The sequence below is a fragment of the Equus caballus genome, chromosome 11 (assembly GCF_041296265.1).
Source record: "Equus caballus isolate H_3958 breed thoroughbred chromosome 11, TB-T2T, whole genome shotgun sequence".
NCBI classification, from domain to species: domain Eukaryota; kingdom Metazoa; phylum Chordata; class Mammalia; order Perissodactyla; family Equidae; genus Equus; species Equus caballus.
Window position 1 is genome coordinate 48746981 of NC_091694.1, and position 142290 is coordinate 48889270.

Here is a 142290-nt window from a genome sequence, read left to right on the forward strand (position 1 = left end):
GGCCAATTAGAAAAGGTCTCCTCCCACTGGGATGGAAGGCTAGGCTGGGAGCATATCTGGTACTCTCCAGCCGTGTACACTGTGGCATTGGCCCGGACTTGCTGCTTAAAAAAGCTTCAAAGGATGCAGCTGCTGCGTTTCATTTCCCTATCATTCTGCCTCCTGAACACACCAGCCCCCTCAGAGGATGCACAGAACTCCAGTCCTGATGAGTCTTAATAAAACGTGCTACAGGAAGTCAGCATCCTGTCGAGTCAGACCTGCCTGCTTCCTTCTGTTAAAATAACTATTTTTTTTAAAGCTAATTCTTGGAAAAATATAGGGGCTGGTTGATGAGTCAGTGTTGTGAGCCAACTGATCCACACCTTTAGTCCATATTCCAGAACACGCCGGCCTCCACCTGTACCCCTGGAGCCTCTCCCGTGCACTTACTGCCTTCCTTCTCCATCCGTGCTTGGTAAGGTAGGAGTTGAACCAATCAGCAAACATTTATGAAGCTCTTACCATGGTCCAGGTCTAATGTGGGACGTGAATAATCTACTGATGGATAAGATGCATTCTTAGCCTGCAAGGGCCTGGTGGGGAAGGTAGGTGAACCAGATGCCGGCCGAGTGTGATGTGTGCTCTAATTGGAGGATGCACAGAGGGTATGGGAGCCCTGGAGATGAGGACCCTACATCCATCAAATAGGATCCAGGAGGATTTCACTGAAAAAGGCAGCATTTGAACTGAGTCTTGAAGGATGCATACCAGCTTTCCAGAGGGGGGACATGGGGGAGAAGATCCAGGCAGAAGAGGAGCATCATCTGAGGCAGAGGCGCAAAGGATCCTGGTGCATTGGGAAACTTCAAGGAGGCCCACGGAGCAGGGACAGAGAAACCTCCTTGCCTGCAGTCTGCCCAGGAAGCCTGCTCTCTCTTTGGAGCGGCCAGCCTGACAAGACACTGGAACCAACTGGGAGGGCTAGGCGGAGTTCACAGGCTGCTGACGGACAGCATCATTGTCACTCCACCAACACCCTCAGCACCACCACCATCATCACCGCCTCATCATGACCACTCTAGGATCAGTCATTTTCTCCCTTTTTCTACATTTCTGCCAAGGCCCTTAAAAAGGAAAACAGGAACTTCAGCCCTGCTGGAAGTGTGGGAGTGTGGTTCTGCCCTTGCTCCACCCACGGGAAAAGAAGCGTCTTGTCTGGCTGTGAGGTCAGGTCAAAGCTCGTTCTCTCTAGACCACGCTCTCTTCCTTGACTGGCCTGCCCAAGGCTGCAGGTTGGTTTCCTCCTCTCCTCTAAGTGATAAGCCCCCCTGGAAAGCCATGGGTGGGTCCATTTAATTTGGGTAGAAAGCCTCGTTTTGTTCACAAATTTTATTCTCTAACCAAGTCTCACCAGTCAAAAGAAATGATGTTTTGTGACCTGCCTGTTTCCTGTATATGTTTCTCAATGGCTCCAGGACCTAGAAGAGTACACCTGTTATTTGTTGTCATACTGTTACTGCAAATCCTGAGGAGCCTACAACCCTCGCCTTTATTGCTCCTTGTCTGGAGTCCTGGCTGGGCTCACTCACTTGTCTGGCAGCTGGCGGGGCTGCTGGCCCATCTAGAATGGCCTTGGTGGGGGCAACTAGGGCCACCTGGCTCTCCTGCATGGAGATCTTATCCTCTGTAGGCAAGCCCAGGCGTGTCCTCACGGTCATGGCAGAGGAGCGAGAGAGACAGCAGCCACATGCAGGGTCTGCAGGGACCTGGGTTTGGAACAGGCACATCATTGGCACTGCATTCTATTGAACACAGCAAGTCACAAGGCCTCTCCCGATTCAGTGGGGCAAATAGACTCAGCCTCTCTATGGAGAGGACCTGCACAGAGCGTGGCTATGGGAGGCGTAAGAAACTGGGAGAATGGGCACGATTGTTAGCACTTTTACCACCATCATGAACTCCGGCATCATTGTCATCATCACCGCTACCCCCTCCTCCATCTCAGACCCTCTGTCCGTGTGGTGTTCATCTCACACGGTGCCTAGCTCTTCCATGGATGTGAGCAGATCTCACCAACTCTACACCCAGAATCCAATGGCAGAAAGGAATCGTTTCCTTGAGAGAGGATGGAAAGATCTCACTTTCATTTTCTCCATGAGGGCACTGGAATCTGGAGAGGTCAGCTCACCTGACGAAGGTCGCACAGCTGGGCCGTAGGGAGGATCATTGCCTCTCCTCCTCACTGTCGGGTGACAGGTGTGTGCCTCTACCAGCATCAGCAAAATGTCTAGTTTCTCTTTGGCTTTCTCCCCATCCACAGACCCAACGGCTTCGCAACACAGAGTCTCTTCCAGTTTCTGGGCTGCTCAGCTCCCTTGATCCGAGCCCTCCTGCCTCGCCCCTAAAGCTTAATTAAAATGAAGATGAAGTGCTCTCTGTGACGGGTCATGCACCGTGGCAGTCACCATGCCAAGGACCCCGGCAGGGCCTCTCATGTTGAGAATTCTTCTCCAGCTCCTGCTCAGGCAGCCGCTTCCTCTGGGAGCCTCATTATAATTCCTTTGGTAATTAAAACAACAGATGTTATAATTAAAAGGCTCCTCATTAAATCACAAATAACTGAAGCTTGAGGTGGGTCCTCACTGAAAGCAGCATCGGTCACCTTTGGAGGGAATAAAAAGCCTGTGAAAGGGGAGGCCTTGGCCCAGCTCGGAGCCGCAAAGGGCTGCCAGGTCAGGGGTGTTGGTGAGGTGCTGACAGACTCATTGGGAAAGCCCCCCCCAAAAGGAACATGTGATGGAGCGGTCCCCGAGGGGCTGGGGTGGAGGAGACAATCCAGCGGGAAGAGCCCAGGGGTGCCTTGTCTTGCTCATTCTTTTCTACTCAGGGACCAGGTCCACAGGGAGCTCCCAGGACAACTGAGTCACTGAGAACTTGGAAGGTGGGAAAGTGGCTGACAAGGGCTCAGGACACTTGGTTCTCGTCCTGGCGGACCACTCGCCCCCTCACTGTCCCTAAGCAAGCTCTGTGCCTGAGCCACCAGACGCTGGTCCTGGGAGATGGGCGGTGTGACGCCTACCCTGAGCTGCTGGGGCCTGAGGTGTTTGTAAATCCTCTAGCTCCATGTCTGAGACGGAAGCACCTGGGGGTGTGATGTGTTTCAGCAACCGCATGGGCTGCTGCGATGTGCTTCTGGAAGGTCCCGGGTGCTTCCGGAAGGTCCCTCACCCGGGAGCTGCCGAGCGTGGCAGTGGCTGATGGCTGATGACAGCGGTAGGGGCTGGCTAGGGAGGATTTCTCAGGGAGTGTGTGTGTGTGTGTGTGTGTTGGTTCCAGCCGCAGCTGGATCAATCCCCCACAAAGGGGCAGGGCGCTGTCTCCAGCCACGTCCCCCGCCCCCCACGCTGGCCAGGCCGCTGAGCTGGAGGGAGCTCTGAACAGCTCAGGGCAGTGATCACGTGTTTGTGGACAGCCTGACCCCGGCCTGTGCGGGTGGAGGAGAGGGCCAGGCTCTGCCGGGTTGGCCATATCCCCCTCCTGTCTCCAGCCGTCGTCCTCGGGCGGCTCTCCTCTCGCTCAGCCTGTCTCCTTGACTGTAAATTGAAGGCAATGAGGTCCCTGCACAAGCTGCCGTGAGCATTAAATGATAAAGTAGTGAAAGCAAATGTTCCTGCAATGCCTACTCCATGCCAGGAACTTTCTAGAAGTCCACCTATGTCCATTCATTTAATCCTCACAATGGCCCTTGGGAGGCTGAGTGGCAGAGTGAGTCCATCCACTGGTAGGACCCTGGGGTTGGAGCAGGGCTGGGATTTGTTCAGGTCAGTGGGGGTGGCACCACGGAGGGCCATGTGGGAGGCTGCAGGAGTGCCTCTGGGTGGCACAGTGGACAGCGCTGACCCCAGCATCCCAGGCACTGCCCAGCACCATCTGGAGCCTTCTTCAGACTCTCTGAGGCCCACCTCAGGGCACGTGCAGGTGCAGAGGGAGCCAATGCTCCTCCTGCAGGTGGCCTGAGCCAGGTCAGGTGTCCATCCCACTAGCTCAGAGCGGCACCAGGTCAGGTGGGGGTGGGGGGCTGGAAGGAAACCAAGGCCACAACCTCAAACCTCAGAGCCGGATCAGGAGAGAAGAAGAATACATCAGAGCTGTGTCAGCCTGCTTCCTCCGGTTACGACCCTAGCCGCGCACACACTGTGCCAAGCAAACAGAAAGGACTCAATAAATGCTGAATGGATGGATGGATGGATGGATGGATGGACAGAGCAATAGGTGGACCCAATAGCTACCATTTACTGAGTAACTACTATACGCTGGATATTATATACTTCTCCTATCTTTTCTGACTGCGGCCTCACCTTTATTATTTCCATTTTACGGACAGAGCAGTGCAGTTCAGTGACTTTCCTGGGTGCACGCTCCTAGAGAGTGGCAGCATCTCCAAAATCGTGTCCTTCCCACTGCACCATGCATCTCTTGCAGGAACGGAGTGAAGGTCAGTCACCAGCCCTGTTGAGATGAATGCCGTCTGCCCTATTGCTCCCACGGTGCAGCCAACGGGCATCCGTACACTGTCCAGGCCAGGCCCTGTTCTGAGAGCCGGGACACAGACATGCCCATGACCGTGCTCTGTGCTCTGTGGTCATGAGACACTGACCACACAGTGGGGGGTTCTGGGCTTTGGGGGTGTCCAGGGGCCAGGGAAGCCAAAAGAGGAACAGACTCATTCCACCGGCACGTGCTCGAGATGTGTATTTGAACTGGGTTTTGAAGGCAGCGTAAGAGCCGGGCAGGTAAAGGAAAGAAGGGGAGTCACGCCAGGTGGAGGCAACAGCATTTTCAAGGAGCCACGAAGAAAACTTCAAGTGTAGGCTGCTTGCTGGCGGCAGCGATGCGGCGGGCAGGGACCAGAGGTGAGGCTGGAAGGGGAGGCTGCGACCAGGTGATGAAGGGCTTTGACGTCAGGCCTGGAAGCCAGGGGCCATCGGAGGTCAGAGCTGGGTGGGCTGTGCTCAGAGGTGCAGCAGGAAGGCTCCATCAGCTCTCGGGGATCGGGGCGACCCAAGGCCGGGAGACCCGATGCGTGCACCTGTGTGACTCCAGTTATTCTTACGAACCAGAGAATTACAGCAGATTGGGATGAAGTTACCCTTGGAGACCATCTCCAACTCCCCGGTTGCATAGATGATCAACCTGAGGCCCAGAGAGGGGTAGTAACTGGCTCAAGGCCACACAGCAAGTTGATAGCTGACCAGGACTTGAAGTAGCAGCTCAGGAAGGGATGGGCATTCTCTCCCTTTGCTCCTTGTGACTCCTGGGTGGTGAGCAGTGAGCAAGTCAGGGCCTCATGAATTGTGGAACCCCGCACATCCAGGAGCTTTGCGTAAAATGATGCTCGTAATAACTTTTCCCCCTCGAGGACAATGAAGTACAAAAGGAGGGGGTGAGCGTTTGACGAGGGCTCTGATTAAAGCCACATACAGACGTTTTCAACAATAAAGGCTGCTGGCGCCACTGAGGAAAGAGTGACACCAAAGGCGACAGCTCCAGGCAGGCTGGGAGGCGAGGGGGTCCCAGGCGACTGACGGGGAGGAAACCCATGGCGGCAGGTCTCCTGTCCCTTCTGAAGGAGACATTCTGCCCGTCACACTCAGGCTGCCCCCGACCCCCGTGCCTATACCCCACGCTCCGCTTGTCAGGGGCCCCCTGGCTTGCTGCATCCTAGACAGAGTGATTGTATGGCATAGCTTGTGAGCAAAGAATTTCTTTGCTGTGTAAACTTGTAAAAAAAAGTAACTCGTTCAATTACCTTGCAGTGATGTGTCTGATTCTTTTTATAGACTGACATTGTGCCATTTGAAAATAAGTAAGCTAAGTAATTTAAACTTATATAAATCTAGAACTTTATTAAAAGATTTACAGTCTGAGCTCCAAACACCCTCCCTAAAACCTTGCTCCAGTCCTGCTTCCTAAAAGGCCTGGCCCATGTATCACCTCCTCTGGGAAGCCTTCTTAGATTGCACCAGTCTACATTGCTGGCCCCAGACCAAGCCTTAGCAGCCTCTCCAGGCTCTTTGAAAGGACAGATCTTCAGTCCCTTCCTCAGCTGGCTATGTCCCCTGGACAGACCCCTGCCTACCACCCCTCAGAGATCAGAGCTGAGAGACAGACACTGTCCCACAGCCCGGATGCCCATAGGCTCAGATTTTCCCTGGAGACACAGCTTGGGACATGGGGAAGGTGAGGCTCTGGTGTGTGCACAGTCTCTCCCCACGCTCGCCCCGCTGCTCACGCCTACCTTTTACGGTTTGTGAGGCATCACTGCACGTCTTGTACTCCAGGTAGAGTGAGCGTTCCAGGAGGAGAGGCCCCGTGGTGGCTCCCCCCTCCTCCTGCTGCTTCTTCCTCTTCGGCACGGCCACACACAGGGTGCTCAGAGCAAGGTTTCTGGGCCCTCTCTTTCACGGGCCTCAGTTTCCCCATCTGTCAAATAAAGGATTGGTCCACATAAACTTCAAGTCTGCCCAAAGAGTCAATGGATAAGAGATTTGTCCCCAGACTGATCTAGGGGTGACATCTGCCAGATGGGGTCCAATACAGATTATGCGTAGAGAGCCTTGTGTCTCTTGAGTGCTAGCCAGGTAGGGCCTTTACAGGGTCCTGGCCCATCCTGCCTGCCAGGCCGTCTGTGGAGTACAGGCCAGTGGAAACAGCACTGAGCCTGGGGCCCCAGGAACCACTGCATGTGGGCCCAGACCCGGCACTGATGAGCTACTGAGCCTGGCACAAGTCAGTTTCCCTTTCTGGGTCTCAGCTTCTTTACCTGCAAGGTGGAAATCACGCCTTCCAGGCTATTGTGAGCACAGAATACATAGGCAAATGGTTTTTGCTTTGTCTTGTATTGTTACCATTAGTATTCTACTTATACAAATACTATATGAATATGTTGTTATCATAAACATTCAAGCAACGACATGAAAATGCAAGCAGAGCTTGACCACCTCCCCCCGCTTCAGACCCAGAGTCCCCACGAAGTAACTGCTATCGTAATCTAATGTCTGTGTCTTTTTATATGCATGCACTTACATGCACATATGTAGGCACCTATAGAAACAAAGAGTGTTATTTTGCCCTGTTTTTGTAACATGGTGAAATCATGCCAGCTGGGTCCTCTGCTCGGGGTCTCACAGGCTACAATCAGTGTCCCCCAGGCTGTGCTCCCAGCTGGAAGCTTAACCGGGGAAGAATCTGAGCTCCTCCCAGCTCTCGGTCAGGGTGTTGGCAGACTGCGTTCTCCTGCAACTCCAGTTTCTTAATGCCTATGTGCTGGAGACCACCCTCGGGGCTAGAGGCCATGCTCGCTTGCCTGCCACGTGGTCCTCTCCCTTTCCCAGGTTAACGACAGGGTAGTTTGTTTCTCCAACGCCAGCAAGAGAATCTCTCTCCAGTCTGCTGAGACAGAGTCTCATGTGACACGGTGTGATCCAAGGACTGACGTCCCATCGCCTTTGCCATATTCTGTTGGTGAGAAGTGAGTCACGGGTCCCACCCACACTCAAGGGGATTATACACTGGGGTCCCCTTAGGGTGTGTCTTCCGTAGGGTGGCAACATTCCTATTCCCAACCCTGGTGTTGGCCCCGAGTCGTGCACCTGACCCGAATCTTTGTAAACCATCTCTTTATTAAGCATCCCCAGTCTGAATATGGCAACTGTTCTCGTGCCTGAACCATCACGGAGCCCAGCAGCCAGGGCATAATTTTGTGAACTATATACATGAAGGGTAAAACTCAAGGGGAGCACGGTGGCAAAGGGAACAAAGGGGGGTATGTGAATTCTTTCCAAACCCAACGAGTGTGCACGTGGCAGAAAGCCCACCTTCGCTATGTAACAGGGGATCAACGCCCATGGCTCTCTCCTCCCCTGCACTGCTCCATCCCCTTCCCCCCCCACCCCCCAAGAGAAGTGGCTTAACTGATCAGCGACCTGGGAGGAGGACCTGGGCCTACCTGACTTGACTGAGTTCCCACCCCCCCACCCCCCCGCCCCCGCCCGCCCGCTGCCCCACTTCCCTTGGAGCCCTGCCCGTCTGCAGAGAGTGTGTGCACTCAGCTGCTGCTGTATGCTCCCAGTTTTCATAGGAAGGCCCCACGAAAGGAGCCTGGTGTTGTCCAGCCCTAGGTGTGACTGTTCAAATTCTGGGGTTCAGGATAGGGAAGCCCACGACTTAGCACATGCAAGCCACACCCTCCAGTCCAGCTGGTAAACAGCATTGCAGCTGACTCCATATGTCCCCAGTGGTTCATCATACACCAAGAATGATCAGAGAAATTCAAATTAAGTAAGAGTTGCCATTTTTCCAGCCTAAATGGCAAAAATGGGAAAGTGAACATATTCAGCGCTGGCATGTTTCAGTGAGACGGCATCTCCTGTGTGGTTGGTAGGGGTAGAAAGTGGCACAAACATTTTGGAGTACGATTCAGACATAAGAATCAGAGGCCTTAAAATGTTCATAATCAGTAATTTTACTTTAGGATTTGGATAAGAAAGCAATCTGAGATCCAAACCAAGGCTTATGCACAAGGATTAATTCCACCGTGATAAACAAGAACAAATCTTGAGGACAAGACTCTGAATGCTCATCAACAGGAAAAGAGTAAAGTCGGCTGGGGTACAGCCAGCCCGTGAAATATCACGTGGCCATGAAATGGTATTTTCAACGAGCCTTTCACAACGGCAGGAAACGACGGTGATGAGATGTGAGGTGAGAACAGCAGAGAGAAAAGACTCGAGCCTGTAACGCCAACTAGGAAACCGTGCAGGAGGAAAGAGTGGGTTGACTGTGTGATGGTTACGAGCCTTCTTTATTTTTTTCTGTGTCTTCCATGCCTCCTACTGTAAACATGCGTAACCTGCCCACCCACCCCCACAGTCACACGAGAAGAGAGAGACCACGTCCCACCTTCTCCCTGGGGATCTGTAGTGGAACCAACGGGTCTGTGATTTCCAGAGCACAGCGTGAGTGGTGAGATGTTTCTGCAGGAGTGTCCTTCCTTGGGTTTTCAAAACAGGATGCTGACGCCCTGATGGTCCTCACGATTGCGTGGAAGGCGGCAGGCTGGCTGAGGAAACACTTTCCTGAATGTTCCTTCCCTGACCTCCCTTCCTGCAGCTTCTTCCAAGAACTCCCGCTAAGTTTTTTGAAGCAATGTTGCACAAACCTCGTACTCCTGACTGCTGTGATCCCAGCAGGAGCTCACGCCCGCACGGACATTGGAGTGTACACACAGGACCGGGAACGCACACACGGGACTCTGCGTGTGTCCTGTAGGAACATGCAAGGGGGTATAGCCGCCCTGCCTGTTGGTCTGGCAGTGGGCCCTTGTCACTAAGGAAATAACCCTGACATTTTTGCTGTAGAAGAATGACAGGAAGGTGCCTCAGAAGAAGGAAAGACGGGGCCATTCGGACCAGCACCATCTTGGTGGGCAGAAACCGTGAGACCGAGGCCCACAGAGGCGCTGGGTGGGGCGGTCAGAGAGAGGGACAGTCCTAACCCTGGTCCTGTTGCCTGTGCGTTCCAGCCCCTGGGTCCTTTCCTGGTGGCTGCGGGGGGCTGGGCACTGGGCCCAGGAGGTCTGGAAGGCTCCATGGAAGGAGGGTGCTGGGGCGGGGCCACAGCGGGCTGTCCCGCGCTGTGAGCTTGCTGTGGCGCATCCCGCAGATGAGAAGGAGCACGTCTCCTCCCACGGGAGATGGTGACTTCCGCTTCCCACGTAGCCCTAAAGTGTCAGAGCGGACTCCTGTGGTCAGGGAGGTCAGGCAGTCGGCCAGAGACTAGACAGGATCCTGACTCATAGCCGCTGGGTAAACAGAAACGAGAGCCTGGGGGGAGGGGTGCGGACCCCCAGCTGCCCCAGCAGTGGGAGGGGGCGTGCCAAGACACCATGGAATCCCGACACATTTCACGTGTCCGAGCTGTGAACTGTGCTGTGTGTTGGGAGCTCGGGCCAGGGCTGAGATCGGCATTAGCTGCTGGCCAGGCCAGGCCAGGCCTGCATCCGTGGAGGGGGTGGTGGCTTAATCTGAGGCCATGGCCATCTTGTAGTCAGTGGCCAGTGTCTAGCTTACCGCGGGCATCAGTGCTCACTGAGTGGCCAGGTTGGGGGCAGCACCCCTCCCTCACTCTAGCAGAATCAATGGCTCAGGAGGGGAGGCTCGGGTATGAGCTGCTGGACGCCAGCCTGCCCCGTATCACCTCTGCACACGGGTCTAAGGAAAAGAACCATTCTGAGGGGAGGACTCAGAACCAAACCTCCATGGTCCAGTGCCCTGGCCTCCTCCTCGCCTCATCTCCGGTGCAGCCCACCTTGGGTCTGCCTTGTCTCCTGACACACAGCTTGTGAGCCTGAGCGGCTGTCTCTTGGTGGAGTCCAGTGAGGAAAGTGTCTGGCTGCCGCCCTGGAGCAGCTCACAGTCCGGTTGGGACAATCGTGACCTGTGGGAACAGGCTGTGGCCCTGGTTTGGAGCCCCCTGTGCCCCGAGGAGAGGCAGCTCCAGGAGGCTGGGGCAGCCAGGGAGACTTCCTGGAGGAGGGGTCGTGTGCACCGGCTGGTGAGAGTGTGGCAAGCAGTGAGGCCGGAACACAATCCTGTCAAGAGACACATAAAAATCTGGCAAAACTACCCAGAGCCTTTTCTGGTTGTTACTTTACTTCAGACACAATATTTTGATAGTTTCCACACGAGATGAATCAGAAACATATGCATTAATTTCTCCTTAAAAATATACACTTGTTGTACTTGGCAAAACGCAGCCTGGGATTTGATGAATGGAAAACAAGTGAAGAATTGTATGGCATCCAACCCTGGGAGGGCTCAGAGGCTGGAGCATCTTGCGGCCTGTACCTGGAAGCTGCTTCCCCAACTCGCATGTGGCAGGGCCAGAGATGGTGCCACCTGCCCCAGCTGCTCTGCTGGGGACATCCTCGTGCCCAAAAGCTCGAGTCCAAAGTCAGGTCAGACGACAACGTGTTCCTTCCACAGAGAAGCTGACACAAGCTGGCTCCATCCTGGCTAAGGAGCTGATTTCTTGGAAAAGTCAGTGCAACTCTGCTCCTCTGAATTCGTTACTGTTTATCCTAGTCAAATCTCCCTCGTTCCTCTCAAATAGTCCTCGTGTCCCACATTGAGAAGGGCCACCTACACTTATTGACCTCCATACGTGGACAGGTTTGTCATGATCAAGGTTTGATTTTTCTTAACCGCAGACCCAAGAGGAATCCAAAATCCTCTTTCATAATTAGAGCATCGCCTGCCTTACTTTGGGATGAAAATGGTCATGACTCCGGGCATGTGCTCAGCGGAGTGGTTCTTCAGAACACAAGTGCCATTCAAGTCTGTTTATAAAGTAGATCTGGGGGGGTGGGGTGGGGGTATCCCACTGAATTAGTTGCCTACTGTGGTGCAACAAATTTCCCCAAAGTTAATGGTCTAAAATGACAATAAATATTTACGACCTGTCACGATTTCTACAGGTCAGGGTTTGGGAGCAGGTTGGCTGGGCAGTGCTGGCTCAGGGTCTCGTCATCTGAAGGCTCAACTAGAGCTGGGGTCCTCTTTCCAAGGCAAGTCACTCACACAGCTGGCAGGGTGGTGCTGGCTGTTGGTAAGAGTCTTCCATTGCTCTCCACGTGGGTCTCACCACACGGCTGCTTGAGTGTCCTCACAACGTGGCGGCCAGCTTCCTCCAGAAAGAGCGATTGAAAACAGGAAGGTGGAAGTAATATCTTTTATGACCTAGGCTTAGAAGTCGCACACCGTTATTTCTGCGTGTTCTATTGGTTATGCAGGCCACTCCTGATACAACATACAAGCTCACATATACACATAAATACATAGAGACATACACACATACATACATAAGAGCATGAAACCAGGCTGCACGGATCCTTGGAAGCCATCTTGGAGGGTAGAGTTTCCGTTTCCAAGGTAACCCACACCCACTCAGCTGGGTGTCCCATGGAGGGAGTAGATTACCCAGAAGTCCTCTTTGATCCCTGTCCCAGACACCAGCAGAGGCTTCTTTGCACATGGCGTGTTCCACTGGGATTGGTCTCCCACCCTGGGACCAACCCGTGATTCATAACATGTCATGTTGCAATCATTAGTCTGAGCCTTAGCCACCATGGGAATGCCTGAACACCTGATGTCAGATGTTAACGATGCTTGAGTACCGAGGAGAGGAGAGGCAGAGAAGGGCAATGAGCTAATAGGGGCAGGAGTGATGGATCAGGAGTCAGGAGACCTGAGTACTCCATCAGTAAACTGGTGGACACTGACATGGGTCAGAGAGGGCGGGACGCTCTCAGTTAACAGCAGCCCAGAGGGGTGGTTAAGCAGATGGTTCTGGTGTCAGATAGCTGGTCACCTCCTCACCGGCTGCCTCAACATCTCTGGGCTCTGTTTCCCCATCTACAGAGGTTGTGGGAGATAAGCGTCCATAAAGCACCTACTCCAGCGCCTGGCGCAGGGCCAGTGGTGGGCACGTGCTGGCTGCTGTTATCGGAGTGTTGTCACGACCACGCTCACCCATCACCCTGCCCTCCTCTGGGTCAGACCTTGTGCCTGTACATTTCAGAGATTATCTTGCACCCCTCAGGGTCTGATTTCCATTCCTGCCATCATCGCCCACGGCCGCGCCACGGCTGACAGCCACAGCCACAGGACGTGATCCGATTTACATCTTTTGGAGTGTGGGCGTAGCTGCAAGTGTGTTGGAAGATTTGGTGAGAGGTGGGAAGGATGCAGTGCTGTCTGGTGGCCTCTATTGTCTCCGTGAATTAGAAAGCAAGGTCATCAACAGAGAGAGAAGGCTGTCATCTGGACCTGGCCATGTGTCCTGGGCCAAGATCAGGGGCAGAGGGCGTCCCTCTGTCTGGGGTGTTCTTTCTGTAAGGGGAAGGCTCAGGCCGACAGCTTCACAGAGACCACGTTGCAAAAGTCCTCCAGGGCATCCGCCTTTTGTAATGGGCCTGCAAAGTGCTTAGGAAGGGCCTGGTGCAGAGCAAGTGCTGTCTGCGGATTAGCCGTGGTGGTTGTTGCTATTCCTCTTGCTCCTCCTGCTCCTCTGGGCCTCCTTAGCCGCGAGAGGGGCAAGCTGCAGGCAGGCAGTGCCCAGCAGTCTGGAGCAACAGCAGTGGGGCCGTGCTGGGGAGTTACTGAGCACGCTTCTGCTTAGAAGCCCTGGTCAAGTCCCGCCCTCCTGCAGACAGTGCTGGGAGGGTCTAGAAGCCGTCCATACAGGTGGAGGTTCATGGTTGGGGAAACCGAGACCCAATGAGAGGAAGGACTTATCCCACAAGCCACACAGAGCCTGGCAGGACTGGGACTAGAACCTGGGGCTCCTGACTGCCCTGATCTGGGCTCTTTCTACCATTCTGCTTTGCCTTTTCTGCTGTGTGTACATCCGGGTTGTCTTTGCAGAGCTTCCCTGACATTTAGCTTCTCCTTTGATTGACATCTTAGCTGTGGGCATTTCATCCTGGGCCATAGCAGCCTCTGTAGAAGTTTAGGTCATTCATTCCTTCCACGGATACGAGCACAATCTAAGAGCTGGGCTCTGCGCTAAGGGTGGGGTGTTCCAAAATGAAGGAGGCGCAGCCAGCCCCCACCTGAGAGGGGTACATGGGGCAGATGTGCAAAAGGTTAACCAACAGGTAAATACCCAGAAATGAGGGCAGCAACAGAAGCATGTATGGGGTGTGGTAGGAGCGCAGGGTGGGGGCAGGCACGTTGTCTAGACAGGGTCGGGAAGGCTCGCCCAAGAGGCGACACCGGAGTCTTCAAAGAGGAGTAGACCAGCCTCGTTAGATCTGTGGCCTGGCCTTGAACAAATTACCTAAGTCCACAGTGCCTCAGTTTCCCTGTCTGTAAAGCAGAGAGTAACAACAGCCTCATCCTCACAGTGCTATCACAAGGATTAAAAAACACTATGAAAGACACAGCATGGGGCTGGCACATAGCAGACTCAACAAATTATGATAATGATATTGCTGCTATTACCACGGAGGCCTTAAATGCCGACTACTATAAGGTCATTTCATAGGCCAAGGGAGCCATTGGAAGTGCTGGGGCAAGGAGTGGTAGCAAGCATATTTGAAGTGGGAGGGAGCCAGGTGATCCCGAAGGACAAAGCCAGCACCAATGGAGGCAGAATCTATCTCAGGAGGAGCCGACTCATAATCATAGCTGGCCAGAGAGAAGACAGAGTCTCTCGCAGTGTAGTGAGCTCCTGGTCACTGAAGGTGTGCAAGTAGATGATGAGCAGTCACGTGGTAGAGACGTTGAATGTGAGTGTGTGAATGTGTGTGTGGTGGGGGCGGGCAGTTTTCCTCCCTGAATCAGGGATCTGTGGGCCCCTCCATCCCTGGGAGTCTATTCTATTTCTAAGCCCCTGGCACTGGGCACCAAACAGCCAGGTTAAGCCAGGCTTCTGACTTTATCACAGCCTCACACAATAGTGGGGCTCCTGCTGGCTCCCAGGGGGTGGGTGTTGGAGGGGAGCTGGGCTGAAAACCTTCCCCGGGGAAGCCACAGCCCCAGCTGAGCAAAGGGCAGGCATTAATTAAAGCGCGCCTGAGCTGTCAGTTGTGGTACCTGCACCAGGGCTTAGAACTGCTTAATCAGAGGGTTTGTTCCACTATTTTGCCTTGAGAAGGCACTATTGATCGGGAATCCCTGGCCTGGAACTAATTGAATATTCACCCCCAAATTGCAGCCGCTGATTACTTATAAGGCCACGTCTTTCATTGTTACCGGGGAAATTGCAGCCAGGGCTGGGGTACCACGTAAGAGAGAGAGAGGCGGCAGGAGGGAGGGGAGAGAGGAGCGGGACATGGAAAGAGAGGAAGAAAAAGAGAAGGAGAAGGGGACAGGAGCCAGGGAAAGGAATGGAGGCTTTTTCGTTGCCTGAGAAATCAGATGTGACAAGCCAGCCAACACTTTCATCTCGAAACAACTTCTTATCCCTGGGAGGGGACCTTCCCGTCCAAGTCACCAGGACGCGCTGGCAGGATGGCAGTTGGAATGAAAGCAGCTTTCAGTATTGTGATCTTGGGAATAAACTCATATGAATTCATTCCTCTCCACACATCTGCCTCCCCACTGCAGACGGGAGGTGCTATTACAAAGCGCTCTTGGTGCTGTTTGGGGAGTCCCGCGGCCACCGAGGAGGGAGTGGGAGCCAGCGATGTCTGCTGGGGCTGAGATGCGAGGAGAGGGGGCTGGGGGTCTCAGGGCTCTGCTGTTCTCAGCCATAGGCAGGACCCTGAGGGTCTGGGAGGGCAGCGTCCTCCTCTGTCCCCTGTGCATCTTTCTGACTGCAAGCCGATGGCTTGCTCACCTGCACGCCTCCAACACAGACGAAGCTGGGCACAGACTGCCCATGCACGCCTGTCTTCGGTACCTACGCCCTGATGCCAGGGCTCATGGCTGAGGCGGGGGAAGATGGGGGGCGGGGAGAGAGAATTAGGAAAGTGATGGCTAACACATGAGCCAGTGGTACACGTGCTGCAGAAGAACCGTGCCAAGCGCTCCGAGGTGGGAGCCAAAGCTCCACCCCACTAGAGCATGGGCTTCAAGGACCAGTGTGAGGTCAGCTGGCAGGGAAGGGTGGAGAAGACATTGCGAGAAAAAGGGGTAAAGTCAAGGGCACAAGAAAGAGTGTGGTGTGTTCTGGAGACACCAAGGATCTCGCTGGAGTGCAGGTGGATGTGGCCAGGCATGAGGCTGGGGGCTGGACCACAACGAGCCTCAAAGTTTAGACTTTGCCCTGAACACTGTGGAGGTGTCCCCAGAGGGATGGCAGCAGCAGGTGATGGGGCAGAGAGCTGGTATAAGCAGAGCATGGATTTGGAGGGTGGGGAGGCGGGTGGAAAGTAACTCCAGCCAGGAAGACCACAGAGAAGGCTGTTCCGACAACCCAGGGGTGAGCCTCTGAGGATCTGAACCAGGGAAGTGAGCTGGGGAGGGAGAAGAGGGTGCTGGTGGGGGAATGAGTGACTGACCTGCTGGGAGATAAGAGGGAGGGAGAAGCCCAGGGTGGTGTTTCCGACTTGGGCGACCGAGCGGATGGTGGTGCCCTGAGATGGGGAACGCAGCCTCACAAGCAAGTTTGGGGAGGAAACGGCATATTCATTCTCGGCTGTGCTGAGTCCAAGGTCCTGGGAGGTGCCCAGGGCAGCTGGATTCCGGGCATCAGTGCTCAGGGGACAGGCACAGGTGCGCGGGTCCTTGAGATAGATGGAGTGGTCGAGGCCACGTGAGAAGAAGGCATTTGCTGGGCCAGGGGAGTGCAGAGGGTGGGAAGCGGGCAGAAGACCTACCTGGAAGGGATGGGAACTTAGGGCAAAGAAAACCCCTCCGCTGTCAGAAACCGCCATCGAAGTCTAGGAGTCAGCACCATAAAAGGCAACCCAGTATTTTAACAAACTCTTGGTTCTACAGACAGAACAGGAGGGGGCCGCCTGAGTTTTAATAGTAATTTATCTCAATGTAGGCTTTTAAACCTCAATTTATCATTGTCACTGACAACACGGATTAATCTGCTGCCCAGCGTCTTTGTCGCGGCTGCGAATCCCAGAAGGATAAAAGGGAACTGATAAACATAAAGAACTGAATTTCAATTAATGCAAGCCCGTGCTAATTTTCCGACACACAACCCAGAAACATTCTCATTCATTACAATTTTGTCGTTGCCCGTTCTCGAGGGGAAACACGCCCTCTGATTTATTTATTTTTTCTGGCGTCGAATTCATCACAGAGGACATCGTGGAAGGCAGGGAGCCAGCGGCACCCCTCTCCCCTCCCCCAGCAGCCCATGTTTTGCTGAGGAATGGAGTGCCATTCTAGAATTTGCTGGAAGTTTCTCGAGTGCTTTCAACAGTTCTTCAGCAGCTTGGCGTTTGGGTCCTCTAAGTTTCCCTGTGGAGAGGGAGCTGGGGAACTGGAAATGGAGGCAGATTCTGTAATTAAAACTGACTGCATGTCTGCCTATCCTGCAGGCCTGTTTCCTGACTCCTTGGGGTGGGGGACCTCATTAGAGGGGGGCAGTGTAATGGCTTCTTTTGGAGGGGGGACCTGATCCCCAGAAGCTGTACTTCTGACGAGGGAGACGAACTTCACCCCGATGTATGGGAAGAGGACGATGCACTGAAGGGGGAGGAAAGCTTTCTCGCCGCCCCTCCCCAGCACCTGCCACGGGCTGCTCCCCATGGGCAGACAGCCCTACACTTACCCACCCCTGGGCCTTTGCAGTGGCAGTTCTGCTGGCTGGGGTGCCCTCTCCCCACCAGCCTGTCAGATGCTTCTTCATTCGCCAAGACCTGGCCCAGCTCCTTTTCTGAGATGCTGTCTCTCATCTGTGTCCCCAGAGCCAGCTTTTTGTTTCCACCTCAGTCCACGGGGTGCCAATTCCCTGAGGGCAGAAACGAGCTAGTCCTACCCAAAGGTGCCCGGCTGAGGGGCCAGAGGGAGCAGTCAGCAGGCGCCCGCCCTACTCAACAGGCGGAGCTGTGTGTGTGCCTGAGGAAGGGAGAAGAAATGCCGTTTTCTTTGCCCTAAAGCTCCTTAGCACATATCGTCCACAAGAGGCTGTGTTTGCCCAGACAGGCAGCTTTTTCTAATCCGTCCCTCATTCCAGCGGACAAAGGCGCCCTGCACCTGCCTACCCTTCGCTGCCTCAGCTGAGAACGCTTCCTCACCACGCCCCTGGGTGTGTCCAGGTGCACCGCGACCTCCGAGCGCAGAGCCTCCCTCCCCAGCCCAGATGCAGACACTTCCGCAGGCTCATTCAAATTCCCTGTCCTGTCCGGGTCTCCAGCTGTGTGTGACTGGCAGGAGCAAAGCCTGTTTAAATTGCTTGGCTCAAACATAGGGGAGACTTCGAAAGCTAACCCTACGTGGTCCCCAATTTGGCCCCCCTCCCCGTGTATGAGGAGCCCCCTCCTTAGTCCATCACGGTTTGGGGTCCAGCTCCAGCCCAGACATTGGAACGCCCCCACCTGTGAATCATAGCTTGTGTCTACGTCTGTTCTGTCTTCCTCAGAGGTGCCCCCTCTGCCAGGAGACCGATGCTTGCTGTCTTCCACTGGGGTTATGGGCCCCTCTGAAGAGGAGCAGTCTCCGGCATTTTCTTCCCAGAGAGTTAAAGAGGCTGTGTTCTGTGCCCGGGTCTTAATTTATGAAGGTGACCGAGTGATGACGCAGAGAGGGCAATGCCATGGAAAGGAAAGTTCAGTGTTACTCACAGACCCCTAGAGATGAGAGGCAGGCACGCTGTGTGGGAGGAACGCTAGGTTTTGGTTGGGAGGCAGAAGCAGGAGTGAGGGAAAGCCTAGGCCAGAGCCTCTGCTGGGGTGTCCGCGAGAAAGGCAGGGCAGAGCAGACTACTTTGAAGAACGCTGGCGGTCAGTGGGCCCTAGGATGGTATCTCATTGCCTGGGATGATTTAGGGCAGGGGAGATACTGGCTTCAGGTGTGAGTTAAATAAGGGGGTGGTTGCGGGGTATAGATGCTGCTTGGCTGGTTTGTGTATGAGACCTGTGCTCCCAGCCGATCTCTTTGCGATCCCTAAGAACCAGCTAGCCTGAGAGGCCGTCTCTTCCTGGGCCTGTAAAGCCTGCAAATACCAGAGCCTCAAGAATACGGGAAGTAAGAAAATATAGTTAATACGACTGGCCCTGCGATGCATAGATGCCGAATAGACCAATACAAGAATCCAGGACAGCACCATTAGAACACGCTGTTGTTGTCTACGGCTGTGCCACAGGCCACCCCAAAACTTAGTGGCTTAGAACAGCAACCATGTTATCCTCAATTTGGGCAAAGTTGAGGGGGACAGCTTATTTCCTTGTGCTCCACCTGGCATTTTCTGGGCTTGACTCAACTGGATCAACTCAACTTCAGGATCCAAGGTGGCTGCCCGGTCAGTCTGAGCCTCGGCCTGGGTGGCAGGCACTGCTGGGCCGGCTGTGCCCTTCTGCAGGGGATCTCCGCAGCTGGCCAGCCGGACTCCTTGCTGCGGTGGTCCAGGGCCCCACGAGGGCAAAGGAGGAAGCTTCCAGGTCTGAAGGGCTCGGCCTGGAACTGGCACAGGGTCACACGTACTGCTTGGGCCAAAGCGAGTCACAAGGTCAGCCCAAGGAGAAAAGGCTCTGCCCAGACAGGAGGAGTGCCACGTGCAGGCTGGCACAGAGGAACGGGTGGCCATCTTTGCAAAGAACGCAACAGAACGATGATGGTGGGCACAGTGGGGGCAGGGGTACCAGAGCAGAAATAGCTCCTGTCTTAATATGTAGGAGTCAGGTCCCGAGGACCAAGGACTCCAAACTAGGAGATAGTTTCCCTATTTCCAGCCCCCTGGGGAGCAGCGTGATGTGCCAGCAGGGAAAACGCAGGCTTCAGAGACACATGGCCCCAGGTTCCAATCCTTCTCTGCCTCTGGCTGAGTAACGTTGGGGCAGAGCCCTCCAGGGATGTCTCAGTATGCTTAGAAGAAACCCCAAAGCCACAGAGTCTTCCAGGGCCTGATGATCTGGGTGCACTTGCCTTCCCCAAGAGCCCCCCGGCTCGGCCCTCTGGCCCTGGGGTAAAACGCTGCCCCCCGCTCCACGCCCCACAGGAGGCACACCTGGAGGCACGTGTTGCCTTGTCTTCACTGCTCTTGTTACCACCTGAACTTGTCACTCATCGTGGTCTCCGCCAGAGTGAGTGGGACACATGGCTGTCTACTCCAGCACTCAGTCCTTCCAGAGTGCCCGGCACACAGTAGGTGTTCAGCAGATGTTTGAGGAATGGGCTCCTGCGATTAGGGAGACCAGCAAGTCCAAATCTGCACGCTGGACCCCGGAGAGCTGACGGCACAGAGGAAGTCCGAAAGGCGGTCTGTGGGGGAGTTCTCTCTCACTCGCTCGCTCGCTGGCGGAGGCCAGTCTGGCTGCTCTGTTCAGGCCCTCACTGGGTTGGCTGAGGCCCACCCACACCAGGGAGGCCGATCTGCTTGACTCAGGCCCACCAGCTTAAATGTTCGTCTCATCCAAAAACTCCCTCGTGGAAACACCCAGAATCGTGTTTGACCGACTATCTCGGCACCCCCTGGCTGACGCACAAATTACCCATCACAGTACGCATGTGTTGAATGAATAAAAAGATGTATTTGAACCTGTAAAATGGGGCTCACAGTGCCCACATCTCAAGATTCTTTGGAGGAATAAATGAGATGCTGGGTGGGAAGGCAGCCAGCACAGCCCCTGTCCCCCAGTGGGCCCTCGGCAGATGACACTCACACTCCATCACGGGCCCCCTCAGAGAACAAAGCTCTGAGGACCCCCGTCTTGGTGTCTGGGCCTCAGCTGAGTGTGTCTCTGCTGCTGTGAACACCTGCCGCTGCTCAAGCCGTGCCACCCCCAGCGATGACATGCCACAGGAGCTGCCTCTGTTTGCCGAAAACATTTCAGGGTGTCCCGGCAACACGCCGCGCTGGAGGAACACGCTGTCTGCGTCTGAAGCCAAGCGTGAGCCGGGTTCTGAACGCATCCTCACACAGAGCGGGTGCAGTCATTAGGATAATTATTAGGGGGTTAATGAAGCTGGGAACAGCGCGTCAAGTGCACATTTAAACAGAACCTTTTCTTAAAAGTGGGTGGAGGAGTTTGCCGGCTCCGCTTTCTCCTTTATTTAGAATTGGAATCTCAGGATTGGAACTCAATATGTGGGAAAAAGCCCTTTCTACCTGCCCCCAACCCACACCAACTCTTGGTCTCCAGATGGCATCTCCACACTGGGGTGGACCCAGAGGGCTCCGAGAGTGTCTCACCATCCCTCTCTGGTCGGCGACCAAGGCTGCTAATTCCACCTCCTCAGTGTTCCCTGACTTGATCCCCCACTCCCCACCTCCCTGCCACCGTGCTCCCCTCCGTCGTCTCCGAACTGGTCCCCAGCCTGCCTCTTCTGGTCGCCTTTTCTTAGGCTGAGTTCTCCAGGAACAGTCCTGAGACTGAGATTCCTCAGAAAGAGCTGTACTTAGGAAGTGTTCCTAGAAAAAAACAGTGGAATGGAGAAGTCAGACGGAGAAGGACGGGACAGGAAGGGAAGAAGGGCAAGTCCTGCAGAGGGTGACTGGCTCCGGCCAGCAGCAGACGAGGTCAGGCGAGGGAGCTGGGGTCTTTATATGCCCCAGTCAAAGGTTAGGCCATGGTTCCCAAACCACGTGCCGAGGCACCCAGGGTGCCATGTGATACTTTAATTTTTGAGGACAACCCAGCTTCAGCTGTCTGACACCACGCTCGAGACAGTTCACACTTTTGACATTAGATGATGTCACATCTTTGTGAAACAGAAAGTTAGGTGGCAGCCGTGGTGTAAAGCAAGTACTGTATGAAAATCTTGGAAAAGGAAATGAGGGTGGTGTTGTCCAATCTGATTTTACGAATTGAAAGGTACACGTGTCTCATTAATGAGAAATTGTGGTTATTGATGCATGAAACGAGAATATTATTTTTTCTTTTAATCTGTGTACATTATAGCTTTAAACAGCTACTGAGCTGTTAGGATGTAAATACTCATTGTTTATATCTCACTTCTTAATAAATGGAACTGTTAGGCACTTCTTGTGGCCTCGGAGTGAGTGCTGTGAATAAATTCCTGAGATGCTAAGGGCTCCACAAACTATGAAAGTTCTGGAACTTCTGGGTTAAGGGCTGCCACTGGGAGGATGTACGTTTCCAGGCCCTTCTGGCTCTCTGTGCCATGGGCAAAGGGCCTGGAGCAGCCCGAGGGCAGCCCTCCAGCAAAAGAACAGGTCTGGGCTGCCAGGATGAAGGCGCTCCAGGAGTCAGTGTGTGCAAACGTTAGAAAAGGAATCTGAGTGGGTAAGGGCGGACATAGGTGTTGGCCACAGCAGTGCTTCTCAAACTGTCACGTGCACGAGACTCACCTAGGGATCTTGTTGAATGCAGATTCTGGGTCAGTGGTTCTGGGTGGGCCTGAGACTCTGCATTTTTAACCTGCTCCCAGCTGAGGCCGGTTTGTGGCTCCCACTTGGAGCAGCAAGAGCCACACTGTTCCTTTCTGCCACCACTTGCTATACCCTCCATGCCCACACATCCACTGGTGTCCCTCACGGACCCTCCACCCGACCTGAGACTGATGTGGGTTCTCGGGGAGCCCCAGGGCTGGACGGCTCCGAGCCCCGTTCAGACCATGCATTCCAGCCTCTGCCCTGCCTCCAGCCTGGGGGACAGTGAGGGATGGCAAGGCCCCTCCCCAGAGTCATCGCTCCCCCCAGTTGCCCTGCATTCTCCTAGAACTGCAGACTTGGGGCCCTGGACATTGAGTGACAGGGACAGACAAAGTTGGAGAGGGACAAAAAGGCCGATGGCGCTCACTCTCGCACACAGTCAAACGTGGAGTCTGGAATGCCGCCGCCAGTGCGCTGGCCTCCCGGGACCTGGAAACTTGAGTCCTGGGAGGGCTCTCAGACAAACGGAGCAGCCCACCCATCACTCTTTTTACAGATAGGGACTCTGAGGCCCCGAGACGAGCAAGTCAGCACGGGGGCTGAGACTGGGACCCAGGACATCAGACACCACACCCAGGACACTGGCTATTCCCTATCTTACCTTAGGGTATCTTGAGCTCTAGATGTCAGAAGCAAACTACCCCACCTTTTAGTAGTGTGTCCCCCACTAATGTTCCAGAGGTTGAGGGTACACTGCATGTAATATTGTGAGTACACTGCCCCCAAATATAGAAGGTGCGCTGTCCCAGACGTTGGGACACGCTCGTACCCATAAGCTGGGGCGAGGGAACAGTGCCAGCGCCCCTGGTGGGCAGGGAGAAGGTGCTGATGCTGCATTGGGCCCTGGCGAAGGGGACTGGTCCCACTCCCTGGCGCCCCGCCCAGTCAAGTCCCAGGTCCACAGCTCTCTCCCCCCAGGGCAACCGATGGCACAGCCCTCTTTCCTCCTGGGGCGGGGGCTGCCAACTCGTTCAGGCTCCTCCATCCACACCACCAGCATCCGCGGGCCTCGAGCTCAGGCTGTACACACGCAGAGCGGGCAGAGGATGGGAAGTGGGGTGACTGTGGTTTTGGTATCAGAAGGATCTGGGTTTGATCCTGGCTTTGCTTCTCAACTAGCTATGATTATAGATTTTATTATCGTCCCCATTTCTTTACTCCCGCTTCTAAAACTACGCATCTGTGCCCTTTGCAATGAGGCCCTGCAACAGCTCCCAGCAGAAGAGGTGAAATCGATTTCCCTCTCCCGTTGACGTGGGGCTTGGCCATAAGGCTTCCTTTTGCTAACAGGCTGTTGTGTATCTGCATGTCTTGGCTTGCAATCTTGTGCTTCTACCATCTGCCAGGAGGGGCATGTGTTCTGGGTAACTATTGGTCCCAGGAGAACGAGGAGACTTCTGAAACAGACCAACCTGCACCCTGGAGCCAAGCCCAGCAGAGCCACGGCTGTCAGGGAGAAGTGAATGCCTCTTGTCACCCACTGAGTTTGTGGATCATTTGTTACGTAGCCTTCTTGCCACAAGAGCTGATGAATGCACGATGGGACCATAGTTACCTATGCTGATCTCTGGGCGATGCAGTTTTGTCATCCATGAAAAATGGGTGATAACACCTAGCAACCCCAGTGTGATGGTTTAATGGGCTGACATGAGTAAAACACATGGCATGGGGCCTGCTCCATAGAAGGATCTCGATAAACGGTGGTTTTAAAAAGAGGGAAGGCTCATTCTGTAAGAGCTAGACTCGACAAAGTGTATTTGTGCCCACTGCTGACAGCTCGGGCCAGGCATCACGGGGATGGATTTAAAATCCTGTTCCTGTTACGTGATTGACATTAGCCTCAGACAGGTCTCTGGGCAGAAACCCTGGCCAGGTGGGGGCTGGGATGGAGGGGGGTCTGGAACGCCCTCTCCTGATCTCAAACCGCGCACCTCATAATCGAGCCCACGTCCTCCCTTCTAGACCACGGGTTGACTTTCTCTTTTATGAGTTTCTCGGCAACAAAAACAACCGTCACAATCTCCTGTCACTTCAACAAGGAGCAGTGGTGACATTTCACGGTAATAGGACACTGGTGACAGCAGCAGGGCCGCCGCATCCATCAAGGGTGCCATACTGGAGACTCAGGGGGCTCTCCCGACCTCCCAGGCGACCCCTCCTTTCCTGCGGGAGTGGCCTCCAGAGCCGCACGCCTTCTCCAGGGGTCCGGGCTCTGCTCTGGAGGTGCCACATGGTGTGAGCACTGCTCCTGGTCAGTCCAGGTGTTCCACCAGTGGCTCAGGTCAAGAGTTTCTGCAGACACGGGGGGTGCTCTCACAAGAACCCCTGGCCCCACTGGCCCACAGGAGCCCTGGCTGTGGTTGTTCTCCGAGGCTCGTGAGTAGAGAGGGTGGGAAGTCGGTTTCCATTCTCTCCTGGACTCTTGGCAGGTCTGGGGTTGGCTGCCTGCCAGCCTCGGTGATGCCACAGCCTGGGATGGGTAGCAGGGCGCTGAGATGAGTCAGATCATAGCTCAGGAGTGAGGTCTGGGTACCTGCTGGCTGATGTCCAGGGCTTTCAGGGGGTGGGGTGCTAGGTGAATGTGCAAATGGCCTGGGGGGGGCAGTGGTGAGCACTTGAATAAGGCCGTCTGCATCACAGAGGACATTGTTTTCCCCTAAATGAAAATTGCTTCTCCTACTCCCTGCTCAGACTATGAAGCTAATGTGGGCCCATTTTAGGAAATTAAAACAGCACAAAAATATATAAAGAAGAAACTGCAAAAAAAGTTACCTAAAATATCATTACCCAGAAATGACCACTGTTAACATTTTGCTGAATATGATTCCAGGTTGATCCGTCTTTATGCACGCATGAGTGTGTGTGTGTGTGTGTGCGCAACACACTGCTATCCACAACCCCAACTGCTTTCTAAGGATAGCGGGTTTGCTTTGGTGAAAGGCCTGTTGGGAGCTGACCCTCAGCATCTCGAGGGGTTTGGATAAGCGCCAGAGGGGCCTGGATCCGGATTTGGGGGTTGGTGCAGCAAAGGACTGAATTGCTCTGCTTCATAAAGTGAGAAGAACTTGGAGCTCCCAGGGCCAATCAAAAGCCAGAGAGAGCAATAGAGCCGAAAATAGAAAGACAAATAAAGGCGCAGAGCGCAGCCCAGCAGGGGGCTGGAGCCCTAGCATGGAGCAGCCACGGCACTTTTGAAAAGCAGGGACACCTAATAACTGAACTGCAGTGGTTTGCTTTGTTGCTTTGAAAAGCCTTCCACCGGCTTCCACAGGCCTTATCTACACACATTCACCCCACACACAGTTCTAGCATGAGCGTGCTGTGGGAGACGCTAGGAGAGGGCTGCAACCATATCTGAGTTGTTATGGTGTGGAACCAAAATGGGGACATGGGACACTAAGGCGGTCCCAACCTGGAGCTAGCTCAGCAGAAGGATGAGGGTAGGAGTGGGGCAAGGAGGTGACGGAGAGTCCAGATGTGACCACGTGAACAAAAGTCCTTGGGAGTTCACAGAGATATCGGGAGCAGAGTTTCCCCAATTTGTGGATGGGGTTCAAGCCAACCTTCCCTAGGTGTGAACCGTAGGCTGGCCCTGGACATCTGGGATAGATATTTATGTTTATGGGGTTTATTTAAACTGGATTTTTTTGCACTTACTGTTTTACACCTTTTTCACTCAGTCCCATGTCTCATGCATCATGGCTTGTCAATAAGTATATATCCAACGCACTCTTCTTAATGTCCAGATGGCAAACTATTGGAGAGGAACTAGCCATGTATGTAGCCACTCTCTGTTGATAGGCATTTAGGTGATTTCCAATAATCCTGTGAAAACATGCCTCTATTTACAACTTTACTCATCTGTTGAGGTGTCAAAAAAAATTGTCTCGGGTTAGAATACCAAAGAACAAAAATCACACTGTTGGTTTTTTTCTATTCTGCTGAGAATCAGTTGTTTGAAGGCAATACCAGCATGCCCAGATGATGTCTGTGGGTTGCAGATGGAGGCGGTGATTTTGGTGAAATTGACCTGATTCATTAGGGTGTCAGAGACGCGCAGATCCACTCCTTCTCCTGACTTTGAAATTGAAACAGGGCCTATTTGGGTCTTTAGCACATGCTCACTTCACAGCCCTCTCCTGTGACCGCCGCTGGCAAGAGGGCAAAGTCGACAATGGAAATGGATTTTGGGTCCCTGAGAAAATTACCAAGTCAAGCAGGAGGATGCCACTGGTCCACTGTCGATCGCGGGGACTATCAGAGCCGGAAGCTTCCTTTGAGATTATTTGGTCCAGCATCTCCATTTTACAAATGGGAAAACTGACGCCCATGATCACACAATTTGCAAGAAAATAGTAGAAGCTAAAGTTATTCTTAGTGTTTTATATCTATTTTTAAATCTAAAATGTAATAAAAACCTTTTCTATTGGGCATCTTTCTATTCCCATTTTTCAGTTGAAAACAGAGGGAGAAGGAGAGAGGGGACTTGAACCCTGGCCGTCTGGAGAGAGTCCGCGTCAGGAAATCCCTGTAGGGTCGCTGTCCCCTGTAACTGAGCAGGGAGGGCAGCCAGGCCCTCTGACTCAAGGTCTCTGCTTTGTCCTGTCATTGGGCGGCTGTGGGGCAGAGCTGCCGACGTGTGGAGGGGCCCGCGGGCACACGCCTCTCTGTCCAAGCGTCTGTCTGTCACCGCGAAGAGCCTGGGGGGATGTTCTAGGTGGACGGCACAAATGAATAATTCAATAAAAGTGAATAATTTCCATGGCAACCTTGCCAGCACCAGCACGTGACCCGCTCCACTGCCTCCAAGGGCCGGGTTCACCCGAATAAAGAGGCGCATTTGTCAGACTACACAGAGCCAAGTGGGATAACGTTTTCTTTCAGGGGAGCTGAAGTGAAACTAGGTCTGTGGTTGGCAGCAGGGCCAGGCTCGTAGGGGCCTTGTTCAAACACAGGTCGGCGGGTCGGGGTCTGCGGAAGGCCCAGCGTGCCTGCAGGGCTGGGAAGAGGACTGCGCTTTCTGGCAGGGGAGGAGTGTGAGGACCAGTTCCCAAGACCTCTGAATCTGGGACAAGGAAAATGCAAGACTTACATTCCTCCACAATTTACAAAGGACGCTCAGCCCCTAGGTTACAGAGCCCTCACAGTGTCCCTTCGTGGTGAGAAGAGGAAACCGAGGCCCAGAAAATTGCCCCCAAAAGTCCGCACCTGCTTCCTGGCTCCCCACCTCTCAGCCAGACCTGTGTCTCTTTGGATGCTCAGGCCCTGAGCAAAGAAGGAGGCGAAGGGCGGTCACCCGGGGCCCTTTGAGAACCATCAGGGCAGTGGGGTCCCGGTTTGCCTCGGGTTTCACGGCGAACAGAGCTGGGTGAGGGCCTGGTTCTACCAGCCCAGCGGCTCCAGGGCTGTTGCCGGCCCACAGGAGACAACGCAAATCCGAAACAAAAGCAGAGCAACGCCCTTTCTTCAAGTTAAAAAATAATGGGGGCTGGGGTCAACAATTTAAGAGCTAACAGCACCACTTTGTGTGGCGGGGAAATGGGGGCTGGGATGCTTCCTGTCCGGTTGTAGCAGATGACCGACCATGACAACTCTGCTAGGGGCCCCAACGTGTAGGGAGGGGCCGGGGGAAGCGGGGGCAGTGAGGGCAGGGGAAGGGGCGGTTCGGGGGTTTAACTGGTAGCATCCTGCTTAAATTCTCACCTACCGCGCTCTCTTAGCTCAGGCCTATTTTCAATCTGAGGACGGAGCACGTGCACCTGTAGGGGACACCTCGTTTGCATCACTTCCAGACCCTCTGGGCCTTACCTGCGTATCCCTATTCCAGCCTCCCTCTGCTGGGCAGCTCCACACAGTCTCTGGGCAGCTTGGTGCTGTGCTACTCAACAGGGGCCTCACCTGAGTCCACACCCACAAGTCTTTTCTCCTTCTCCGCGGGGGGAGCCTCAGAAAGCACTTGGGCACAATCCAGAAGTGAGGGAGTACGCCCGCCTCATGGGGTGAACCTCTGACCAACAGCAGGCGGGAGCTGTGGGATGTCCTTCTTCCTTTCTCAGGGCCCCTCGCCTCCCGGGGGGGTCCTGGAACACACCCCAGGCAGCTTCTCAGTGGCCCCACTGAATCAAGCGGCCAGTCTCCTGCAAGGGAGGCCAAGCAGACACTGCATCCTTGTCTCGGCTCTCCCTCCTTCTCCTCCTCCCTCCTGTGGGGGGCTAAAGAACGGCCCCAAAGATACCCAGGTCCTGGTACCGGAACCCGTGAGTGTTTCCTTATGGTAAACGGGGTTTTGCAGACGTGACTGTGTTAAAGATCTTGGGATGGATTATTGTCTGTTTAACTCTTCTGGATTATCCGGGTGGGCCCTAAATGCAGTCACAAATGTCCCTATATGAGGGAGGCCGAGGGACATTTGATTATAGAGGAAGGCAACAAGGAATGAGCAAGATGCTATGACATTGACTTTGAAGATGGAAGAAGGGGCCACAAGCCAAGAAATACAAGGAATGCAGCTCTAGAAGCTGGAAAGTCCCGGAAATGGATTCTCCCAGAGCCTCTGAGGGTGTAGCTCCCTTGTGCAGTGCACAACCTGAACAGCCATACAGGTATCCTTGATGAGCTGATTGACCTTGGGCAAATTATTTTACCTCTCGAAGCCTCTATCTCTTCTGTAAAATGGGAAGCATCAGAGCATTTCACTCAGAGTGTTATCCTGAGGATTTCATAAGATGACTCACGTGGGCTCTAAAATAAATAGCCAATAAATGATAACGGTGTCATCACTGCTGTTACTCTGATTTTCATAAAGGTGGTACAGGCACCTTCACGGAACCCTGCCTTTGGTCACTACTGCCCAGTTACTTAGCTTTTCGGCGAGATGTACCTCTGTATCTGAAGCTGCTGGTTGGAACTTATAGGCCTAAGGCTTCTTTCCCCTTCTAAGATGAAACTCATCACCACGTATAAGCACCGAGTGTTTACTGCCTCTTTCAACAGACAAGAGAAGAGAGCCTCAGCCGGGGCAGGTGACTTGCCCGAGGTCACACAGTTGGCAAGTGACATAATCACATTGGAACTCAGACCTCCTGACTCCGAGGCCTGAGCCCTTCCCTCTGCACCGCCTGGCAGCTGAGGGGTGCAGGCAGAAGAGGAGGGGAGCGCAGCGGAAAGCTCCTGGGGGCTGCCCCCAGGGAAGGGCTCCACTTCAGCCCTTTGGCCGGCAGCCACGAGAGAAGAAAATGAAGTGACAGTCTGCGAGTGCGGTCTCTCTTTTTCCAATTCAGCTCCGTCTGCCAACAGCAAACACATCTCAGACCGTGGGCGGACTGATGCCTTCGCGAACCTTTGTCGCGTCAGCGTAAATCTCTCGCCATCTCCTCCGACCGCCCCTCGGAGACAGCCCCTTAAATCACGTCACAGGCCGCTCCCACCCTCATCCCGGGCACGTAGCTATTATCTGATGGTGGCCTTCAAACAGGCTCCAATTTGATTTGGGGCCTTTGTGGCCACTGAGAAGAAAGGCTTTCCTCTCGTCCCCCTTTGTGGGTCAGCTGGCCAGACCGGGATCATCATAATAGTGACAATAGTCATAACCGATGCTGACTGAATGCTGACTGCGCCCGGCACTCTGCCAGCTCCTTACATCTAATATTTCACTTAATGCCCGTCCCGGCTGCCCGAGGCGGATGTCAGTTATTCCCATTTTACAGGTACAGAAATGGAGGCTCAGAAAAGTTCAGGGACGGAGCCCGGGCTCGGCTGCAGGGTCTCCAACCCAAATATCCATCTGCTGAATGGGCTACCTCCCTTCCCCAGGACTGGGGTCTCCCGGCCCTTTGCGAAAGGTCGTCAGCCTGACGGCTCCACAGCTGCAGACCTGAAGACCAGACCGCGCGGCAGGCCCGGCTGCAGGCAGGGTGCTCGGCTCTAAAGGCCTGGCAGCCGTTCTCATGGGGCGGGGAGTCGGGGGTGGTTGTGTCTCCTAAATTTGGCCAGCGGGAGGCGGTTTTGTTTTCCGTGACTTGCAGCAGGGTTAGTGCTCCTGGAACCTACGGCTGGGTCTGCTGTGGGTGGAAGCCAGGGGCGCTGCTCGGATCCTACAGCAAACAGGACAGCCCTCACCCAAGAATCACCGCTCTGAGGATTTTCCATGGGTCTGCTCACCCTCTCCTTTAACTCCAAACAGCTCTGAGAGGAAAGGACTGTTTTTAGCATCCCCCTTTACAGACAAAGAAACTGAGGCGTGAGAGGTTAAGTAATTTGCCCCACATCACACAGCCTATGAGTTGCAGAGCTGGGAATAGAACCGGGCAGCCTGGCTCCCAGCCCCCGAGCTCTCAGCTACCTCCCCACCTGCCTCCGGAGCTGCAGAGCCAGGCTGTGGGGTCCCCGGACTACGCTCAAGCCCGGGCTCTGACACCCACTTATCCGTAGGACTTTGACAAGTGGCTCTGAGACTCAGTTTCCTTGGCTGTTCACCAGGGATCCTGTGTCGTCTCCTAGGGCTGTCATACAAATTATCTCAGATGTGACTTAACGACAGAAATGTCTCCTCTCATGGTTCTGGAGCCAGAAGTCCAACGTCAAGGTGCCGGCAGGGCCGTGGTGTCGCTGAAGGATCTTGGGGAGGGTCTGTCCTGTTTCTTCCAGCTTCTGGTGACTCTAGGGCATTCCTTGCCTGTGTTTGCATCGATCCATCCTCTGCCTCCGTCTTCCATGGACTTCTCCTCTAAGTGACTGTGTCATCTTTTCTGTCTCTTATAAGGACACTTGCCATTGGGTTTAGGGATAATCCAAGATGACCTCATGTTGAGATCCTTAATTTAATTATATCTGCCAAGACCCCTTTTTTTCTAAATAAAGTCACATTCACAGGTTTTAGGGGTTAAGATGTGGACATATCTTTTGGGGGGCTACCATTCAACCCACTATAGGTACTACCCTGCATCGTGGAATGGGATTACAAGTGTGAGAGCACCAGTAAATCTTACATGACTCTAGGAGGCAGAGGACTTAGCACGTGGCCAGGACCCGGTAACGACCTGTGGAAGGAACTGCACAGATGGTGTGGCTACACCCCGTCCTGGTGGAGGACAGCATTCCTCCTGGGTTGATTCTGTGCTTTGGGTCCTGAGTGTTTCATTCTGTCTGGTCCCTTGCTTCGAGCTGAGGGTCTGAGGCTAGAAGGTGGTGTGCTTTCTCCATCTCTGCCTCTTCCCTTCTGTCGCCTCCTATCTGCCCTGGCCCAGTACCCCGCTGGCCCTGTGAGTGATTCCAGGACCCCGAAGTAGGCACACAGGTTTCTCCGAGCCCGCAGTCACCCCACCTGCATTTGGGGAGGTAGGTCTGCAGACCTGCCTTTCAATACCGTCCTTGAGAGGGGCAGTCATTGCAGCTGTGTGCCCAGCAGTCCAGTCCTCCACGCTTCTGGGCACGTGGGTGGGGGCATTGCACTTCCTAGCTCCCTTTGGTTGTGTGCAGCTGTGTGACTAGCTAAGAGCAATGAGTTCGAACGGACATAACGTGTTTCAGTTTGGGGCTGGAGCTTTTTGATGCTGGCGTATGAACCTCAAGAAGTGTCTTTCGTACACGCGATACTCCAGAAAGTGGCTGGCCCATCAGCTTACACCTTCGGGGAGGAAGGTGTGACACAAGATGGCTAGATGAGCCTCGACGGGCGGGAGGCAGGAGTGGGATATACACCCGGGTGGTCCTAAGCCATTGAGATTCCCAGGTTATTTGTAGCCGCAGCATGACCTAGCCTCCTCAGATCGACACTCAAGGGAGAGAAGTGCGAGCTGAAGGTGCCCAGGAGTCGGTGCAGGGGAAACGCTGACCACATCGGGGACTCTGAACGAGACGTGATTCTCAGAGAATCCACTGCGTTCTGCTCTCCTCTGGGCCCTCAGTGGCGTGTGACTGGTTCACCGCCCGTGGACCCAATGGACGCCTCTCCTCTGGGTCAGGGTGATCCCAGGGGACCTCAGGGAGGGAGTGATGCAAAACTTGCACCAAGAATCGATTCCAAGCCCGAGGTGTGGTACACTCTATTTTGACTGTTCAGGTTTCAAAAATAACCTCTCCAAACGCAACGTGATATCCTGGATTCGATTGTGGAACAGAGAAAGGACGTCAGTGCAGACCTGGAGAGATCCAAAGAGAAGTCTCAAAGACAAGTCTGCAGCTTAGTTTTGTTCCATCGTTGTGTCTCGGTTTTGATAAATGTACCCGGATCAAATAAGGTGCTGTTAGCATCAGGGAAGCTGAGGGGGAGCAGAACTTTCTGCACGGTCTTTGCAACTCTTCTGTAAATCTAAAATGATCTCCAGATAAAAAGTCTGGAAAATAATCTCTCACTGCTTAATTGGTATAGAGATTCTTTTGGGATGATGAAAATGTTTTAGAAGTACACAGAGGGGTTGGTTGTACAACACCACGAAATGTACTAAATGCCAGGGAATTGCACTCTTTAAAATGGTTAATTTTATGGTATGTGAATTTTACCTCAATTAAAAAGAAATAAATCATAGGGAGAAAAACAATACCAGAGGAGTAATTAGTGCCACGGGTGATGGGGTCTGCCTGAGCCTCAGACTTGAGGACAGCTCCAGACTCCCCTCTTTCTCATCACTCACTTTGCTCTGTTCTCCCAAGTACCGCCTGCTCCCCGTCCTCCACATCCATTCCTAACCCACAGCCCAGAAGTCTTCCCAAAGCACCTCTTCCTGGCTCCTCTACCTGCCCAGGCAGTCCTACTTACATGTCTATTGGTTCCGCTCACAGAGCAAGAAAAATAGTAGCAGTGATAATAATGACTCCACTCACCATGCACCAGTCATGGAGCCGACCTCTTTAAACGCATCAGTTGACCTTCTTGAATAACCTGTACGTTAAATACTATCATTATCTCTATTTCATAGCTGTAGAAACAGAGAGTTGGAAAGGTTAAGCTCCTTCAGGTCACTCAGATAAGTGGCAGAGCTGGGATTTGAGCCCGTGTCATCTCGCTCCAGGGCCTGTGGGTTAAATGCTGCAGAGAGAGTCCATAGAGACCATCCATGGGGATAAAATCCTCCTCCTAGAGTGACACAGCTAGGGCCAGTCGGTGATAGTTTCTCTTGTTCACTATTTCATTAACTCATCAACCATTTTGTGAATGCCTACTGTGTTCCAGGCACTGTGCTAGGCACTGAGCTTCCAGCATGCACATGACCTTGTCCCTGACCTTGTGGAGCTTATAGTCAAGTGGGGGAGACTGGTAATAAGTAAACACTGAGCATGTAACATAAGTCACATCGTGTGCAACAAAGGAAGAAATCTGGTGCCACAGGGGAGAATGGCTGAGGGGACCTGACTTAGATTGGGAGACCCCAGCAAAGAGGGCTTGTGGGATTTGGCCAGATGCACAGTGGGCAGTGGGGAGAGCATCTCAGGAGAGGGAGCAGCCTGAGAGAAGGGCTCTGAGACGGGCACGGATGTGGCTCTTCTGAGAACCCGGTGGAGTGGTGTGGCGTGGCTGGACCTGAAAATTCCAGGAAGAGAAAGTAAGATCGGGCTGAAGAGGCAAGCTGAGGCCAGGCCCTCAGAGCCTAGGAGGCTAAGTTGAGGCATTGGGATACTCTTTGACTGGAAGGTTCTGGCCTGAGATAGGATTTGGAAAAGTGAGACTGAGGGAACTTGGAAAATGCCCGAGGACCAGGGCACCTGAGATCATCTTCCGGGAAGGTGCCCGCTCCCCTGCACCAGCACCACGTGGAGAGGCTCAGGACGGGGCCCAGAGAGAGGCCCTACACAATAGGGGCCTCCGTGGAAATATAAGGGAGAGGAAATGAAGGATGGGGAAGCCGAGACATCTTCCTGGCATCTCCCCACTTTCTGGGACAAGTGGTATCATCAACATAAATAAGGCCCAGGAGGAGGAGCAGATTTTGGAGAAGAATGAGGTGACCTCAGTGTGGGACATCCAGACCCTGGGATACCAGTGACACCTGGTCTTGCAGGACACTGGGAAAGTAAGATTGGACTTAGAGAAAGAAGTCGAGGATGGCAAGAGAATGGAGAATTCAGCAGCTTAGAATGAGAGGCCATGGGAACAGAAGAAAGGGATAAGAGAGAATTTAGAGAAAGGAGGGAAAAGCTGTGAAATAGAAATTTGGGGAGGACCTAGGCTTAGGTGCATTGGGCAGAAAGAGGAGCTGGCAAAGGAAACAGGCATGCCATGAAGACAGCTAGGAAGAGAACCAGTCATTGGTGACCCAGAATCCAGAGGCGATGGAGGCAACGCATGCTCTCAGACATGGCTGAGACATGGGGGTGGATGAAGGTGGAGAAAAGGCAGTCAGACTTGCTCTTGGATATTGGAACACAACAGGGAGAAAGCAATTTCACAGCAGTGGTGGGAGTGGAACCAAGATTTCAAGGAGCAGCGGAGGAAATGGGGTGAGAAGAAGTGAGGCAGTGAGCATAGAGCACTGCTGGATGGGATGGCAGTTGGTTGAGAAAGGATCCCTCTGGGATGGAGGAAATCTGAGTCAGTCCACTGAGAGGAGGCAGCCAGGGGGAGGACTACAGTAGGGGTGAGAGTCGGGTGAGTATACATAAGGGGGGAAGATGGTGGAGCAGGCATGAGGGCAGGATATGTGAGTTGCCAAGTGAGGGGCCAGATACATTGTGGGTGTTGGGGGGATGTGTAATGAACTTCCATCAAAGGGTCAAGTGGGACATCTGCCAGAAACAGCGACATCACCAGGCTCTGGCTGGGAGCTGGGCATGTTATTGGGGGGGATGACAGCCTTGCTCCGTCAGCAGGTTGATAGGCTTGAGGACTGTCCCCAGCACTGCTCTGTCCTTGAGGTGCGGTCCCGAGGAGGCAGACACTGGAGATCCTGGAGAGCGTGGGGTATGAGGTTGTAACAGTCATCAACTGAGGGAGTCTGGCTTTGGGTATCTCTACTCCCCAGGGAGCAGCGGGATCTTAGACCCTGGGGTCCCAGACCCTTAACTCTCTGAAAGGCCAAGGATGGGAGACCCAAAGGAAAAAGAAATGGAAGGGTTAGGAAAACTATATTTGCTAAATTCGTCCCTGTGCTAAATACTTCACGTGGGTCATCCCGTGTAATCCTCATGCCATCTCTGCAAGGAGACGGGAAAAGGAGTCTTCATGAGAGTGAACGGCAGAGCCGGGGTTCAGACCCAGGGCAGTCAGAACCCGAGGCTCGTGCTCGCTCCCGCTCCCTGCGCCATGCTGCCTCCAGAGCGCAGAGGCCTCCAGCTAACAGAGCACGTGAGCAACGTTTTATTACCTGTGACGGTGGGCAGTTGAAATGAAGGTGAGTTCTCCATGTTTGGACAGGGCCAACTTCCTGCTCACGTGAGCAGAAGGATAAGTTAGCTCGTTCACTTTTACTGTTCAGCCTCTGGCTTCCAAAGACAGAACAGCTAGAGAGAAACTGAGGCAGCAGAGCCCTTTGTCTTTAAGGCACGAGGCTAACTTCCTTGGAACACGCTCAGGCTGACCATGCTGGCCAGGCGGTGGGTCTCCACCTCTCCTGATCCGAGAGCCTGATGGACCCAGGGAGACGAGAGTGAAGCCTGGCTTCCAGGCGGAGCCAGCAAAGAGGAGGCAGCCCCCTTCCACGGGGTGGATGGCATGAAACAATGAGCGCCTCATCTTCTAATCACATTACCTCACCCCAGGGGGTGTTTCCTGGCCCATTATCACATGGCGTGGTTGGCTGGATCTCCATTTGTCACAGCAAACATCAGGCATATGGTAATGGTCCCGTAAAACATGCCCTATTGGGTCTTAATGTCTATTTAATGACACCTGCTATGAAGGCTCCCATAACTGAACTCATAATGGGAGATGAGGGGATATTAGATTTTGGAAAAGGAGAGCTCTCTGAATGACAGGCTGCCTCTCCCCAGGAGGCAGGCGCCGTGCTAGGTTGCGTGGCGGTGGCTGGCAGGAAACCACAGGATTTAACCGCAGGAGGAGCTCCAAGAGATGAGCTGGCCCAAAGCCGTCTTTGTCCCAATGGGAAGGGGGAGGCTGAGGCCCTGAGGGAGGAGAGCAGAAATGATCCCAGTGGGGAAACGTGGAATACCAAGCTTGGTGTCTATTTCTTTTACCAGCCATTGATCGATGTTCAAAACGCATCTCAACCACTCCATTTCCTATTTGGGGCGGGGAAGAAGGATTGAAGCTGGTGGGAGTAGGAAATACCAAGGGAGGGGAATTTATTTCTCTCCTTCCCAAGAGTTGGAGACCTCCGGACCCCCTTCCTTCCTCCCTCTGTCCCCGCCCTTTTCCTCCCTCTGTTGTCCTCTATGCATCTCTTGACCTCCACTCTCGCCCTCAGGCAGGGAGAGGCAGAGCGGGTCCTAGAGGAAAGAAGGTTTTGGACAGGAAAATAGGGAGAGGTTTCACTCCCTTTCCACGTCAAGATCTTACCCCGGGAATGCTGGCAGTTCTCAGAATGCTCAGATCCCCATTCGTTCGTTCGTCATAAGGTGGGTTAAATGGTGGGATGCTTATGCCAGCCAGAATTTTCCAAAGACGGCTGCACCAATAGCTTCCATCCCACTTGCTCTTCTATAATGGGATCTCATTAAGAAGTAGAGGCTTGGGGGCCAGCCCCGTGGCCGAGTGGTTAAGTTTGCACGCTCCGCTTCGGCAGCCCAGGGTTTCGCCGGTTTGGATCCCGGGTGCGGACATGGCACCGCTCATCAGGCCACGCTGAGGCAGCATCCCATATGCCACAACCAGAAGAACCCACAACTAGACTGTACAACTATGTACTGGGGGGGCTTTGGGGGGAAGAAGAAAAAAAAAGATGATTGGCAACAGATGTTAGCTCAGGTGCCAATCTTTAAAATAAAAAAAAAAAAAGAGTTGAGCCCAGGAGGCTACCAGAAGTCAGGGTCTCCCTACCTGGCATCTGGATTTAAAGAAAAAAAAGAAGTGGTGCTAATTTCCCACACCTTGAATCTATGTTGGCTTGTAACCAATAGGATGTGGTTGGACGTGACACTGCACGACTTGTGGGGCCATCGACAGCTTCCACGTGGTCTCTTGGGACGCTTGGTCTAGGAGAAGCCAGCCACCTTAGGAAGTCTGACTGGAGAGGCTGCACAGAGACGCTCCAGCCGACAGCACCATCCGAGCTCCCAGCTGCCAGCCAGCGTGAGCTGCCAGCCGTGTGCGGGAGCCGTCCCGGCCTTCCCAGCTCAGCCCAGACTTCAGATGACTGCAGCCCCGGGTGTGACGTGCCTGCAAACTGCACAAGAGGCTCCAAGTGAGAACTGCCCAGCTGAGCCCTTCCAGAATCCTTGACCCACCAAATTGTGAGCAAAATAAAACGTTTGTCTTAGGCCTCTCGGTTTTAGGGTAATTTGTTACACAATGGAAAACGGAAGACTTTCAGTGATGAATGAAATTCAACCCTTGCCCTTGACACATTCAGAATTGAGTCAGAGGTTGGAGGCGCTTTAACCATACCCAAACTATGACTCGGCGGGTGCTTTAACACGAGAGCCGACACAGAGCTTTGCCAGACAGCTGGGAAGCAAGACACTCAGTCAGGAAGGGATGGCATGTGGAAGGGCGAGGAGGCATCCCGGAGGCCAAATAGGTACCATCTTGATGACCGGACAGGGAGCTCCGGCACGCCCTCCGAGGGGCAGAGCAGAGTCCGAGGTGGCGCTCAGAGCTGCTAGTTGAACAGAGTGCATCTTCCTGGAACCTGAACAAAGCCCACTAGGAAGTAAGCTAAAACACTGTCATATTAAAACCAACAAGAATATATCACAAAATAAAAGTGCAAAAATTACACGATTTTTTAGGATTGAATTAGAAAAGTTCGAATAAATTTTGCACTTCTTCAGGCCTTGCTGCAGCCTCTGCGGAGGTGCAGGCGGGGGGCTCTTTGATGGAAACTTTGAGAAGCTCTGTGTAGGTGAGAGGTTGCTCTCAGGAGGTTTGCCTCTGGGGCTGGTAATATGACCAGACCCGTTTTAGGAAGATTTCTCTGGAAACAAGGGTAGAAGATGATCTGGGTAAGACTGAAAGCAGGAGGGCTGTTCAGAGCCTGTGGGAACATCCAAACTAGAGGCTCCATAGGATGGGAGGACGGTGGTGACAACAGGGGTCTACTTGAAAAGTCCTTTCAAAGTTAGAGTTGCCAGCACTCCAGCCCGGCCTTCCGGGTCTCTGCTTGGCCGTCTCTTTCTCTAAGGATTTTGCATCTGGTCTGGATGAGAAGCCCTCCTGAGAGGTCTGGCGGCTCCCTGTGCTTCCCTCACCATGCCACCATCTCACTGCACTGCGTGGCCATAACATCAACAGCACTGATGGCATTTATTGGATGCTTCCTGCATGCCAGGCACTTCACCTGTTTTCAGTTAGGAATACGTTCACCTGTATAAAACAGAAACTCCTATAAGAGTGCCTTAATCAAGAAAATGGCTTAAGCAAGAATTATTCCTCTCATGACCAGTCTGGAAATAGGTAGCATGGAGTCTATGCGGGTGCCCAAGGATGTCATTTGGAAGCCAAGTTCCTTCCAGCTCCTGTTCCAATGCCCCAAGCATGTGGTTTCATCCTCATGGTCTTGAGGTGGTTAGATGTTCCATATATGTGTTTCTGGCAAGAAGATAAACAAAAAGTGTCTCTCGTGAAACTTTCTCCTTTCATTCAGGAAAGAATGCCCTCACCAAGACTTCCATCTACTTCTGCTTGGCCAGAACTGAGGCACAGGGCCACCATGGCTGCAAGGGAGTCTGGGAAGGCGAGTATTTTGTCAAGATGCATTGCCACCTCAACAAAATCAAGGTTCTTTTAGTTAAAAAAAGGGGGATCAGGGCCAGCCCTGCGGCATAGTAGTCTGGCGTGCTCCACTTCAGCGGCCTGGGTTTGCAGGTTTGGATCCAGGGTGCAGATCTACACTGCTCGTCCAGCCATGACTTGGTGGCATCCCACATACAAAATGGAGGAAGATTGGCACAGATGTTACCTCAGGGCTGGTCTTCTTCAAGTGAAAAAAAATGAAGAAGAAGATTGGCAACAGATGTTATCTCAGAGCGAAACTTCCTCACCCAAAAAAAGAAAAAAAAGAAAGAGGGGATCATGGATATTGAGTAGGCTACTGGCTGTGTCTGCCAGAACATGTGTTAACTTATTTAATTCTCACAACAGTCCTATAATGTAGTTATTATTATTGTAATTTTATGGATGAGGAAATTGAGGGACAGAGAAATTAAGTAGTTTTAAAGAATATCATATAGTTAGTAGATGGTGGAGCTGGGAATGGCATCTTTAATTGTTTATGTCTCCTGTAAGACCATAAGTGACATGAGGGCAGGACCACGTGTTTCTTCTTTTACTTGAATTGCTTTATGCCTATCACCTGGCATAGTAGTAATTGGCTTGAAGACAGATTGGATGCTGTATCGACAACCTTACCAAAATCTGTACTCATCTCATGCCTGGATTCCCTGCCATCCCTCCCACGACAATGGAAAGAGAGATCAGAAAGAGTTTCCATCCGGGCATGCCCTTCCTTGTGGCCGAGGTCAGCTTGAATTTGGTGTGAGGACTAAGTTCTGCTGACTGCCAGCCCTGCCATGCTTGGCTGAGCACACCGGGAATATAAAAAGGTCTGAATTGTTTCAAGGAGTGTTTTTAACAAGTTGTAAATGTATTTCACCAAGTCCCATTGCTGTCTATAATTGATGCAGCTGATGAAAAGCAATCATGATCCGTGAATCATTTCTGTCTGTTTACAAGTACATTTCATTCCCCATCTTCCAGAAGGATGCACAAAGCACACTTTAAAGGAAAATGTATTTGATAAGGACATATGGTAGGATGGCTTGCGTTCCACTTCCTCACTGGCTCATGTGATACGTGAAAAAGAAAAAGGCAAACTCGTAATTACTATAGATTTTTAAAAAAATACCCACAGATAATTGCTTTGAAGTATAAACAAGGGCATTTGCAAGAATGATTATTTTATATCCGCTTGGTTTGCTGTAGGATAAGAAATATGGCAGGCACCTTGGGATTTAATGATTTGCTTACATGTCTGTCTCTCTCACTTAAAGAAATGAAATGTGTCTCCTTCCAGTTCATAGCCACCCCTCACTTCCACCCCCACTGCCCTCGCTAAGACCCAGCACAGGTCTCTGTTTGTTGAGTGTATGAACAAATGAATGAACAAAGGGAAAAACCTTCTGGAAAAGATACTGAAAAACTCCGAAGGGGAAGTCTTTCTTCTTTATGACTGAGGTTGTCTAACAGTCTGTATGGCAGTTGGACTTAAGGAGTGAGAGGAGGGGACTTGAACAAGTGAGGCTGGATCAGTCAGCTAACGCTGCAGTAACGCTACGTAACAAGCCAGCCCAAAACTCAGTGGCTTGAAATAATAAGTATTTACTCTCACAATCGTGGGTCTGCAGGTTGATCACAGTGTGGCTGATCTAGACTGGGCTCAGCTAGGTGGCTCTGCTTCAGGCCACAGGTCGGCGGGGCCTGGCTCCAGAGCAGACTCAGGTCTATTTCACACGTGTTTCTTCAGAGGCCCAGTCTGAAGTGGCAGCATCTTTCTGGCACAGACTCTTCACAGGTGGATCACGGGAGTACCAAATAAGAAAACTCCACTGCACAAGAACGTTTCAAGCTTCTAATTGCACCACATCTACTAACACTTCGTTGGTCCCAACAACTCTTATGGTCAACCCAAAGTCAAGGAGCGGGGAGGACCATGAGCCCACAGGAAGAGTACACAAGCGAAATTTATTACAAAGCAGTGAAGAATGGGAACCAAAACTTCGATCTACCACAAAGGAAGCCACAGGGGGAAGAGAGAAATGAGACGATAAGCAGAGAGAATAAACAGAAGTTGAGGGCAGATGGACTGTGAGTGGAGAGAGAAGGGGAAGAAGCTATGATACATCCAGGACACTGAGTCAGGATTTTAGTCCCATGCACTCCTGCGGGACACACCCCAGGCATCTCAAAGGTCCTTCAATGTGAAATGTCACAGTAGCACATAACTTACTCCATAAAAAAGCAGTGAATTAGAATTTCCTGAGAGTTTTTAGGTCTCTTGACGGGAGTAGAGACCAAAAGAGCCAAGCAGAGGTGTGGATGGCGGCCAGTCGACTAGACACCTGCACGGGATGTGAGACGCCCCCCCACCATGCCAGACCAGCTCTCTCCTCCCACTGCTGCCCCCTGGCCTCTGCTCTCTGGGCTCCACGTTTATGACATGGCCTGACAGCGTCGTCAATGGTTTTCTCCAAGCCGAATCCAGTGGACAGCAGCCAGTCCTCCTCTTATTCTAATTCTCTACAGCGTGTGACCCTGTCAACCACTCCCTTCCTCAAATTCCCCATTCCCTTGAATTCTTCTTTGTGATTCTCATTTGCATTTCCCTCCTATCTCCCTGAACATTTCTTCTCTGTGTCTTTTCCTGGCTCATTCGAATTTTCAAGGAGGAAAATGTTGGCGACCGAGATAGAGAAAAGAAGTATTTGGCAGTAAGTGGTCTAAAAATCTTTCGCCTTGGAAGCAACTAGAGCCTCATGCTAACAATGCCTGCTGCGATACGGAATTGGGTGGATGGTGAGCTCATCTGGGGCCTGCTGCCTCATTTGAACAGTGACCTCCCGCCTCCAATAATAAATACAGACATGAGCTCCAGCCAGGATTGGCCACATCATCTTTTTCACCTCCCTTCTGAGTTTCTGGGGGTGGGCTTTGTACCCAACTCACCTGGGCCTCCCCTATAACCCTTGCACAGGGTCTGGCAAGGAATGGGTATGCTCTAACGACAGCATCAGTTAATATTATTGCACATGTAGAGGAGAGGGGGGCGCAGCCTCGAGTTGAAAAGTTAAAAATACGCATCTCTCACTTGACAACAGCCTTCAGCCTACCTTTCCACTGCATCTCTCACCACCTTTTGCCCTCCTGCACGCCACTAAAATTGCTCCCACGTTAGTCTGAACCAACCTACTTCTGTGCCTTAGCTCCTCAAAATGGCCATTTACCCCCCTACCCTCTCCCCATCCCTTCATCATTCATGGTTCAGCTCAAACGCCACTTCCTCCATGAAGCCTTCTCTGATGCCCCAGCAGGAAGCAACCACTCTGCTTCTGAAGTCCTGTAGCCCTCTCTCCACATCTCTCCTGGGGGACTTGTTACTGTCCACCTTGTATCATCATTAATCTGTCTGCTGCTTAGATGCTCCTTACCTGATTGCCAGTTCCTTGCAGTGGGGAATTCCTTTCAAGTTTTGCGTTTCCCCGGTATTAAACTAATGATCTTAATAGAGTAAGTCTTCAGTAAATAGCTGATAAATAGTGATGAACAAATTGAGATAGGAGTGGCAATCTGGTAAGAAATCTGATATGTTCTTTAAAAACTCCTGTTCCAAGCTTGTAGTTCTGGGGGGAAAAACCCCCGTAAAATCAGTTTTTATTGAATCCGTCTCCTGTTTGCAGAATTATTTTGTGGTCTCTTTCATTGGGCCAATTACGTTTATGAAGATGAATTACGACAGGCGAGAACACACTTGCATGGATTTCTGTGCGCTAACCACGTAATTAGCGGCCGGCGTCTAGCAGGCAAGTTTGTCGGATGTTTCCATCAGAAAAAAAACACATTATGATCCATAAAAAACAATGAGCAATGATAATTTCATTTTTATTGGTCATTTAAAAACATTCACTGATAATTCTCCCCATGCTTAATAGGCGTATGTTCAATTCCTTCAAAATACACCCATAAACTTGTCGCAAAAGACACTCTTACATAATCGTTCATCCTCACTTCCATCATGAAACCCAAATGAAAGACTTTCAAAGAGGAGAGTGTGGAGTTCATTCAGGGCATTTAAACAGTTGCTAGTCACCCTGGATCAGCAGGTCTTTCCTGAGAATCTGGCCTGGGCTAGGCCGGGAACTAACTACTGCCTTGTTCTGGAGCCAAGGGAGTTTTCACACTTGAGAGGGTTTATCCTCTGTTTTGCATTTGAATTAGAACAGGAAGAGCCCTTGTAATCAGTACCCCTTTCTTTCCATAGAATCCAGAGGAGGTTTGAGGTCCTTTCAGGGGCCTGGACCCCAGGGTCAGGCCAAAGGTAGATACATGGCAGGAGATAATCAATGTTAACTACATGAGCAAATGACCCTAGGCTGGCTGGCTGGCTGGCTGGCTAGATGGATGGATGGATTCAGTTGAATTGGCTGGGACTTCCCATAGCCCATTCCTTGTGGTTCTGGCAGAGACTCTGCATCCCACTGCCACTGGCTCCCAGCTCTTATGGAAAGGAGACCAGATTCTTGGCTCTCAGGAAGGTAATTACAGCCTCCAGACCCCCCTCTTAAGTTCAGAAAGAAAAACACTTTCATGTGTTTCCAAAACCACCTTAGGAAATTATTTCAATCTTCCTAAGTGAAAATTAAATCCTCCATATGAAATGCATTTTCTTTTCCTTCTTTCTCCTATTGGCCATGCGACTCTGTTTTCTGGCCCCCGGCTGACCCCTGGCCCCCAGGTCCACTGTCCCATCACGTACCAGGCCAGAAAACCATCAAGGATGAAAATGGAGATTGAAGAGCCAATTGGCGGTCGCTCAGAGGGAGGAACGCATCTCACCAGCCTTCAGGACGTGCTGGTTTCTCTCCAGAAACAAGATCCACCAATTTGCTTGTGCTTTGAAGTGCTGGGAAGCCTGACAAGCCTTCTGAGTGTGTGTGTGTGTGTGTGTTGGGGGGGGGCGGTGAGTGTGCCCATGTGCGTATGTGTGCACGTGCAGGTGTCACTGAATGTCTGTGTGCTCGTGTCTCCAGAATTCTCCCTGTGTGGGGCAAATGGGGAGAAGGGAGGACAGGGAATGCTCTACGGCTCCCCCCGCTCCTTCTGAGCATCAGGCAGGGCTGGGTGGCCGCCAGCAGGCAGGTGGGCCAGGCCACAGTCCCTGTGTTTGCTCCTGGCTGAGCCCCAGGTGAATGTGGCCTCTCCCCGAGCTAAACATGTCTGCCATGTGCTCACCCAGCACCTCAGGCTTCTCTGGGACTGAGATGCAGGCCGTTCCTCCCACGCTCCTGCATCAGGGGTCTCTGTTGTGCCAGCACCTGTGGTTCCCCACGAGCAGAGGCACAGCTGCAGCCTGGCGTCCGCGCTGCCCTGGTGGGCTCTCCATCTGCCCTTCGTCTCATTTCCTGCATCCCACTCGGCTCTCTTCTGCTCTGCAAACATTCCTGCGCTGCTGCTCTCCGACGCGATGGAGAGGCCCTAGACCAGGGTTCGTCCCCGGAGGATCAGGTGAGCTGGGGTGTGAATGAGCCAGAGGCACCCACCCTTGCTGGCCTGCATGCAGCTTTAAGGTCCTGTCTTCCAGGGGTCATCAGAGCATCATCCTGGCCCCAAAAGGGCCTTCTTCTCTACGTCCCTTGGGAGAGTGTTTGGAACGACAGCCAGTGTGGCTTCTATAATCTGTGTGTTGATGGGATTTTCCCAAGTGGGAGGAGGGCAATTACTGGATGATGGCAGAGAAAGCTTGCTGTCATTGCTTGGACTAGAAAATGCCTTGCTTTGGCCACTGGAGTGGGTGATTTTTCTATATTGTGTTGCTCATTAATGCACTTGATTATTAATGCAACAAACTCTTAATGAGCACCTAATGAAACCAACAGGTCAGAGTGGTTAGCTTGGGAACCAGACACCCTGGGTTCAAATTCCAGCTCTGCCATTTCCACGCAATCTCTCTAAAGCCCCATTTCCTCATCTATTAAATAGGAGGAAATATAGTATCTGCCTCATGAGATTGTTCTGAGGGATTCAGTAAAATCCATTCTAAACTCTCCATAAATGTCAGCGATTACTACTGAGGTTGATGTTGTCATTGTTACTCTTACTTGGAGCCAAGTGTCAAGCGGGGTGCTGGAGAAACAGAGATAAACAGCTAGCACGGCCCCAGCCCTACGAAAGCTCAGAGTCCCCCGGAAAGGCAGATATGAAAAGCACCAACGATGGTTAGAAGCAGAATGATGGAAAGGGAACTGTGAGGATTCTAGAGGGGAAGCCCATTAATTCTTCCCCGGAGAAACAGAGAAACTCCTTAGAGGAGGCGGGTCCATTCCAGGTGGGCCTTGAAGGATATTTAAGCCTTTAATAGTCAGAGAGGGAGAAGAAAGGCATTCCAGGAAGATGGAAGACCACAAATGTGGGAAAAGGACAGATAACCTTCTAGAGTGGCTGAGCATAAACTGAAGATGACAGCCATGAAGAGGATGGTTATGTGGCCAGAATACAGAGGGTCTTGAAGGCCAAGTCAAGTGGGGCATTTTGGGTTTTATCCTATTGGCCGTGGGGAGTGATTCCAGCAACTTGAGCAAGGGAGTGGTGGGATCTGGTCATTGCCGAGGGTAAAACTTGCCAATATAAAATAAATACGTTTACCTGAGACACTGAGAAAACTGGGAGGAATACATAGCCAGATTTTCAATGCTTTGCCTGTATGAGTTTGTTTCCTGCCACAGGCAAAGGGGCCAGGAAGAATGATGTCACGGGGGCAGTGGGACACCTCACGTCCAGAGTCGACAGCCAGCTTGCACTTACCAGGGACCACGAGCCAGGAGAGGTGAAGAAGAAGGCATTTCACACCACATCAACCTTCCTCCAATCCCCGCAGTTCCAGTGGACTTCTAGAGACCCAGAGAAAGTATAGATGGGGACTGAGGCAAGGTGGGACCAATAACAAGGCAAATTGGAGCCAGATGGACCTGAGTCTGAATCCTCATTCTACTGTAACTCTGTGACCTTGGGGACAAATTGTTTAACTCTTCTGAGGCTCAGTTTCCTCATCTGTAAAATAGGAGTAACGGTGGCTAGTTCACAGGGGCGTGGTGAGGACTCAGCAGAGAGGGCATGGGAAGTTTCAGGAATGACGCCAGGTGTGTAGTAAGAGCTCACCAAATGGGAGCTGTCAGGCAGGGCTTCAGAGACTCTGAATGGCTCAGCACACGGGCCTGCCTCCCCTCCCACCACCCCTCCCTCCCTCAGTCCTTCTTGCTGGTTGCAAGCCTTCCCAGGAGTGGCTGGATAGGCGCAGGAATGCAAAGCACAGCTCCCTGCCTTGGAGGGTTTATAGCCAGAGAAAACCAAAGCGCATCATGCATTTTTCACCACTCTTCTCCTAAGAGGGTGAAACATGCATCATACATCTTTTCTCCCAGGATCGTTGAAATTTTAGCTATAAATGGTAAAATACATCAATGAATTTCCCCATGAATATTTATTGAATAGCACTTTTAATACAAAGCCATTTGAAAAGTGGAACTCCAAGGAAAATGTATTTTGTGGAGCCGTTGATCTTAAAATATTTACCATGAATACGCTCATCCTAGAAATATTACGCTCCGCTTTTTATTATTTGCTCTGGATGAAATCACAGGGATTTGGCCTAGATGGTTTGTACAAGCTGAACAGTATTGGCAAGACGATCTCCTGGACTCCATTCAGCTTGCTTTCTTTGCAGCCCTTGATGCGTTGGCTTCTGGCAGCTGTTGTGTAGATGTCTCTTGGCTTCACAAACGGCTAGTGAAGGCGGACCAAAGACAGACCTGTAACAGGTGAGCTCTGAAAACAGATCATTGGAGAATCGTGGACACTTGAGCTGCAAGGAGCTCAGAGGTTATCTTGTCCAAGGCTTTCACATACACTTGAAGGTGCCCTTCAAGATTGGGTGTCATTTCTCAACCCACCCACTGGCAAAGGTTGCAAAGAGTGAGAACTCGCAAGGTCCATGAAGTGGGAAAACGAATTGCTACAGACTTTTTGGAGAGCAGGCCACCAATATCAACTAAAATCAAAACCATGCATATCCTGTGAATCAGCAATTTGCCTTTGGAGCTCTTTCCTATAGATCTAAAAGCACTCATATTTAAAGGCGTGTGTAGAGCGATGCTTGTTGCAGCGTTGTTTATAGTGGCCCCAGCTAGAAACAGCCTGGATATCCATCTAAACGGAAACATGTGTTTAGGTTGTCCCCGGATTCTGCAGAGTGGTGGTCTCTGAGTATTTTTGATTCCTCATTTGATGACAGCATGCACCTCCAAAATACGGATATTTATTTGCATATATGAATATCTTAAGTGCAGAATAAACAAACACAAAATAGAAATTTTAAAGGGATGAGACAAAAATAAACAGATATAAAATTTTGAATACTTTTTCCTTGTGCCAGTGGGGTGTATGCACCCCGTTTTTGAGACCCCTACTATATTATGCTATGTCTCTAAGGGAATGAATATAGTGCGTTATTTAGTGGAAAATAAAAAGACAGAACAGTCGGTGCAATGTATGACCACCTTCTTGCAAAAACAAATGGTTCCCAAATTTCTTGTATCTATATAGATCTATTTATTCTGTTGTTTTATTTCCCACTAAATAATGCGCTGGATTCACAGATAGAGATTATAGATATGGACACACACGCACTTTTCTATATTTATCGGAGTCTAGGAAGGGTGTGAATGGATAGTACCAGGCGGTCACTGTTGGTACTGTAGCAGGGGGCTGGACAGGAAGTGGGAAAAGGGGAGGAACTGGGGGAAAATAAGATAGAAAAATGACTATAGCAAAATGGGAAAATATTTATGATATAATGCCAAATTAAAAAGAAGAAAGTAAAAATCTATGTATTACACGAGTTCACATAGGGAAAAGTAAATTGCCCATGAAAAGGGACCAGAAAATCCCCCAGACAAATGAAAGTATCGATTTGATCAGGCGCACAATTTTTGTTTTGGGTTTTGGTTGCCATCCTACCATTAATATTAACAGATACCATCTCAGTCTTCCTCTGGGATGTCTACTTCCAGGTTCTCCTTCTCTCAGCATGGTGATGTCACTCAGTGGTCTCTGCAGAGACCTTCTGCATGATGGCATCTGTGCTCCACGGACCCCATGTGCATGTGTCTTCATTTCACACACCTAGCAGCCAGGCTGATGTCTCAGTGACTGAAAGAGAGGATCCAATTGCCCCAGCCCAGCTGGTGTCCCAAAGAACTTTGGTGAGGGAGACAAGGTCGTCAGGTCCAACCCAGATGTCAGCTCCACCGCCATGCTTGAGTGATAGAGAAGGGGCCCAAGTCTTCCACAGATGCACAGACAGTTAGTGGCAGAGACACTTCTAGAGCTCAAGTGCCCCGGATCCCAGGTCTCGTGATCTTTCCACTCCTCAGAGTTGTCTCATTCTCCACATCCAAGGACTCACGACCCTAGGTAAGACTTGCTCAGTGATTTGTGGGAGTAGGATAGGCAAGAGGTATCAAAACGGAGCATTTCTGTGGGAAAATGGCAGCGTAATTCACAGAGCAGAATGTGGCTTTTTAAAGGAGTGAGAATAGATGAGGGCGTCTCTGGATTATTTCCCACTGTTGTTCCTCTGCAGCAGATGTGCTTCTGGGGAGCTATGGTTGGGATAAGCTGTGCTTGGTGCTCTAAGGGCAGAAGACTGAGCCAGGCCCAGGCCACTTCCTCAATCGGAACTCGACTGTGTCAGAGATGATCCCGCTGCCCTTGGCTGCTGAGCTATTTGAGGGGAAAATTGAATTATAATCCTAACATCCTTTGTACATCTGGAAATTTGTCATAGTAATTAAATGCTAATAAGGCAAGGGAGATTAAAGGGATAGTTTCCTTAAAGATTACACTCCACCACCCAAGGTCAGGTGGAAATTATAAGTAATGTAGTGGTGTAGTCAGATCACTCCGGCTGAATAAATGTCACGACAAAAGCAAGGAGTCATTCAGTTTTCTATATTTGAACATCTCATTAGAGTCCGTGTCATTCAAAGACGTATTGGGTGGCAGAAAGGTGACATTTAAGGTCTCTCATGGAAAGCCAAGCCCTTAATTATCTGATGGAGGATAATGTGGCTGTGGAACGGGGAAGCTTGGGCGTAACAGGGAATAAGGGATTAGGCAGAGAGCAGGTTTTACGGGTGGGCCCATGGAGTGCGCCATACCACTAAGACGTCTGGCCAGAGTTTCCCTGCCTTGTTGGTTCCCTGCCAGGCTGAATGTGGGACCAGGACAGTTCTCTTTGGTAGAAAGAAGTGATGGCAGCCATTGTAAGGGAGGAGACTGCAGGAAATGAGCCATCACCTTCAACAATGAGGTAGGCAGGAGCCCAGCCAGCCTACAGGTCTGGAGAAACATGGCTGAGGATGCTGAAGGCTGTGATGCGGCTCCACGAAGGGGAGAGGTCAAGCGGAAGCTGCAGCAGTGTGGACCGTGAGGGGCCTGACTCAGCCGGAGGAGGTCCTCAACAGGAGGGTGGTAGGCGGCTAAAAATGGCTCCCAATGATCCCACCTTCTGTCATTCAAGCCCCCGTACAATCCCCTTCCCGGATGTGGGCTGGACCTAGTGACTTGCTCCCAACAAATACAATACAGTAAAGTGACGGGATGTCACTTCCAAGATTAGGTTACCAAAACTGTGACTTCTCTCTTGCTCACACTCTTTAGCTCTTCTCACTTTCTCACTCTGAGGAAGCAAGCGGTCATGCTGTGAGATGCTTTATGAAGAGGCTCACGTGGCAAGGAACTGAGGGTGGCCTCTGGCTGGCAGCCAGCAAGAAACTGAGGTCCTCAGTCCAACAGCCCCTAAGGAACCGAATCCTGCCAACAACGATGCGAGGGAGCTTGGAAGTGATTCTTCTCCCAATCGAACCTTCAGATGTGACCGCAGCCCAGCCAGCTTCATGGCTGCAGCCTCATGAGAGTTGTTGGGTCGGAGGATGCAGTTCGGCTGTGCCTGGGTTCCTGACCCACAGAAGCTCTGAGTTAACAAACGTTTGTTTTAAGTTATGTCTAAATTTTGGGGTGATTTGTTAAACAATAATAGATAACTAATACAGTGTGCTTCAGACTCTACAATACTGCTGGAGTGGAAGGCTCCAGGCCTCCTAGGACGCAGACTCTTCTCGCTCTGTGTCTGCATCTCTCACCCTTGCCCCATCCCAGGGAGAGAAAGGCTCTGCCTTCACCTAACCTGAGAAGTGGGGCTGCAAGAGAAATCTTCATCATTTCCTGCCTGGGCCAGGGCATGGGAGGGGGTCCAGGGTAGGATGTCCTCCATCCTTCCCTCTCCTTGCCACTTATCCAAACACACTTTCCCTCCGCAATTGCTCTCAGGAGGAAAAGAGGAGGGGGCGGTCTCTGTGCTCTACCTTGGGACCTAAAATAGAGAGGGGGTTTTAAATTTAGAAGAAAAAACATTTTGCTAGAGATTTAATGATTAGCTTTAGAAAATGAGCTGCAGAACTGAAGGAGGTGGAGAAGCCCACCTGCCCCAAGCAAATAAAAATGGTGCCCACCTGCAGTGGAGGCTCCCGCGGGGAGCAAAGCTGGGGCTCACGCCGTTACACTGCCTTCCTGAAGATCCATGAACAGGTTGTTGAAAATCCTGCCAATTAGTCTCCTGTTCTTCTCCAAGAGTCAGGAACAGATGGCTGACCGAGAACTCGTATAGTAGTCCAAAACAACTCTCCAGTGGAATTTGGTGGCTGCCATATTTCTTTTTTCTTTTCTTCTGCTTTATCTCCCCAAACCGCCCCCCTCCGCCCCCCGCCCCGTACACAGTTGTATATCTTAGTTGCAGGTCCTTCTAGTTGTGGGATGTGGGACGCCGCCTCAACGTAGCCTGACGAGCGGTGCCATGTCCGCGCCCAGGATCCGAACCCTGGGCCACCGCAGCGGAGTGCGCAAACCCAACCACTCGGCCACGGAGCTGGCCCCCATATTTCTTTGCCTGTTTTAACCTGTAGCACTGAATGGTTATAGCTCAACTCAGCCCCAAAGCTTCTGAATAAAGAATTGATGAAAAAAATTCAACCAAGTATCTTCAGCAACATCCTCTCAGCTCACAAACAGAAAAAGCAAGGTATTATTCTTGAGGAAGATGTCATTTTCCAGGAAAACATTAAAAGCTAGGTGATTCAGATTTTTATGCATCCCTCCTTCCCTTCCACTAATCCTTCCTGTGTCTCCTGCAGCCCAGGGCCTGTGCTGGGGACTGAAGTTACAGAGATAAATAGAAAATACAACACTGGCCCTGCCTCTGCTGCCTTGAAATTTAGTGAAGGGAATATGTAAATAGAGCTTTTCAAGTGAATGAAAAATGTTGGTGACTTGTTTATCAAATTAAAAAAAATAAAGAATGAAAGGAATAAACAAAAATGACATTAAGGATATTTTCTTTTTCCCAGGGCACTATCCATTTTAGGGGGGAGACCTGACAAAGATTGGCTTCTCTAGTGAAGTTCCGTCTGCTATGGTATCACGGGCGAGGGCCTGTATTTCAAGCAGGTACAGAGATGGCTCCTTTCCGCCAGAATATGGGCAGGAGATAAGCAGAATTTTAGAATGTCCAAGTTGGATGAGGACTTAGACAACTCTTATGTCAAACTTTTCATTTTTTTTAAATGAAGAAATTGAGATTCAGAGAGGGGAAGACACACTTGCCCAGTCACATAGCGAGTAAACTATGCTTCTAGAATAGAACCCAGGTCTTTTCGCTCCAGGCCAGCATTTTTTGTGATGCTCTTAGGCAACCTGAGAACATCAAAGATCTGGTTTTCATGATCTTGGTAGACTAAGCGAGCATTTGCTCCACTTTTTCCTTCCTGAAGCCAAATGTAGATGACAACATCGTTATGCCCCAAAACAAGAAAAGAACCAGAGTGGACCAAAAACTGGACAAATTCTGAAAGACAGAAAACAGATAGGAAGATAAGAAGGAAGTCAGTGCCCAGGATGTGGCTGGGAGTTGAGCCTCAGAAAGGCGGCTGCTGCCCACTGAGAGTTGGGGGAATTTGGGAGTAGAGGGTAGCCGAGGGGTAATTAATAGGGTCGTTAGCTGAGGTGTCAAACCTGGGACAGCCAGGACAGCTCAGCCTTGCAAAATTCTCCTCTCCTTTTATAAACACACATTGCGAAAATTTTGATGAAACCCAAAACCATGAAACAGACGGCAAAACTGACAAACGAAAAAAGTCACTCTCAAGGAAACAGAGCAGTCAGTAGAGAATGTCTGCATATGTACATTTAATATCCCCAGAGAGATGTGAAGGGGTATCTTCTGTGAAACAAGTTCAGATTGCTATAAAAAATCAATTAGCTGTCTCAGGAATACAAACCATAATTATAGAAATCAACAGGTGGGTTGAAGAGAAGAATGTACACAGTGAAGAGCAAATGATAATTTTTGACTATCAATGCGAAGAATTCTCCCAGAACCCAGGACAACGGGTCTGAGAGACGGATAGTATGGAAAAAGAGCTGAGGTGTAAAAACTGGATTCTTAAGTTCCCGTGTCAGTGTAAAAGAATGCCTGAATGAGGGGTTGGAGAAGGAAAGAGGTGGCAACATTCAAATCAAAAATAGTTAATGTCCAAGAATTAAAGAAAGAAGTCCAGATGCTGAAAGGCCCACTATGTACTGAGCAAGACAAATTAAAAAAAGAGTATAGAGATGGACAATATGAACTGGGGATGTTCCTAATGATTCTGTTAATGTCAGTGCAGTGGACTGGGGACATCAGCCCTGAACTCATTATGAGATGGATACAACCTGGTTCTCCTGGATGACTCTTCAAAACATCCACTGCATTTAATGCAATCCAGGGGTCAGCACTGCTCTAGAGACCATCAAGAATGTACTGATTTCTGGATTGATGTTTTTCCATATTGATGTTGTGATGGACAGGCCCAAAGGTGGTCCCCAATGATGCCCACCTCCTGCCTTTCATGCCCTACCCTTGAGAGTGGGTGGAGCCCATGACTTGCTTCTATCCAGTAGAAAATGGCAAAGGAGAAGGGATGGCATTCTGTGATTATGTAATGTGTGTAACACTCTGTCTCACTCTCCAGCCAACCTTGAAGAAGCCAACAGCCATGTTGGGAACTTCCTATGAGAGGCCCACAAGTCAAGAATTACGGGTGGGTCAGAGAGACTGAGGCCCTCAGCCCTATAACCACAAGCAACTCAATTCTGCCAAAAATCTGAGTGAGCCTGGATGTGGACACTTTCCCGGTTGAACCTCCAGATGAGAATACGGTCTGGCTAACAGCTTGATGGCCACCCAGTGAGATCTTGAAGCGGAGGACCCAGCTGAGCCACGCCCAGACTCCTGACCTACACAAGCTGCGGAATGACATTTGTGTGTTGGTTTAAGCTGCTCAGGTTGTGGTAATTTGTTATGCAGCAATAGAAAACTAATCCAGGTGAATCTGGTGAGGTGTAATCTCAACCTTTGGCAAGTCCCGTGGTACAATTTAGGTGGCCGAAGGCTGGGTCCGGAGGGAAGTGTCTATGCCTAGTACCATTGCTCTGCTCTCCCAGGCTTCCTCCCAGAAGCGTACTAAGTGTGTGCCCCGCCTTCCAAAGCGGGAGTGGATACTGTGTCATCTGGATGCGGTAGCTCTGACTGTGGGGGAAGACAGTTATCCAAGTAGGTTGATGCCAAATTCCAGGTGGCCAGGCTCTGGTCACTTGTAGTGGTCAGGAAGGCTGGCATGTGATTCAAAGGGGCAGTTGTCTGTCAGCAGCTGGAGCTCACACCTGCACACATGCATACTCATAAACATACACACTGCTGGACTCTGGCACCAAAGATGCTTATCTATTAATGTCTTGGAGGAGCAGAGCCTTTCTGCTGCTTGGGATGTTTGTGACTTAAGATGAAAACTCTGGGCTCCTATCTTATGCAAGTTGTGGTCCCTCTCTCCAACCTCACTGCTTTGCAAAGGCCTGAGCAGGTTTTCAAGTTCTGGTAATACTCGATAAATGGCCCTTAAAATTGAACTCAGGTACTCACCAAAAATTATTTTGGCAAAGAATTAGCGGTGAAATTAATGGGGTCGCTTTCATAGGAGCTGAATGTGCATACCCGCCTCACCTACAGCCACTTCTGGAAGAGCCATAGGGATGCAGTACGGGGGCAATCAGGTGCTTTCATGGAAAGAGCCCACATTCCAGCCCTGGCTCCACACTCATTCTCAGAGCACCACCTTGTAGGAAACCCTTCCCCGTTCTGAGCCTCATTTTTCTCATCTGTAAAATAAAGGGTTTCAACTTTGGGCAGCTCAATCTCAGAAACTAAATTTCTCTTCCGCCCAAATGGAAATAAGACTGTCTCCGTCACTGAGGCACATGTGGGATGACGTCTGTGGAACTTCGTGACTGTAAGAACACTGTTTTCTGTCATCGAGCATCATTGGCCACACCATCAAGCCACAGATCTGTCACTGCTGATGTCTGAACCTGGAAAAAATGTCTTAGGTACTGAAGTCACCTTGGAAAGTTAATTCAGTCCACTCATTCTTACACTCACAGCATCAGCTGGAATTGTTTCTATTTTTGTTTGATATCAAGATTCCTCATTTTATATAAACAATTATGCTTGTCATTTAGGGTGGATCTGCTCATATTTCTCTTGGCAGGGACCCAGATTTCTGCAATGGTTTTTCATGGTAGAAGTTCTCAGGAGGGGCCCAAATCTATCTTCAGTTACAAAAGGGAGCACTGGGGACAAAAGGGAGCACTCATGATTTCCTGGGACCCTTGGCTTTCTCTACATACCGTCTAGATCTCCATCCTGGCATATGTATTAGAGTCAGACACTCCAAGGGGAGTCTGAAGATAGGGGCCACAAACAACTCCCTTTGTCCCTCATATTTCCAGCACACAGTAGGGTTCAAGAGGAAAGGACAGAAGAAGGGAACTCTCAGTGGCATTATCCCACCTCCCCTCCAATGGCAGCAATTGTGCTCTGCCCCAAGCTTGCATGTCTCACTCAGCAAAACCAAAGCTGTATGGTTAACCATACCCACCCTTCTTCAAGGCAGTTTACTGCCCATCAGTTGTTACTGAAACATGTCCCTTGGGGGGGGGTCTCCCCCCTAATCCAAATAGCTTATCACAGAATTCCTTCCAACACCACATCACATCTGTCATGAAAGGAGTTATGGCAAATACAGCTGGGCCACACTTTTCCAGTCATTACAGGCTGGTATCCCAGTCTCCCCATCTGTCAAGTGGAGATAATAACAAAGTGATGGTTAAGGGTTAAATGAGACAACTGATGGCTTGAGCTGGGCAATCAGAGGAACGATTTTCTAAGGATATATAGGTGACCTCATTGTGTACTGACTTACAAATGCTGCTTGTTCTGGCTGACTGAGCACAGCTTCCTATCAAGCATTTCATACCCAGCCTCATTCCTTTTAGAAAACAGCTTCCCAATCCTACCAGCTCATACTGGTCTGAGTCTCAGTCTTTGCCTACATCAGCCACAGAGACAGAGGATGTCGGAGCTCCAGGGCCTTTCAATCCAAGCCCTTTGGACACGGCTCTGGGCTGTAAGTAACAAAAACCCAATTCAGCCCAACTTAAACAATAAAGGGAATTTATTGGCTCATGTAACAAAACCATCCAGAGGTAGGGCCAGTCGCAGGCAAAGCTTGATCCTGTACTTAACAACGTCTTCAAGGACCTGGCTTCTTTCTGCCTCTTGACTCTTCCTTCAGCAGTGTAGCTTCATGCTGAGAGTGGTTCCCCTCCATGGTCCCAAGGCAGCCCCCATCAAGACCTAGGATTACCCACCTCCGCTTTCACATCCAGCAGGGGGGATAAAAAGAGTCCCTACCCAACATTCCCGGAAAAAGTCTTGAAATTCCCTCTGGCTGCACTGCCTTGGCTCACATGACCATGTCTGAAGCCACCATGTCTGAACCAATCACTGTAGCCAGAGAGATGGAATGTGCTGTTGGCTTAGCCCAGGTCATGCTTTACCCCTTGAAGTGACGACTGAGTCAGTTCAGCCAGATCATAAAATCCCCAAACAGAAATCAGGAGCTGCGGGAAAGGAAGTGGGGGATGAACATTGGGAATGCAACCAACAACATCCATCACATCCCTTATCTATAGATGGGAAATGGAGACCAGAGAGGGAAAGGCCTTGTCCAAGACCACAGCAGAGCAGAGCTGGGACCACAATCCAGCCCTTCCATCTGCAGACCCTATATCATATCCACTCTCTCTTCTACTTCAACCTTGTTCAGGCCAATTCGCCCAAACTGAGTGGTGATCAATGTGGGTTCAGACCGATCAATTTCTCCCTAAACCTGAACGAACCACCTCGGAGGCATTCCATTTCAACCACCTCCAACGAGTTTCCAGTCGAATAAAATGAGCCTATGCCCAAGAGTTCTTGCAGCCACAAAGATCAACCCCAGTACTTCCACCTTCTCTCTTGGGGCCCCCTAAGAACCAAGTAGCTCCCGCTACTTTTACGGAAAAAAAAAAATGCATTCTGGTGTGCAAACATTATCGCATATTCATGCACTCACAATCTAATTTTAGCGGCAAGAGACTTCAGTATAAGATGCTCACATAATTAAGCAGCTTTCTTCCCAGGGTCTGGAAGCCTGTCTATTCTTCTCTCTCATTTACACATCACTGGGATTATCAGAATGTGTTTTACAGTTTTTTAAAATTATATATTTTGGTTTTTCCAAATTGATCTACAACGGGAGATGAAATCCATGAAAATTACATGTTTTAACACAGGTTTGTGGAACTCCACAGCCTTGCTATTAACGTTGGAATCTGCAGGCAGGGTTTCACTGTTCTCTTCTGATTGGTTCCTAAAGCATTTGCCACACTTCTCCCCTAAATACGGATCCATGTTTACTCCTTGGCTGGTTGGACAGCAGCCTCTCTACTGAGAAGCTGAGAGCTATCGATGAGACCTAACTTGGAAAGAGACAAACGGACTTTCCCAAAAGGACAGACAGATCCCCTTCCTGCGCTTCCGAGTTGCTCTCCCAGAGGCATGCCTGAGGACGGCTGCTGAGAACCAGCAGCAGCGGGCAGGGCCTTGCATCTCCTTGCTCAGCCAACAGCCAGGAGCACCTGCCTAGTGTCAGGTGCCTTGCTGTGTGGACTGACTCAGCATGGCCGGGATGCACCCTGACCCCATCATTCTGCTCATCTGCATGCCCGGCTACAGTGCACAGGAAACTCCAAGGCCATCGGGGCAGATGGCACTCCACCTGGAAGGAGAGGAGGTCTCTCATACCTGGCAGCAGGGAATGGACCCACCCAAGCACCAGGAGGAACCAGCTGGCGCTGTTGCTTTCCTGACTCCTGGGTGGGGGGCCCTGGAGGCCAAACCCCAGCAAACCCCAGCTGTGGTCCCTCCCAGTGGGTCCCCTGGCCACACCTCTGTCCTTCACAGCCTCCACAGCTTCTGAGTCTTCTCCCTGAAGATGTCTAGGTGGCCAGGGAGAGTGAGGCCAGCCCAGGAGCGAGTCTCAGGAGGCGGCCAGCGTCCCTGTGCTCCACCAGTTGGTCTGCCGCCTCCTTTGAGACTAGGTTTGCTCTGGGAGGCAGGTACCAGCTGGGACCCCTTCCATGCCAGTGTGGAACTCCTGGAGGGTCTCAACTGCTCCCACAACTTGGGAGAAACAGCCCCATCAGAAGCCTTCACAGACTTGACCTCGGAGCCACGCTGAGCCAACAAACGTTTACAAAGACCCTGGTGTTTCCAGCTTTGGGCTGAGCCGAGTGATGCTGTGGATGGGTCTAAACAGCCTCAGCAGCAGTGGGTGTGGGGGAACCTCAGGAAGGACCTGGAGGCCACCAGGAGCACACAGCTCAAGTACTCTCATTGGCAAAGCCGAAGGCTGGGGAGGGTTCCCTCTGAGGAAGGGCGGCTCCACCAGGCCCTCCAGCCCTGTCTGCCCTCCCCATCACCGGCCAGGGAACAGAGGTCAGGGCCCTTCCATGCCCGCTTTTCCCAAACTCCTCGCCCTGGCTTCTCCTCCCAATGCAGCTTGGCTCAGGCTGAGGGGAGGTCAGACCAGGGGGCCCAACCAGGTTACCCTAGGCTTGGAGAGGCTGCAGAGGGCTCAGAGCTGTCCAAGTTCAGGCTGGCCCACCTCCCTCCCCTTCACAGGGGTCAGGGTGCACCCGAGCTCTCCATGGCCCTCCCTGTGTCTTGACCGCCCTGGGCTGTACTCCTGGGTCCACCTCCACCTCCAGACCTATGCCCCCTGGTCTCCACTGCCTCCTTCCAGAGCCCAAGATGTGTAATGAAGGGTGACCAGAGAGGGTAATTAACATCAGCACCGCTGCCCCTCTCAGCTGATTACTGAGTGGCTCTAAGGACAGTCCCTTTCTGTGTCCCCACCTCTGACCTCATTCACCCACTCCCCCCCCCACCACTGCATAGACTCAGAGAGACACACACGTCCCACACCCCATTCACCTGTTTTGCAAAGCACACCAGCGTTTTCCAAGCCTCTGAGCCTTTGCACATGCTGTTCTCTCTGCCTCAATTACCCTTCCCCTCTGCTCTGCTGGGATAATTCCTACAGATGCCTCAAAACCAGTTCAAAGCCACCGTGATGCGTTCCCTGAAGACCGCAGGCATAGGGGCTGACCCGCCGGGAGCAGCCACAGCACACACGCTCCTCTGCTACTGCGTTTCTCACTCCCATTTGTGACAACCCCTCCTTCCCCTCCCAAACTGTGAGCTGGGGGTGGGGGAGGGGGCCTTCCTATCCATCTTCTCCCCAAGGCCAAGGCCAAGGCCAGCACACTGCTGGCATCAGCATCTGTGAGCGCCCTTCCATTTTTGTTGAGGAAATGGATGAACAAGTGGGGAAGATGTCAGCCTCACAGAAACAGACAGAGAGTGTGGCAAAGAGGCCCAGGACAGGAAGCGGCAGGGTGAATAACAGAGGGTCAGAGAGAGCTCAGCCACCGGCCACCAGGGAGGTCAGGCAGAAGCTGCAGCCACAGCCTCGCCCCGGCGGTGGGGGGGAGGCATGTGGATGGGCCATGCAGCGCCCCTTCCTCATGACCCCAGGGGGCAACCCACAAAGAGCAGGGGACTGTCAAAATGGTGGGGCAACCATCCCCAATGGTCCCCAAGACCCATCCCTCCTGGGTCTCCCCAGGCCCACCCAAGGTCCCTCCTGCTGGCATCAGGTCCAGGGCTCCCCTGGAGGCCCAGCCCTTCCCTGTCCCACTGTCCTCTTGCCCTCACACCCTGCTTCTGGGGCATGGCGCAAATTTCCAGCTTTTCTGGGGACCATAGAGGAAAAAGCCAGGCAAGGAGGCCCCACTCCAAGGAGGATTCATGTTGGAAGGGGCGGCGGGGGGTGCACAGAACTTGCAGGGGGTCCTGAGGTCGGTGAGTGTATTGGGGGCTCCGCTCAGCCCACCCGCAGAGAAGGGGGAGGTGGAGCCGCAGAGCTGTGGTGCCTGGTCATCACACGGCCCCTATTTATGGGACAGCAGGCAGGCGGTCAGAGCTGCACGGCCCAGCAGCCACAGTCTGCGCCCACTGCCCTGCTGAGGTCTGCGGCTCACAGCACAAGTGGCCCCCTGCCCGGCATCCTGCACCAAGGCCCCTGACAGGTGAGTCCGAGCCTGGGGCTGGAAACAGGAAACTCCAGGAAACAGGAGCCCGAGGTGCACATGTGTGCGTATGTGTGTGAAACAGACAGACAGCCTCCGGCAATGCAGAACCTGGCATCTGCGTGCCTGTGTCTCCAAGTCTGGGATTGGCTGGTGCACCCTGCGTGGCAGCTTGGGCGCATCAAAACAGGCACTGTGAGCATGGAGTGGCGGTCTAAGCGTGTCTGTGAGAGCTTGTGGGTGTCTGTCCCACAACATCGTGTCTGCCTGGGTGGCCTAAAGGCTTGTGTCCGGGTCTCCCTGCGCATGAGGGACGCAGAACCCGGGCAGGCCTCCCTGCGGGTGGCACAAGCAGCCGTGTGTCCCAGCGAGCGCGTGCGCAGCCCGTGGGGGTGGCCGGCTCTCAGCGGGGCGGGCAGAGCGGCCGGGGCCTATCATCTGGGCACGTACTCCCTGGGCAGCCCAGCCCAGTTGTGGTCACGCAGGGCCTTGTCCACTGTCCGGATGTAGCCATTGATCAAGTCCTTCATCTCCGGGGTGAAGGGCTCGGGGTCATGAGGGCGCCGGCCGTGCCGCCGGAAGCTGCCCTCCTTGTTGTTCTCCACGCAGAGCAGCCGCTCCTCGCTCACGGACACATTGAGGAAGCCCACCATCTTGCGCAGCGTGGGCACCAGGCTGTGCCGCAGCTCCTCGTAGTGCACGACCAGCAGCCGCTTGCCGTACCTGAGCCAGTCCAGGACGTGCGAGGACCACCACGACGCGTAGCTGTTGACGAAGTCTGGCCACTCTGGGGTGGGGACAGAAGGGGCGCCACATCAGGACCCGGCCCTGGCAGGGCTGCGGGCCCTCCGGATGCTCAGGATAGGGAAGCGGCCAGCATTTTCCATTGCCCACCACCCAGGGCCAATCTGCCCAAATTCCCCGCAGAGGAAGACCCTCTTGGTGACCTATATGAGTAAGGGTTAACGTCAAGCTGGGCTCTGAGAGTCCCAAGCCAGCCAGGGAGACGTGACCTTGAGGCGGCCTTCCCCCAGCAGTTTCCTTGGAAACACACCAAGTTCAGACAAATGTGGACTGAGAGTCCCAACAACGGCTTCTCTCCCGTGTGCCAGGAATTCCGTGACCTTCGGGACTGTACCTGGTGGGGGGAGCTGGCGCTGGGTCATGCTGAGTGACACAGCCGTGTTACAGAAGGGAGGGAAACTGAGGCAGGGCATCTCTGTCGCGATGACCCTCGTTCACTTTGATCTTGTTTCTGACAACTATGCACGTCCAGTGTGGGTGACGGGGGCCGAGCAGGACGTGTGCGGGAGCTGCTGGCCTCCCAGTGAGAGGAAGATGTCGCACAGCCCCGATTTCCTGTCCTGGGTCCTCCCAGGAAGCTAAGTGGATGCGGTGCCTGATTGATGCTTATTGTTTCTGGCGGCTGTGACTGCCAGTTTGAACCTGCGACACTGCTGGGCAGTAGGACATAATATGAAGCCGCAGACGGGGGCAGCTGCCAACTTCTACAGGTGATCTACTCCATAAGACTTCTTTTCCAGAAAATTAAGAAATTAGGTTTTTTTTCTGGCCGGGGGTAGGGTGCAAGTGTCAAGAATCACCCCAACAAAACTAGCTTCCATAATTGGGCTGTCAAGACACTTCAAAGGCTGTGGGAGTGTTCACTTTCTCTCATCCTCACAACCGCCCTATGAGATGGGGACCACCTAGGTTTTTAAGATGAGAAAATTGAGGTTCAGAAGCCAAGGTACGTGGCTCATCCGTAAGGAGCTGAGGGGGGATCAGAGTCCAGCCTGTCCGCAACCTAAAGGGGAGTCAGCAGGGGGACAGGGCTGACTGGGGGGCGCTGATCTAGTGGGGGTTGATGGGGACAGGGGAGAACACCAGTTAGCCTCAGCCAACCCAGACTCATGCAGCGACAGAAGCACAAGGCTGCCTGGCCTAGGGCCCCACGTCTCAGCAAGCCACCCACCCTACTGGGCACAGCTTTACTCCTGACTGACAATTTTATATCACTCAGTACCCTGAATTTCTCTCTTTAATTCATTGCCCAGAGTGCATGCCTTGAAGGCAGAGGCTGTGACCCCTTAGCCCGGGCCCCTGGTGCCTTGCTCAGGGGCTGGCACACAGTAGGACTTCACTAAGTGTGTGTTGGCTGACTGACTCCGTGAATAAAGTTGCAGTGGGGAACAAGCCAATTTGACCCAGAATCAGAAAATTCAGGCGTTATGGACTGAATGTGTCCCCCACCCAAATCCATATGTTGAAGAAACCGTGACGGTATCTGGAGATGGGGTTGGCGAGGTAATCAGGGCTGGATAAGGCCTCAGGGTGGGGGCTTCCTAATGGGACCACTGCCCCTCTAGACAGCTCACTTCTGCTCTCTGCACACACGTCCACGGGGAAGGCCCGCGAGGACACGGTGAGGACGTGGCCTTCCGCAGCCAGGAATAGTCCTCACTGGGAGCCAAATAGGCCGGCACCTGGGTCCTGGACGCCCCAGCCTCCAGAACCGTGAGGGACACATTCTGCACGTTTACGGTATTCTGTCATGGCAGCGCAAGCTGACTAACACATCGGGTTTCAGTGCTAGCTCTGCCACCGTCCACCCAGGCTGCCTGGACCAGCCACACAGCCACGTCCTGGTCTCCTCCGGAAAGTGGGGCTGAAGGCGGTTCCCCTCCAGGACACAGTGAAGTGTCCATGAGCAGCTGCTCAGGAGGGGACTGACACGCTGATCGCTGACCATCAACTGGGCACATCCGTGATCTCATTGATCCCCGACTCCCCAGGAGGGGTAGGTGTTTACCTCATTTTATAAAGGAGGAGCCTGGTCATGGAGGCAGAGGAGTGCAAACTCAGGGCTTGGGGTCTTCCCATAGCTCCGGGTGAGCTCCCGGGTATAAGCAGGAACAGAAAAGGGGTGTAGATCCCCCCCACCCTGGGATCCCATGTAAAATACCATGGCACGTGTGACCTGGCGGACACGGGGGGAAAGAGGAAGAGGTGAGTGCAAACCCAGGCAGAGGAGCATCCAGTCCCCACGAGGACCCTGCATCCTGATGGGCACCCTGCCCGCACTGACAGGACCCCCCACCGGCCCTTCTGTTCACCTTTGCTCTTCCAGTTGCGATCAGCCGCGTAGCCCAGGTGCCCGGCGCATTTCCTGTTGAATTCGGCCACCAGGGACCTGTACGGGTTCCGGATCAGCAGGATGGCCGAGTCGAACATCTCGATCTCCCTCCTACCACTCTCGTGGGTCTTCACACAGATGGTGCGCCGGCTCCGCCAGTGGTCCTTCTCGCCCTTGAACCCTGCCCGGGAGAAAGGAGAGGGCCCCTTTGCAGGAAGGCACCGTGGGGCCCCCACCGCCATGGCAGCACACAGATCTGAAGACTAACACGGGTCCCTGAGGGAAAGCTGATATTAAGGGCAGAATAGAGGCCCATGGATGGCACAGAGAAGGTGCTGCGAGGGCCTGTGGATGGCTCCACGAGCCTGATCCCTGCCCAAGAGAAAGTGAGAGGAGGAAGTGTCCAGGAGTGGGGAAAGATGGTGTCTGCAAGAGAAAGGAGATGGGGCACCCCCTGCAGACCCCCAGGAGACAGGAGGCAGAGGGCCTGACCATGCCCCGTCTCTAGACATTGGAGATACATGTGTTTGGGCATCTTTATTGCCACTTTCACACAAGCATCACAAATAACCATGCAGGCACAACCAGATGAAGAGACTGAGGCTCAGAGAGGGTGTGTAACTTGCCCAAGATCACACAGCAACAGAGCCAGGGCTCTCTCCACATAGTTTTGTGTGTCCCTATGAGGCCCCGGCTCCCATTCACCCCCCACAGTGGGGGCAGAAGCCCCATCAGCAGTCTCAAGGCCTGTGTAAGGAGCTGTAGCCCCATCCCCTGAGCATGCCACAGTCCTCTGACAGGGCCCCACCCTGCATCTATGGAGATTCACAACCTTGGACCCAGAACAGGTCTGGCCAAAGTCTCCACAATATTGAGCCCAGCCCTGTGGAACCCAGGGCCCAGTTTCTATGAACGGAGCCCTGCTCCCATTGACCAACCTCTCTTGGGGCCTGCCTTCTTCCAGGGCCCTTGGGCCAGCACTGGGTGCTCAGAACCCGAATGACAACTGGTTGAGAAGCCAGACTCTACCCATCCATCCACAGAGTCACACGTTTATCAACAACATAATTGTGCGCTCATTCTGTGTTGGACTTTATGTCGGGGATAAAGGGGTGAGACTCAGACCCTGACTTAAGCTTACAGTCTACAGGGGAACAGCCCAAGTATAATCAGAGCATAGAGGCTACGGGGACAGAGTGGGGGGAACCAAGCACAGGGATGTCGTTGAAGGCTTCCTGGAAAGAAGTCCCCTGGATCTCGTCTCCTGGCCACATCCCAACGTAGCCCATGGCAGCCAGCTCAGGGGACATGCTCTATGAACGTGCATGAGCTTATCTAGGGCTCTTGGAAACATGAGTCCTACTATGTGCGCCCCTTCATGAATGGCTGGGAGGCATTTGTATCCACCAGAGAAGTGAGGGATTTGTTGATAGCTGGAAAACGTAAGCCTCTTTTCAACCTGGAAATCTGGGTTTACCTGATGAGGCTCAACAAGTTTCAAACTCATCCCTGCCAGGGGCCAAACTCCAAAAGTCTCGGCTTTGATTCCTTCTGTCAAACAGCTGGGAAGTTCCAGGGAAGGAAGAGTCCAACCATGGGCTGAGCAAACTTGAGATCTGGTCTCTGACACCCTGAGACCCAGGGGGCATCTCACGCTGCCTCAGCCAGTGTCAACAGCAGCCACCTTTCCTTGTAACTCAGAGCACGTTCACCCACGACAGGTTCACCATTTTGGCACTGGAGCTGCCTTGTGAATTGTGCATGTGTGTGTGTCACTGCTCTGAGGCCGGTGGCTACATCTAACCAGTCCCATGGGCTCCAAGATGCACGGGGTGTCTCTAAAGCCATTCTGAAGCAGTATCAACCCTTATGTACCCAGATATTTGAGTCATTGGGCCATTGAGCCATTTGTAGAACAAATCAGGCAGCTGTGTGAACAGGTTAAAGGCCTTCTAGATGAACACGGTGGGTAACCGTGACCTGCCCACAGTGGGTGGTTCCCAGGGGACCAGGCCAGAGCGGGCAGAACCACATGCTTCATCCGGCCCCTCCACCTGCCGGTGCCCACAACTTCCCAAGGACGAAGGGGCTGCTTATGTGGACACCCTCGGCTCCTTCCCAACCAGACCAAGATTGCCATGGTGATTCTAGGAGCCACTGCCAGGCTCAGGAGGTTTCCGTTTTCTCTACGACGTCACTGATACTATCATGTTTCCCTAAACCAAAATCTAATTAAGAAACCCCGACAAAATGTTGTAACACTCGACAATGGAGAAATAGTTTGCCAAATTTAGATCCCCCTTAACTTGTCTGAGGTTCTTCGTTCTTAAACAGCACGCAGACTGGAGCCATTTAAGTTCACTGACTTGGCATAATGAGGCCTGTTATTTCTACAAGGGGAAGATTAGAAATCATAAAACTCTGGAAGATTTTTGCACCTATTTTTAAAAATAGCATTTTTATAAGCTACTCCTTGCCTCCAAAAAAATAAATAAATAAATAAAGATGAGCAGATGAAGTTGGTCTCATCTAATCATTAAGGGTTTGGGAAATGAAGGAAAATTCAAGGGATGTTTATAGGGAGGGAATTCCAGCTAGCAGGCTCTCCCTTTGAATCTGGAACAGGCACTCCTTTGTGACTTATCGCCCAAAGTGGAGCCCCGGGGCTGGCTGCCTCAGCATCAGCTGGGAGCTTGTTAGAGATGCTAATTCCCAGGCCCCATCTTAGATCAACTGAATTGGATACTTGGGGGGGCCCAGGAATCCGTGCTGAATTTAACAAGCCCCCTGGGAGGTTCTTATGCACACTCGAGTCTGAGAAGCAGCACTCCGGTGCTCCAGGGAGCCTGGCGACAGTCCGGCCTCCGGGAGCCGCCTTCCTCCCCGCGGCCCTCACTCACCTTTGTTGTAGAGAGTCCCGTCAAAGTAGTAGCTGCCTGTGTAGAAGCCGGTGGCGTGCTCGATGAGGTGCCGCGCCCACGTGTTCCCGGCTCCCGGGAAGCTCGACAGAGCCACGAACACTTTGGACTTGGTGGGCAGGAACCTTCTGTCTGTGCACCGGGTGTCTGAAAGTCCAGAAGTCGCCTCAGGGTCACTCAGCCCCACTGTGACTCCCAGACGCACCGCCAGACTCCCCTCCACAAGAACTGCGGGTCCAAGACTCCCACTTAATAGATGGGCACACTGAGGCCCAACGAGGGGAGGGGATTTGCCACCTGGACCTTCGCTGTACAGGTGTGTGGCTGGCCAGAGAAAGCCCCAGTGACCACGAGGCCTCCCATCTCCCACTGCGAGGGAGGGGTGCCAATCAGCGCCCCTTTGTCTCCACGGCCACAGCTGAACCCGGGCTCCCAGCATGGTATGGATAACTCCAGTCTCTGCAGGAAGGAGGGATGGGGCGGGGCTGCGCTGACCAATGCCACATACCAGGTACAGCCAACAACGAACCAGGGCCGGGCTAATTCCTGGCCAGTAACCTCTCTGGGCCTCATCTTCCCTCCCCCCAGGGCTGCTGCAAGGAGTACATGAAATCATCTCGTGAAAGCCCCAAAGCCCCCAGGGCCGTGCTGGGTCACAGGAGGGCCTTGATAAAGGTGCCAACATCCCTCCCCACGTGCTCTTCCTCTCATCAGCAACTAAGGTCAACTCGGGTAGACTTGACACAGACAAGGGAGATGCTGGGGCCTGGGCACAGCCCAGGAGCCGTACTAGTCCCCATGTCCTGGGCCAGCTTGGGGAGGCCCCTGTGGTCACTGGGCTCCTGTGCCACCTGACCCACAACCTGGCCATGGCTATCCCTCTGGTCTCTGCCTCTTTGCTCTTCGTCTCTTTCTGAAACCACCTTCATCCCCAGAGAGACTCAGATAAAGGTCATGTGCTCTTCACGCTTAGTCCTGCATCCTGTGTCCAGCCCCCAGGGATGGTGGAGGCCTCTTCCTTCCCATTATCCCAAGATGGGGCCAGCCACCAAGATGCCAGGGTTTTCACACAGAGGCCCTCCCCACCCCAGGGCTGAACACCCAGCCATGGCTGGTATCTCCAAACCCCCAGACCAAATGCCAGAACCAGTGGCGGACACAGGGAGGAGGGCCCTGCATGCCTTGCCCACCTCGGGGCCAGAACTCACCTTGCACAGGTGTCTGGTAGACCTCGCAGTACTCTGCCAGACTCTGTGCCTCGGGCTCCTGGCCACACAGCGAGCCGTCCACGGCATCCCGCAGGCTGAACTGGGGCGTGGGGTAAGCACAGTAGCACTGCCAGCCCCTGAGGACGGCCAAGGGGAACTCCTGCCGGGGAAGGAGAGACACAGAAGCATCTCGGGTGAACGCAGCTCAGGTGCCGGGACGGACATGTGGCATGGACTGCCGGCTGCATGGGATCAACAGGGATGTCTGCCCATCCTTCCAGCGCCGGGCTCTGTGCCCAAACCCAGGGGAGACAAAGCTCAAGGAGACGTGACTTCTGCCCTCCAGCAGCTCACAGCTGGCTGGTGACAAGTCAACAGCCAGCCCAGCATGAGCGGAGCCGTGGCAGAGGGGTGAGCCAGGTGCAGAGGGCAAGGAGCAGGGGCTGGAACTGGACTTCCAGACGTCTAGGAGGTCGTCAGCAGTGCCGGGGAGGGAACCGGCACCCGCGAGAGTGAACGTGTGCGTGGGTCAGAAGGAGCCCACACAGGGCAGCTCGGACTCAACGGGTCACATCTTTAACCACAGACTGCGAGCCCCTCCTCGGGTCTGGAATTCTCTCTGGCCCTCCCGGGAAAGGGACCCAACCCGATTCTTGTGCCTGAAGTCCTCCCGCAGGGCAGGGCACAGGGCCCGTGACAGATCCCACACAGCCATCTTTCCAAGACGGGAGGGGTGGGCAGGAGCAGCTCTTAATCCCTCCAAGGCGCTCAGCCCGATGGGGGCCTCCTGAGAACAGGGGCCCTGCCAGGTTGAGGGGAGGGCCGGCGCCATGCTCCGGGGACCAAGCCCGCCCCTGGCAGTCTCCTGTTCCCCTCTGGGGAGGCTGCACCGCACAGTGGAGAGACTGGGGCGCTGAAGTCCGGAAGGCCTGGATATGAATTCGGGGTCACAGGCTGGGTAACTTTGGGCAAGGTGCTGAACGTCGCTGAATTTCACCATTGAACAAAGGTAACAAAATCCACCTTGCACGTTTGTTATGAGACCAGATGAGAAGGGTCCAGACAGCCCAGGGCTGGGCCTGGCACGCGGCAGGTGCTCTCACGGAGAACGGAACACCCTCAGCCCCTTACGCCCATGGGCGTCAGCCACGGCTGCTCAAAACCTCCCCCGCCCCTCCCCCACACCTATCTTTCGAGCATCTACTATATACCAGGAACTAGGGCGAACACTTAACCCCATTTCATCTCTGCCTGTCCCTGCATCTTGCTGACAGGAGATGTGAGCCCCCCCGGGAGCGTGGAGAGATGGGAGCGGAGTCTACGAGCCTGTGCGCGGGAGTGAGCCCGTGGGTGGAGAAAACTTCTCGCTGCTAAGGGGAACGCTGCTCAGACCTTTTATTTTTTGCCCACAGCAAAATCTCATAAATAAATAAATAAATAAGAGAAAATCAATAGGGCTTCCCGAGTCGGGCTTGGCACAGCCAGGGATCTCAGCTCTCAGAAAAGTCAATAGATGGCGTCCCAGTCGAGGGAGGGCGAGGCAGAGCCTGGGGGCGGGGAGGGGCCGTAGGAGGGAGTGGGAGGAGATGCTGCCCCCCTACTTAAGCATGGCCAGCTTCTCTCCCAGATGCCTCACAGCCCCCAGGAAACCTCTCCCGCCTCCTCGTCCTTCTTCAAGGCTTCGGGGCAGCTTCGCCTCTGCTAGGAATGTCGCCAGGGACCAGGCCCACGCCCCTCTCACACCACGCATGTTACACACACACACACACACACACACACACGCTATCTGCTTCTAGTGCTCAGAGTTCCCTTTTGCACTGGAAAAATTCTTAAACAACTCATGGAACTGCAAGCAAGCCACTCCCCTTTTGGAACCTTGGTGCCTCCATCTGTAAAATGGACATGTTCCACCAGGCGGTCTGCCTGGAGGAGGCGGAGCCCTCTCACTAGCTTCCTCATGTGAGACCAGGACCTCTCTCCCCACACCTGTCCTGGAGGAGGTCTGAGACTCGGATTTCTCCAGGGATGGAGGATGGGGGTAAGCAGCTGCTCTGGGGGTCCATGGAGAGACCAGGGAGGAAGCACTGTGAGGGAGAAGAAGCACCAGGTTTATAATCCAACAGATCTGAACTCAAATCCCAGTGCCATGGTTCAATACCTGTGTGACCGTGGGCAAGCCACTGCCCTCTCTGAGCCTTGATTTTCTCATCTGCACCATGGGGGCAATAATGTCCACCCCACAGAGTGCTGGGAGGAAATGCATGGCAAGGGCCCAGGCCAGTGCCCAGCACATAGTAGGTGGCCCCTATTCCTACCTCTTAAGACCTTTAACTGTACTAGAGGCTGGCCCCAGAGCACATGGCTGACACGCAGAGGACCTGAGAGTTCGACTCCTAAAATTCCTCCCTGAGGCTCCCCGTCACAGGCCCCAAAGCTCAGGGTGCAGCCGAGGTCTGAAGCCCCCCCAGTCAGCACTGCAGCCCTGTGCTCTGATCACACGCATAAAGGACAGAATGACTCTGAGGACTCTGTGGCCACTGTGGGCCCCAACCCTGGCACCAGCCACATCTTCCTCCACAGCTGCCGGCCCAGTCAGGGCCATAGGGAGGATCCAGCCCTGGCCCGGGCCACTGTCACAGCGCAGAGCCGAGGCAACCGGACTTGGAAGGGGGTGGACAAAAGGCTGGCACGTGCCATCAGTGTCTCCGGCTAGATGTCCCCCGCCTGTGCCCCCGCCATTCGGCAGCAGAAAGCAGAATCTGTGTCCTGACCCTCAGTCGGAACAGCGCCCGTCTGTGTCCCCATGCTTCTGTCCCCACTGGCTGACGGGGCTGCACGGTGACCCCTGCAATTCCTATGCTGAAGTCCTAACCCCCAGACCTCAGAAGGTGACAGTATTTGGAGACGGCGCTTCAAAGAGGCAGTGAAGTTAGAATGGGGCCATCAGGGTCAGCCCCAAGTCGAAGTGACTAGTGTTGTCATATGAAGAGATGAGGACACAGACACACAGGGACTGAGGGTGACTGTGTGAAGACACCGGGAAAGGACGACCACGTGCCAGCCAAAGAGACAGGCCTCAAAGAAACCAACACTGCCGACACCTTGATTTCGGCCTTGTGGCCTCCAGAATGGCAAGAAAATAAACTTCCGTTGTTTAAGCCCCCCAGCAGTCTGGGGTATGCTGTGATGGCCGCACCCCCACCTCAGGGCCTTTGCACTTGCTGTGCCCTCTGTCTGGAATGTTCTTCCCCCAGATACCCTCCTGGCTTTCTCTCTCACGTTCTTCAAGTCACCTCCTCCGTGAGGCCTTCTCTGGCTACCCCATGTGAAGCTGCAACACCCCTCCCACCTTCATGGGTACACCCTATTCCCTTGCTGGGCTTCTTGACTTTGTTTCACTGAGGAGTCATTGCTGCCATGGAAGGCTGACCCTCAGTCGCTCTGGTGACCGCACATCAAGGCACAGGGCAATCCCCCCCACTCCAGAGATTCCTTGGCCCCCTCAGCCACCCCTCCCCCAAGCACTGCTGCTCTGATTTCTATCACCACAGATTGGTTTGGTCTGTTCTAGAATGTCCTATAAATAGAATCACCCTGCGCACATTTTTGTGTGTCTGGTTCCTTTCATTCAGGAAAATTATTGCTAAATCCACCCATGTCATTTTATGTGTCAGTTGATGGTTCTTTTTTATTGCTGAGTAGTATTCCACGAGTGGATGTACCAATTCGTGGATGCATTCACTCGATGGACACCTAGGCTGTTTCCGGTTTTTCTCTGTTATGAACAAAGTGAACGAAGCCACTACAAACATTCTTGCACAAGACTTTCAGTGGATACATATCTTCACTCCTCATGGGTAAATACCTAAGGTTTCTGTTTCATTTTTCTCCACAGCACTTGCCACTCATCAACGTACTGTCTATTTGACTTATTTACCTGGTTTATTGTCTAGAACATGACGGATGCTTAATGAATGTTTGATGGATGAATAAATGAACGAATGAATGAATGAATGTCCTTTCCAGATCCCAACCCCCCACAAAGTTGTTGGCAACAGACTTGGGCACGAGCCTTCTGTTGGTCGTGTGCACCCTAGCCACGAGGGAGGAGAAAGCCCTCCACATTGAAGCAGTCCCTCCCCAACCTCAGGACCCCCAGGGGCTCTGCTGTCCTGGGGTTCCTGTTCAGAGATGGAAATTCCACCTGCACAGCCCCTCTACTCGGGGCAGGCTGGCCTTCTCCCTTGCCGGCTGTACCAGCGTGGCTGCTGCTGCCGCCACACCGTCCTCTATCCCAGGGCTGGGGATGGGCTGCCCCCACCAGTGACCTGAACCTTTTTGCTTCCTTGACTGGATTAAACTGTCAAGTTGCTGGGTGTTTGCAGAGCGAAGGGAGAGCTGTAGACAGTAATGTGGTTTTATTTACAACATAAGCGCCTTGGCGACATCACTGGATTCTGAAAACAGAACAATTTTCAGACCCTTGGGGATTTCTAGGACATGATTTCCATAAAAATTAAATATTGATGAATCTTATCTCTCTGCCAACTTCCTTGCTCCCCCTACCCCCACCCCAAGCTTGAGAGAGAGAGAGAGAAAGGAGAAAATGATCAGAGAAAGCAAGGCAGAGAGAGACAGCGAGAACACAGGTGTGGGACTGTTTCCATGAAACAGATGAGGGGTTAATGAGGGGAGCCAGCTCAGCCTGTGTCCAAGGGCAGGTGGGTACACATCCTGGTCCGGATCCTTCATCTACAGCTGAGCCTGGGTGTCCAGGAGCTGGCCCGCAGTGTAGCAGGCATCCAGCCTGGAGCCATGACACAGCAAGGGCCGGGCACCCCAGGAGGCGGGGATCCACAAGCAAAGGCTTGGTTGTGGCCAAGGGGTCAAGAAACGGATGTTCGCACAGGCGAGGAGCAAGGCCTTTAGCAAACCAGCCCATCTGGGCCTCATCTCCCTCCATCTTCGTTCCTCCTTGAGCACCTTTCTCAGGGTCTCCAGGATTACACTGAATTACAGGAATTTCAGAGATGAGAACTTCAGGTTTCAGAAGGGGAAACTGAGTCTCAAAGGCAGGTGGCAAGCAACCCAAGACCTCAGGCCATCAGGGTGAGTGGGAACAGAAGCCAGCCTCCTGGACTCACAGTCCAGAGCTTTGGCAGACACCACACTCACGTCCCTGGAGGCAAACAGACGAATGGGGTGGATTTTTGAGGAAATCTGCGAACCAGCACGGAGGCTAGCTCCGACCAGCCTCTTGCCTCCAGGGCAGTTCTCTTTACTCCAGAGGCGGACCTGGACATTCAAGACACAGAAAGGAAAGATGCCCATATAGGTGGCTGCAGGGATGAGGGATAAAGGGGTTGCCTTTTGCTTTGGGGCAAGTGTCAGGCTGAGGGCAAACCCATCCACGAATCCTGTAACTGAGAGCGTGTTTCCCTCTGAGCTGATGGCCCTGGAGTCTGACTGCAGAGTGGGGGGCTGTGAGATTGGGAGAGGCAGCTACGGGCAAGTGGAACCAGGGCAAGGCTCGTCATCAGGCTACAGCTGTTGACGAGCTCTTGAGCATCTCTGAGCTTTGGTTTTATCATCGGTAAAAGGGGCACAGCTTAATGGTTAAGGGCTGGAGTGAGCCGGTGTGAGTCTAAACTTAGATGGACTGAGTCTTGATGTCTCCATCTGAAAGGGGGATTTGTGGATGGAATGAAATACCTGTGGGGTGCCTGTTGACAGCAGACACTCAGCAACTTGGCTGGTCCGAGTCTGGGGGAGGCTCAGGGCATGGGGTCAGGTGGGGGCTTTGGGCCGTCCTTCTATCTCTACTCTTCTCCATGTGAAGAGCTGACTCACCAGCCTCCTTCCATGTGTCCAGACTCAAAGGTGCTGCCTCAAGATTGTTTGGGGCAAGTGTCAGAATGTGCCCAGGAGGCCCTACAGGATATCCCTGTGGGTGATGGCTCTCGCAGACCCGAGTCCCCAGACAGCAGACCTACTCACCCAGCCCCACGCAGCACCCGCTCCATCAAAGCCCAACATGCATTGAAGAGAAGAGTCCACGACACACCACGTGGCTAGGAGCCACTAAACCCTCGGGGTCCCAGGTGCCTAGATTCCTGCTGACCTGGGAGAGGACCAACGCCTCATCTTAGGCAGTTTCTCAAACATCCCACACGCAGCAAAGGGAAGCTGAATAATAATGATCATCATAAGCAGCATCTGGAATATTCGGTACTCAAGAGACACCCACATCACAAAAGTCTTCCACGTCCCCAAAGTCACCGAGTCCTCCGCACCGTCTGGTGAGGCGTTTCCCCCTCCGCCGATCCCATCCAGCAGACGAGGACCCCGAGGCTCGGGCTGTGTGATTTGGCCAGATTCACGAAACAAGAAAGTGGCAGAGCCAGGTACATACCCAGATCACTATGACTCAAAGGCACCTGTCTACCAGCCTCAGGATGATAAGGGTAGTGACTCACTGCTCAAAATGGGCCAAAAGTCTCAAAAGAGCACATATGAAATGCACGTATCCTCGGCCCCAGCAATTCCACATCTGACCGTATAGCCCAAGGAAATAATCATGAACATGCTCAAACGTTTACCTTCAAGGATCTTCATGGCAGCATTGTTTACAAAAGCAAAGAAAAAAACAGAAACTGCCTAAACGTCTGCCAGGAGAGGATGGAATGCCTTGTAGCCATGAAGGGCACAGCACGGCCAAGGGAAAGTTCACGACACATTAGATGAGAAATGGGAACAAACGGAAGGAAAGATTCAATTTTTAAAACACAAACTCCATATACACACACCTACAATAAAAGACCAAAAGGGTGTAAAATGTTACTAGTTGTCTTCTCTGACTTTCTCTGGTAAAGTTGTAAGTGAGTTCTGATTTTATTTTCTCATCTCCAAATTTTCAAAGTTTTCTAAAATAGCTATGTAAGACCTTTGTAACCACCCCCACCCCCAAAACAATCAATGATCTTTAAAGACACATGCACAGTATAACATCGACAGGTTTACCACGGAATTTTTCTAAGAAATCCAAAACTGAAGCCTGTCAGTCACGATGTGACTGGACAGCGTTTTGGCAAAGGGAAAAATTCTTAAGATCAAGACAGTAGTTCACCAAACCCAGACTCTTACAGACCCAGCCCTTGGAGAAGATGTGAGACTGTGTGCCCCATGGAGGCGACGAGTCCACCTGGCATCCGGCGCATGGATGGGGATCCCGGTGGCTTAGCCAGAGCAGCCCCCAGCAGAGAACAGGTAGGCTCTACACCAACATGCCCGCCTTCCCATCGCCCGAGCGGCTGGGTCAGCGCCACCTTCAAATGGCCCAAGACAAACCCTCAGAAGAAATATCTGTGGGAAAACAGCCATGTGATTGCCATTCTGGCTGAAGAACTGATACACCCAGAAGAGGCTAACAGAGGGCAGGCAGAAAGGGTGACTCCTCTCTTCCTCCTTCGTCCTCTCCCTCTGAGGACCATCAGCAGCTGCTGGGAGAACAGACCTCGGCTCACAAGGCGGCTCACAAGGCGTAATAGCTGCTGAAGCTTCACAGGTTTGTAACCTGTTGGCAGACGGTGTTGGGTTTCACTCATCAGCCCCGTGGCAGGAACGCACGCTCCCACAAACCATCTATCCGCTTGCTCACAATATCAGGCCTCAAAATTAACTACCCCAGATCCAAATTGGTAGCAATGCCAATAGCTAAGCTCCCCTCCCTCTCATTCTCTCCTTTAGCCCAAATGCGGGAGGTGACGGGATCTGGAGCACCGAGAACCAGCAGGGTTCCTTCCATCTCCAGTACGATCACAGAAAATTAGACGAGATCATTTTACAGTGTTTAAAAACAGATTACATTGGTCAAGTCCCTCTTGCTGGCAGAGGGTCAGATCGTTAAGATGCTGATATTGCCTCAAATGTTCTTTTTCTGTCAAACTGCACTCTTGGAGCTCCCTAAATCCATTTTAACTAGCTGGCGAAAAACGGTAGAGATTTTTATCTGGGGCCACAAATGAACCTCAGATGGTGCTCAAAATGGGTGCACGGCAGAGAGGGCTCCCCCTCTTTTCCTGCTTTCAAGCCCCACCTCTTGCATCTGCTGCTCCCAGCCCCACTGCCCAGGCGGCCCAAATTAAGCCCCCAGCCCCACCCACGGATTTTGTTCTGCCCCATTTAACATTTTGCTCTGAGCATTTTCCATCATAAAAGTCTTTGAAAACATTTTCAGCGGCTGTATTACAGTCCACTGGATGGCTGTGGCATAATGTAACCACATCACAGGACATTTGAGCTTATCTTTCTGCCAAATTAGGATGAGACGAAGCTGCCCCTGGGACAGCCCTGCAGCCTCGGTGCCCCAGGCCCTTCTGGAGAGAAAGCGCTCGGCACTTCAGACAGGAAAGTACAGCCAGACACCCGAATTCATCTCTTTCACCAACCCCCAACATCCAAGAGAGGAGAAAGAAAAATCATGCCTGCAAAGAGGCCCCCTGCAGGGGAGGCCTGGCTCGGCTGAACTTCCAACCGATCCTGCATCCACCAGACCTCCACGCCAGAGGCAAAATTTGCTTCCTCATCCTCACCAAAGAGTTGGAAAAGACGATCGTTCACCAGGATTCAGACCCCTGGGGAAGGTGGGCCATGCTTGGGCCTTGCTGAGCTGACACCTTCAAGCAGGCCCCCTAGGGCAGTGGTTCTCCACCGGGCGGGGTTGGGGGGCGGCGATACTGTCCTGGAGGGGACATGTGGACATGTGGCCATGTTTGGAGACAGTCTGGGTTGTCACAACTGAGGGAGGAGGTGCTATCGGTATGTAGTGGGTGGGGGCCAGGGATGCTGCTAAATATGCTAGAATGCACACACAGATCTTAAAACACTTCTCTGACCCAAAATGGCAGGAGTTGCAAGGTTGGCAGACCCTGCTTCAGAGCGAAGTCAGAGCCCCGGCAGAGCCCACACCAGGAAACTGCAGAGCCGAGAGCTGACGGGGGCCGCGCAGAGGGGGGAGTCCAAGTCACCCCGACATCCACAGCGGGAGGCGAGGGAGAACGTACCGACAGCTTGGGAGCCAAAGGCTCACTCTGTCGGCTGGATGGTGGTTTTCCCTGGATACGCGACGTCTGGGGCATCGTCGTTGCCTGACCCGGAATCTCTCACTCCAGAGCCAGGTCACAGGTCACCTTCTGTGCAGCTTTGCCAAAGCATCTCTGAAGGTGGCCCTGAGGCCTGCTGTCTCCCAAAGGGATCCACAGAGGACACCTCACTCCAGAGCATCCTTCCTCCAGCTACGAGGCATCCCACCCCTGCCTGCCACGCCGTCAGCAGCTCCCTCTCACCTACCGAAAAATGCCTGGACTTTGAGGCAAGCATCCAAGGCCCATTGCCACTTGCCCCACCTACTTCCATACCACGCCATGTGGCCTCCACGCGGGGCAAGCCAGGCTGCTCTCCTGCCACCTTGCTCCTGCTCAGCAGCTGCCTAGTCTCACGATGCCCACCTCATGCCCCTCATCTGTCTGTTGATTCTGCCCCGCGTCCTCCAGCTCCAACCTTTCCAAAAAATGGCAGTCCTCCTCCCTCAGCATCCCTCCGAGCCTCTTTCATCCCCACCAGATGCTGACCCTACTCCACCGAGGGTCAGAGGCGCCCAGCTCCTGTCGCAGCCCCTCCCCAGCTGTGAGCTCTGCCTCCTGAGTGGGGCCACGTCTCCCCCATAGCTGTGCTCTGCGGGCACCCCCAGAAGGGTTAGCACATGTGTCTGGCCACACCCCACTCAGTCTGTCCTGCTAAGACCCGCTTTCAACTTTAAAGCTGGAAATGATGACTCTGCTCCTCACAGCTGCAAAATTCTGTGCCTCTGAACAATGGGACCTGAGGAAATGCCCATCCTCCCAGCCCCATCCGACAATACAGGGGAGGCTGGATCACAAACAGCCTCAACACAGATGCCAGCGCCCAGGCACCCTGAGAGCAAATGTCATTTCTGAGCACCTGGATGCCCTTTCATCCTCCTTCTGACCCAGACAATTCATGGCAGCACTGGCCAGAGGCGGGCGGGTAACTTGTCCTTGAAACAGGTCACGAAAGGAAGCATGGAAGGTGCTAAGGGGCAAGATGGCGCAGGATGCCGAGAGCCCGCACTGCCTTTTGGCACATGCTCCAGTGCAAACTGCAGCGACCTGGATTTGTGCCAGTAAACAGGAAGAAAGGCTGAAAACAGATGTTGAAGAGTTTTATGTCTTTAAAATCGATGTCTGAAACCACAAGGCAGAATTCTCTGAGCCCTCGTGGGCTGCCCAAGAGGAGGCGCCCCCAGAACACTGGGACATCTATCTAGGATGCTGCTTTGAAGCCACCCTCCCCAAAACAAGAGTCACAAGGGAGCCCTGTTCCCTTTCTGGCATCAGTGGTGGGGTGTAAAATTCTATAACCTTTGCTAAGGGCAATACGGCAAAGTATGCCAACATGACGATGACGACACAGCCTTAGACCCAGGATGTCCTAGGAATCTTATCTTACAGATCCACGGATGCCAAGTGACCTCCCTACAAGGATAGCCATCACAGCCTTGTTTGTAAAAGCAAAAGACTGGAAACAACCTAAATGCTTACCAGCAGGGGACTGGTTACATAAATCATAGCACATCCATGTAATGGAATAAAAGAACGGAAGGTGCTCTGTGCCGATAGGCAGCGATCTCTAAGACAGACTGCTAAGGGTAAAGAGTCCAGGGCAGGGTGGTATGCGTAGCTCGCTACCATCTGTGGGGTTTGTAAGGGAATCATGACTTTGTAAAAAAACAATGGCTGGAATATTTATGGAATCTGAAAGTGGATGCAGGAAGTCAGGACCATCAGCTGCCTCCAAGGAAGGACACTGAGGGTGAGGCCCAGGGACCAGAGGAAGCCTCTGCCCTCTCCACCTCTGGGGTCTTTTTATTGTGTTCCATGTGAGCATATCATCTACTAAAAAATAATTTAGAAGCCCACACAGCCATGATGCACTGCCTGTCCCACTCCATTACTCTAATTTCTTCTCATCTCTCCTGTCTCCTCACACACTCACCCGCCGGTCCCCTTCCCCGCCCCCCGGATGTCACATGGAGAGGCAGCAACATAAAAAGCCCCCGGACGTGGTGTCAGGAGCGGGCTGTCAAGCCGGCCGCCCCCTCCGTGCCTGGGTGCGAATGCTCTCACTTCTGCAGACCGGCACCTGCTTCTGCAGCGAGCACAGATCAGAGATCCCCCCTCACTGAGCACTGGGAGGATTAAAGCAGACGCCCAGTGGGAAGGTCCCCAGCACAGCGCCCAGCACACAGGACAACACCCCCAAGTTTGCTGGCCGGGGAGGCCTGCCGTCAGCCTGTCCTCTGATTCCAGTGGGGGGCTCTCCAGGGAGCGGCTCTGACTGCGGGTGGGAAGGAAGCCCCGAGAGAGCGGCTCCCTGCCTTGCGTGCGTGCGTGAGCAGGTGTCCCTGCTGTCTCTACCCACGGCTCTGTTCCCACGGGGGGAGGGGGGAGAAGGGGGCCCCAGGCCAGATGTCTGCGAATCAACAGACTGTCTTCTCGGCTCACTGCATTGTGTCTCGTGAGGCCTGACGTCCAAGACATCCTTGGCAGTGGCTTCGGAAAAGCTGGAGATGCAAGGGAGCCAGTTCAAAGGCTGCACTTGTGCAAGACAAAAGAGCATGTGAACGGCCTCATCTCCCCTCACCTCGCAGGGAAGCATCCCAAGAGGGCTGCGAACACGGATGCAGAGGGCAGCAGCTCCCTGGGTGGGTGGGGGACAGGGGAGGGTGTGCTCCTTGATGTCCGAGCACATCTGCTTTCCTTGAGCCCACATCCTGCCCTCTTCACACCGCCAGCCGACGGGAGCAAGACTGAGCTCAAATCCTGGCTCCACCACCCACTAGCTGTGTGACCTCAGGCAGAATGCTCAAGCTCTCTCTGCCTCAGTTTCCTCACCTGCAAACTGCAGACAATCACATCACCTATCCTGAAGGATTGTTACGAGGATCAAATGGGCTAATGTGTGTCAAGCGCTCGGCACGGTCCCTGGCACAGAATAAACGGTCAATACACGTTAGCTAACGTTGACACCCATCGTCTCATCGTCATCCTCATCATCGCCAAGGCGCTCCTCTCTCCTAGCCCCATTCTGCCACACTGCCGGTGTCACAGTCCCACAAGACTACTGAACCCCAGCACAGAGGAGCAGCCCCAAACCCTAGCCTCCTGGCACCTCGGGCCATCTCTAGGGCCACAGCAGCCAGCCCAACTTGCAGACCGCTGGACGCCAGCCTCAGCTCTCAGTGTTCTTTGGCCGGCCGGATGGGTCTCAGCAGCTTCACTTCACACTCCCCTGCTCCTGCCTTTTGCAAGCCCCACCTGGCCTCGACCCCAACTTTTCCCATGAACATGTAGGGACAGTGGCCTTTGGTGCCCAGCCCAGCCCTTGCACAGTCACGCTCCACTCCTCAGCGCAGGCTGCAGCGGAGGTACACATGTGACTCCGGCCTCTGAAGTCCGATTCACCGCCTGACGCTGACAGCACAAATAACAGAAAATCCATCAGCTCTCCCCAAGTCCCGAGCCAGCATCTTCCTGCCTCCAAACCAAGTCAATTTAACATCTGACACTTGTGCCAAGAGCTCACGGCGGGAAAGACACGATCCTTTCAGCTTTACAACCTCCGCCGACAATTCCCCACCTGGCCTCGGACCGCCAGCGTTAGTGCCAGGCTCCCCGCCGGCACGGTGGGCGGTGTCACACCTCTCTCCCCGGCTCCCACCCAGGCTCTGAGAGGGGACGTCTGCAGCCCAGCACAGGCACTTGTCCCCTCGCTGAGACCACAGCACATGCTGGATGGTTCAAGGACAGCATTGTGAAATTATAACTGGTCTTACTTTCTGGGAACAAAATCCCGAGCACGTCTCCACGGTCACGTTGGCCTGTGTCAGCGAGTTGGGGAAGGCGTGCGTGACGTTCTCTGGCAGCTTGAAGCACCCTCGGTACGTGACGGTCCTCCCTGTGGGGAGGGAAATGGGTTTCTGGTGAGAAGTGGTGCCCACAGTTGTTGGTGTCCGTCCCAAGGGAAAACAGCACCTTCAAATACCAAAACAGGTGTAAATATACTCAGGAGGGGTAGATTTCAAATTAGAGAGTGCAAACTGCCCTGGATGGGGTGTGGTTAAGCCAAGCTCCCTGGAGATACCAGGCCCCAGAACTGCGGTCACCCAGGGGCCACGTGGCTGAAACTGTTCAGCTCAGATCTCTCTTCTCCCACCAGCTCTCAAGGGGCAGTGTTCATTCACCTATCCATCCTTCCTTCCTTCAATAAATTGGGATTATGCATCTATTATGTGCCAGATTCTGCACTAGGTGACCTGAGAGGCTGATGTTCTAGAAAATTCTATGTCCTCCCCACACACGCATGAGAAGAAAAGTAGGCTGGGGAATCTGAAATCCTGCCACGTTCCCTCTCACGTTGCCTTCGAGTCACACCACTGCTTTGCTTTCTCTCTGGTCTTAAACTCCTACCCAAATTCTAGGAATACTCCTCAAGCCGGTATTACAAAGGAAGCCTCGTGCCAAGCTGTTCTCCAGACCCCTAGTGGAGAAGTCCAGCTCCCTAGTTGGCTTCCTGGGTGGTGAACCAACCTTCTGGAATGTTCCAGTACCAACTGCTCATATTTCTTCCAGACTCATCAGAGTTTCTCTAGGTGGCATCCTGATTCACATCCCATGCTCTTTTTAACAGCATCTCCTGGGGCTCAGCATCTCGCCCAGCTGTCTCCACCTGCCACACCTCTTGCCCAGCAGCAGAAATCCTATCAGCAGCCACAGTCCCTGTGCCTGGCCTGTCCTGGTCACCCTCCCTTGCCACGTGCCCCAGAGCCTATCTCCCGGGTGTCTGTCCCACCCCAGTACAGCTGGCTGAGGACCACAGCCCAGTCTATCTGGATATTTTGTTCTTTTCGGGCCAATGATGCCACAGGACAGGAAGGAATTCCGTGAGCCCAGCACAAGCCACCTCCCAGGCCCTTACCCCAAAGCCAGGGCAGAGAGCGGGTTGTGGGAGACGCAGCCCCATCAGGGCTCCACGGCGGGAGGGCTCTCTGCATGCAAAACGGCAAAGCCGGACCAAGCCCGGGATCTGGAAGCCCATCCGATGGACCACAGCACCCGTGGTCTGGACGTTAGGGCACGGGCCTATTAGGGCACAGAAGGAAAGCAGCCGGGTGCTGGGAACACAGTCCAGGCTGCACGTCCTAATGGCCTGGGGTCAAGTCCTGGCACTGCCAGTGACTCGCTCTGAAATTTGCGTGTGTCATGACTCAGAGACTCTCCATTTCCTCACCTACATAACAGCCGGCAGCTAGAGTTGTTCTAAGGAGCAACGTGTACCCGTGTGTCAGCCCCTCATGGGGCTGCGTCTCCCACGACCCCCTCTCTGCCCTGGCTTTTGGTGTAAGGGCCTGGAAGGTGGTTTGTGCTGAATTCCTTCCTGTCCTGTGGCGTGACTGACCCCAAAAGAACAAAATGTCTAGATGGACTGGGCTGTGGTCCTCAGCCAGATGCACTGGGGTGGGACAGACACCAGGGAGACAGGCTCTGGGGCATGTGGCAAGGGAGGGTGACCAGGACAGGTAGGGCACAGAGAGAGTGGGGTGACCCAGTGGGTCCTAGGCCGCAGAGAGGTACAAAACAGAGGTGCATCTGGGCCACTCCCGTGCTCCCCACACCCAGCCCTGAGCCTGACACACAGCAGGTGCCCAGTAACTGCTGATGAATGAATGAACATGACAGGGCACGTGAGGGACCAGTGTGAACTCAACACGGTATGAGGTGAGAGCTGCCAGAGGCGCAGCATCAGCCGCCCTGGACCTCACTGAGGGGCAGTCGGCGAGGTGGCTGCCGTCCAGTGCAGTCTGTTCCATACCTTCTCCCTCGCTCCCCAGGGAGAGCCCAACGGCCACTCGGGGCAGGAGACCTCCAGGCAAGGCCACTGCTCAACTGCTCAGCACCCGCCTCTGATCCCAACCCAGGGGCACGTTCTGGGGGCTTCCTCCTTGTGGGTGCTCCTCGCTAGCGAGAAGAGGAAGTTGAGGATGGCTACCTGGTCACCTCTTGACACAGATCCTGTCGCCTCATCCCCTGGAGAAGGGAGTGCGTGGGCAAAGGTCAATCACACGGGCTCCATAGCCTGCCGGAAGGGGTGGCCATCACACTGTTTTCAACATGAACCACGACATCAGGTCTAGCTGACTCAAGGTGTGACGCTGGCTTGAACGACTGGGCTATCTGACCCTTAACCAACGGGCAACCTAAAGCACAATCATCTCTAAGGGTCAGTGGCTGAGCAGGAGGAGCAGGCAGGGCAGCCCAGAGCCCACAGATAGACCTGGTCCTGCTGGGAAGCAGGGGTGAGGAGTCGGGGGGCTAATGTTGTTTGAACCCAGAGAAATCAAAGCTCCAAGAAGCCAGCCTGGAGCAGTGTGGCCCTCAGGAAGCCCATTTGGATGCCCAGGTGACAGGGCAGGACTCAGTAGACCCACACACCACACCACGGCAAACCCTCGTGCCAGGACAGGGCCTGGCACAGAGTAGGTGTCAATGAGCGCCTGTTCAGTTAACGGTCTCATTAGCGAATTCATAGGGTGTCGTCAGGTCTCCACCCTGTGCCTGTTCCCTCATCTGAGGCCCTTGTTCCCAGACACATCCTGTCTGAAGACAAGAAACACCTGAGCAGCCTCAGGTGGCCGGGTCTGAGCACTGAGCCGCTCTCCCCGTCACTCTGGCCCCACAGACAGTGGCCAGGATTGGCTTTACGCTCACCCACGGCTCTCATGGCTGGGCTTCCGTACCACTCGGCAAACTCACTCACTGCTAGGAGAGCTCTCGCAGAAACCCCTCTGCAGTCTCAGCTGCTGGCCTGACACCTCCTTCTCTGAGCTCTGCCCTGTTCTTGAACTAACCCATCAGCTCTCCTGGAGCCCCGTTATTAGGACCACGGCCAGAGGTGACTGTGTGCCTGAAGCAAGGTGGCTGGACACTGGGCTGTGCCTCCATCATCTGCTGTCCCACCATGGCCAGTGGTGGTGGGAGGTCTCTCCTGCTCTGCCTTCTTCCCAGCCCGGCCCCACCCCCAGTAATGAAAAGGATGGCCCCCGATACGTGCTAATGCGCACAACCATATTATTTTCGAAAGGAGCCTTTTATCATTAGATTAAGTGGATCTGGGGCTCAGCATCTTGCAATGATGAGTTTCAAATGCACCTAGTTGGGCCCCTCACTTATGTCTATTTGACAGCACTTTTAGTCGAAATTCTTGGGGGTTCAATCTTGCTGTCAGGTGCATCAGCTCCCTCTCCCTCATGGCGGATTACTTCCTCCTGGGCTCTGTAATTTTGAATTGTAAGCTCGTCTTCCGTGAGAATTTATCCATGGGAACTCTTTACACCTGGGTTGGTGGCACAGCTCTCAAGAGAGATCTTACATCTGCTTCTGCCAGCACCTCCAGATGGCCTGGAGCCAATCTTCATCTTGGAGCTTTCTGGACCAGGCAGCTAGCAGAAATTTGAACTTCAAAATGCATCCAAATGCGGGCCTGCAATTACAAATTCTTAGGAAGATTTTTTTATTCCCACCCAAAGCTCAGTTCAAAACGGACATGTTTTCTTTCTATCTCCCTGAACTGAGGTGGTATTTTTTTTTTAAATCTAAAATTTTATTGATTTATACTTCAGTGAAATTGAATCCTACTTTATGCAGAGGCTTCAATCCAATTCCATTCTCTGGCAGGTCCCCAGCCTCCTTTTCTGCCCCACTCGGACACTGCAACCTAAGCCGTGTGGCCCCCAGGACCAGCCACTCCCCCGCAGAGCCTCAGAGCTGCACAGTGACTTCTCGTGCTCTCAGCTCACCAGTGGGACTCTTACTTCCCTCTTTATTCCTGAAGCCAGGGATTTCCTCACTTCCTCGCTCGTCCAGCTATGCATTTAAAAAAATGTTTATGCAATTTTATCTAGGTGTTTTTCTAGGTGTTTTCTCTCTAAGAAACTTTCAGATTATCTGGTCTGCCCTATTGCTAGAAATATAGGTCTTCCTCTTTACTTTACAAAATACACTGGAACCCAGAGAGAGAAAGCAAGCTGCCCGAGGCCACACAGCATGTCTGAGACATATCTAGGCCTAGGCGCCACTTCCTGATCAGCTTCTCTCTCCTGCAGGGGACAAGGAAAGATGTGCCTCAGTCATGAACTCAAGGAATTTTTGGCAGACACTAACCACTCTCCCTGCCACAAGCCTGTCCAGGGAAGGCAATAAGGGAGGAAGGGCACAGGTTCTGTCCCACGTCGTTTGGACGAGGGACTGTGGACAATGAGCGGTCAGAGAGCAGGGGACAGACAGAGCACCGGTGAGGCTGGGACACTCACGCTTCCTGGAGGCCGGCTGCAACTCCTCCACGCGATACACAGAGAGCCGCCCAGCACCCCCGCAAGCGGAGCCCTTCTCCCCCTTGCACTCGTGGTTACACTCCTCCGGCCCGACGCTCATCGCTGGGAGCCGGTTCCCGCAGTAGCATTCTGCTCCGGCCTCCAAGCCAGCGTAGACGTAGGAGCTGCAAGGAGAGGGGGCCTGGGGTGAGTCCTGACCTCGGCCCAGAGCTGGGGCTGGGGTCCTGACAGCACAGAAGTCTGGATCAAGGAACGGAGCTGGGGCTGGGGCCAGGATAAGGGCCAGGCTTGGAGCTGCGGGCAGGTCTGGTGGAGGAGGGGCCACAGCCCTCAGCACAGGCCGGCCTTATACGTAGGTGTCGTCTGGCTGAGTTTGGGGAACAGTCTTTCCTCCATGATAAGCTCATTTAATCAGCCCCGTTGGTCCCTCTTGTCAGCCCTGAGCTTGGGCCCCTGAGGTGCCATTCACGGTAACAGGTTGCAGTGGGTCCAAAGCAGTGGTGTGCGGGTCAATTGGTCCTCAGTATGGGAGGAAGGAGCCCTAATCTGTGGCATTTGTCAATTTCTGTGGTGTAAATCCTCTCATCATTGATGACTTCAAGCTACCAACAGTTTAGCAATGGGCATATAGTATTTCTAAAAATGTACGTTTGCCCTCCTGAGTCAGCATGAGCTGCTCCGGCGCCCAGCTGGTCCAAAGCGCCTGCCCCACGTGGCAGACAGGCCTGCTGCAAGCTGTCCTCCCCAGAGACGGTTCCTCCCCTCCTTTAACCGAGTCCTAACACCGTTGGCAAAGGTCACCAGTGGCACCTACAACGTACCACACAGGACTTTCATCATGGAAAGAAGTGACCGTTTTCAAACTCCCATCTGAGTGGACCTATACATAAAAAACCCAGATTGAAAACCCAAATACAAGCCTCTAATCCTGGTTCGGCCCCTTGCTAGCTGTGTGACCCTGAACATCACTTACTACCTCTGAGTCTGTTTCCTTAACTGTTAGGAGAATGAAATGAGACTGCGTCCGTCTCAGCTTTATCTAGACTGTAAAGCAGACCTGAGCAGGGATGCTGTCCTTTCCTTCTCCAGCCTCAGTTTCTCCATCTATAAAATGGGCACAATTCATTGCTACCTAGCAGAAGGTGGTGAGGATTTATATGACGCAGTAAACGTGAAAGAATCTAATGTGGCAGGAATAAATCAAGAGTCCTATCTGCCGATCCTGTTTTACCTGTCTCCTGTGCATGAGTGTGTGTGCACACACACACAGTGAGCTGTGAGTGCCTCGATGGCAGGGACTGTCCCCTGACAGACAACTGATGTCCAGTAACTACTGGGGAAGCTGGTGGTTTCAAAAAAGCAAGACTTGTCATAAACACAAGACAGAAAGAAACTTTTCCAACAGAACTAGAAAGGTCCTTCGGGAAATCCGGGGGGAAGCTCTTTATTTTATCTTAAACATTTGAGTAAACTGAGGCCCAGGGAAGGAAAAGAGCTGAGGAAAGTCACACGGTGAGTGCCTGGCGCAGCTGGACTGGAACCCCGGTCTCCCGGCAGCGAGCCCGGGCCCCCTTGACAGCCCCGCTCCATCTCAATGCACTGTCTTTGCTCTGGACCACTGGGGTCCGACCCATCTAGCTCTAATTACACTAGGACAGACAGCGGGCAGCCATGTCACCCTGTCGCAGGGCAGACTCTTGACCTTATTTCCAGTGGAGTTGGTGCCCCTGGGCCCCACACTTACCGCTCGGCACATGCATCCTGGCAGTGGGGGATGGTCATTTTTCTCAGGTCATAAAACACGGCCCCCTTCAGGGTCCTCTCTTGGCCATCGTCACTGAAGCATCCAACATAGGTGCCTGCAGGGTGGGAAACACAGCCAAGGCTCAGAGGCCCGGGAGAGAGGGGAGTCCTAACCGTGGGCACCCCTTAGGACAGCCCCTCCTGGGTAAGACACCCCTCAAAGAAGCCCAGGGGATGAGGCTGCAGTCCAACCTTTCCCATGGTGCCTCTGGACACTTCCACCTTGTCTTCTCCCTGCCCATTTTCCTAGTTAATGGCCCACTATCCCCCCAAGACACGCTGCCAGGAGCCTGGCATCAGCCCGAGGACCGCTTTCTCCCACCACCCTCAACTCACGAAGACTGGCTGGTTGAATGGCCTCCCCTGGCCCCCTCCTCTCCATCTTTCCCCTCCCAGGCTCAGAGAGGCAGGTTCTGTCGCCTCCTTCTGATCCAGAGGGAAGAAATTAGTTACGGAAACTCTGATTTTAGCTAACCTAAAGAAGATCGTGCAAACCCGGAGAGCTATTTCAAGAAAAGATCGGACGTCCCAGGAGAGAGAAAGCCCCCAGTGCTGGAGGTGTGTAAGCAGCATCTGTCAGCATGAAAGCGAGCTGTCCCGTTTGGGAATCAATAGGGCGAATGGACAGTGAGTCCTGGCCAGTGGGCGCATCTCTGGCACATCCCTGGAAGAGGACACTGGGGTACATGACTCTAGGAAGCAGGGGCAGCGCTGACCCAACCACGCCCACATCACTGGGAGCCCTGCGCCATCACTCCGAGGGAGGAGAGCGGGAGGGGTCTCCCAGGGACGCGCGGAGAAGCCCGGAGAGCTCGAGCACAAAGCGAGCGCATTAGGCGTGTAAATGTCAGTGCGCCGTGGCATGTGAAAGGAGCAGCGCCTCGGGAGTTTGCAAACACGCCATCACACGGTCCCCAGCTGCGGAGGCGCATCCACATCCACGATAGCTGCGCCGAGATCCGGCTCGGGCGCCTGTGATGAAGATGCTGCGCGTCTCCCCGGAGAACTTCTGCACTCGGCCCCGGGGCGTCTGAAACGGCGCCTGTGCGAGCGCCGCAGCCTCCGGAAATCGGCTCGTCTCTGGGAAGGAACAAGGCCTCCCACCCCCATGCCGCTTCCCAAAGGGCTCCGGGATGAGGAGGACCGTCCTGGTCTCCCAGTCTGGGAGCTCCCTGAGGGCAGGGGAGACTCGTTCTCATTCCCGCTAAGAACCTGGCGCAGAGCGGGAGCCCGCGCTGCCCGCTGAGCGGGTGGGAGGAGTGGGTCTGCCAACCCTCGCTCCCAGCCCGAAGCAGGGAACCATCTTTCTGGCTGTGAACGCCGCACTGAATTCTGCCTCTGACCTGGGCTAAATCACTTCACCACTCTGTGCCTCGGTTTCCTCAACTGTCACACGGAGAAATGCCCTCCCCACCTGCCTCTCCCGCCCAGGCTCCTTTCTCCTGCCCCACCTTTGGACCTGTCCCTGTTCCCCTGCCATGTCCACCCTTTGCTTCCTGCCTGTCCTTGACGGCTTGTCTCCCTGACCACTCCAGCCCACGATGGCCTCCCCATTCTCCAGATTCTCCTATTTTGTATCTGGAAAACTTGTCACTCAAATCCCTATCATTAACTGTTGTTATTGTTAAAATCTCTTACGCCTGTTGTGTCCTGTCTCGGCAACATGACTTAAGGCTCACTGAGGGCGGGGGCCACACCTTTACTCCAGCTGGTGACCCCGCAGGAACTCACTGGGATAAGGCACAATGTCATCATGCACACCTCCTTGTCAACGTGGGTTAGAGCTCCTAAAAACCACACTGATATCCTCTGAGAGCCAAGAGGAGGGGCAGAGACCCCAGATGCAAGGAGGGGGCGGTTCTATGGACGCCTGCAATTGGCAGTTCCCAGGGCTCCAGTTTAAGCAAGCAAAGCGGAGAAAGACGACCAAGACGACAGGAGACTGGACCCTCCGCCTCGGCAGGAACGGCTGAAAGACCCGGAGACCTCCAATTAGAGAACCCGGGGCTGCAGAGGGAGCCACGGTCACCTTCTTCAGTGTCTGCCAAAGGGTCTTGCCCCGTTCCAGGCAACGAAGCTCTAGAGGTCACCTTCAGCCCAGCTGCCCATCGGCACACACGTGGCCCCAGCCACTGTCTGTCCACAGGCACAGGCCACCGCCCTCTCTTCAGGACTCCCAGACACCCCCAGGCCTGTGAGCTTCTTTCTCTCGAGGGAAGTCTCAGGACTACTGAAGCCAGAATGGACCGCTGCAAAGCTTCCAGCCAGGTCAGCGAGAATGCATCGTTCTCTGCAGCCCCCTACTTCGTGAACGAAAACTAGTATTTGAGAAATATCTGATGTGCTGCTCAGCAAAGAAGAAATGCTATTACAGCCTTCAATTAAACATCCCGGACACAAGCTCGGGGGTCGTTAAACATTTATCACGGTAATGGGAAACTAACCAAAAGGTTCTAAAGGCGCCTGGGCTCAAGACCCTGGCAGGCTGAGACGGGCACGTCCATGTTTTCTGGGGGAGTCAGGGGACCTCAACTTTGGGAAGGGGCTGACTTAGTCTCAAATCTAAGCTCCACTGCTGTACAGCTGTGTGACCTGGCAGGGGCACCTTGCCCTCTCTGAGCATCAGCTTCCTCATTTGTAGGATGGGGCTAAGGTTCCACGGAATTCCCGGCTGGTTGTGAGAATGCCATGAAGGAACACGGGAAACGTGTCCGATGCAAGTAATAGCGCTCGATGGCGACTGTTTTTATTGTTAATCTATCATTATTAATAATAAACATTTTTAAATTACTTTATACTTCCCTGCAACTCAAATTCTTCATCATTAAAATGGTGATAGCACCGCTTGCATATAAGGCTGTTTGAAGATTAAATTAAATGAGATAATAGACGTACCTCTGTACAGAACAATACTTGGCACACAGATGTTCAAATAAGTAGCAGCCATTGTCATTCTGATCCTACACCCTAACCGGGGACCCAGTGTGAGGACAGTTCAGTAAATATTAGCTGAATAACTACCACATTAATAAAACAGAGAAAGAAATGGTTTCAAGCGGGCAGGCTCGGGTTCCTCAGAAAACGAGTGGCAAATCAGCTACCAGCTGGCCAGTTGATGGAACTGACCGGTCTGGAGAGGAAACCCATGCCTGGCTGGCCTGTCTCCGTGGGTAGCAAGGGCCTGAGACGCAGAAGTCCCTGCTCTGTTCGTGAGGAGGAGGTGAGCCCTTTTTGCTGGAAAAATAACAAATGGCTTTTCTAACTCCCTGACAGAGGCGAGAATGTGCAGAGAAGAAAGGACTTCCGAGGGATACGCTGGGACACATTCCGAGGCGGATTTATTACTTTCGGCTGAAATGGAGGCAATGCATTATTGTCTGAGACTCCGCATCTGTTCATTTGCACATCAAAATGGACATGCCGTGAGGCTATTAACGATGGCTTTGGAGATATTGGAATGTCTTTGGAAATTACTATCAATAAAAAACAAACTGGCTATGGAGAAGTTACTATTTTTCCCCTAGTAAACTTACTGACATTTTATTCCATTATGGATGTTGTCCAAGGTATAATGAAATGCCCCGTGATTGATGGCACCTCCTGCAGCTTCCGTGCCTCGCAGGAGCCCCTTTCAGGAGGATGGCGGGCTGCCCGGCCGCAAAGAGACGCCCTCTTTGTCTGCAGCCCCAGCAGCTGTCTTGAGGGCTGGCCTGTGGGCTACCCTCCACCAGGAGGCCCGCCGGGCTGTGCAGGGTCCACGGAGCCCCAAGAGGAGAACGGGGCTCCAAGAGGGTTCCCAGGCTAGTGCCCCGCTTTTCTCCCCTTTCTCTGAAGCTCTCCAGCCACGTGACACCACAGCCTCTCCCAGGGCACAAATTCTTCCTTAAATCCCGGGGGATATTCAAAACATTTAAGAGCCTATGGGGTACACTGTCCAGCAGAATCTCCACCAGTCCACGCTGGCACTTGCTCCTGATGCTTCTGCTGGCCCAGGCATTAACCCTTCACTTGCTGGGTCATGGGGAGGTTTGGGGGGTCACTGGGGAGGGAAGCAGAGTGTAGGGGTACCCCAGGGGCTCAGGGCAGTAACCATTCCAATATTTTAACAACTGATAAGACCATCCTGGTGTGTAATGATTGACCATCAGTCCGTCTCCTGAGCCTTCCCTGGACCCCTTTCCACCACTTCTTTAAGTCACTGGAGATGACAAAGTAAAGGGGTGCCCAGTGGTTCTCCTGGACATGCATACTCTACACCTAGGGCTATAACGAGGTCCCCGAGCCCTCCTCTCTGCTGGCCAGCCACTGTGAAGACAGGTTATGAAGTACCAGTCACTTCTGTCTAACGAGTCCAAATCCCTTTGCAGCTGCCTCTGTCATGCCTCCATCATGCTGTTGGAATCCCTTGGATGTATATCTGATTCTGCCACCAGACCAAGATCCTCGAGCGCACAGTCAATAACACCCATGGAGACTCATACATGGATCCTCACTAAGTGTACTGAGAGCAATAAAGAGAGGAATTGTGGCTAATTTGCCCAAGGTCACAGAGCCAATAACTGACAATACCAAGAGAGGAATCCAGGTGTGTTTTCAAAACTTGTGCTCTTTCCACAGCTTCCTCTCAAGAAATCCATGTTGACTTTGTCAGTCATTCACACTTTAGTCTAAATGAGGTGCAGCACTAGTGCCATCTGCAAAGAGACCCAGTTTCTTAGTATGTCGGGGAAAGTTTACAGAAATCATACCTGTATAAAGCGAGCTACAGAATCAGTCCCTCATTTCTCCCTATTTCTTACATGAAAGCCTTGCTGAGGAATCCCACAGCAAGGGCTCTTCAGAAGAAATTAGGGCTCTAACCTAGATGATTTCAGAAGAAACTTCCTTCTATGGAGACAGGAATGCACAGTCCTCCAGTCTTCGTTTTCCTGGGCTTCTAGAGTCACCCTCCTACAGCGAGCGCAGCCTGGGCTCCTTTCTCTTCTCTGGACCCTCTCCTCATCCCCAGGAGAAAGCCAAATTCCCTGGCCCGGTACTCACATCCCTCTGTGACTCAGGTTCAAGCCGTGACAAGGTTCAAGCCAAAGTCGTTCTGAATGCACAGCCCGGGCTCTAAGATGAGCCTCGCGACTCACCTCTTCCTATATCCCGCCACTGAGTGCCCGACGCTGCAACCACGTGTCTGAGTCAAGAGCCATTCCCACCGTGATCTGGGGTACAGGGCCAAACGGGGTGGTGACAGGGATGCTGAGACACTGACGGAGCTCGGTCACACCCTACAACAGCCATGACACTACCCGGGTGCTCATCACATGGAGGCTCAGTTCCTGGTCCCTGCACAGAGTCTGTATAATTCAGTGCAAACAGCCCCACCTGGAGCCAGGCTGTGTCCATGTCCCGTGTTGGACTCCCAGCCATGTGACAGTGGTGGAGCTGGTCAGGGCCCCGCCGTGTTCCCCAGGCCTTGCTGCTGCCAGGCCCACCCTGAGCCACACGCTCTGCTCACTCCCACCTGCTCCCTGCGCACCCGCCGTCGGCTGCCCTCTCTTCCCGCCTCACGTCCCACGCTGCCGGTGTTCCTGGGATCACACCCCAAATATACCAGGTGACTTGAACTCTGGTCTTAGGGTTTGCTTCTGGGAACCCAAACTAGGAGAATGACCTGCAGAATCTACTTAACTTCTCTGTGCTCCACTGTCTTCATCTGTAGAACTGGGACATAAGAGCAATAGTGCCTGTAAATAGTACATTTACAGGTGCATAGTAAATGCTATACGAGTTAGCTACTTTTATTAAATAATAATAGTTGCCAGTTACTGAGCCCCAAATGATGTGCTGGGTGCTCCGGTCCAGTAGTTCTCAGCCCCTGCGAGCATGAGCAGCCCTCGTGGGGCGGGGGGCGGGGTGGTGCCACCACGCAGCCTGCAGGCCCTGCCCCAGAGTTCGGGACTGAGTGAGTCTGGGAGAAACCTGAGAACGCGCATTTGTAACAAGCTCCCGGGTGATGTGGAGGCTGTGGGTCTGGGACCCCACTTTGGGAACCACAGCTCTCTAAGATCACATTAGCTCCTCACAGTAACCCTGGGGTAGATTTCTATCTCCATTTCAGAGCGACTCGTAGAAGCTACACGACATGTCCACGGTCACCCGACAAGTTTCTGGCTAAGCCAGGATTCACGTCAAGGTCTGTCTGAACCCAAAGGCCGGGCTCAAAACGCTCGCATGTCTTAGCCTCAAGCCCCTTGGAAGTCCAGCTGGTGAGTGAGCAAAACTCCAAAGGACTCCCGGTCCCAGGCCCTTCCTGTCTCCCTGAGGACCCGTGAAGGCCGTGGCCCTCAGTGCCTGCTTCCCGCAGGGCCAAAGGAAGAGGACCCCGGTCCCAGACCAAGCGGGGTCCCCGGGGGCAGCTCCCCAATACCCAAGGGGAGCCGGGGCTGGGCACCTACCTCGGCTGCTGACGGCCGGCCTGGCGGCCTCGGGGCCCAGGGCGGGCGGCCCCTGGGGGTCCCCCATGAGGTGGTGGAACCAGCGACGGCGCAGCTGGCGCAGCTCCGAGCTGCGGCCGCGGAGCCAGCGGGCGCCGGGCCGGGACCGGGGCCGGGCAGGGGGGCTCCCCAGCACGTCCACTCCGAGGAGCAGCTCCGGCCTGACCCGGGGGCCGTGCAGGGCCCTGCTGTCCAGCAGGCCCACGCCCAGCGCCACGGCGGCCACGGGCAAGGCCTGCAGGGGGCCGGGCGCCCGGGGGCCCTGCGGGAGGGCCACGCGGGCCCGCTGCAGCAGCAGCAGGCTGCCCGTCATGAGGTAGGCGGCCGTGAGGAAGAACAGCAGGAACTGCGTCCGGCGGAGAAACTTCTGGAGTCGGAAGAAAGGTTTGGCCATGCCCCTGGGCGGCAGGGCTCCTGGCTGGAGCCCAGGGATGGCTCCTAGCGCCCGGGCGGCAGGGGGTTGGGGGTCTGCGGGGGCGTCATGCCTGCCTCCGGACACCCGCTGTGGCCTCTGGGGTTTCTGCTGCTCCTGCTCTGCTTGCGGCAGACGCTCGGACGGCACCGTCACTCAGCTCCGGCCACTGGGCCCTGCAGCGGCAGCAGCTTCTGCCCAAGGGTCACGAGCTTTGCCATCCCTCAGCTCTCCCGACCCTCCTCTCCTGGCTCAGAAATCTGGAAAAGCAGAGAAAGAGCACTTAGATGCAACAGGAGGGCCCACCACTCCCACGGCTCCAGGGTCGGGAGCCCCCCCTTCTGTGCTCCATTTACCAAAGGGTCAGCTGTGCTGCAGGAGCACTGGACAGACAGCTGGGTTCAAACCCCAAGTCTGCCAGTGGCCAGCTGTGTGACATCCGGCAAGTTACCTAACCTCGCTGGGCCTCAGCTTCCTCCTTATAAAATGGGAATCACACTGTCCCCTTGGGCAGTGGTGAAGATCCAGTGACAGCAACAGAGGAAGAGGAACAGCAGCCGCGGCTACGTGCCCTCGGCTAGACACTTTACGTATCTCTCAATGAATCCTCACGCCCGTCAGCAAGGTAGATACTATAATAGCCCCATTTTACAGATGAGAAAACTGTGGCAAAAGGAGGCAAAGTAACTCTCCCAAAGTCACACGGCTAGTAAACTTCCCAAACCACAAGATTCGGAAGAGTCTGTATTCAGAGTCTGTACTCTGAACTACTCCATGGCCTGGCCTATAAGGAGACACCACCACACACAAGGGCCCCCAGCCCAGGGCATGGATATACAGCAGGTGCTCAATACCTGCATGCAATCTGCGACCCCCAGGGCGTGTGCTGGGACTGCAAGCTGTGTTGTGGAATTGCTTCTGAGGAGGCTGGTCGGCTTTAACACCCTGGAGGGGCAGGGGGAGGGGCCGGGAGAGAGGGTGGGCTTGCAGCCTTCCCAGGCTTCCTGATTGGGGCAGGCCAGAGCCCAAGGAACAAGACGGGGGCCTGGGCTGTGTACCTGCAAAGGGAGATGCGGTGGCTGGTGTGGAGGATTCCGGAGGGCTCTCAGAGGGGCCGTCCAGGGCTGCCCCTCCACTCCCCAGGATGCAGCCCCCTGCGGGGTTTGGGGTCCGAGGGCGGTGCCTCCGAAGGGCACAGTTAGGGGTCGGCAGAGGGTCCTGCAGCTGCTAGGAGCTGGGCTGCTGCATGACGATGGCCCTTAGCACAAGGACAGGCTTGTCCCGGGAAGAAAGGCCCCTAGGAGCGTGACTAAGCCGCTGCCCGTAACTAACACGGCCTGGGACCCCCGCCAGGCTGCGCAGCCCTCAATGGCCACTCTGTGCGCTGGGGGCAGCCGGCCAGGCGTGAGAGCAAAGACAATGTTTGGGCTCTTGCGGCCTGGCATTCAGAGGATCCAGAGGGGCCCAGACCAGCAGGACCCTTTCTGATGAAGCCCCGAGAGCCCCAGGCTCCGAGGCCCCCAGGGAGGGTGGGGGTCTGGAATAGGGTCTGTGGGTGCTTTAGGCTGTGGGGGGTGGGGGCGGGCTCGGCAATCAGCAGCTGGAGGAGGAATTAAAGTCGGAGTCGGGAAGCCATTTCCGACGGGTCTCCGGAGCTTTGATTCTCTAAGCCGGTGCGTGCCAGGCCCACCCCCGCCAGCCTCGTCAGATTTGTAAAACCACAGAGAAAATCCCAAGAAATCCTGACCCATCTCCCCGCCTCCAGCTTTGGCCCCTTCAATCCATCCTCCACAGGCTGCCCGCCTGATCCGCCTAAGGCGCAAATCTGATCGCGGTGCGCCCCTGCTTAAAGCCCCTTTCAATAGCTCCCCGTGGCTTTGGGGATAAACTCCAAGCGCCTTAGCAGGACAGACAAGGCCCCCTTCGGGATCTGGGCCGTCCAGCCTCCTCTCTTGCCAGGCCCTTTCCTTTGGCTTCCCCATCAGGCGAGTGTGCAAGCACACACGCACACATCGCAAGGTGGACCAGAGCCGCCATCCGCCTTGGTGCCTTTTATGCCTTTTCCTTCCTCTTTGCCTGGTGAATCCCTGGCTACCCTCTAAGCCTCAGCCCAAGTGTCACTTCCTCCGAGAAGCTTTCCCCAACCACCACCCACCCACTGGCATGGATTCCTCTGTCTTCCCACAGCCCGTGCCGACCCCCATCCCAGCACTACCCTCCTGGGACGATTTTAATTGCCCATCTACTTGTCAATCATCTTTGCAGGACTGTGACCAACTCAAAGCTGGAGGCCACACCCTCTCATTCGTGTGACTCTGGCCCCTGGCATAAGGCCTGGCAGTATAGATGCTCAGCGATCTTTGTTTCCAAATACATTTTTTAAAAATGAATGAGAGGATAAATTGATAGGCGAATCCTGACATCAGAAACCTGCTCCCGTGGGGCTGAGGGCAATGAGGTCTCGAGCTCCGCGTAGCCAGAGCTGTGGAGCTCAGCCCAGGACGTGGAAGAGACGGGGCGATGCCCGAGCACAAAGGCCCAGTCTCACAAGCCAGTGGAGGGCTTTCTGACACACGGCCCCTAACAAGGGTGCCGAAACCTCTCTACGCGGTAACTCCATGAAGAGGCCTGCTCACCAAGCCTGCTGGTTACAAGATTGGGATTCTGTCAGTGAAAAACCCTATAAAACTAAAATAAAAGGGGAGAGGGAGGGACTCCTGCTGTGGAAGGAAAGCCCCTGAGGAGACAGGGTGGAGGGCTGAGCAATGGATCAATGGTTCAGAAATCCGAAGGCAAGAAGCGCTGTGAATTCCACCTGCTACGTTCTGTATACAGGATGGAGCATGCTACCCGTACAGGTGGGGTGGGGTGGGGTGTAGTCAGGGCTACAATTAGGATTCCACTGATCATATCCGGGCTCCTCAAGGGTCCCCAAAGTCCTCCCTGGAGGTCCCCCTTTCCAGAGGGCCCTCCCGTGGTCTGGGGAGTGGGTGCTGGGCACCGAGGCAGGGACGGCCGCTTGCAGCCATCCCATAAAGCATGCTGCCGCTCCAAACTTTTAAAATCCCAAAGCTGATTCCCAGCCCAGAACACCCGCTGGGGGCTAGGTGGGAGCCAGCATGCGCAGAGCATGAGGAGCGGGTCCCCCTACCCTGGACTTCGGCCACACTTACCCCCAACACTGTATTTGCCAATTGTCCCCTACTCTCTGCCATGCCCACCTCCTCTCACAGCTGGCAGCCCCGCCAGCGCACAAATCACACCCGACTGGCCGTCCCGTCCCCAGATGCCAGCACACAGCTAGCAAAGCAGTGACGGTAAACGTTTGTTGAGTGACTGAACCTGAAAGAGGCCTAGGGGAGTGGCGACATAGAGCATCTCCTCCTAGCCAAGCCACGAGGTCAGTCGGACAGCAGAACCGGCCAACACCTAGGCGGAGACTGACCACTGACTGTCTGCACCGGGCCTGGGAGCCCATCAGCTGTGCCTGCTGCACCCCGAAGCCAGAAGGCCCTCCGTCAGAGCAAAGCCACCGTGGGCAAGTCACTGCACGGGGCAGAGCGGCAGCTTCTTGTCTGGTAATGGGGCTGAGTCAGCACTGCTGCAGGATGGACTCGGGGCGTAGAACCCTTGTCACCTACAAACCGTGGTGTGCACTAGTTACGAACACAAAAGGGGAAACCAGGAGGCGCTGGAGGAGGAGCCTGCAGCAGGAGTGACATCAGTCTCAAGGGACCCCTTCACCTCCCCCTTAGCCCCCACTCCCTGGGGTGGGCCTCATATCCCATTCTTGCTTGAAGCTGACCCTGTGCTAAGATGGCTGTTAGCAAGTGCTTTATTTTCAATGCCACCATGTATGAAGCACCTGCAGCGTGAACAAACAGGCTAGGCTGGGCTGCACACCTCACCTGCACCCTCTCATTTACCCAACGAGTCCCACTAACGCACATGCCCTGATGACCCTCATTCGGGAGCTGAGGTCTCCGAAGCCCAGCAGGGTGGAGCGCACTGCCAAGGCCACACAACCCAGGGCCAGCATTCAGACCCAGGCCACCTGCTCCCGGAGCCCACCCCGTGCCCACCAAGCTCCCTGCCTCTCTCTCCACTCCAGCTCCGGCTTCACACAAGGCGAGATTTATTCCCGAAAGGAGTTTAGTGTGCCTCCGTCAGCAACTTTCTGAAAACATGCCAGGCTGAAGCTCCGGAGAGGTGCTGCCCATGGCGTCCGGAGCCAAACCTCCCAGACACGGCCATGTGGGTGAGCGTGCCCGCCTCCGAGGTCCACCATCCTCTGAAAGTCTGCATTCTTTTCCCCAAGCCAGGCCTCCCAGGTGGCACCTCCCATCTTGAAACCACGCAAAGTGCTTCAGGGAGGATGGGGGCTCTGCCCCTGCCTGAGGGTCGGCCCTGTCAGGAGGGGGCACCAGGGCTGAGCAAGGAGCCTCAGTCTGGACAAAGCTGGACACCCACTGCCCTGCCCAGTGGCTTCTAGCGGCCTGAACATCACCCCGGAGAACGGAGGGCCTGGGGAATGGAGACCCTGAGTTCCCTTAGAGGAACAGAGGAGAATAATAGGACAAAGGGGTTTCTGGGGGTCGCAAGGAGGGAGCAGGAGCCTAGCGCAGGCGAGGACTCAGAAAACCCGAGCTCTCTTCTGTCACTTTGTTGCCATCTGGGCCCCAGGGTCAGCAGGTGCTGAGCTGGAGTGGGGAGTGGAGGGCAGATGGCACCTGCCTCTCAGTTAGGCTGGGGGTCCAGGGACTGAGCAGGTGAGCGGTAGTGGCCACGGGGAGAGGAGAGGAGAAGTGGCAGGCCCTGGGCCTGACCAGTGGCCACTGGGTTCAGCCACGTGACTCTGCCGCCCAACACCCCCTGGCCAGAGAGGACAGGCAGTGGCAGGTGAGGGGAGAACTCCAGATGCCCCCAGGTCATCTCGGCCACTGTGGCCACTGCAGCGAGGGCTGCGACCCTCTTGGGATTCAGAGCCGGGAGCTCTGAGCAGGGTGAGAGCCTTACAGACAAAGGCACCAGGCCCAGCAAGTTGCTCTGCAGGCAGGCAGATGGGCACACGTGGCCCCAGCAGCTCAGAGCCCAGCCTCCACGAGTGGCAGCAGGGGGTCTCAGGCTTGGGACCTCAGCAAAGTCACACCAGGGAGTCCCTCGCTGGGCTCAGGGCTCTGAATTAGCCCTCCCTGGTCTTTCCCACCCCTGCAACCTCCGCCTCTGCCCTGCTCAGGCTGCGTGCCTTGTCAGCTGGACCCTCCCACTCTCCAAGAGGCTGTTGCCTCCCAGCGGCCAAAGAAAGTGATCTTTCTAACACAAAGAACTAATGACGCTACAACCTGCAATGGCTCCCCAGGACTCAGACGGCCAAGTTCAAGCTCCTCAGCCTGGCACTCAGTGGCCCTTCTTGGTTCAGTCTCCCAGCCCCTTCCTTTCACTATTCCTTCCAGAATGCTACGTCCCAGCCACAGTGTCCCCTGGCCAGCACGAGATGCTTCATATCCCCTCACACATGCTCTTCCATTCACCAGGGATACGTGTGTGGCTCTGTTATGTTTTGTGGCCATCAAATCTCAGCTCCAATGCCACCTCTTCCATGAAGCCTGCCTGATCCCTGGAGCAGGGCTGCTCCCCGGCACTCAGTGGCGGGGCTGGGCACTCTGGGCCCTGAGTTGGGTGACGTGTCCCGCCTGGAGTTGGGCCTCCCTGCTGCTCTGCCTAGTTCTGCTTCCAGCCTGGGAGCCCCCTGCAGGCACAGGCCGTCTGCCTCTGCCCACCTCTGGGGGAGGGGGGCTCAGGACAGGCGCCCCGGAAATCTGTGCCCACCGGCCACCCTCCAGTGCTCAGGGGTCCCACGCCTCTGGGTCTCTGAGGCTCAGAAAGACAGCACAGGACCGAGTAAATGTAAACCTGCTGAGCCCTGGGGTGGGACAAGGTCTGGGAAATAGAAATGAGGTGGGGCTCCTGACTTTGAAGAGGCAAATCTTTCGATCTTCTGAACTCCAGAACTTAAGTGAAAAGGTCCAGAATAAGAACTGTTGCTAAAAAGGTATAAAACATAACAGTAAGGTCAAAACTCCATTCTGTGCAAAGGAGGTGGGAGGAATTCTCCATCAAACCCACTGCTGAGGGTCACCTAAATAAGAATAAATTTTTATACACCACATTAGAGATCTCAAGGTGCTTTCAGCACTATCAAGTGTGTTGAATGAATGAACAGATCAACAAACAAATGAGTGATCTTCCCATAAACTCGTGAAGTGAAAAGCATTATCATCCCCATTACATAAACGCAGAATCTGAGAGAGAGAGACAGAGAGCCAATGAACTTGGCCAACGACAAACAGCTATTGCTTGACTGGACTCAAGTTTGGAGATTCCAAGTTTGTGGCATCATCTACCGCATCACACGGCCGTCATCTCCCCCACACCAGGGATGGAGATTCTTCTGGGCACCACGCTGGGGACCAGGGCTGCAAAGACGGGCAGGACACCACCGTGGGGGCTGGTGTTCTCCCTTTTCTGTTGGTTGACCTGGAGCCCACCCCACCGTTGAGACAGACAACCACCACCTCTTCCAGGCCATCTGTGGGCCACCTCCTTTATAAAACCCTGTTTCGTTCCTATGTTCATATGCTGCTCCCACTCTGTGGTGAGCCCTTGAGGGCTGTCCATACTCCACTGGGCGATTTGGATAAATGTGGGCAAGTGAGTGGAGTCCCCAACCGAAGTCAGCCTTGCCCTTCTCTGGTTCTGTGTCCACCGTGCCTGCAGTCACTGGGATGGGGGACTCATGCTATGGGAAGGGGCCCAAGACACCTAGGGCATTCCTGTCCTCAGAACCCTCGTGGCCCCCTCATGCCAAGACAGCTGTCCTCTGGGATGGGGCTCACATCCCCAAGGGTTTCCAGCAGCAAGAGAAAAGAAGCAACATGGAGGGAAGAGGCCTTAACAGCTCCCAACAGGTGCACTGTATTTTATAGCTTACAAAATTCATCCAGCCCATTCTTCCATCCACTTCTCCCACCCGCACTGGGGGGCAGAGCTCCTTCCTAACCACGTGCTCCAAAAGTGGCCCCCTTCCGATAATTCTGCAGGCAGTATGTCAACATGGTGATGATTAAGCCACGATGAGGAGAGACAAGAAGTAGCGTGAAAATAAGACCACAAGCCCAGGGAGGCAGCAGTTGAAGGCCACGTCCACCACTCACTCCCCCGACGAGCGGGGCCCGCCTCCAGCCCAGTTCTGCCCCACTGGTGGAGATGGTCATCCCTCGCACCTTAGGGGTAAAGACTCTGAAGATCTACACTCTGAGCTGCCCCACAGTCCTTGGCCCTGACCTCGGTGTAGCTCCCCAGGCAAGTCAGGGGAGCTGGTCTCACCAAGGCTGACCAGGGTCCCAGCCGGAAGGGAGCACAAGCCAGGAGTGTCTAAGGAGAGAAACAGCCCTTCTCGAGAGGCCCGGCTCAGACACAGACAACCCACCCGGAGGCCCTGTGCCACAATGGGCGGACTCCAGGGAACTAGCTCAGCAGCTCACCCCCCAGCGTTCAGCCCTAACCAGCCCAGCCTCAGGCTTCAGCAGCCGACCAAGCGGTGGCCCAGAATCTCCACTTCTGCCTGGTTAGGCGGACAGGACGGGGCGGGGGGACAGGAGTCTGGCCTTCTGCCTATTCCAGGCTCTCTTTACTTCCAGCCAGACATGCTGCAGGCCACAGGACAGCACCCCACAGGGCTCCCACATCCGCCGAAAAGGGGTATCCTCTCATCCCAAGTGAGGCATTCTTCCAGAGCAGCTGCAGAAACGGTCCTGCTGGGGACCGGAGGATGCACCGTAGGTAGGGGCCAGGGGCCTTCTCCTGGGGAAGAGGAGGCTGCCTGGCTCAGCCCGCCAGCCCAGCTGCCCGCCAAGCTTCCTTGAGCGAGGGTACTTGGGAGACCAACACACCCACTCACAGACCAACACAGCTGCACACCCTCATAGAAGCCAGGGCTCTAGTGACCCACTGGGCACCTTCTCTAAGGGGCTTCTGAGGCCCCAGCTAAGTGTATGTGGGGGGTGAGGGGCACACCTGAAGTTATGCCCCCCTTGCCCTCTGTCCAGAACTGGCAACTATCAGGCAGGGGCTGCTGCAGGCAGGGCAGGGCCAGCCAGCCTGCCCCCTCCTCTCTTTCACTCCCCACCCGCCCTCACTTCCTGCACCCGATAACCTAGGCGATTCGGAGGAGAAAAGACAGGACCCTCATCTCCTGATCCCAACCAGGGCGTCCCAACCCGGGACAACCCAAGCGCCTCCATAAGCTGAAGCACGCTGTTCCAGCGACAAGAGGGATGATGGCATCCAGTGTTCGAAAAGTACAGAGGAGTTCGAGTCTGTCCATCTTGGGAGCAGCTGGGGACCGGCGGAGGCGAGCAGCAGCTGGATGCCAGGGCAGGGCTGTGGGGGCTGGAAGCCTTCCATCCAGCCTTCCCACTGCTCAGAGAAGGGACAGAGGTCTCCTCCCCGCCCCTGCCTCCCACAGGCGAGCCAGCATCATCCGAGGGCACAGATGCTCTGGAAAACAGACAACTGGCGAGGGTCCCCTAGGCAGGGGACCCTCGGAGGCTTCTCAGTGTAAAAGAGAAACGCAATCAGCAGCCTCCGGAGTCCTAAGTCTCCGTCCGCACCTAGGAAGACGCAGAGCTCTACTTGGGGTAATTTTCCTGACAAAATACATACGTTTCGCTTGCGCATCTGCTTCGCTTCAAGTTCACCAAAAGAAGGAGAAAACCCTCCGCTGACCGGAAGCCTGGCCGGGTAGCGAAACGAGAGGGAGCTCCTTCTGGGGAAACGTCTCCTCCCAGGGGAGACCGTGCACACCCCAAATCCTGCCCTCGCCCCCTCCCCAGGCCAGGATCCGCGGCTCCCCCGGGGGAAATGGACGGTCTCGCCGGATTCCAGGAGGGGGACGCAGCTTCGGAAACTGCCTTGCGTACCCCCGCCCCATGCCGATCCTGCCCAAGCGCTCCCCCACGCGCACACACTCACGCCCCCCTTCCCGGCGAAGCCGCCCTGGCTGGGAAAGGCGCCCCCCGCCAGCCCGCCCCAGCCCGAGCAGGTGCAGGTGCAGCCCGCCGCGCTCCCGGCCGCGGCTACACAAACTTGGTGGCCCGCAGCCCGCGCGGGGGACCCGGCCGGGGCGCCCGGGGACAGGACTCACCCCGCGATCGCAGCCGGCTGGGGCGCCTGCTCAGCGGCCACGCGCCCGCCTCCCCAGGGCGCCGAGCCCGCAGCCCCGCAGTGCCCGGAGCCCGGGCGCCCTCGTGCCCGCACGCCCCCGGGCGGCCTGCGGCGAGCGGCCCGGCGCGCCCCGGCACAGGGCGCCGCCGCCTAGCTCCGGGCTGCGGCCGTCCGGGCGGAGCGGCGGGAGCGGCGGGCACCGGCGGGCGGCGGGAGGCGGGCGGCGGGCAGCGGGCGCCCGGCTCTGCACATGCTCACTCGCGCGGCCCGGGGACAGCGGCCGGCCCCGCCGGGTCCTAGAGACGCCCGCGCGCAGCGCCTGCCCGCCCCTGGGAGGGGTCGCCGCTGGCGGGGCGGGGGCTCACACCCTGCCCCGGCCCAGGAGACGAGCCCAGCGGGCGCTGCCACACGCGCCGCTGCGGAGCAGAAACGCTGCCACCCACTCTCATGCACACACACATGCACACACACACACACAGCCTCGCTCGCTGTAATACACACACCGGGCAAACGCACTGGCGCTCACACCCCGACACACGTATATACAAACACAGTGGGCACTGCCGCACAGACGAGCACGCTGACACACTCTCTCCGACACAGACACGCAGGGACAGATGCACACTGTGTGATACGGGCACCGAATCACTGCTTCACAGACGCACTGATGCCCACATTCACACACGACACTGGACTCTGTCCCACTCACTCAGAAACAGCCTGGGACACTGTGACGGGCACACGTATACACACTGCCACACAGTTTGCAGCACACTGATGCAAACACACAGAGTCAGACACATACGGGATCACTGTCCCATGCAGAGCTAGACACTGACACCCATGTCCTTATGCGCATCCACACATACACACACGCGCTGTCTGAGACAGACTCACACGGAATCACTACCCCCCAGACAGACACAGTGACACCATTGCCCGTGCCTCCACCCTCAGGGCTCCACCACCAGCTCCTACACTGCCCCACTCCTTGATACAGTCGCCCACAGAAGCGATGCCAGCTCCAGAGTCCACTAACAGGCACACTTGTCTAGAGAGTCACCCTGGGCATTGGCACATGTGTGTATGCATGTTCACACACACACTGAGGCAGACAGGTGCTGAGACAGACACACAGGTATATAAGCACACTGCTATCCACAATCCCCTTCTTTAAATAAGGGCTGGATCCATCCCTGAGGATTTCCCCTCCATGCCCTGCCCCTGCTTCTCAGAAGCCCCCAAGCCACAGTGCCGCCCCTGCCCTGCCAGATGCATCAGTGGGCCCTGTTCTCACCCAGAGCTGACTGCTAAGATGCTCCGAGAGGCTGAGGACCAGCAGAGGCTGCTGGAGCAGGTGGCGTGGCTCTAACCCGTCTTCCTGAAAAGGAGCTTCATGCCTCCGACTCCCGCTAGGGGCAGAGCTGCTTGGCAAGGCTTGGAGGAGCCCGATTTCAACAGGTGCTGGGAGGGCAGGGGAGGATGAGCCTGGGGACTAGTCGGAGCCCCGCTTTATGGAGCTCAGTCATGTGGCACCCAGAGGGGAAAGGGACCTGCTTAAGTTCACAGTTAGTTGGGCCAAGCATCAGAATTAGAACAGAGTCAGCCCCCTCGGGATGAGGCGGGGAGCTCTGGAGCCCTTGGAGGAACTTGGTGAGGGCACAGGGAGTAAGAGATGCATCCTGTGCTGCCCTCGCCTTCCAGGTTTGCAGAAAAGCCCCCATATGTGTCCCTTACAGAATGTGAATGTTTGTATTGTTATTATTATCAACAACAATAACCTACTGTACTTTTTTTTTGGTGAGGAAGATTAGCCCTGAGCTAACATCTGTTGCCAATCCTCCTCTTTTTGCTGGAGGAAGACTGGCCCTGAGCTAACATCTGTGCCCATCTTCCTGGATTTTATATGTGAGACACCTGCCACAGCATGCCCTGACGAGTGGTGCCAGGTCCACCCCCGGGATCCAAACCAGTGAACCCCAGGCTGTCAAAGCAGAGCACGCAAACCCAACCACTACACCCTGGGCCAGCTACCCTACTGTACATTTTTACAGTGCATTTTGAGTTTCAAAGTCCTCTCCAGGACCAGCTACTTAATTTGCGGGGCCCAATGCCAAATGAAAACGGAGGCCCCTTGTTCGAGAATTATTAAGAATTTCAAGAGATGTGAGTAGAATATTAAACCAAGTGCAGAGCCCGTCCGAGCATGGGGCCCTGTGCCCTCACAGGGCTCATGCCAGTGAAGCTGGTCCTCGCCCTCTCGTGCCCCCGTCTCACTTAAAGTTCACAATAATTCTGTGGGTGCTTCCATGTGCCCACTTTCCAGATGGAGCTCCTGAGGCCCAGAGGTGGATAAATGTCCAAGGCTGACAGCAAGTAGGGCCCAGGGGAACTCAAGCCTGGCTCCTCTACTTGGGACAGAGGGTTCAAGCTAAGGAGTCGGTGCAGTTGTCACCAGAGAAGGAGAGTTGCCTCAAGGAAAGAGAATGAAAGGCTGCCGGGCATCTGTGCCATGTCTGTGTCGGATGCCACGCTGCACCTGCTTTGCAAAGCTCCCCAGGTGTGCAGCACACTGTCTCTGTGTGGGAGACAGGCAGGCGCACTTGCTGACTCTGGAGAGAGGCGTTGAGAAAGACGATGCATCAGGAATTTGGGAAGCGGTGGAGAAGGCTTCAGACGTGCAGCTTGGGCCACTATAGGGTGTCGGAACGGCCAGGAGTGTTTCAGAGGTGGGATGAGGCCGTCCTCTGTAGCAATGGTGACAATAGCACTGGGCCTGATAACGGCCACTCCCGCCTCCAGTCCCACTCTGCCTCTTGGCTCTCCGCGTAGCTGGGATGGTTTCACAGGCATCTGCATATCTTCTCTGTTCCTATCCCAGGAGCAACTGTGGGAAGATATCGTAATAGCACAGGGGCTTCTACGGGGGTCCCACGATGGTGCTGACTCACATCCAGTTTCTGCTCAGTAATGTGCTCCCTCCTGCCTCCCCTGAAAGCCTGAGACCAGGAATCAGCCCAGTCTAATCCCACTTTGATCCCATCTCCGTGTTTGGCTCTTGACTATCTGCTCCTCTCTTTGTGAACCCTGAGGATTGGATCCCGAGCTCTCACGTTGCCTCCCAACTTCATCTGCTGCCTTATACCTCCTCCTTCCAGCCAGCCAGCCAGCCAGCCATTCTTTCATTTTTTCACTGAGCAAGGCACCCATTGTGTTGGATTTTGTGTTGAACACTGGTCACTCTTTGAAAAGAAGACCCAATCTCCTCAAGGAGTTTCCAGCGTGGAGAACTGGACAAGGAAACAGACCCAAAGGGATAATGGACCACAAAGAGGGCGCTCTGCTATCTCAGTTAGGATGCTTGCAGCTTCCAGCACATTGCCACTTGGTCAAAATGGCTCCTCTGTTAGCAAAGAACAAGCACTGTTATGGCTATTGGGAAGGCGACTAGCTGGGTGTGCCATCTGTGTGCCTGGTACATTGGAAGCCAAAAGATTCGCAACGTCACTTTGGGGGAATTCAGGGATGGCTTCATGGAGAAGGTGACATTTCAGCTGACTCTTGAAGGAACAGTAGGCATCACCTGGGTCATAGGGAGCAGGGACCATTCCCGACAAGGGAGGCATCCTGTGTGAAGGCAGGGAAGCATGAAACATACGGGGTGTTGGGGGGATTGCCCAGGATGTGACACAGCTGGTGCAGGGTCACAGGTAGTTGGAGAGCAGGCTGGACTGTGACTGGCCTGAGCCCTCATTCAGATCATTGACACCAATGGACGTGGCAGGGCTGTGGACCAAGCCTGAGCCACCGCCATGAGGATCTCCCTCCACAGGATGCTCCCCTCATCATTACCCTTTAGAATAGTCACTTGACAAGTTACGAGTCGTCAGTCCCGCATTTCTGCATCGTGTTGACAAAGGCAGCCTGAGTGGCCATGGGCATCGGGATGACAAGCCCTGGAGGTGTTTCATCCCAGCTCCATAGCGCGGTCTCACCTCGAGCAAGTCATCATCTCTCTGAGCCTCAACGCCGTCATCTGCAAATTAGGGGAAATGCACCCGTTGTTGGGATCTTGTGAGGATCAAGTAAAATGCCTGTTGAGTGCATAGCACACTGTCCGCCGCAGAACAGCACGTGGCCCGCTTTAGGAAACGTTACCTGAAGAGCTTTCTCCCAAGGCCTTGCTCCAATCCAGAAACGCCCCAGGTGCCGTGCTCTCTTGATCTCCCAGGCTCGTGATGTCCTCTCACCCTCCAGATGCCGCCTCCCCTGAGAGGCCTCCCCTGAGAGACCTGCCCTGACGTCCCAGCTACAGCATCCGCCTCGCTGTCCGGCTCCCAGGCGCATATAGCTCACTACCCATCATTAACCTTGTGTGTCCCTTTGTTAATCGTCTGTCTTTACCTCCTGGGCCCTCACAGCCCCACAGCTAGAATTTTAGCCCCTACAAAGCCAGGAAACTTTCTGTTTCATTCAGAACTATATCTTTCATGTCTAGTTTAATTCTTGGCACATAGGCATGCTTGCTAAATATTTATCAAATAGATAATTGATTGATTTTTTTTAAAATGCAGTGTGTGGGGCCGGCCCCGTAGCATAGTGGTTAAGTTCTGTGCACTCTGTTTCAGTGGCCTGGGTTCTCAGGTTGGGATCCCAGGTGCAGACCTATACCTCTCGTCAGCCATGCTGTGGTGGCAACCCACATGTGCAGTGGAGGAAGATCGGCGCAGGTGTTAGCTCAGGGCTAATCTTCCTCAAGCGAAAAAAGAGGAAGACTGGCAACAGATGTTAGTTCAGGGCTTATCTTCCTCAGTAAAAAAAAAAAAAAAAGAAAGCAATGTTTCTAGCATGACATATTTCTAATGAACTCAAGCGAGTTCCCATTGGTTACCATGTCTCTTCCCAGGAATTCAGAGACTGCTCCCTCCTGCTCAGGTCACAGACTAGTGTCCAGCCATCTTAACAATTGTTTGTCAGGGGCCGGCCCCGTGGCCGAGTGGTTAAGTTTGTGCACTCTGCTTTGGCAGTGCAGGATTTCACTGATTTGGATCCTGGGCACAGACCTAGCACCACTCATCAAGCCACGCTGAGGCAGCGTCCCACATAGAAGAACTAGAAGGACCCACAACTAGAATATACAACTATGTACTGGGGGGCTTTGGGGAGGAGAAGGAGAAGAAGGAGGAGAAAAAAAGATTGGCAAGAGATGTTGGCTCAGGTGCCAATCTTTAAAAAAAAGCATTGTCCATCTGATTCTGCCGGCCACAGGAAGACCTGGAGGAGCGTGTGGATGGCTCACTGCCCCGCATCCCCCTGCCAGGGGCCTGGGGTGGCATGAGGAAGCAGGTGCCCCACCAACACCTAGAGCATCTGCATCTGAGCCCCCTCCTCCTTTGACCGCGTCGCCTTTGGCTGCTGCCCCACCAGTCCCCTGGCCAGCAGGGTGACCAGGCTTGACCGTCCCAGAGGGAAGGTTGCCTTTTGCGCCTGTGGAGCACGGCATTGTGGAGACAGCGTCAATCAGAGACTGAAGAAGCTTTGGCAACATCTGAAAAGGAGGGGATGCGGTTTCTTCTTTCTTCCTTGCGTGTTCCGTGGTGCCCTGAGCGACTTGGTGCCAGCCCGGTGCACTCCGACCCAAGGCGGCATTCGGCACTTCGCTGGGCCGCCTGTTTACTGTCTCTTCTGTGAGTGCCGCAGCGACTTGAACATGCCTCTGTGAAGATGCCAGCGACACAGATGGTATTTGCACCCCTGCCGAGCTGTGCCTGCAGACACCAGGAGGGGCGGGGGAGGGCGAGGGCGGAATCCGTGCCTGCCTGAGAAGGCAGGGGCCCCTCTCCAGACTGGTCTGCTCTGGGAGCAGCTGGACTTCCCAGGTACCGGCCAGAGGTGCCCCGAAAGTGACAGGGCTTCAGCCAAGAGAGAGCCATGCTGAGAACAGGGAGGGAGCCTGAGTCCGTTTCTGGCTAGACCTGAACAGGCTGCGTGGCCTCGTGCAAAACGTTCCTTTCTGTGTCCTGCCGTCTAGTTGATGTTGAAGGGCCTTTGCTTAAGAAAGGTGGGGGAATAAAATGAGAGTGTTTGGGTCAGTTCTGCTTCTCTAGTTGGGCAAATTAAATTGTTTCTCCCAGATGCAGCTTTATAATCTGTGAAAAGGGGAAAGTATTTTCTGTCTAGCGCCCAGTTCCTGGCACAGGACAAACACTCAATAAGTGATGTCTCTGAGGATTCTTCCAACTGGCGGTAGTTATGATGGCAAGTCCAAGTGGCCCTGGCACGGGGTCTGATGGGGTAGGTGCTGGAATAAGTGTTGATGGGTTGGGTTTATAACTGCCTGACCCTGTCACCCCTCCTACCTGCACAGAAGCAACAACCGGGCAGGGCTGAGGAACAGAAAACATGGAAGGACCCCTATGGAGTGCAGAGGTCCTTGGGTTAGATGTAGAGCTTATGGAATCTGTCATCAGCTGGAAAGTGGAAGGTGCTGGGGTGGCAAGTTGGTCCTGGTGCAAGAGTGGGGCAGAGTGGCTCTTGTTCTGTTCCTCCTGCTGCCAGATGTGCACCAGCGGGCACACATATGTGTTCAGTAGATGAAGCACCTAATCTCTGTCCTCGTTTTTTTTTTTTTTTTTGAGGAAGATTAGCCCTGAGCTAACATCTGCCGCCAATCCTCCTCTTTTTTGCTGAGGAAGATTGGCTCTGAGCTAATATTCATGCCCATCTTCCTCTACTTTATATGTGGGACGCCTGCCACAGCATGGCTTGATAAGTTGTGTGTAGGTCCACACCTGGGATCTGAACTGGTGAACCCCGGGCCGCTGAAGCAGAACGTGTGAACTTAACCACTGTGCCACCGGGCTGGCCGTTTGTCCCCTTATTATGAACTTCCCCGTAAGTCACTCATCAAAGGTTCTGAAGGTGCAGGAAGTCTCCTTCATGAAGCTGCTGGAGCATCTCGAGCTGATAGCACTGATCAAAGAGGAGGTGGGTTCATTTTAATAAACTTCTTATTTTGGGATAATTTTAGATTTACAGAAAAGTTGTAAAGGTGGCAGAGAGTTCTCATGCAGCCCTCAGTGAGTTTCCCCCTTGCTAACATCTTATGTTACTAAGTACCTTCGTCAAAGCTGAGGAACTCACATTCCTCTTAACTTAACTCCACACTTTATGTGGATTTCACCAGTTTTTCCAGGCTTGTCCTCCTTCCGTCCCAGGAGCCAGTCCAGGGCACCACATTACGTTTAGTTGTCACGTCTCCCCATCTCTTCTGCTCTGTGACAGCTTCTCAGTCTTTCCTTGCCTCTTGTGACCTTGGCCGTCTTGAGAAGCAGTGGCCAGGTATCCTGCAGAATGTCCAGTGGGCTCGTTTCAGACAACCGGACGGCTCAGACTGGAGGAGGTTTGGAAGCTAGTGCCATCATGTGACTATCGATGCCGCCTCCCTGTGCATGAGGCCCATTGGCCAAGCTCCCTTAAGAGAGACTTGGTCAGCGTCCTGCGGAAAGAAGAGAAGAGGCCACCACAGAAGAAATTCCGGTAGCATAGGGGCTGGCAGATGGCTAGTGGCTGAAATGAAATTCTGGAGAAAACACGATGTCAAGTTCCAAATGCACTACTGGCTGACGCCCAGAAGCACACATGGAACGCAGGGCCTGCTCATGGCTGTGCCCCTCCTCATCCAGGTGTCCTGGCCTCACAGGAAGGGCCACTGAGGGGGGAGAGCTGCTGCCCCCAGCCTCCACCTCCAGCCCTGCCCCTCCCCCCACCCTGTGTGGGACCCCGGATTCATCCACGTATACAGCCAGCCACCTCCCCTTCCCTTAGTCTGACAGAAAACAGCGCGCTGATGGCATTGGGCATAGTGATGCTCCATCAACACCTTTGTCAAGGGAAATTATCTTTTTAAGAAAAAGAAACATTTTTAGTTCTTTCCAATCCCTTTCCTCTCACTCCCCTTTGTCAGGATTTCTATGCAGCACCTTAAACACAGCTGGGCTTCTCTTCTTTGTGCCGAAAAGCAAAGTGCCATCTTGAGATCACGAGGTGACAAGCCGGCCCTCTAAGGGGGCAGAGCACAAAGACAGAAGAAGCCTGGGTCCTCAGGGGCCCCGTGAGCTGCTGTACCAATGGAGGACACGTTCCCTCTGGACACAAGTCAGAGCAATAAGATCTGTTTGTATAGGAAAAAAATCCTGCTCACGTGTGTGCTTTTCTGTGGTTTCTGCTCTCCAAATTGTGAGCCCCCACTATCCAGCCTAAGATCAGCAAAGACCTAATTAATGTCTGCCAAGCAAGGGAGTAGAACATTTTAAAAGCCACGCTCCCATATTTTGGGTCTTCTGCCTTCTGGAAGGTTGGGTGTACCAACCAGCTGATGAGTGGCAGGTGGGTGACACTGTCGGGGTTGTGCAGGTGGGCTGGTGTGGGAGGTTGTGGACAGACAGGGGGTGGTGGGAGGGGAGTGAAAGGGTTTGAATGTACAGGCAGTTTTTACTGTATGTATGAATGTATTTACTGCCGTTGCCCCAGGACCTAGACGAGAGTCTGGCACGCAGTGGAGTCGTCTCCTGTGTCCAGCAGCTTCTGTCTCATTCTCCCTGTCTCCTCCCACTGCCTGAGTGGCCTCACCTCCTGGAACCCTGTAAGCCCCTCCTCAACTTGCCCAGGTTACCATCCACCTCTCCTTTCTCCTCTCAGACCACTCTCTGCCTCCGGCTCTTCTGCCACCCTCGCTGATCCCTTGCAACCTGGCCGTCACCCGCACCACTCACATGAAAGAGCTCCCCCGAATGTCACAACACCCCCAGCCCGCCGAATCTGGGCTGCGTCTTCTTCTGTAGCCTCCCCAACCCGTGATGGTGCCTCCTTTCCCAGCCCCACCTCCCTGTCCTCCCCCGCCTCTCAGTCGTCTCTACCACCTTCCCGCTCTCCTCCATGGGCTCCTCCTGCTCACCCCTTAAACAAATAGGTTCTTGAAAGTTCTGTCCTCAGGCCTCTTCTCGGCTCATTCTCCTCCTCTAGACCCTGCCTTTGTTCTACTAGGACCCCGACTCTCAGCCTCAGCACTCATCCGCGTGGATGGCCCACTGGCCCCTGAACACCACTCGTTCCCCACCCGACATCGTCTCCCAAGCCACTTCTGCCTCTGGTCTCCCTCCCTCGGTTAATGGTCCCAGCAGCCAGCCAAGGGCCTGAGCTAGAAACCTGTGCATCAGCCTCAGCATTTCTCACTCTCCCGCGCACCCCGTCTAGTTGCTGACTTTCGCCCATGCCACATTCCTAAATCCCGTTTGAACAGCTCTCCTCTGCTCCATCCTGACCGCCTCTTACCTGGTCCAGACCCTCCCCTGCAGCCCTACCCATCCAGCCCAGCACTCGGGCCATCTGACAGGGCGGATGTGACCTTTACACGTTTCAGGTGCCCACCGCCCACAGAGTGAGCTCCAACTCAAAAGCAGGGGTCCAAGGAGCGTCACTGCCTGGCCCATCCTCCTGTGGGCCACCCCACCCACACTTCCTGTGTTCTTCGTCATTTCCTCCAGTCAGCCTGTGTCCTCTCATCTCTGGAGTTTGCTCACTCTGTTCCCTATGCCTGGAATGCCCTTCTCCTCACTCTCTGTCACCAAAGGCATCCATCTTTCAGGGCCTGGGACAAACACCACCTCCTCCCGGAAGCCTTCCCAGATTCCACATCCGAATGTAATCTCCCACCCCCATCGGCCTTGCCATGGCTTTGTGCCCAAGATAAAAACCTGGATGGGGAAACAAAGGGGCCAAAGGAGGAGGAAAAGGGGTGAGTGTGTGCATGTGCGTGTGCATGTGTGTGTGTGGTGTGGAGCTCTTCAGAGCTTTACTGCCCCAGAAAGACCTTGTGTCACCCACCTGCCCCCAGCTGAGCCCGGCAGGAGAAGGCGCCGTGGAAGGATCTGTGGTTTGCTGGGTCCTATGCTGGGTGTTTCAGCTGTTGTTCATGTCATCCTCCTCACAATTCTGCACTATTTTAGTCCCATTTTACAGATGAGAAAACAGGCTCAGAGGAGTTAAAGGACGAAGCCCAAATCACACAGCCAGAGAGTGGAAGCGCTGGGGTTGGGGCTCAGGTCTGTTTGGCTTCAAAGGACCCCCTTCCCCTGGGCTCTCCCCTCGTCACCCTAGCCCACCACCTGTCCACCCCACCCCACCCATGGGGTGCAGGGGCAGCTGCCACTCCTCATCAGGGGAGCCTCTGGCCTCCTTCTCCTGTGCAGTTGCCTCAGGCCAAGCACACGTGTTTGTCCTCCATGTCAGTTTATGAAGGAATTCCACGGAAAGGACGCTGCTGAGTCGTTACCAAGAGAGGACATGGCCAACGTCACTGCCAGAGCCTGGGGCTGGGGCGGGGAGAGCTGCTGCTCTTAGAGTTCCTTGAGCTGGATCGAGGATCCTTGGGGGAGAGGGAGACAAAAGGATTCCCCAGCCCTGCCTACATCCCCCCAGTGCAGATACCCCAGGCCTGTGGGCTCAGCCTTGGGGGAAAACTACTCTAGAACAGAACATACACAGGAGAGGAGGGCAAAGTCGCCTGGATAAATAAAAATGCTCCTCCGTGTTTCTGCTAGTTCCTTCTGTTTCTTTTTGTGTGCGTTCCCCAAGAGGAACCATGGGAAAGAGTTGCTAAGAAGCAGTGAATCGAGGCCTCAGCGATCTCTGGACGCTCAGCAGAGCAGCCTGACGGCCACTCGCTAATCACGTGACTGTTGCCCTTGAGCAAGGCCCTTCGCCTCTCGGAGCCTCAGTTTTCTCATCTGACAAATGGAGATAACCAGAATGAAAGGAGGGGAGGCATGGGCTCCTTAGCCCTGTGCCCCCCACCTCACGTACATGACGGCTTATTTCTTTTCCTTGGGATGTGTGATCACAATTTGTAGCCATGTTCTCATTTGGCTACCTATTGGGTTGATGTCTGCCTTTGACACTAGCCTCTGAATCGCACGTGCAGGGACCTTGCTGAAGTTCATGGGTACTGCTTCCCAGAACCTCGGACAGCGCGAGCCGTGGGCAGGGCTCCGCGGCAAAGACATGCGCAGTGAATGGTGCCCGCAGCTGCCTCTTGCCTGGTGCACCACCGCCAGGGACCATGTGTGAGGCAGGGGCATGCCCCCATGTCTGGGAGGGTGGGGAACTGGCGGACGGTGGGTGACGGCTGGGAGCCGGTGGGGACCTGGGGACACGGAGAGTGTCTGTACAATTCAGAGAGGCTCTGCCAACCCTGCCTTCACCAGTCGGGGCAGCTCAGAAGAGCAAGGAATACGTTTTGGAGGAATAGGAGGGGAGGTGGAGGAAAGCACTTCAAAGGAGTGTCGAGTGGATGGAGAAGGATATTTTAGGTTTTAGGATGAGGAGGGGACGGTGCGAGTCGGCCAAGTGGAGGGCAGCTAACACACGGGAAGTGCTCGGGAGAGTGAGACGTTCTCGGGGGTTGGCACACAGGTGGGGCTTGAGGCTGGAAGAACATTTGGAAAACCTGAGGAATTTGGCCTTTATCCTGGAGCTGGGTGCTGGAAAGCCACTGAAAGCTTTTCACCCATGAGTGCAAACAGTGATATGGGGAAGGGAGGGAGTGGCGGGTCCTGACCATCCCGACCGACCGAGGTCCCCAGGGCTGTCTGTTACCATGGCAACCAGTGAAGCGGAGAGTGGGAGGGATATTTTTGTTTCTATATGTATGAGTTTGACCGTCAGAATCTCGGGCTGACTTTAGGACAAATAGCTGAGGTCACCTATTCTCCTCAGAGTCCCCAGGGGAATAAGCAGTTTCAGCACCATCCCAGCAAGCAAAGGCCTCGCTTGTGAATCCAGGGCCCCTCCTGGTCTCTCCGCTTGAGGGATGACCGGGCTCAGGTGTGTGTCAGGCTCTGAGGAACAGGGAAATGGGAAGTGACAGCAAGTGCCAGGAGTCACTAAGTCTCTGTCACCTCGATTTCCAGGCAGACGGAGCCGACTCCGAGTGAAGGCGGCACTTCAGAGATGCCTCTGTCCCCATGGGAGACACCTGAGACGAGCTGAGCCCTGGCCCCGAGTCGTCCCTCGGCCTCCCGGGGCCAGCGCCACGCCCACCCCTCCCTCAGCCCTGCCTCCCTCCCCCCAGATCAGGTCAGCAGTCTCCTAGACCCTGGACCTCTGTGTCCAGCCACAACCCCGCCCCTGCCTCCGGACCATCTTTTCTAAAGACAGACCTGGCTCCTCCACACCCAGCCACGGGCACTTCTCTACCCAGCGCTAGGCCCGGCTCCTCACAAGAAACGACCTTCCTCAGTGCTTCGTAAGAGAACCTCTTAAAGGCTTTCTCACAATAACATCCAACAATTCTAGGGCTGGACTCCCAGGAATAATTAATCATTCCATCTGTGTTCAATTTCTTTGTCTCTTTTTATTTTTACCGACAGATTGAGGGGTTTCAGGCCACCACGTCTTTCCCTAAACGGCCCTACTTTCTGAAATAATCTAGACCGTGTCCTGTTTATTACATGACAGAGTTTGGAAGGAATCTTTTCGGAGGAAAAAATTGGATAAAAATAATCTCATCTTATATGGGGCATTCACAGCCTCTAAAATGCAGAGCCGGCCAGGTCACACCCCTCCTTATGAGCTCCTTCAAGGTCCTACGAGATAAGGTACGAACTCCTTAACCAGACCAGGCCTGACCCAGCCAAGCTAGCCATGCACATCTTGCCAGCCTGCCCAAGACTTGCCCCTCAGCCCCAGGGCTAAATTATATGGGTCCCCAGGCTGGTTTAGGGGCCTCCAATCCCAACACAGACACATGCACACATGAGCGCACACATACTTGCACACACGAGTGCATACATACACAGATGCATACACACATGCTTTCTGGTTTGTGTATTTGTTTTAATCATAACACTGAGGCTTCCTTCTTACCACAGTGTCTTTGGGTGTTCTTGTAGCAGTCTGCCCTTCCTTGACCCTGTTAGTTCCCTACCCTCAGGCAGGGGATAGTCCCAGAATTCAGTGAGAGATGAATGAGCAAGCCTAGCGGTGAGGAGGCACGGTGGTGAACTGGCTCTGCTACTGCCCTTCAGTGGGACCGTGGACAGGTCCTTGCCCTTCCCTGAGGCTCAGTCTCCCACTAGGACAATGGGTGTGGGCTGGCTGGGGTAGGGTCCATGTGGCCCAGGTGGGAGCAGCCCCGTGCCCCAGCAGGGGAAGCTGGGAGACCAGTCTATAATTCCCCACTGCAGCCAGCGCAGCCGCCCAACCCAGCTTATTTACGATGCTTTTAGCTCCAAGCGGACCCATTTCCAAACTCCTCTCCGAGATATAAATTATCCTAAAGGGCTGATTTGTGTTGCTGTGCTTGGACAATGCCTAAGCAGAAAGCACTCCTGCCTTTCAGCAATTTCCATCCAGGGAGAGCTATGGGGTTTTTTTTCACCCTAATTGAGCACTTCGGAAAGGGGGGTTGAAACCTTCAATAGGTCTCACTTTTAGGGAAAGCAATTTTGACTTATTAGGCACTGTTGGCTTCAGAAATATGCTCACTAATGACTTCTGTTTAAATATTTTCCTCCAACTGAGACTATTTTTTTTAACATCGTGTTAATGGATTCAACATCCCCTCAACGAGTATTTTCCCACCTCGGCCTCTGAACTCTGTTGGCCAGATCCTCTCCAGCAGTCGAGAGGCCCCGAGCAGGCTGTGTTAGGGAAGGCCCCATCAGGATTGCCTATAAAGACGATGATTTCTGCTTCCGTGTTTGTAGCGCTTTACCGTGGTCAGCTATCTGTCAGCACAAACTTGGACAGGTTCTCAGAATCTTTCATTGGCTCCTCGACCCTCACAAGATTAAATCCAAACCCTCTAGTCTTGCAAGGAAGGCCCACCCTGCCCTCATCTGGGACCAAAATATCCACCACACTCTGTCTTGAACCCCAGGCAGGAATTGGTGGGGGTGGTTGCCCCAACCCCAGGCCACCCACGTGGACGCGTTACCCGCACAGGCACACAGGGCCCCGAAAGTAGAAGGGCCTGTACCTCGTTCAAGGCTCTGCTGTCGCCATCTTGAAATTCTCAATAACTTTTCAGCAAGGGGCCCCCACACCCTCATTTTGCACTGGGCCCTGAAAATGTGTTGCCGACCGTGTCCAGATTCACCTTGCTCTCCTCACCTCTCCACCGGGCTTTACAGGCGCTGTTTCCTCCATGTGAGGCATCAGCCTTCAGCCCAGCTCTGCCTCTGCCTTGTCCATGAGATAGACCTTGGGGAGGGGTGCAATGGGCAGACGAGGCAGAAGAACTCAATGGCAGAACAAAGCCCGGGCAGGGTGCAAACCTCAGCTCCACTCCTTCCGGTTACATGGCCTCAGGCAAGCGACTCAGCCTCTCCAAGCCTCAGTTTTCCTATCTGAAAAATGGGATCGTCATTGTCCCTACTTCCTAGGTTGCCGCAAGGACTATTTTAGAGATCATCACGGAGCACTTGGAGAAGCGTCGGGCACAGAGCGGCTGTTGGATGATGTTCATCTGTGTTATTAGTCCTTTGTGATTGTAGGTCAGTATTGATCCTCTTACGAAGCCTTCTCTAAAGTGACAAGTCCCCTTCTTGGAGCTCCTGCAGCCTCCTCTCCTGTCCGTGTGACAACTATGCCAGTAGATCACAATCATCTGTCGTAATAGGTTAGGAACACTTCTATTCTGCGAGTGTCAGCAACTCGCTCAAGCTAGCTCAGGCCAAAAGAGGGGCTGGTTATAAGAATATGGGGGTGTTTCACAGAACCCCAAGGGCAGGAATGTAGCTGGGCCTCAGGGAGGCCTGGAATATAAGCCTGGAGACGCAGGCAGTAGCCACTGTCTCCATTTCGGTTCTGCTTTTATCTGAGTGTTAGCCTCATTCCTCTCTCTGCCTCGCCCTCTCTCCCTCTCTCCGTCCCTGTCTATTTCCACCTCTCTGCAGACCAGCGTCTTTCTCAACTCAGCCACAGGCGGAAAGTATTATCTCCCAGTCTTCTAATTCTTCCTGATGGCTCCTGATGGCTCTAGTCACTGGAGGGTTGGGCTGTTCCTGCTTCCGTTTCAAAGTTCTGCAGACGGGGAGGCCTGATTGTTCCCTCCAGGGCTAGTTACTCACGATCTTACACTCCAGAGCAGCTTAACCCCCTCCACACCTGTCTACCACACGTGTGTTTCTTTCCCTGAGGTGCCATAAAGGACCACGCATTTCTCACCTTTGCCTCCTCCAGCACAGTCCAATGCTGGAACGAGTTGCTGTTGAATGAAGGAAAGAATGAGTGATGGAGGAGGGGCTTGCCTTTCCACCCTGTAACACCATGCAATCTCACAGCTGTTCCGTTCCCCGCAGGAACCCAGTGAAGGAGCCTGTCCACGGAGGCAACTCACCTGAGGGGTCTTCAGAGCGCGCCCCCAGGCCCGCACACTCAGGCGGGGCTTCACCCGGCTCCCCAGCCTGTGGGCAGAGCCACTCCTGCTTTCCTCTCCCGCTTGCCTCCAGAACAAGTCAGGGCTCAGTCCTCCTGAATATGCAGTGTGCAGCTTCAGGATTTAAGCTGATTTCTGCAGGAGGGAACCTGCTCACTCAACAGAATCTATAGTCTCAGAAATTATTAAAGGAGCTGAATTAAATTCACTGGGGTCAGAGGTCAGGGAACACTGGAAAATAGGCAATCCCAGCAGAACCGTGGCTAATGGCTGCAGTCGAACACACTGGAGGAGCAGCAGTGCTGCTGAATTATTTACTTGGGTACTAACACCAAAGCAAATAACAGAGAACCTGCTCCCCGGCTGCTGACCGTGGGAGCTCAGGGTGCTGTGGTGGTCAGAGTCTCCGTATCTAAGATGTTTCCTGAACTGCCACTCACTGACCCTTACTGACCCCTGCCAGGTGAGGATGCGAAGGAAAGAAAAGGGTGTGCCTGGCCGGGACTCCCCAGGCTAAGGAAACCTGACATGCTGGCAGTGAAGTCACAGCTTTCACAAGGTGCTCTGCGTAGGCTCCTCCTCCTGGGTCCCCGTCTCAAAGGACGGTGTTGGAAGGCAATGCCTTGTCCCCTCGCCTGGTTTCCATGTGGAGGTCTTTTCCAAAACTCCCTTCTGGCATTTCTTTGTCCCTTCATCCTCTTGGCAGTGGTTTGGCCACAGAATGGACCTGTGCTGCTCGGCGCCACAGGGGGCCGGCCTGCCTTGGTCCAGCCAGCAGCCCTAAGGTCATATCCTCCAGCCCAGCTCAAGGCAGCAGTGAAAGATTTGTGGGCCTCCATCTTTATTCTTCACTCAACATGTTCAAAAGCCAGGTCAAGAAGAAGGCTGCTATTTATTGGAGGCTCTTCAGAGGCCCCAGTTTTTGCTGAGTGGATCAAAAGTCACCCACCAAAGTCAATATGCCACTTGGCCTGAGGCACAACGTTCCAGCCCGCACCAAAACTGTTAAAAGACAACCGTGCATTTGTTTTTAACAAAAAAACGAAAAAACGTTTGGCTTAATCCGAGCTTCTAGAAACCCCCAGGGTCAGAATGCCCTGCCCATACACAGAGTCCCAGGGTCATAGCCACAGGCTCTGGCTGCCTCCAAACCCTTCTGTGTATGTATTTGGCTTTCTGAACTCCAGCCTTTTTTTTTTATTCCCCATTGCACCAAATATTGAAGATCTTTGAGGAAACCCACAATAAATGGTACTTCTCGCAAGATTTTGAACAAGTTGTAAAATAAAATAAAAAGTAAAGACAGAGCGGAAAATATCAGCTTTGTTCCTGCTAGACACGAGGTGGAAAATGGGTCTTCAGGCCCGTCAGGCAAGTGGCTTGCTAGGAGTAAACCCCCAAACCGGGCAGATGTGCCCACCCAATGCCAGGCAGTGCCAGACCGGAGCACGCTGCCCAGGTGGAGGGTCCTGCCCGAGTGAGACTTACGTCTTGAAGGAGCAGAAGAGAACTTTTTTTATATATAGACTTTATTTTTTAGAGTAGTTGTAGATTCATAGGAAAATTGGGCAGAAAGTCCAGTTTCCCATATATCCCTTACCCCCTCCATATATAGTCTTCCCGTCATCAACCTCCCTCTTCAGAGTGGGACATTTGTTACAACTGATGAACCTACATTGACACATCACTATCGCCCAGCATCCAGGGTCTACACAGTGTTCGCTCTGGGTGTGTACACTCTATGGGTTCACACAAATGTACAATGACATGGATCCACCATTATAGTCATACTGAGTAGTTTCACTGCCCTAAAAGTCCTCTGTGCACAACCTATTCATCCCTCCGTCCTCCCAGCTCCTGGCAATCACTGACCTTTTTACTGTCTCCATTTTTGCCTTTGTGCCTTTTCTGGAACGTCATAGCGTTGGAATCATACAGTATGTGGCCTTTTTAGATTGTCTTCTTTCACCTAGTCATATGCATTTGAGGTTCCTCCATGTCTTTTCATGGCTTGAGAGCTCATTTCTTTTGGGTGCCGAACGATAATCGTTGTCTGGGGGTGCCTCAGTTTGTTTATCGACTGACCCCCTGAAGGACATCTTCATTGCTTGCAAGTTTTGACAATTAGCAATAAAGCTGCTTTAAACATCTGTGTGCAGGTTTGTGTGTGGGCACAGATTTTCACCTCCTTTGGGTAAATCTGTGATTGCCGGTGTGGCCAGAGCATATTCGGGGGTATGGGAAATCACCAAACGTCTTCTGCAGTGGCTGCGCCATTTTGCACTCCCATCCACAATGATGGGAGTTCTTCTTGCTCTGCATCCTCGCCAGCATTTGGTGTTGTCTATGTTCTGAATTCTGGCCATTCTAATCAGAGGAGAGCTTTGCCCTTTGGAGTCAGACTTGACCCCAAGAGGAAGGACAAAGCTGAGCAGATTGTCATTCTTCCCAAGTCTACCAGTCCGATGGGTCCGTGCGTGAAAAGGTAAAGTAAGGCGTGTGTGCTCAGGGAACACCAGGGGTGAGGAAAAGGAGTTCCCTTCTAACAACAGTGACTCTGTTTACCCGTCACACAAATCAGAAACTAGGGCATCATTCTCTTGTCCTCCCTGTCCTTTACTACCCACACACAAGAGGTCACCAGGTCCTGTGAGTCCATCTTTCCTTCTTAAATAAACTGGAACTCTATCCCCTTCTCTCCATCGCCACTGCCGACACACTGGTCCAAGCCATCTCTCTCCTAGGCAACAGCAATAGCTTCCTTAATTGTCTCCTTGTTTCTATTCTTCCTCCTCCCAAAGGCCATTCTCCTCCTGTCAGTCAGAGAAGTCCTCCTATACTGTAAGTCTGCTCGTATCGATTCCCTTCTTAGAATCCTTCAGCTGTCTACAGCCCTTTCTTTATCTCCAACCTCATCTCTCCTTCGTTCCTCACCCTGTGCTCCAGTTATATTGACATCTTTCTATGCTTCCAGCATGTCCTGCCCTTTCATGCCCCAGGGCCTTTGCACATGCAGTTTACTCTGCTGGTGTGGTCTCCTGCTCCTCCTTCACCTTTTCACCTGGATAAATTTTAATAATCTCTAGGTCACAGTATTTGGTTAGAAATATACAACGTTCCGGGGCCAGCCCCGTGGCCGAGTGGTTAAGTTCACCTGCTCTGCTACGGTGGCCCAGGGTTTCACTGGTTCGGATCCTGGGTGCAGACATGGCACCACTCATCAGGCCACGCTGAGGTGGAGTCCCACACGCCACAACTAGAAGGACCCACAACTAGAATATACAACTATGTACTGGGGGGATTTGGGGAGAAAAAGCAGAAAGGAAAAAAAAAAGATTGGCAACAGTTCTTAGCTCAGGTGCCAATCTTTAAGGAAAAAGAAAAAGAAATGTACAACGTTCACCGATAGGAAGTCTTAATATCATAAAGATGTCCAGATCCAATAGAATTCCAATCTGCTAAATTTCCAAAATGATTCTAAATTTGTGTGTAGGAATAAAGTGCCTAGAATAGCCAGGACACTTCTGATAAAAAAGAGCCAGGAAGAGTGACTTGTCCTACCAAATGCTGAGATTTGTGTTAATGTTGGAGTAATTAAATCAGTTATAGAAGTGGTTTAAGGATAGGCAAATAGACTAGTGGAGTCCAGAAAGAGACTCATACACAAGTAGACTGTAGATTTACATATTAAGACAACCTGCAACAGAAAATGTAAACAATACGCAAACAGAAAGCTTTTTTCCCCCCAATAAATGGTGCTGGTTCAATTGGACATCCACATAGGAGAAACCAGATCTTGATGCCTACAGCTCACACCATACCTAATAAGGCAGGTTCCAGCTGGAAGAAGATATAGTACACACAAGAATTAGTGTCAATAATACATAGAGAAATATAGCTGTAACTCAGGGCAACCAAATAATTAATCAATAATTAATTAATTAATTAATTTGGGTCAAGCGTGTACCAAAGATGAAAATGTACATGAACTATATTAATCTTCTCGGGCTGCCACAATGGAATATCACAGACTGAGTGCCTTAAACGACAGAAATGTATTTTCTCACAGTTCTGGAAGCTGGAGGTCCAAGATCCAGGTGCCAGCAGGGTTGGTTCCTGGCCAGAGCTCTCCCTGGCTTGCAAATGGCCGCTTTTTTGCTGTGTCTTCACGTGGTCTTTCCTCTGTGTGTGTGCACTCCCGGTGTCCCTTCCTCTCCCTATGAGGCTTCCAGTCCTATTGGATTAGGGCCACACCCTATGACCTCATTTAGCCTTAGTGACCTCCTTAAAATCTCCATCTCCAGATACAGTCACACTGGAAGTTAGGGCTTCAGCATATGACTTTGAGGGGAACATAATTTAGTCCGTTTGACACAAATATTTGTTGAATCGATCAATTAGCAAAGCAATGCATGAATGAGTCAATGAAGGGTGGGGTTCGTGTCTGAGGTCAGGTTCGTGTCTGAGGTCAGGTTTGTGTCTGCATCCTTTGTTGCTAGCAAAGTGCTGATGCCTTGTAGGGGACCAGGGAAATATATATGAACTGGACAAATAGGTGAGTGAATGAATGAATGAATGAAGAGGTGGCTAGGGTGCGGAGTGAGGGAGGCGAGCGCCCTGCCTGCCCAGACATGGTCAGAGCTGACTTGAGAGTCAAGTCCACATGCTAAGAGCAAGTCCAGAGGAGATTTCTGGAAATGTTGGAGAAACTGGAAATGTGACACTCTGTTGTCAAATGTCTTTAAACATCTGCTAGGCTGTCATGGGGAGGAGGAAGCAGACGTATTCCGGAGTCCCCAAGGAACCCGCAGAGGAAGCTTCAATAAGGCCGATTCTGGCATAATTTAAAAATGGAAAGAACCCACACGCTTTGTGCATCGACCACGTATGAGGCATCCTGCAAATTGTTTAACATACATCCAGTTACGTTTCACACCTTCCTGAAGCAAAAATGATTTGCCCACACTTTACACACAAGAGGTGATATGGCTCACTCAGAGTCACACGGTGATAACAAAAGAAGCCAGGATGCAAACTCAGGAGCAGCTGATTCCACAGCCTACACTGTTGAGAGTTGACTGGAAAAAACGTGTAGTCTGCTTTGTAAGGTAGTGAGTTCCCCATCACTGGAGCTGGTCAAGTAGAGGCGTGGTCAGTCATTTGGTTAAGCTAAGAGAGACCACAAGATAGAGCTGGAGGGACGGATTGGACTGGAGTCTCCCTGGTTCCTGGGCTCTGGGTTCACCCACCCTTGCACTGGGCCCTCTCCAGCATCATCACTGTTTTTGAAACAATGGTTTTGGTCCAGTAAGCTTACTTTACACAAGACCTGCCTGTCCTCTGGGTCATATCTGAGAGGCTTGTCGAGCACACCTGGCATTAGCTGTAAGGATGGCAAATAGATTTTATTTTCTGTTTCGGTTTGATTCAATCGGTAGCAGCCGCCTGGAGCGCTCTCGTTCTAAAGCTCTGTTTAGCCTCTGTGGGAAACGATGCTTTGACTGGTTAGTGATGTCTGTCATGGGTATGGCCTAGTAGCTGGCAGACATTTGAACATATTTGCCATCCTTGCCCCAAGACATACATTTTAACTCTAGAGAGCCCAACTGGATAATAGTGGTAAAGCCACATTCATCTAAGAAAATACCAAAGTACATCATCCGAGAGCCAGAAAAGGGGCTAATTTTCCACGTGGAGATTTGCAGCAGCCCAGATTCCAATTCCTGAACATCACTCGACCTGCTTCCTTGCAGGCCTATCGTTTAATTAGGGGGCTCTGCAAACACTTCAAAGCTGAGCCATTCCACAGCCATCCCAGCCCAGTGGCAGTCCCTGCCAGCTCCCCAGTGTTCCCCAGCCACAGCTTCCCAGAGCACCAGGCTGGGTTTGGATCATGCAGATAGAATGGATGTTTCCCACTGGGCAGTCAATAGCCTGTCCCCATGTTCAACCACGTCTTTATCCCTGAAGCCAGTAGAGCACCTCTGTTCATTACCTCCTTGAATGTGGGGGGATGCTGTGCTCTCACATCCCAGCCTGTCCAGACCTCCGGAAAATCTGAGAGCCTTCCTTGGACAAGTGACCTAAGGAGGTTTCTGCTATCCCTGCCTGTCCAGTGCACACACACTTTCCTAGAGGGGCCCCAGTGGTTACAAATGTGGCGCTTGGAGCCTGACAGTTTGAGATTTGGGTTCATTATCTTGATTCTATCACATCCTTGGCTGTGTTACTTTGGGCAAGTCACTTAACCTCTCTGAGCTTCATTTTCTTATTTCTAAACTGGGAATGATGCTATCAATCTCCTGGTGCTTTTGTCAGGAGACTTTTTCCTCTTGTATTCACTCCTCTGTCACTTGTGAATATCCATCATGTGCACCCGATCCATGCCACCACGATGGTTCACATTCAGGCCTCCTCAGCTCCGCCCTGTCGAGGTCTTGTAACTAGCTATTTTAAGCTAGAGAAGCTGCTGTTTGGATTTGCCAGGTTCTCCTCTGCCTGTGTAGGGACGGTAAGTCATCTTGGAGCAGACTTTCTCCTTCCTGGGGAGAATTTTCTCCCTCCTGAAGTGCCCCCAGTGATGGAACAAGGGCAGTGAGGCACCCGCTCTCCTCGAAGAGAGGAACCACGGGACGTTTCTGAGGTTTGACCGAGGCTCCCGACATTCCAGAGCTGGTCACTGGGAGGGATGTGGACAAACTAGGGGCCTCTTGGGAAAAGAGTTTCAGGAGCTCAACTTCTTCCTCACCCCTGAGGCTCGGTGATACAGTCTGAGGTGGTCCTGACTCAGTCTGCTGCAGAAAACGACGCCAAAGCCCTGAGAGGCCCCCCTGAGCGAAGGTAGCACGCTGGGCTGGACCTCAGAGTGTGGGCCGTGGGCTTGTCTGGCATCACCTGTGCCCTCGGATGCCGACCCCGCTTTCTAAGCCGCTCTTCCCAGAGGATGTGCTGTGAGACAAATTCCGGAGCTGGAGAGTGTAGACGAAGGAGCTTGTCCTCAGGAACTGAAGAGGAATCATTGCGGCCTGCTTAGAATGCGATCTGTTCTGTTCCCTGCAGAGGCCGGGAGCCACAGGTGGCTAGCGAAAATTTAATTAATTAAAATGAAATAACATTGAAACTAGTTCCTCAGTCACAACTAGCCACCCGTCAAGGGTTCAGTTGCCACGGGTGGCTAGTGGTTACATTAGACAGTGCCACCGTCTTATGGAACATTTCCACCACTGCAAAAACTTCCGCTGGACAGAGAGCTAACCTGTAGAAGAGTGTCTCAACATCAGCGCTGCGGACGTTTGGGGCCTGAGGAGTCCTGGTTGTAGAGGCCCCTTCTGTGCACTGCAGGATGTTTAGCACCATCTCTGACCTCTCCCCACGAGATGGCAGGGGGATCCCTCCCTCAGTTGTGGCAACGAAATATCTCCAGACATCACCAAGTGTCCCTTCATGGGAGGGGGTGGGGGGCAAAATCACTCCCAGTTGAGAACCTCTGGGCTAGACCATATAGACCACCAGGGGCAGCCCCCAGGGAGGGGGACAAAGATACAACTGGGCTGGACCAGTTTTCTTCAGGGCCCTGGGATGGTGGCAGCTGAGTACACAGCCGTCACCTTCAGAACGGGCTGGGCAAGTGTCCAGAGTTCTCGGACAATAGGACGGGTTGAAGGGGTGGACGAGGACTGGCAAGGACCTGCAAGGGTCACCTGGGTCCCACAGGTTACGTCTGCGTCACCACAATGGCCTCCCGGCCTCCTGCTTCCTCCCCTGCAATTAACCCTACATGCTGGCTATTAGAGCAATGGTTTGAACAGAAATATCCTTGACTAATGTCCCTTTTTAAATACACCAGTGTTTCCCATTGCTCTTAAGATAAAATCAAGACACCCTGGCCCAGTGGCCAGACCCTCAATTCCTCTGAACTTTTTCAGGTTCATCAGTACCTACCTCTAATTTCCCACAGGCCACAATCTTCCCTGCCCAGGCAGTGTCCTTTTATGCTCTGTTATTTCACATCTGCTGTTCCCCGTACCTGGAATGTCCTCTCTCCCTGCCCTCCTCATTAACATCTCATTCATCGTTCCTGTTTCAGGGGTCCCCAAGACCACCCACATGTTCACTGACATGCTAGAAGAACTCATGGGACTCAGCATACGGTTGTCCTCACGGCGATAGTTTGTTACAGTGAAAAGATGCACAATAAGACCAACAAGGGGAAGGGACGTCAGACGGAGTCTGGAGAAATTCGTGCACAGAGTTCCTGTGCTCGCCCTCCTATGAGGGGCCACACTGAGCACGCTCCTTTCTCCAGCACTGAAAATGCGGCCACACATGTGTAATGCTTCTGCCCAGGGAAGCCTGTTTGAGCTCAGAGTTTAGGGCTTTTATTGGGGGCTGATCCCATGGGAATTCTTGGCCTAGCAACCACCCAAATTGCAGATTGCAGAAGGAAAGTCAGTGTTCCACATAAACACATTGTTTGTACAGTTTAGTTACAACAAAGCAGCTTTATCAGTCAGGGAATGTTTCAACAGCCAGGTTCCCTAACGCCAGCCAGTGACCAACCTTGCAAGCAGGCTCTGGTAAAGATAGTAGCTTCAAGCTTGCTGTGTTAGTTCCTTTCTGCACCTTTCTTTTCCCAGATCAAAGGCCACACTCTTTGTGGATCCTTTCTTGCCTCCCAGGTAAAGCTAGTTTATTGTCTTTGAGTCTCCATGGGGAAAAGGCAAGGACTGGCATTTTGTCTCAGTGTTTCCAGGGCCAGCACAGGGCCTGGGACTCATCAGGGGCTTGATACGTGTTTGCTGAATAAACACGTGACTGGAAAACATTAGCATGCAAGGGGCCTCCGAGGCAGAGGATCCAGACTGGAAAATACATGGCCTCTGTCCTCAGGAGGGTGTGTGGAGGACGCCCAGGCCCGGAGAGATGGAGTAGGTGAGCACAGCCAGACAGAACTCGCATCCATCCATCCTGACCCACCACCCCACAGCCAGACCTGGTGGTCCATCAGGCGGGAGAGCCAACGGCAGCCTGAGCTCACATTCCCTGTCTCCTGCCAACCAAGGAGATCACACCTTTCCCAGGTGGCCGCTCATTGGCTGGGAACATCAGGTTTGGAGCACCGAGATCCCGCTGGACATTTGGCAAAGCATCTTGAGGTGCCCATGCAGGCCAGGTAAGGGAAGGAGGCATCACTGGCTGGAGAATAATGCTCAGCATCCCTGTAAGGGCAGGGCACTAGTAAGATGCTACCAGGGAGGAGTGGGGCAGAAGGAGGGGCTTCTTCAAAGTTCCAGGTCCCTTTCGTTGGAAAATGGAGCCCGTGCCCACTCCCCGGATTTTGGAGTCCAGATGACCTGGGCTGGCATTCCAGCTGCACCGTTTGCTGAGAGATCTGGGAGGTGCTTTCGTTTCCCTGAGCCTCAGCTGCCTCATCCGTAACGTGGGAATCACGCCCCCCTTGCAAGGCTGTTGTGAGGGTCAAATGAAATAAGACACATGAAGCATCTAGGGTAGTGGCACGCCCAGTGCCCGGAAAGGGGCACTGATTGTGACTGCCATCATCGTGGTCGCTGTACAAGTCCTGCTGGCACGTGGGGCTCAGTGTGCCCTGCTCCCCAGAGTGAGGAGCAGAGGAAAGCCCTCCCTGACTTGGTCCAGGCTTTGTGCAGTGGCTCCAGCTGCTACAACGATGCTCGGGCCCCAGCACTCACCACCCTCTGCAGGCATTTCGGTCAGCCAGGCCCACCCTGGGCAGACATCCACCATCTCTTGCCAAAATGAAAAACAGCCCTGGGGACTTCGGGTAACCATGGCAATCGCCTTCTGAGCAGGATCACTGTGACTATCAGAAAGTTCCCTTTTCCTTCAGCTCTCAGATACTCCAAAGTTCACTGAGTTTTTAAGTGTGGTTTTATTATATCTTGGAGCAAATCTTCCTGCAGCAGAAAGCCTTCCCCGATTCAGTAACGCAAACTGACAGGGAAGAATCTAGAAATCCGTTCCAATGACAACTTTTTTTCCCAAGTTGCCCACAACCACTGTTTATTTCTGCCCCTCGGGAACATCATCCGGGTGAGGTGACCTGGCAGTCATGCTCTCATGCTGTGGATGGCCAGTTTCATCTCCCGGCTCCCGTTCAAGCTGCTCCATCCACGTCCCAGAGGGAGCAGAGGACTGTGGGCTGCTCAGCAGGGACCCTGGCCAATTCAGGTCTGCGGCTGAGCTCCTGGCGCACCACTCAGGGGTAGACGAATGAGGAGTTCAAACCCCTCCCAACTTCCCAGCGAGGAGACCGTAGTGAGACCTCTTACCCCGTGAGCCTCAGATTCCTCACTGCAATGAGAGCCAGCGGCACTAATCTACCAGCCCAGCACATTGTCTAGTGTCTAATAAGTGCTCTCGAATGAATGAATGAATGAATGAACTAATTCATTCCTCGTTGTGTCTCTTGCAAAGCCCAAGTGAAGGAATGACGATGGAAGTTCATTATAAGCTGCGATGTGCTAAGTGGTGGGATTGCTGTCATTGTGGTCGACACTGACACCACCCCCAGCAGCTCACCCCACGCTGCCAACAGAACCACCTCCTGCAAACCCTCAGCTCTGCTCAGCTTCTTCCCGCCCTGACTCAAAATCTTCACTCCTCACCGGGGAAAGCCCGCCATCCCGGCCCTGACAGTGAAGACCCTGCAGTCCGGTTCTGCCCTCTTTCCAGGCAAATCTTTGTGTCCTTCCGTCTCCAGCCGGTCAGGGCTCAGACTAAAAGCCACCTCATTCGAGGGAGAGTGAAGGAGGGAAAGCATACGCCAAAGCTGTGACATTGAAACTGACTCCGTCTTGTTGCTACCAAGGGAGACATAAAATCCTGGGGGTCAGTCCAGGAGTTGACCTATTCCCAGAAAAATGGCTACGCTGGGTCTTTGCCCCCTCAAGTTTAGAGCCTGCATGGATGGACACGGTTCCCCGACTGCTTTAAGGTGAACGAGTCCTTGGACAGTCAGGAGAGGAAGGAGGGTGTCGGAGCACTGACGGAAGGCTGGCTCCAGTGTGTTCTGGTGCGGAACCCGCAGCCCCATGGAGGAGACACCTTGTGCAGCTTGACAGGCTGCCCACGGCGGGGCCAGACAGCGCTGGACGGTATCCAGCAGAGCGCCCAGACAGAGGTGCTCAATCTAGAGTTAGCGCCATCTCCATGCAGCCATCCGGTCTCAACCCTTCTCCTGGTCAGGCGGGGAGCTGGGTGTGGAGGGGAGGGGTGCTGGTCAGAGCTGAACACAAGCCTGCTGCAGGGCTGCCTGCTGGAGCAATGAGGAGCAGGAGCGGCTGGGGCTGCGTGAGTACCCCACACTCTCCCTCAGTGTCAGCTGGGGTGACAGAAGGGCCCACGTCCCGGAGCCAAGTGTGTGGTTGGGGCAGAGCTGAGCCCATCTCATGGCCTCTTTCTGGGCCCACAATCTGGCTCCCTGCTCTGCCTGCCCCAGGGCGGCTGCCTGCAGGGCAGTGAGGAAGAGCAGGGGTGAGGGAGGCTAGGAAGAGAAAAAAGAAAGCAAAACCCGCCGAGTGCCCAGCGTGTCCCAGGCACCAGGCTGGGCTCTTTGTATCCTCTCCCTGATATAAACCCTGCCTGGCCGAGATTATTGGGACGTTTGACAGATAAGCCCCAAAGACGGAAGGAGCCAGCTCCTGGTCCTCCCCATCAGTATCTCTCACACTCACTCCGCCTTGACCTGGCTGGGTGGCTCCATCCCAGGGGTCCAGCCTCGGCTCTCTCCTATTCTGGAAAGTTCCTGCTAATCCTGGAGCCTTAGGGAAGGAGCCGCTGCCAGAGAGGACAGTTGGAGCACCCTTGGGACAGAAAGCTACCAAAGGGGTCTGGTTAGGGCAGGGGAGGGGGTCAGGTCACCTGAGAGTTGATGTCCAGAGAGAAGAGAGCCTGAAGCAGAATCCTGAGGGCCACTGCCTCCTCAGGGGCACTTTCTCTCTGCTGACTGACCAAGGACGGCTCTCTACACCCACCCCCTGGGTGCCTAGGCCGGGCCCAAAGCGGGCATCCAATAAGCACTGGCTCTGCTCCTGAGTGACACATCTGGGGGAGTGCCTTGGCTGGAGCCTCTCGGGGAAGGTTGTCTTTTGCTCTGTTATCCTGCTGACGGTAGTGTCTAAAATTAGCTGGTCGATACTGTAAACACTGCCGAAAGGTCAGACCTCCCGCAGCCCGCGGCGGGCAGAGCTCACCCCGGAGTGACTTTGAGCAAGAGAGAGAGCACAGCTGTTTAGCACTGGAAAGCTGGTCTGGAGAGAGCTCAGGGCCGGGTCCTCTAAGATTCCTCCATTTCTCCCCTCCTGTGAGCCATGTCACCGTGTCCTCTTCCTTCGACCCAAGAACAGCCCCTGGGGTCACCCGCCTGGCCCCTGCCTAGGCGTGGCATCACCATTTTCACCTGGAGGGTGGCTCAGCTTGCTCCCTCCCTCGCTGAGCTCCTTGACCCTGCATCCACTCTCCAGATGGGGCCCAGAAAAGCCTGCCTAACTCCTCGTTCTTATAAAGTGAGGTTAGCATTTGCTGAGAGACTGATCCACACCAAGCACAGCAACAAGCACTTTACAGGTGTTAATTCTCTTACTCCTCAGATCAACCCGAGGACATATTATCCTCCTCATTTTCCAGATGGGGAAACTGAGGCTCAGAGTAGCTGAGCCAATTGCTGGAGGACCACAGCTGCTAAGCAGCAGAGTTGGGCTCCGACCCAGATTTTTGGACTCGAGTTCTTGTTCTTAACCTCGACACCAAGTTGAACAGCCGGAGGTCGGTTAGGCCTGGGTCCCACGGGGGGCTCTGTGTCGTCGGGGGCACAGCAGGCCCCGAGAGCACTCATGACACGAGATAGATGCTGTCCAGAGCAAACCACGCGCTGTGGGAGAGCAGGCGTTTCACCGGCTGCGGTAGATGGAGAGAGCTCGCTGTCCTGCTGAGGACGTGTGTGTGAGCCGGCTGCTGGAGGATGAATGGGACAGGAAGGGCATTTTGTGCAGAGGGAACAGCATATTGGGGGGGCTGTGGCGGACTGAGTAGAACGGAGTTCTGGCCCGTGTAGCAGGAGAAGTCAGAGGGATGAAGCAGGTGCAACCGGTGTGACCAGTCAACACCTTATACCTCGTGTGTCCTGACCTGAGCTCCTGCTACAGCCATTCTCATCTCTGTGAACGGCAGCTCATTTTCCCAGATGCTCGGACCAAACTTCTTTGTGTCATCCTTGACGCCTCCCTTCTTCTTCCATCCTATACCCGGCTGATCAGCAAGTTGATTCAACTCCACTTTCAAACTATGTCCAGAATCTGGTCACCCCCTCTGCTCCTGCACCTGGCCCAGGCTAAGCCCCCTTATCCCACCCTTGCCGTGGGCTCTGAGCTTGTCCTTGCCCACATAGTCTATTCTCCACAGTGGCCAGAGTGACCCTTTTTAAAAGTAAGTCAGGTGATGTCACTGCTCTGCTCAAAACACTCCCATGGCCCCCATCAGAGTAAGTCCCAGTAGAGGACAAAGGCCTCCAGGGACCTGCAGGGCCATGGGAGCTGCCCCTCTGTGTCCAGCCTGGCCTCCTCACCCCTTTGTTCTCTCCGCTCTGGCCGCACTGGCCACCAGCTGCCCCTGGAGACCAGCATCTTCCCTGAGTCTCTGCAGTTGCTGCCCCTGCCCAGGATCCACGTGACTCACCTTCCTACTCCCTTCAAACATTTGCTCCAGCCACCTCCTCCTGGAGGCCCTCTGGGCCATCCTCTCTAATATCCTCTCTAACGTCTCCCCCCATCATTGCATACCCCCATCCCTGATTTAGTTTTCTTCCTAAGACTATTAAATGCCACTATTTAACATACTAGATATTTGACTTATCTGCTGAATTGTCTGTTCCCACCACTAAAAGGTAAACTGCATGAGAACAGCAATTTTTAAATTTGTTTTAATTCATTTTATTTTATGTATTATCCACTTGGTGCTGATAGACAGGGAGAAGGAAGAGGGGTCTGGTGGAAAGGTGGAGAAATAAATGCAAGCTCAGGAATTTTGTGCCCCTGGTGTTTGCTGTCCCCACAGGGGAGCCATTTTGGGGAGGGGCAAGGCCAGGGAGGGCAGGAGAGGTCGGAGTGGAGTGGGTCCAGGAACAGGGAGCCCATGCCATCAGAGGCTTCATCCCCTCGGACACTGAAATCACCCAGCTGCAGACAGAAGTCAAGGAGAGGAGGAGTAGGACCAGGGGCCATGGCCGCCAGGGACAGCTGCAGCGATGGGCAGCTGGGAGACAGAGTGGGGAGGGACTTCGGCCAGTGATGTGACCTTGAAGCAGAAGGCCATTGGTCTGGAAGCCACGTTGTGGTCCAGGCCCCTCTGACCATGGTTCATACCTTTTCACAGATGCACAAGGCTCTTTGCTACCTCTCGGTCAAAGTCTAAACTTCCCAGTGGCGTCAGAAGACCCCCATCACTGGGCCTTGACCTGCCTCCCCAGACTCAGCCCTTCTAATGTGAGATTTTGAGAAACACAGACTTTGGAGCCGGAAGATCTGGGTCAGAGCCCTGGTTCTGCCACAGACTCATTTCTCCGAGCCTCAGTTTCCTCATCTGCAAAACAGGGATGAAAATGTCTAAGTCATACAGTGCCTGTGGAGTTAAATTCCGTGAGAAACTGTATGCAAACAGACTGGATGCCGTACACTCAGTACTCGACCGACGGCAGCTGCTGTTTTCCCCACTCGCCTTTGAGTCTCCGTTTCTCCATCCATGTAAGGGGGCTGCAGTCACCCACGTATGGGCTCGTCATAAGGATTGAATGACAGGAGGCTGACGAAAATTTCCACCAACAGTAAAGCTTGGAGAGCGTGAGTCATACCACGCAACACAATCTGCCTGTTCCTTCCTGAACATTCCTTCTCGGTTCACACCCGGAACCTTTGATCGAGCCGTTCTCTCTGCCTGGACCGCCTCTCTGCCCAGATGGCTCTGCCCGTGCCCGGCCTCCCTCAGTCTCGGCTCAGTCTGTCTAGTATCAGATCCATTTATTAGTTCATCAGTTTACCCTGCCTCCCCATTAGGCTGTGAGCTCCTGTGGGGCACAGAGTGGGGGGCTCCCACGCCAGGGGGTCCGTAACTCCCTGCCCGAAGCTGTGCCCCTGGTGGGCACTTGAGAAAAGCTAGTTTAACTGGATGACAATAAGAGAGTCCAGGGGAGCAGCCGTCTCTCCCCCAACTCCTCGTCCAATCAGATGTCTAACTACTTCTCCAGGATAAGAAGTAATTGAATCAGAGGCCATTTTCCTAGAGAAAAGAGGCCAATTTAGGATGTTAGGAATAATTGCAGTTCTGTGTGATGTCCCATTTGGGGGAAGAGAGGGGACTGAAATAAACAAGCTCGCAGAAAGCTGGCAGAGGTGTCACCATTTCTCTTAATAAAGGATGCACTTCATCTCTTAAGATCCCTTACAAAGTGCCCTCCCACCAGCCAAGATTCCTTCAAGTGTCTAAACACCCGCTTCCCGCCTCGTAGGGGTTCAGAGTGGGAGCCACAGGCCTCCTGGGCCCGCTTCAAGTTCTGGCTGCCTGCACAGTCTTCAGGGGGCGCTTGTCCAGGCTTTGCGAACTCCAGGAGGCCTCCCTCCCTGGACCTGCAGGTCATCAGCCATTTCCCACTGCCTCCCTCACAGCTCACCTCCCAGGCCCCAGGGCGTCTCCAGCCTGGACCGTCACATGGGCTACCTTGCCAGTCTCCCTGCGCCCCCATCTCCCTCCAGTCCATCCTTCCTACTAGCCGTCTTGGGGCTTTTTCTGGAATACACATCTGAAAACGCCTTTCCCTCCTTTTTTACTTGGCGAACTCCTATTCTTCCTTCAAAACCCAGCTTAAATGTTACCTCATCTCTAACACCTTTCTCTGACCTTTCTGAACAGAAGGCTACTCCCTTAACTCCTGTGTTATCTCTTTTCAACACTTGCCACATTGCACAGGATTCTTTGAACATCTCTCTCTTCCCTGCCATGAGCCCTTAAAGATCCTGGGCAACGTTCAAGGAATTCTTTGTTTTCTGGTGCCAGTGGAGGCGAGAGGATGGAGGGAAGGAGGGAGGCCTGTCTCGTCTGCATCTTGAGCCTGGCCAAATTTCCCCCATCAAGCTGCTCGCAGGGTCTTCGTCAACTCCCTGGCTTGGGGCACTGCTGGTGTTAAGAAGGGCTGGTGCTTCCAGCCAAGTGGACGGAGCCCAGAGCAAGTTCCTGCCCAGAGACAGGACTCAGGATGCACAGAGCGAGACCTGGGAGAAGACAATGGCTGCCTGGCCGGCGCGAGCTTGGGGAATGTTTGTGGAACAGGACTGCAGAGTTGCTGGCTGGCTGGCTGGGCTCGGCGCAGAGAGCAGAGGACAGAGAGTCTGCAGGTTGGAGGTGTCAGGGCCTGGAGTCATGCAGAGCTGGGAAAGCAGGGGCTCACACACACCACAGACCCCAGGAGCCAGCCCCTTGTTCCCAGCTCTCCAACCATCAACCATCCCTCCGCTCTGCTCTGGTTAGACTGGGCTGCCTTCACCAGAGCCCTGAGGTCCCCCACCTCCTCACAGTGATTTTAGCCCTTTTTGGAGCAGGTGATGTGGTGTCCTTTATCCTACAAGAGGCACAGAGCAGAGGCTCTGTGTGTCCCCTCTGCGGCCTGATCTTCCCCAGCTGCAGCTGGGGCTGTTGGCCGGGGCCACGGGCTCTGAGCGGCGGATTTCCAGGGCATGTCATCCAGAAGAAACTGTACCAAATGCTGAGCAGCGATTCTCTCTGGGTGATTGCTTTTCAAGAGAGTTTAACTATCTTCCTCATCCTTTTCAACATCTTCCTAACGTAGACAATATATCCATAATATTTTGATAACCAGAAAATGTAACAACAAGGGCTGTCTTGTAGCATAAAGAAAAATGTCATGAGAGTACTGCCTGTGTGACAGGGGTTCACGTGGTTGGGAGAGTTAGGAAGGGCTAGGAAGATGTTTAGGATTCTGGAAGGCCGGTGGGAGGTGAAAGCAGTGGGAAGCCATGTGTGTTCCCGACTAGAGGGTAGTGCCATTGGGTTGGAGGGCAGGGTCTGCTCAGGTGCAGTGGGCGATGTGGCTATAACAGAAGGATGGGCCCAACTGTGAAAAGCCCTACATACCAGGGGAGACACCGACTTGACCTTGAAGGGGTCGAGGAGCCATTGGGGCCCTTGAGTTGGGGAGCTCCAGGTCAGGGCCGAACTCCGGAAGGACCACTCTGGCCGCAGCAACCCAGTGGCAGGTGTTGTTATGGTGGGTGAGGTGGGAGGGAGACTGAGCTGCAGGGGGAAGATGTGAGGGGCAGCGCAGGATTCTGTGGGGGCAAAGTTCTAAGCTGGAGAGAGGTGGGAGGCCCATTTGAAGAGATGGGACGTTTGGGAGGCCCGGGTGGAGGGGGACAAGCAGGGGAGCGATGTGTTCAGACTGACCCCAGGTGGTTCTCTTGATATCCCTCCTGCCACAGGCGTGGTTCAAGGCCCCATCATCTCTCCCCTGAATGACCAGAACAGCCTCCTTTCTGTCCCATTGTGCTCCCCAGTGGCTCCCTCCCATCCAGTTTCCAAGAACAACCAGTGGGCCTTGATAAAGCAGGGCTCCTTAGGCCTGAAGGAGCAGATGAGCCATGGGGACCCTGCTCACCGGCAGATTCTGATTCAGTAGTCCAGGGTGACGTCAGAGAGTCTTTGTTTCCAACAAGCTCCAGGGGACAGCCATGCTGCCTCAGGCCTCTCTTTGGTTTAGTGAGATTCTAAAACCCAAGTCTGGTCAGGTGACTGTCTTGTGTAAAACACTTCAGTGGTACCCCACGGCCCAACCGACTGGGTCCAAAATGCTTCACAAGGCTCTGAGGTCCTCAAGGACCTGATTCTGGTCCATCCGCCAGCCTCTCCACACACCACTCAGCGCCTCTCTCTCTTCTCCGCAGTTAGACTGAACTTTCCTTCTTCACTCGTGGGCTGCTCTCTGACCCCCAGGATGTCCTTCATGTACCTGGGGCACTCCAATTCTTCCCTACCACACACACACACAGTATCTCTTGGCCTGTGGAACCCCCGCACCCCCAAAACATTACCACTTTGTAGCATTTAGTTCTTTTGTAATTACACATTCTGCGTCTTTTCCCCCCACTGGCTGGTGACAGGCATTCAATACATTTGAGTTGGGTAGGTCTGAGCCCAACATTCAAACCTAATCTGTGTGACTCTGAAACTAGTGATGTTTTGTGAAACCACAACATTTCCTCTTTTTCAGGTAGAATTCAAGAGGTCCACCTGAGCAAATCCTGCCCTCCACATGTGTCTGAACATCCAAACACAGTCCCCGGCATCTGATTTCAGGGCCCCCCTGGTCAAGGCTGGCAGTCCCCAACCAGGAGCCACCTGGCTCCTCCACCACTGCTGAGGCCATTCAGGTTCTGATGATATGCTCTGGCCCTGGCACAGGTCCTGAGTCAGGAGCTCAGGGGAAGCTGGTCCTCCTCTGAACCTGAGCCCCAGAGCTGGCACCTTTGATCTGGGTGTCTTCTGAGAACACCACCTTACCCCATGGCCCAGTGACCTCCTGGTCCACCCTGCCCACCTGGGGCTTGAAGAGTCCACCAGGGCTTCAGGTCTGGGCTCTGTCATCTCTGTTGTCAGGTCCAGGCTGGAGTCCATGGCAGGAGTCCTATTCTCACCACTCACTCGGTCTTCTAGATACCTATTACCTGAGCTCTATCAAAGCACTATGTCTCCAGCTGGCCTATCTTGACACCCTTTAGCAGCAGAGTGATTGCCATCTTCTCCAGAGTCACTATCAAGCTGGTCAGGCTGGAAATCCTCCCTTCACTGACAGTTGGCATCTCTCCTGCCCTTATCCCATCCCCAAGATGGAACATCACGAGATATTCCCAGTGGCTTAGTTGTGGCTCATATTCAGGCCGGTAATATTAGGTTGTAGAACTCCATTGTCCTGCATATATGAACAGTGCCCATTGGAGCTGTGCATATGGCAGCCCTGCATCCTGACCCTCTGGACAGGGACCTTTCCACATCAAAGACCAGGTTAGTATGACCATATGGACATCCCATTGAATCAATCCTGTGCTTTCAAAGGTGCTAATGAAAGGTCACTGAGATAAAATGCCAGCTGAGGAGATTCCATTTTGCCTCCATAAATCATAGAGAATTTCAGATTCTCCTCTTTTTTGAGACCACAATCCAAACGCAGATGACTTCTCTGGAGTCTGTAAAGGGCATGAGAAAGGAGGAACCATCATTAGGGAATCAGAGGAGGAGCTGATTACTGCCAACCATGCTGGATTTTCCTTTTAAATTATTCATAAACACAAGTTTAAATGTTTGTGTCCAGGCAGCCATCTAAAAACTAAATAAGCTGATGCAGTTAGAAAAAATTGCCCTGTCGGAAACATCAAAACTGAATTTGACAACTGATTATTCTATGAATGAATTTATTCTGGTTTTGGTATCTCAGCCAGACTTCGGGAGCTTGTGGTGAAAGGAGGGAGGGGCGGTCTGCAGTCCACTGTGAGTTAACCCTGTATTCTGCTGACTCAGCTTGTGGGTCTGCTTATCCCGTGGCTCTGAGCCTAGCCCCTCATGAGCGGTTCCCGCGGCCTGAATTTCTGCCCTTTCCCCGGCCACTGGGCTCTCTGGAGTTGTCTTGGTAGAATATGCAGGAATCTTGCATGTGACCCCATCAAAGAATACTTCCATAAGCTCTTGGTGAGAAAAAATTGCAACTTTCTCGAAAGTCATACTCTGAATCAGCAAATCTCACATTTGGGAGCTTATTCTAAGGAGATAAATGACATGCGCAAAAAGATAAAGGCATGGTCGCCAGGGGTCGGGGTAGGGTAGGGATGAATAGGCAAAGCAGAGAGGATCTTTAAGGCAGTGAAATACTCTGCATGCTACTATGATGATGGATATATGTCATCATACATTTGCCCAAACCCACAGAATGTACACCACCGAGAGTGGAGCCTACTGCAAACTATGGGCTTTGGGTGATTATGGTGTGTCAACGTAGGTTCGTCAACTGTAACAAATGTTCCACTCCAGTGGGGGATGTTGGTGGTGGGGAGGCTGTGCATGAGTTGGGGCAGGAGATAGCAGGAAACCTCTGTACCTTCCTCTTAATTTTGCTAAGAACTTAAAACTGATCTAAAAAATAAATTTTTTAAAATAAGGTTAAAGGCAAAAGAAAGCTCATCAAGGCATTGTCTAAAATAGCAAATGATAGGCTGAGAACTTTTAGTGGCCTCGCAGAGTTTGGCTAACAACAGTTTGTATTGAGGTTACATCAAAGAGGAAGGGTCCTTATCAATATCCCAGGTTTTCAGTTGGGACCTCTGAAGGACCACAGCAAAGGACTAGTGGCTAGCCAGAAATAAGCCAGGCTTTTAAAGATTAGAGCCCAGGTTGAAATTGCCACGTGAAAGGAATACAGGAGAAAAGTTATATGATCAATAAATGCAAAACTGCATATAAAATTCAACATCCATTTATGACTAAAAGCTTACAGAAAATTAAGAATCAAAGACACTTCCTTAATCTGATAAACCTACCGCAAATATTATACTTAATAGCAAAATATTAGAAGCTTTTCTGTGGAGTTTGGGAATAGCTTGCCATGAGAAATTCTACTCTGCATTGTATTGGGGTCCCAGCCAGTGCAACAAGGAAAGAAAATAGTTTTGAATGTACAAGATTAGAAAGAAAAATACTAAATTGTCATTTTTCATCAGTGACATGATCGCAAACAAAAAAATCCAAAACAATGTACTGATGAATTATTAGAGTAAATACCTAAATTTAGTTAGGTCATTGAATATAAGATCAATATGCAGAAATCCATTACGTTTCTATATGCTAGCTACAAACAGTTAGAAAACAAAATTTTTTTAAATCTACCACTTATAATAGCATAAAAAAATCAAATACTTAGACACAAATGTAACAGAAAACTTCAGAGACTTCTACTATAAAAACTATAAACTAAAAACTGTAAAATATTATCAAAATAAATTAAAGAAGGCCTAAGAAAATGAGACGATACACTGTGTTTATGAACTACAAGACTCAACATTGTAAAGGTGTCATTTTTCCCCAAAATGATTTACAGAGTCAACATAATACCAATAAAAACCCCAGAAGGTGCTATGAATGTGTAAAAATTGATAAGACAATTCTAAAATTTATATAAAATTCAAAGGGCTAGGAACATCCAAGACAACCTTTACACTATCAGACATCGAGAAATTTTAGAGGAACAGTAATTAAGATAGCTGGCATTGGTACAAGGAGAAGCAAAGAGCGAACCTACAAGATGACCTACCTTGTGTGTGTACATGCGTGTGTACACACGTAACGGATTTATGGCCCAGATGGCGCTGCCCAACAGTGGGGAAAGGACAGGCTTCTCGGTAACTGGTGAGCGGTCAACTACTGGATATCCATATGGGAGAAATGAAAGGTGACCCCTACCTCACGACATAACCAAAAATGAATTCCAGTGGATTATAGATCTAAGTAGGAAAGCGAAAACAACACAGCTTCTAGGACACAAAAGTGCTGTCTTCGTAACCTTGGAGTGGGTAAAGATTTCTCAAACAGGACATAAAAGCATTCAACTTAAAAGAAATGATTGATAAATTGGACTACACGAAACTTCATTTATCAAATGACACCATTAAGACAGTAAAAAGGCAAGCCAATGTGGGAAAAGATGTTTTCAATACGTAAAACTGATAAAGGACTAATATAGAATATTCTCAGGATACCTACAAATAAATAAGAGAAAAAGATAATAGAAAACTGGGCAAAATGTTTGAACTGCTGCTGTAAAAAAGAGAATATGTAGGGAGGTCGGCCTGGTGGCTTAGTGTTTGGGATCACCCACTCTGCTGTGGCAGCCTGGGGTTTGCAGGCTCAGATCCCTGGCACAGACCTAGCACCACTCATCAGGCCATGATGTGATGGCATCCCACATAAAATAGTGGAAGATTGGCACAAGTGTTAGCTCAGGGCCAATCTTCCTCACCAAAAAAAAAAAAGAAGAAGAAGAAGAAGAAGAAGAAGGAGAGAGAGAGAATATTTAAATGACTCATAAACTGAAAATCACTCAAGGGAAACACACACTAAAACCTCTGTCCACTAGACAGTCTAAAATAAAAAAGCCTTTAAGTACTGACAAAGATGTGGAGCAAATGGATGCTCTTATATTCTGCTCAGGGGAATATAAATTTGCACAACCATTTTAGAAAAGAGTGTGGTATTCTCTACCTCAAGTTGAAAAGATACGTATCCTATAACCACCATTTCCAGTCCTGGGCATATGACCAACAGCAATGCCCACCTATGTCTATAAAGATGTGTAGGAAAATGCCCATAGCAATATTACCCATGATAGGCAAAACGTGGAAACTGCTCCAATGCCCATTAAAATACAATGGGCAAATCAACTGTAGCACATTCGCAGCATGAAATGTTAAACAACGATGAAAATAAACAAGCAACTGAGACTCACAATAACGTGGATGCATCTCACAAACAGTGTCGAACAAAAAGCCAGACACAGACAAACACATACGCTATGATCACATTTACGTACAATTCAAAATCAGGCAAAACAAACCCCTGATGCTGGGAGTCAGGATAGTGCATCCCACTGGGGAAGACTGAGTGGGAGGACACACAAGGGGGCTTCCTCATCTAAATAGAGCTCCTACGGACGTGGTCACTGCGAGAAATTTTAACAAGCTATCTGTAGATTTGTGTACTTTTCTGAACATACGTTGTACTCGAATAGACTAGTTTATATATATATTTCTAAAAGAATATACTTCACTCTGATCTGGAGGCAAGGCAAACAGGCAAAGGAGTAGAGAAAGGACAATCTCAGAGTCATCACGGGATTGGTTCAAAACACCCCCTTCAGGGGCTGGCCCCGTGGCCGAGTGGTTGGGTTCTCACGCTCCGCTGCGGCGGCCCAGGGTTTCACCAGTTCGACTCCTGGGCACGGACATGGCACTGCTCATCAGGCCATGCTGAGGTGGCATCCCACATGCCACAACTAGAAGGACCCACAACTGAAAACACACAACTATGTACCAGGGGGCTTTGGGGAGAAAAAGGAAAAATAAAATCTTTCAAAAAAACCCCAAAGAAATCACCCTGTTCAGGTGGTGAATACTCATGGTGGGGACCGGCAAGGGGAAGATGGGGGAAAAGGCTATAGATTCTCCCTTCTTTTCCCCTAAATTCTAGGATGAAATTGTCAGCCAGGCTCTTACCCAGCTGACACTTGCAGTAGGTCCTCAATAACTCGTTCTTTGGCAAGAACGAGCATGTGCGTCCTGGTGAATTGAGGATGATTTGATTTCCTTGGGAGTGGAGGGGGTGGTCTCTTGCTTTCTGCGTCCTTAGCTCAAGGTTTCATCGCGCTGTGGTCCAAACACAGCTGCTGTTGAAGAGGAGGAAAAATCAATAGAGGACTTCAGTTTATTGGGTATGAGTTTATGACTTTCTATCCGGAAACAATTTGTAGCATTGGAACCCAGAAAGGGAAACGTATCCCTTTGTGCATACAGATTTTGTAATGCCTTTGCTCCATTACGCCTGCTTTCGACCCATCTGTGTTTCTCAACGGTATGCAAAAACACGCACATGCACGTGCATGCACACACACGCACAGAGGCTTCCTGGCTCTCAGCCCACACTCTTCCCGTTACTCCCTGCATCCTCTTTGGACAACTTTTTTTGCTGAGTGGTGAATTCCTGCCATGTCCTTGGCCTCAGTTTCCCCACCTGCACAGAGAAGGGACTGGATAAGATTATGCCTCTGGCCCTGCGTTACTTAGCTCCCACCCTGGTTCTCTGAATCCCCCAGCCTCTTCTGGAAGCAAACATGTAGGCACAGGACAAAACAGACAAAGCTGAGAGCCCCTGACCCTGCTAAGGATTCAGTAAACGGAACTCGGTGGGGAGAAGACTCAGCTTGGGCCCCAGTGGGCCTCATGGTGTCAGCTTCACCTCCGCGCGTCATCAGGGCTTTCTCTTGTCTATGCAAGGCCATGTGGCATGGGCTCCTCCATCTCCCCCAACACTGCCTGGGCTGTCCACACAGCCCCCAGTTTAGTCTTCCTGCCTCGAGTTGCTGCTCTTCTGCTTCACTCACTCATTCATTCATCATTTAAAATTCCTGTATCCCACAGCACAGTGACAAGTCCTAGAGCTTGAAAAGACCCCCCTAAAGTCCTCAGGTGCAAATCCCCGCGCTAGCATGTCAATGTCTAACCATCTATCGTGGAAATTTCTAATTTCTTTGGCGATATCAATGGCCAGGAACTGCACAGCCCTGAGGAGCCACCCCAAATGTGAGTGTCCAGTGGCTCAGGAAGTGCTGCCTGACCTCTGGGGTCACTGAGGTGTCCAGCACTCACAGTCCTTGAGCTCAGCAGCCACCTTTCTGCTGACAGAGGCTCCTTATGACCCCCTCCCAGGAGCCAGAGCAGCCGGCATGTAAGGAGTGCACCTTTTCTGGGCCAGCCCTGGACCAGGGTAGAGGCCCCTGGGC

At 53.2% G+C, this 142290-nt stretch overlaps 1 protein-coding gene across 5 annotated transcripts; it reads right to left on the reverse strand.

Annotated features, from left to right (window-relative positions):
* Positions 1–55521: 55521 nt before the first annotated feature.
* On the reverse strand, positions 55522–103552 carry WSCD1 (WSC domain containing 1). Of its 5 annotated transcripts, none has more exons than XM_023653312.2 (9): positions 103512–103552; positions 92539–93249; positions 86034–86148; positions 84269–84453; positions 79736–79857; positions 66823–66982; positions 65597–65761; positions 62677–62877; positions 55522–60347 (listed from the first exon to the last, which is right to left on the reverse strand). In XM_023653312.2, exons 2-9 carry the CDS (start codon positions 92969–92971, stop codon positions 59995–59997), a joined length of 1734 nt encoding a protein of 577 aa, XP_023509080.2. In that variant the 5' UTR covers positions 92972–93249; positions 103512–103552; the 3' UTR covers positions 55522–59994. The 5 variants fall into 5 exon arrangements, with proteins under 5 accessions (XP_023509080.2, XP_023509078.2, XP_070082592.1 ...); XM_023653310.2 differs by lacking the exon at positions 103512–103552 and adding an exon at positions 102195–102333; XM_070226491.1 differs by lacking the exon at positions 103512–103552 and adding an exon at positions 101714–101952.
* Positions 103553–142290: the final 38738 nt, after the last annotated feature.

Bases quoted from the DNA above. Each gene is read 5' to 3' on its own strand.
- WSCD1 (XM_070226490.1), bottom strand. From the start codon at position 92,971: ATGGCCAAACCTTTCTTCCGACTCCAGAAGTTTCTCCGCCGGACGCAG. The intron at 84,454-86,033 runs GTAAGTGTGGGG...CTCTCCTTGCAG, and splicing joins CAGGATGCATGTGCCGAGCG to CTCCTACGTCTACGCTGGCT. The intron at 62,878-65,596 runs GTGAGTGAGGGC...TCTCCCGGGCAG, and splicing joins CGGGACTCTCTACAACAAAG to GGTTCAAGGGCGAGAAGGAC.